The sequence below is a fragment of the Ovis canadensis genome, chromosome X (assembly GCF_042477335.2).
Source record: "Ovis canadensis isolate MfBH-ARS-UI-01 breed Bighorn chromosome X, ARS-UI_OviCan_v2, whole genome shotgun sequence".
Classification (NCBI taxonomy): Eukaryota; Metazoa; Chordata; class Mammalia; order Artiodactyla; family Bovidae; genus Ovis; species Ovis canadensis.
This window is the reverse complement of record NC_091727.1, coordinates 99,765,924-99,907,605: the sequence shown is the minus strand read 5'-3', so window position 1 is coordinate 99,907,605 and position 141,682 is coordinate 99,765,924. Positions and strand designations below refer to the sequence as shown.

Here is a 141,682-nt window from a genome sequence, read left to right as displayed (position 1 = left end):
GAGTTATCACACCATCGTGGTTATCTGGGTTATTAAGATCTTTTCTGTACAGTTCTGTGTATTCTTGCCACCTCTTCTTGATGTCTTCTGCTTCTGTTAGGTCCATACCATTTCTGTCCTTTATTTTGCCCATCTTTGCATGAAATGTTCTTGAATAGAGAGACTATAAAAATATAATAAATATTATATATATATGTTATATATATATATATATATAGTTGATTTTCAACAAAGGTGCAAAGGCAATTTATACAGGGAAAAGATAGTCTTTTCACAAATGGTACTGGGAACACCCATATATTCTTTTCATCTTTATTTTTATTTGCTTATTTGGCTTCACTGGGTCTTAGTTGCCGCACACAGGATCTTTAGTTGCAGCGTGTGGGATCTAGTTCATTGTGGTTATTCAGGTCGTTAAGATCTTTTTTGTATAGTTCTGTGTATTCTTGCCACCTCTTCTAAAGAAATAGAACAGAGTAAGCAGGGAAAGGGTGTCAGGAGTACAGGAATGAAAGGGTACAAAATTAAAAGGGTGGATCTGAGTTGGCTTCAACCAAGAATGTGCCATTGAAGTAAAGATAAAGGAGGGAATAAGCCATCTGGGGGAAGACTGTGCCAAAAAGACTGAAGCATACCTGCCTCCTTCTAAGAAGAGCAAAGGGACCAGTATGGATGAAACTGAGTGAACGAACACAAAAATAGCAGAGCACAAGCCGAAGGCCAGATCATGGAGGGTTTTGTAGGCCATTGGTAGAGAATTTGCCTTTGTTGGGGAGGAAAAATAATTTTCCCTCTACTCTTCAAGGTTCTTGGCTGAGATGTCCCCGCCTCCCACTGTAATAAAAAGACATTAATAGAAGAAAAAGAAACAGAAGTTTAATAACATGCATACCTCCCATATACATGGGTGATAACCAGGAAAGCTGAGTAATTCAGGAAATGACTCAAGCCATCATTTTATATCATTTTTTAATTGAGTATAGTTGATGTACAATATTATATGTTACAGATGTACAATATAGTGATTCACAAGTTTTAAAGGTTATACTCCATTTATAGTTATTATAAAATATTGGCTATATTTTTTTGTGTTGCACAGTATATTCTTGTAGTATTGTGGAATCTGGAGTCGCAAAACACACCTTGGAGGACACTCAAGACAGTGGAGTATAGTTTATTACGCCAGCTGGTCCAAGGGGAATCAGTTCCCAACAAGGACCCTGATGTTTCTGAGAGGCCCAGTTTTATAACCCCTGCCCCCACACCCCTCTATGTGACTGGTTACATGTTAGCAACTTCTTTGTTGTAAAACTCAATCATGTACAACAATGACTATACATTAAGAGGAGATGTCTCCATGGTTAATCTAACAGGGGCAGCATGACCTCAACTGCCATCTGTAGGGAGGGATGCCAGGAGACCTGGTTTTCATTAGCAATGGTTTCCTCACTCTTGGGCGGGTTCAGGCCCCGTTTACATCCTGTCTTTAAGATTGATGACAGGCTTCAAGATGGAGTCTCTCCTGCTTTCCTCACACTGGCCCCAACAGTAATTTGTATAGTTGCTTTACAATGTTGTGTGTAGCTTATTTTGTGCACAATATTGGGTTGGCCCAAATGTTCGTTGGAGTTTTTAAACTGAAAAATGGGTTTGTTTGGGTTTTTAAAGTAACTTTTTGGCTAACCCAATGGTTTGTCCCTTTTATCCTCTACCCCAATCTTGGCCCTCCCCCTTCCACTCAAGCCACCATTTTAAATACCTCATCAGCTAAAACAGATGTTGTAGGAACCAGTTACCTAAGACTATCAAGCCAAGTACAGTAAACAAGAATATGATTGTGATGCAAATCGCAAGTATTCCACTCCCCATTGATAAGAGTTTCTAAAGATAAGATTATCCTTCTGTTTCTTCTGTATAGGGAGAAAGACATTTACAAATGGAGATTTTCCTTGTAAATGTAAATGTCTCTTACAAAAGGGTAACTTCTCCATGATTTTCAAAACTTTTCCTGTGTCTGCTGTTTCTTCAAATTTATTTATTTTATTTTTGGCTATGCTGGGTCTTTGCTGCTTGGGCTTAGTCTTTAGTTGTGGGAGCAGGGGCTACTCTCTAGTTGCAGTGTGCAGACTTCTCACTGCTTCCCTCGTTGGGGAGCATAGGCTTTAAGGCTCTCAGGCTTCAGCAGTTGCGACACATGGGCTCAGTAGTTGCAGCTCCTGGGCTCTGGAACACAGTCTCAATAGTTGTGGCACAGGAGTTCAGCTGCTCCTAGGCAAGTAGGATCTTTCCAGCCTAGGGAGTGAACCCATGTCTCCTGCATTGGCAGGCGGATTCATTACCACTGAGCCACTTGGGAAGCCCCCTGCTGTTTCTTGGTAATCATCTCAAAATAATCCTCATGGCAAAGAGGCATATTTTGACTTGGATGTGCCCATTTCTGCTCCCCTTCACCTTTTTGTTTAGTCGCTCAGTCATGCCTGACTCTTGCGACCCCATGGACTGTAACCCGCCAAGCTCCTCTGTCCATGGGATTCTCCAGGCAAGAATACTGGAGTGGGTTGCCATTTTCTTCTCCAGGGATCTTCCTGAACCAGGGATTGAACCCAAGTCTCCTGCGTCTCCTGCATTAGCAGGCGAAAGTTTTATAACTGAGCCACCAGGGATTAAAATCAAAAGCCTCTGGAGGGCTTTGACCAGAGGAAGGACACATTTGTCTTACCCCAGAACAGGATTACATTGCTGCTGTATGCAGCAGACAGTGTAGGGAGTGTCAACTGAAAAAAATGAACAACCTAAAAGTTGAGAATTTTGTTTATTTGGTGGAATTTTTGAGGACTTAAGCCTCTCACATCGCTCTGAGGAATTGCTCCAAAGAGGTAAGGGAGGGGCCAGGATACATAGTAGTTTTTGCAACAAAAACCCAGGTAGTTGGAACATCACAAGATTTGTTGTTGTTGTTCAGTCCCTAAGTCATGTCCCTCCGACTTTGCAACCCCATGGACTGCAGCACACCAGGCTTCCCTGTCCTTCACTATCTCCTGGAACTTGCTCAAACTCATGCCCATTGAGTTGGTGATGCCATCCAACCATCCCATCTTCTGTCACCCCCTTCTCCTCTTGCCCTCAATCTTTCCCAGCCTCAGAGTCTTTTTTCCAATGAGTCGGCTCTTTGTATCAGGTGGCCCAAGTATTGGAGCTTCAGTTTCAGTAATCACAAGATTACTGTTAGTTAAAAGAAAACCAGACATCTCAAGTTAATGAATCTAGTGCTTTTTCTTTGTATGGGAAGATACAAGAGTCTGGACTCATTGAAATCCTTCTTTTACCATGCACCTTAACTATCCAGGGCTGGTACCCCATTCTTTCCCATCCTGAGTCCCCCAGGGTGCACATTTGGGGGCTCCCTCCAGTCTCACCCTTGCACGGTGGCAGTGGCTGACACCTTGATGATCACAGCATCTTTTGCTTGATAATAAGGCAGGCAATATTTTTCTTTCATGGGGGCAAGGCTGAGAGCAGGGAGACCTAGTGAAAGCTACTGTCATAAGGCGTTGGGTGCTGGGGACAGCTGCTGGTGGTAGTGGTGAGAAGTTGTCTGATTCTGGATATATTTTGAAGGTCGACCAAAAGGGTTTCCTGACATGAAACCCAGAGGTACAAACGAAAATACGGATTCACTTAACTATAAGAGCATTTGTCCATTCTCAAATTGCTTGGATGGTTCACTCATTCTTTTTTTTCAAACTGAAAACTAACTTTGTTCAACCATGGTTCTCAAAAGCCTTTGATATTTTCATAACTTTATTAAAATTTAAAAAGCTAAAGGGGCTTCCCTGGTGGTCCAGTGGTTAAGACTCTGGGCTCCCACTTTAGGGGGCATAAGTTAAATCCCTGGTCAGGAGAACTGAGATCTCACTAGCCAAGTGGTTTAAAAAAACAAAAACTAAATGTATACATGAAAAAATAACAGAGAATAAGGAACTCTATCAGCTTTATTAGCTGCAGTAAATCAATATTTGTAATTATATATTATAAATTAGAAATTGGGCATCCCTGGTGGCTCAGTAGTCAAGAATCCACGTGCCAATACAGGAGATGCAGGAGACACGGGTTCGATCCCTGGGTCAGGAAGATCCCCTGGAAGAGGGAATGGCAACCCACTCTAGTATTCTTGCCTAGGAAATGCCATGGACAGAGGAGCCTGGCAGCCTACAGTCCATGGGGTCTCAAAAAAGTCAGAAACAACTTAGCAACTAAGTAACAACAAATTAGAGATTACATGTAACATAAGGTTAAAGCGTCTGCCTTTAATATGGGAGACCTGGGTTCAATCCCTGGGTCGGGAAGATCCCCTGGAGAAGGAAATGGCAACCCACTCCAGTATTCTTGCCTGGAGAATCCCATGGACAGAGGAGCCTGGTGGGCTACAGTCCCTGGGGTCGCAAAGAGTCGGACACGACTGAGCGACTTAACTAACTAATTGTAACAAAAATTTTCATTTTGAAAAATATTTTCTTCCAGAATTTTCCAGTCCATCTTTAAATATTACAGTTTCTTCAGTCTCATTGATAGATGCTCTTGTTTTTTCATTCTCTCCTCACCCCTTAAGTAATCTCATCCATTCCCAGGAAGCCCACTACAGTACTATCTCTGTGGTCTCAAGGGTTTTTTGTTTGTTTGTTTGTTTGCTTTTTAGGGGGCACCAGGAGGCTTTCAGGGATCTTAGTTCCCTGATCAAGGATCCAACCTGAGTCCCTGGCAGTGGAGTGCAGAGTCACCAAGGAATTCTCTGCCTCAGCATTTATATTTCTGTGGCAAATCTCTGTTCGGCTCCTCAACCTGAATGTTCAGCTTCCTGAGTGACATTACTACTCAGATACCTCCAATTATTTAACTCATTCTCTTGCCAAATATTCATGGGGTACATACTCTCTGTTGATCACTATGGTAGGAAACTGGTACACAATGGTGACTAAAATGTGCTTGGTCCCCACCCTCATGAAGTTTACATTCTATTACATTCTAGTTGGGGAGGAGGTTGTGAGAAAAACAAGAAAACAAACAATAAGTAGTGAAAACCTCTGAGAATAAAGTAAGCTGCAGCAATAGAGATCTTTTTTTTTCCTTTTTTTAATGTGTGTGCCATGGGAGGAGACTTGCAATGGCCAGAGGGGATCTCTCTGGGGGTAGTGTCATGTAGGCTGTGAGTTTAAGGATGAGAAGCAACTATCCATGGGAAGAACATTCTAGATTGTTGTAGCAGGATGTGCAAAGGCCCTGCTGAGGAAAAGAATGAGATGTATATGAAGCACTTAAAAGAAGTCACTATGGTGATTTAGGACAAACAATGACAGTTAATCCAGTTGGAAGGTTAGGACAGCATCAGATCACCCAGGATCCTGTAAGTCATAGTGAGTATTTGTGGAGTGTATGCTAAGAATGATGGGAGCCACCGGAGAGTTTCAATCTGGGAGAAGCACTGGAGCTGATTGCTAGTTTGAAAGATAACTCTGGCAGCTCCATGGAGAATGAGCTTCAGTGGCAAGCATAGAAGCTGGAAAAGGAGTTTAAGGCTGCATGAGCTCTGATGTGGCATGGACTAAGGGGTTGTGGACAGGATGAAAAGTGGAGCGATCAGAAAGATAGTTGGAGCAATTTGCTGGTTGTCCAGTGCTTAGTGCTTCCCTGGTCAGAGAATTAAGATTCCCCCATGCCCTGTGATGTGGCCTATACATATATATATATACATGCTGCTGCTGCTGCTGTTGTTGCTAAGTCGCCTCAGTCGTGTCCGACTCTGCGCGACCCCATAGACGACAGCCCACCAGGCTCCGCCATCCCTGGGATTCTCCAGGCAAGAACACTGGAGTGGGTTGCCATTTCCTTCTCCAATGCATGAAAATGAAAAGTGAAAGTGAGGTCGCTCAGTCGTGTCCGACTCTTTGCGACCCCATGGACTGTAGCCTACCAGGCTTTTCCATCCATGGGATTTTCCAGGCAAGAGTACTGGAGTGGGATGCCATCGCCTTCTCTGATATATACATACATACATACATATATATGTATATGTATATGTATATATATGATAGTTGGGAAGTTGAAACAGTGCAGAATAGTCTACCTAAGAACTAACCCCTGGTGCTAGAATGCCTGGTTGGAAGCCTGGCTCTCCCACTTTTTAGTTGCATGCGTGCATGCTAAGTCATTTCAGTTATGTCAGACTCTTTGTAATCCTATGGACTTTGGCCCACCAGGCTTCTGTCCATGGAATTTTCCAGGCAAGAATACTGCAGTGGGTTGCCATTGCTTTCTCCAGAGGATCTTCCCAACCCAGGGATCGAACATGCAGGATGGATACAGGCAAATCCGTAATTTTTCTGCGCCTCACTCAGTGTGTGTGTCTACAAAATGATGATAATAATGGTACTTATAGGAAGTGTCAGGATGAAATGAGTTAATATACACAGCATGTTTACCACATTTTCTAGAGTACAGTAAGCACAATTGATATTGTGTGTTAACTATTAATTTTGATGACGCACTGTGACTGAGGGAGAAATCAATGGTGGTGTCAGGTTTCTAGCCTGAGCTACTGTTAGTCTCCTTGAGTCATTAGAGTGGCAAAACCTTGGTCTTGAGTAAAACTGATAATTTATGTTCTCCATGGCTACTGGAAAAAGTCACATAATTGGGCAAGTTGGGCCTATTGTAAAATTCATGATCACAGACCCCAAGTGAGACTTCAGTATTGCCTAGTAATTTTATTCCATATTTTTGATCAATCCACTCACCTGCCTTCTGCAACCATTTTTTACAACCCTCCCCACTCTTCTCTAACCTCCTACCCCAGCACCACCTCCTACTTGCCCTCATACATTCAATACTTGACCACAACTCTCATTTCACGGAGAAAATAGAAGCCATTAGATAGGAACTCCCTCATCTTCTGCTGACCAAATATACATATCTACCCATCTCCTCATCTACCCTGTCTTCCTTGCCTCCTGCTACATAGGATAGTGGTTCCCAAAGTGTAGTTAATCCCCCAGAACAGAGCAACAGAATCAACACTGCCTGGGGACTTGTTAGAAATGCAGATTTGCAGATCCCACCTCCAAACCTACAGAATCACAAACTCTGGTGGAGAAGAGGGCAGTGATCAGTTTTAAGAAGCTCTCCAGGGAATTCTGTTTTATTTATTTACCTTTGTTTTGTTTCTCTTTTGCTCTTGTTGTCGCCAGGGAATTCTGATGCACCATCCAGTTAGAGAACCAATGCAATAGAAGAATGATGCCTCTTCTTACGTAAGGCCATTCCTTCTATTTCTTCTTGGGATAATGTCCTCCTCTGCTCTCCTGGGAATTTTATGTCAATAATTGTCTCTTTTTCATCATGTATATGCAACCTCCCCTTCTCAACTGGAACTTTCTCATGCACATGAAAGCATGCTCTGGGACGTCCCTGGCAGTCCAGCGGTTAGGAATCAGTGGTTCCCCTGCAGGGGGCAGGGGTTTGATGCCTGGTTGGGGAATTAAGATCCCACATGCCTCACGGCAGGGCCCCACAAAATCCTCTAATACAACATTGTAAATCAATGATACTCCAATAAAAATGAATTTAAAACAAAACAAACAAAAAACCAAAAAACATACTCTTGCCTTTCTCATATACAAAACTCTCTCTATCAATCTTTCACCCCCTTCTAGCTACCAGGGGATAGTTTTCTCCTTCCCCAGCCAAATATCTTGAAAGAGTTGCTGCAGGTGTGGGATAAGGGGTAGTCAGTAGTCTTATGAGACTCCCACTGCTGATGGGAGGGAAAATCGGTGCAGTCATTTGGGAGGGCAATTTGGTATTGAAATTGTGTCTATTGAAATTTAAATGAGCATACTCTTCCTTTTGCCCTCTTTGACAAAGTCCATGTATATAAGGCCGTGTTTTGCAGAATTGTGATTGACTTGGGGGAAAAAATAAAAGCACTTAAAAGACTATCAGTAGAAGAATGTCAAATAAATTATAATATAGTATGTGATATCTGTGGTGCATTTATTTAAAAAATGAAGTAGTTCATTTCATATATCATATTATACTATATAATATATGTATTGATATAAATGGGCCTCCCAGGTGTCTCAGTGGTAAAGAATCCACTTGCCGATGCAGAAGATGCAAGTTCGATCCCTGGGTCAGGAAGATCCCCTTGAGGGGGAAATGGCAACCCCTTCCAGTATTCTTGCCTGGGACATCCCATGGACAGAGGAGCCTGGCAGGCTACAGTCCATAGGGTCACAAGGACTTAGACATGACTGAGCAATTGAACATTGATACATGTAAAACATATGCATATGTATATATACGTTATTATCATTATTATTATTTTGCCTTCTTATACAGTTCATAGGGTTCTCACAACAAGAATATTGGAGTGGTTTTCCATTCCCTCCTCCAGTGGGCTGTGTTTTGTCAGACCTCTTCACTATGACTAGTCCATCTTCAGTGGCTCATAGCTTCGCTGAATTACACAGACCCCTTCCCCACAACAAGGCAGTGATCCATGAAGGGGGATGCGAACAGTTGACTCATTGGAAAAGACCTGATGCTGGGAAAGATTGAAGGCAGAAGGAAAAGGGGCCGACAGAGAATGAGACGGTTGGATGGCATCACCAATTCAATAGACATGAACTTAGGCAAACTCTGAGAGATGGTGAGGGACAGGAGGCCTGGTGTGCTGCAGTCCATGGGGTCACAAAAAGTCAGACACAACTTGGCAACTGAGCAACAACTGTGTTAAATTATGCTGTTACCTATAACAGTAATATATTAATATATAGAAAAAAGCCAGGAAGACCACATTGAGCAAATAACTATGGTTACCTCTGAAAGATGGAGAAGAAAACCAGGATTGGTGGCAGTGATCAAAGAGGATTTTAGTCTTGTTTGTAATGTTTAATTTTTTTTAAGTAAAATATATTTATATATTATTTATTTAATTAAAAATCAAGTAAAAGAGTTGTCAAAAAAGAGTTATCTATACCAACTACTCCATTTTATCACCTCTCACTCGATTCTCAACCCACTACAATCTGACTTTTATCCAGATCATTTCCCTGAAATAGCTCTCTTTCATGTTGCCAATGACATCTGTGTCACCACATCAAAAAGATATAGATGTTTTCTGCTCTTTTACTTGGCCTTTTTTTTCTTCTTGGCCACTTTCTCCTTGAAGCACTCTCTTCCTTTGACTTCTAAGCTTTTTTATATTTAACGTTCTGGTTTTCTACCTACCTCTCTGCCTGCTCTTTTTCTAACAGCCCTGCACCTTATCCTTCTCTACTAGACCACAAATTTGTTGAATTATTTTAAAGCCTTGCCCTAGATCATCTTCTTTTCTCATTCAGTACTCTCCCAAATGTGTGTCTGTGCTCCACAACAAGAGAACCCAACACACTGAGAAGCCCATGCACCGTAGAGAGTAGCCCCCTCTTGCCACAACTGGAGAAAGCCCGCCTGCAGCAATGAAGACCCAGTGCAGTCAAAAATAAAGAAGTAAATAAACCACAAACAGATATCATCTCACACCGTTGCAATGGTTATTATCAAAAAGAACAGAAATAACAAATGTTAGCAAGGATGTAGAAAAAAGCATGCAGTGTTGGTGGGAATGTAAATTGGTACAAAGGAAAAGGAAACAAGTCACTCAGTCGTGTCTGACTCTTTGCAACCCCATGGACTGTAAACTACAGGCTCCTCCATCCATGGGATTTTCCAGGCAAGAGTACTGGAGTAGGTATCCTTTCCCATCTCCAGTGGATCTTCCCAACCTAGGGATCAAACCCAGGTCATCCACATTGATTGCGGATTCTTTACCAGCTGAGCCACCAGGGAAGCACAAGAATGCTGGAGTGGGTAGCCTATCCCTTCTCCAGCAGATATTCCTGACTCAGGAATTGAACCAGGGTCTCCTGCATTGCAAGTGGATGCTTTACCAACTCAGCTATCAGGGAAGGAAAGAAATTGGTACAGCCAGTATGGAAAACAGGCTTTGCAGGTGGCTCAGCAGTAAAGAATCCACTTGCAATGCAGGAGATGCAGGTTCGATCCTTGGGTCAGGAAGATCTCCTGGAGAAGGAAATGGCTACCCACTCCAGTATTCTTGCCTGGAGAATCCCCATGGACAGAGGAGCCTGGCAGGCTACAGTCCACAGGGCTGCAAACAGTCAGACATGACTGAACAACTAAAGAACAACAACAACAACAACTATGTAAAACAACATGGAGGGTCCTCAAAAAATTAAAAATAGAACTACCATATGATTCAGTCATTGTACTTCTAGGTATTTATCTAAAGAAAATGAAAACAGTAACTGGAAAAGATACATTGTCCCTTCCCCCACATCCTTTGCAACATTATTTACAATGGCCAAGATACAGGAAAGTAACTTAAATGTCCATCATGGATGGATGAATGGATAAAGAAAATGTGATAGACAGATAGATACACAGTCACGTATGCAACACACAAATGGAATATTATTCAGCCACAAAAAGAAGGAAATCTTGCCATTTGTGACAATATGGATAGACCTGAGGGCAATATCCTAAGTGAGGTGAGTCAGACAAAGAAACATAAATACCATATGCTGTCATCTATGTGTGGAATCTAAACAAAACAAAAGAACAAAAACTGAGCTCATGGGTATAGAGAAGAGATTGATGGATGCCAGAGGTGGAGGACTGGGGGTGGGTAAAATAGGTGAAGGGAGCAAAAAGGTACAAACTTCCAGCTAAATAAGTCCCATGGGGTGTAGTGTTTATAACACAGTGAGTATAGTTAATAACACTGTATTGCAAAATTGAAACTTGCTAAGAGAGTAAATCCTAAAAGTTTCATCACAAAGATGAATTATGTATAGTGATAGAAGCTAAATTAGACTTATTGTGCTGATCATTTCTCAATGATCCCCTTAATAAAGGGATATAGTGTACCCTTTGGATAATAAGTTAATATTGGTGCAGAAATATGACTCCCAGAAACTCAACAGTATCAAGGAAAAAAATGAAAACTCTCCATTCTCACCATATCATACAACATATAAACTATACGATTAATTACTTGAATGGAAAACTCAATCCTCAAAGTTTTAAACCTGTGAAATCAAGCTATTTTAATGTCTGCCTTGCTGTATGAAAGTTGTAGGTGTATCTAGAAGGAGAAGACCCAGAGTCAACAACTGACTAATGGGGGAGACAGAACTATAATACTGTGAAAGTGACAAATCACAAAAACGCATAGGGTGTAGTGGTAGCACATGCAAGGAGATCCAACCAGTCCATTCTGAAGGAGATCAGCCCTGGGTGTTCTTTGGAAGGAATGATGCTGAAGCTGAAACTCCAGTACTTTGGCCACCTCATGCGAAGAGCTGACTCATTGGAAAAGACTCTGAATCTGGGAGGGATTGGGGGCAGGAGGAGAAGGGGACGACAGAGGATGAGATGGCTGGATGGCATCACCGACTCGATGGACATGAGTTTGAGTGAACTCCGGGAGTTGGTGATGGACAAGGAGTCCTGGAGTGCTGCGATTCATGGGGTTGCAAAGAGTCGGACACGACTGAGCGACTGAACTGAATTGAACCGAATCCAACTCTGTGGTGAATCCGTGGGGAGGGAGTGGTATATATGTGGAGTAGGGGGGCGGGTTGTCAGGGAAGATTTGCTAGGAAAGGTAACTTTCCAAGAAACGTACAAGCAAGATTTCAGCCAAGCAAAAGGTGGAAGAGGGGGTGGCAGGATCAGCAGAGCCTACTAGATGAAGAAACAGCAAGGATCAATTTGTTCAGAGGCTAGAGAGAATGGCTTTTTCTTGTAACTGAAAGTAGTTTTTTGGAGCAGAATCAGAGAGTGGCCTGACTATGGGAGTGAAACTCTCATTCTTCCCCCCACCCCCCGCCCTCCGCCCTCTTTCCCTGCACTAAATTTTGATGCTAGAGCATGTACGCATGTTGGGGTGAAGGGTTAGGTCATGCAAGTCTTCCTGAGCAAAGGCAAAGAATTTGTACTTAATCCTTAGGGTAATGAAGAGCTAGGAGAAAATTTTTTTTTCCACTTTTTATTCTGAGGTAATTTTAGATTTACTAAAGTGTTGCAAAAATAGTACAAAAAGGTGTCATATACCTATTCACTGAGCTTCCTTTAACATGAACCTCTTACATAACCACGGTAGAATGATCAAACTAAGAAATCAAGATTGGTACAATACTATTAATATTAACTACACTACAGACTATTTGGATTTCACCAGTTTTCCCACTAATGTCCTTGTGTGTGTGTGTGTGTGTGTGTGTGTGTGAGTGTGTGTGTGTGCAGCAGGATCCAATCTGGGACCCCATATTGCATTGATTTGCTCAGTAAAGGATTCTAATTCTATTTATTTATTTTTTGACTCTGCTGGGTCTTTGCTGTGCTGGGTCTTTGTTGCTGTGCGGGCTTTTCTCTAGTTGCAGCGAGTGGGGGCTACTCTATAGCTGTGGTGTGCAGGCTTCTCATCGCGGTGGCTTCTCTAGTTCAGAGTACGGCCTCTAGGGCACACAGGCTTCAGTAGCTGTGGCACATAGGCTGAGTTGCTGTGGTTCCGTCTAGTGTACAGACTCCCCCATAGTTGTGGCGCATGGGCTTAGTTGCTCCGTGGTGTGTGGGATCTTCCCGGATCCAGGATTGAACCTGTGTCTCCTGCACTGGCGGGCAGTTTACCACTGAGCCACCAGGGAAGCCCCAGCAAATAAATGATTTTAAAGAGGAGTGTGACATGATCACATTGGCACTATCAGTTTTGAGAGAAACATATTTAGACCGTGGGCAATGGGGAAGGAAAAAGTGAGCCAAGGTGGGAAGCCCAAGGAATAAGCTAATCTGCCCCTATCTATGAAACATGTGATGTAGTTTCTGGAGCTGACCTACCATGGCAGGTTAGTTCTCTTTTTGTGTCCCAATATGCTGATTTAGAAACATGGCTTAAATAGAGTATGATTCTGCTGGATCCCAGTATTCCTTTGTTCTACTCAATTTTGGTATGGGCACGTTGAAGTGAACTGGAAAGAGGATGGAGATTGTAGCTTGGATACCTTTAACTCCACATGGTTAGAAACATGGGGAAAAATAACTATTAAAACCTAATAGTTGCATTGGTCTGTTTTATACATTTTCACTAATGCGTCCTGAAGCATCTGCTTTTGTGAAGTGCCATTCCTTGTGTTTCTCTCCCTTTACAATGTTGTCTGAGTGACACTGCATTTTACAAATCCCATGGTTAAATCTATGTGCCTTTGTCCAAGATAGCTCCTAACCTGATATTTATATGCTTTGCTTAATTCTTTACCTGCTTGTTTCCAGAACATTCTTAGTTAATGTAGCTGGAACTGTAACAGCTACATTATAAAATGAGTTTATTTCTTTTTTTATTACCAAACATTTTTCACTCCCTTTTAAAACATTTCTTTATTTTTGGCAATGCCACAAGGTTTGCAGGATGTTAGTTCTCCAACCAAGGATTGAACCTGGGGACCCTGCAGTGAAAGCATGGAGTTCCAATTACTGGACCATCAGAGAATTCTTTCACTTTCCTTTAATTCCATTAATTTAAGAACTATATTAGATATCAGGAGACCTATTTTCCAGCCTTGACTTGGTCATCGATTATCTGTGTGACCTTGGACAAGCAAATTAACTTCTCTTGATCTCAGTTACTTCAAATTAAATAAATACCCTGCCTACCTCTTAATCACTTGAAGTAATGGATGAGCACAAACTTTGCAAACTTTGCTGCTGCTGCTGCTGCTAAGTTGCTTCAGTCGTGTCCACTTCTGTGCGACACCATAGACGGCAGCCCACCAGGCTCCCTGTCCCTGGGATTCTCCAGGCAAGAACACTGGAGTGGGTTGCCATTTCCTTCTCCGATGCATAAAAATGAAAAGTGAAAGTGAAGTCGCTCAGTCGTGTCTGACTCTTTGAGACCCCATGGACCGCAGCCTACCAGGCTCCTCCGTCCATGGGATTTTCCAGGCAAGAGTACTGGAGTGGGGTGCCATTGCCTTCTCCGTTGCAAACTCTACTGCTACATAAATAAAGGGGGTATTATCCTTCTTATCTATACTTAGTCTTGTCTGTCCTTTGATTTCATCCTCTTTTGATTTCCAAATGAGGTAAAACACAAAATGTCTGTGACAGTGTAAGTGAGTTCATATATTAATTCATTTTTTCATTTATTCTGAATTACAAAGGGCCCAGATGTGCGCTGTGGATTTGAAGATAAGAAATGGATCCTGTGCTCAAGAAGCTTACTTTCAGTAGAAGGAGAGAGACAAGTAAGCACATACAATTAGTACAGTGCTCATGCTCTACTTTTCCACCAACATTCATCATGGCTCAGGAGAGAGAACCCATGTCTTCCTGGAGTTTCGGGCATAGTCTACATTAAGAAACTAATTTCTTTGAAATGGAAAGATACCCCATGCTCTTGGGTTAGAAGAATTAATATCCTTAAAATGGCCATACTATCAGAGAGATCTAGAGATTTAATGTAACCCCTATCAAATTATCCATGGCATTTTCCCACAGAACAAATAATCCTAAAAACGCTGTGGAATCATAAAAGACCCAGAACTGTCAAAGCAATACTGAGGAAAAAAAAAAAAACAAAGCAAGCGACATAACCCTTCCAGACTTCAGATAAATCTACAGTAATCAAAACAGTGTGGTGTTAGCATAAAAAACATACAGATAGATCAAAGGAACACAATAGAGAGCCCAGAAATGAACTCACACACCTATGGTCAATTAATCTTTGACAAAGGAAGCAAGAATATATAAAGGAGAAAAGACAGTCTCTCCAGTAAGTGGTGCGAAAACTGGATACAGGATGCTTGGGGCTGGTGCATGGGGATGATCCAGAGAGATGATATGGGGTGGGAGGGGGGAGGGGGGTTCAGGATTGGGAACTCATGTACACCCGTGGCGCATTCATGTCAATGTATGGCAAAACCAATACAGTATTGTAAAGTAAAATAAAGTAAAAATAAAAATTAAAAAAAAAAGAGAATAATTGTAGAACATTCTCTAACACCATATACAAAAATAAACTCAAAATGGATTAGAGACTTAAAATATAAGACATGATACCATAAAACACCTAGAAGAGAATACAAGCAAAATATTCTCTGGCATGAATTGTACCAACGTTTTCTTAGGTCAGTCTCCCAAGGCAATTGAGTGACGAGGCAGAATACAAATTCCTAGAGCCGCTATAGCACAGAGAATATGCTGTATCTCTGGGCCCAGCAGAAGGCTGGGGCTGGTGATGATCACACACTGATAACACCAGGAGGGCTATGTCTTGTTGCAGAGAATGGGGACATAGCTTTCTGTGATGCTTCACTTCTTGAGGTTAAGAGACACAGTGTGGCAGGGAGCTTTAATGGAAAACCTTGATGGCACTATTGGAGTTGTAGAGGGTGAGGATGGTAATCTGCTGACCGCTTCTCTTTCCTGCTTCTTAGAATCTCTCTGGAGAGTGGGCAGAGGGGCGGGGGCAGGCATCCTGTAGAGGACCTGGAGGGCACCCCTCCTCCAAGCAGTGCCCAGAACCCCACCCTCCTGGGTTAGCAGAATCCACAGGCACTTGGCAGGCTGCCCAGTCCTGCAGCAGTTCCAGCCTGCTGGGTTATCCTGGTTTCCAAATCTTTACAGGGGCTTCTCCAGTTTTCTTGGTCAAGTTTAATCCTTGTACTAACAACATGACTAATTCTGATCATTAGTACATTTTCTCCATTCATTTCCCCAACAACCTTTCCTACCTCTTGGGTCCAGGAGTTAACTTGCTAAAATTTCTACCAGCTTCTGCTATTGGCCAGTTAGCTGCCTTTGTTCCGGCTTGAATTACCCCTGTCAATCTGCAGAAGATACAGACCTCTTGGAGTGAGGGAACTTGCACAGAAATGCCCTTGGCCAGGCACACACATCTCAACATAAACAGACGACCTCTGTTCTCCAAAACTCTTGAGACACAAGGAGGAAAAATAATAAGCTCTTCTATTTTTGTCCTATGATGCCTACAATACTTCCCCTGGTGGCTCAGCAGTAGAGTCCACCTGCAATCCAGGAGACTTGCAGGAGACGCAGGTTCAATCCCTGGGTTGGGAAGATCCACTGGAATGGGAAATGGCAACCCACTCCAGTATTCTTGCCTGAAAAATCCCATGAACAGAGGAGCTTGGTGGGCTACAGTCTACGGAGTCACAAAGAATCAGACAAGATTGAGCATGCACCTACAATACTCTCTAGGTGCAAATGCAGACACTTTGCATTAAAAGACAGAACAAGGAGCAGAAGGTAAGGATTCTGACAGAGGCTGCAAAATAAGATCCCTGCCCTAAGAGAAAGAAAACTTTCTTTCAGAATCTAAGAGCACCCCCCATCCTTCTACTCGCTCTTTTTCAGTTTCCCTCCCTTTTTCCTCCTTCCCCAGACTTGTGCTGTCCAATAGCAATATAATTAGAGCCCCATATAAAATCTTAAATGTTCTAGTAGCCACACTTAAAAAAATGAAGAAATGGATAAATTCAGAATTTGAGACTAACAGATGCACATTATTATTATAAACACAAGGACATACTGTATAGCACAGGGAACTATATTCAATATCTTGTAATAACCTATAATGGAAACAACTCTGAAGGAGAATAGATATATACACATATATAACTGAATCCCTGTGTGGTACACTTGAAACTAATACAACATTGTAAATCAACTATAGTTCAATAAAAAATTAAGTCACAAAAAAGAAACGGAGTTAATTTTAATGTTTTATTTAATGCAATATTTCCCTGGTGGCTCAGACAGTAAAGAATCTGCCTGCAATGTGGGAGACCTGGGTTCGGTCCCTGAGTTGGGAAGACCCCCCTGGAGAAGAAAATGGCTACCCACTCCAGTATTCTGGCCTGGAGAATTCCATGGACAGAGGAGCCTGGTAGACTACAGTCCATGGGGTTGCAAAGAGTCGGACATGACTGAGCGACTTTCACTTTCACCCTAAATATTATCATTTCAACATGTAATCAATATGAAGTTGGGAAGGTTTTGCATTCTTTTTATCATGCAAAGTCTTTGAAGCCTGGTGTGCAATGTACCATTGCAAGGCAAACCATCCAGCATCACCATAATCCAACTCTATGCCCCAACCACTGATGCTAAAGAAGTTTAAGTTGAACAGTTCTGTGAAGACCTACCACATCTTCTAGAACCAGCACCAAAAAAGATGTCCTTTTCATCACAGGGGACTGGAATGCAAAACTAGGAGGTCAAGAGATACCCAGAATGATAGGCAAGTTTGGTCTTGGAGTATAAAATGAAACAGGGCAAAGGCTAACAGAGTTTTGTCAAGAGAACACACTGGTCATAGCAAACACCCTTTTCCAACAACCCAAGAGATCATTACACATGGACATCATCAGGTGGTCAGTAGTGAAATCAGATTATGTTCTTTGCAGCCAAGAAGAGCTGCTTCTTAAGGAGAAGCTCTATACAGTCAGCAAAAACAAGACCTGGGCTGACTGTGGCTCAGATCATCAGCTACTTATTGCAAAATTCAGGCTTAAATGGAAGAAAGTAGGGAAAACCACTAGGCCTTTCAGGTATGACCTAAATCAAATCCCGTATGATTATACTGTGGAGGTGATGAATAGATTCAAGGGATTAGATCTGGTAAATAGAGTGCCTGATGAACTACGGGTGGAGGTTTGTAACACTGTACAGGAAACAGTAACCAGAACTAACCCAAAGAAAGAGAAATGTAAGAAGGCAAACTGATTGTCTGAGGAGGCTTTGCAAATAGCTGAAGAAAGAAGAAAAGGGAAAGGCAAGGGAGAAAAGGAAAGATATACCCAACTGAATGCAGAGTTCCAGAGAATAGCAAGGAGAGATAAGAAGGCCTACTTCAATGAACAATGCAAAGTAGAGAAAAACAATAGAATAGGAAAGTCTAGAGATCTCTTCAAGAAAACTGGGGCTATCAAGAGAACATTCCATGCAAGGATGGGCATGATAAAGGACAGAAATGGTAAGGAAGCAGAAGAGATGACAGGAATACACAGAACTATACAGAAAAGGTCTTAATGACCTGAATAACAATGAAGGTGTGGTCACTGATCTAGAGCCAGACATACTGGAGTGTGAAGTCAAGCGGGCTTTAGGAAGCATTATTACAAACAAAGCTAGTGGAGGTGATGGAATTCCAGCTGAGCTATTTCAAATTCTAAAAGACGATGCTGTTAAGGTGCTGCATTCAATAAGTCAGCAAATTTGGAAAACTCGACAGTGACCACAGGACTGGAAAAGGTCAGTTTTCAAACCAATTTCAAAGAAGGGTGATGCTAAAAAATGTTCAAACTATTGTACAACTGTACTCATCTCACATATTAGCAAGGTTGTGCTCAAAATCCTTCATGTTAGGTTTCAGCAGTATGTGAACCAAGAACTTCCAGATGTACAAGCTAGGTTTAGAAAAGGCAGAGGAACTAGAGATCAAATTGCCTACATTTGTTGGATCATGGAGAAAGCAAGAGAATTCCAGAAAAAACACCTACTTCTGCTTCATTAACTATGATAAAGCTTTTGAATGTGTGTATCACAACAAATTGTGGAAAATTCTTAAAGAGATGGGAGGAGCAGACCGCCTTACCTGTCTCCTGAGACGCCTGTATGAGGGTCAAGAAGCAATAGTTAGAACCAGACATGGACCAATGGATTGGTTCAAAGTTGGGAAAGGAGTATCAAGGCTGTATATTATCACCCTGCTTATTTAACTTATATGCAGAGTACATCATGAGAAACGCTGGGCTGGAAGAAGCACAAGCTGGAATCAAGATTGCCTGGAGAAATATCAATAACCTCAGATATACAGATGATAACACTCTTGTGGCAGAAAATGAAGAGGAACTAAAGAACCTCTTGATGAGGGTGAAAGAGGAAAGGGAAAAAACTGGCTTGGAACTCAATATAAAACAAAACTAAGATCATGGCATCTGGTCCCATCACTTAATGGCATATAGAAGGGGTTAAAGTAGAAGCAGTGACAGATTTTTATTTTCCTGGACTCTCAAATTACTGCAGATGGTGACTGCAGCCATAAAATTAAAAGACACTTGCTCCTTGGAAGGAAAGCTATGACAAACCCAAACTGCATATTAAAAAGTAGAGACATCACTTTGCTGATAAAGGTCCCTATAGTCAAAGCTATGGTTTTTCCAGCAGTCATGTATGGGTGTGAGAGTTGGACTATAAAGAAAGCTGAGTGTGGAAGAATCGGTGCTTTTGAACTGTGCTGCTGGAGGACTCTTGTGAGCCCCTTGGCCAGCAAGGAGATCAAACCAATCAATCCTAAAGGAAATCAACCCTGACTATTCATTGGAAGGACTGATGCTGAAGCTGAAATTCCAATACTTTGGTCATTTGATGTGAAGAGATGACTCATTGGAAAAGACCCTGATGCTGGGAAAGATTGAGGGCAAGAGTAGAAGGGGACGACAGAGGATGAGATGGTTGGATGGGATCGCGGATTTAATGGACATGAACTAGAGCAAGCTCCGGGAGATAGGGGAGGCCAGAGGAGTCTGGTCTGCCGCAGTCCCTGGGCTTGCAGACTGGGACATGACTTAGCGAGTGAACAACAGTAACATGCAATGTACACTTACAGAACATCAGTTTTGGATTAGCTGCATTTCAAGCCCGTAGTAATAATTACAGTGGGCAACAAGGTCCAGGAATTTCCTGTCTTCTCCCTTCCACCCACCTGCAGCAAGACCTGAAGATGGCCGGGCGGCTTACCGCCCGGTAACCCTGTTACTCTGGTGCTGAGAGGCAAAGTCAAGAGGATGCCAGACTCTGGGATGTTGCAAAGTTGAAATCTTTCAGACTGCATCCCCACCTCACAACCATTCCCCCACCCTGCACCCTCCCTCCAGACTATGCGAGGAACCTCTTAAAGAGGCGCGCGAGAAGCCGCTCAAACCGCGGGAATGTGTTCCGCAGGGGATGCTGGGAGGAAGGGGAGGGGGGGCAGGGGGGAGGGGGGAAGGTGGGGGAAGACGCAGCAGGACCATCACGCATGCGTACGGCGCGCGCGAGCGCGCGCGCTCATAAAGGCAGCCAGGTCGCGTAGCAACCGAGTTACAAGCCAGTATCTGGCCTTAACAGTTGGCCTTCCCCAGAGTGCTAAGTCTTACTAGCCGGTCTGGGCTCTCCTCTGTCCTTTCACTGTTCTCCTTATCATTTCCGCTTCTTCTTTCCACTGGGTCCAGTCTCGCCCACGGTGTGTGTGTCCCCAAGCGCAGAACCGGCTACTAAAATGAGTATTCGTGGTTTCTGCCTGGGAACCAACTCCTGGAGCCTATGGCCCACCCTCCCCGGGCTCAGGGGGTTGCTGGTGCTGGGACTGACCCTGGGCCTTCAGACCGCCAGCTCCAACGCTTTCTATCTTCCCGGGTTGGCGCCAGTCAATTTCTGCGAAGTGAAAGGAGAGACCAATTACTGTCAGGTGAGGACTAGAGGGAGGAAGTGAGATGTGAGGGGAAGGCTTCGGGTTGGAGTATCAGTCACACCGGGGCCGACCAGTGCTGAGAGCTCTCTGACTCTAGCCGGAATGCCTAAGCCCCCTCTGTGGGTGTGTCTCAGGGTCTCGATCGCAGAGCCTCGCACTTGGCAGATCCGGATCTATCTTTTTCCCTTGATCCTCTTTCTCTCCCTCTAGGCTCAGCCACTCCCCTCCCGTCCCCTCCCTCTCAGCTCAGCCCCTCCCTTCCCCTCTTCTCCTAGATTCCACCCTCCCTTTTGCCCCCGCCCTCCCCTTGGCCCGGCCCCTTCCTTGGTCCCCCTAGTTCCCGCTCCTGCTTGGTCCTGCCTACTCCCTCACAGCCCCTCCCAAGTGGTTCCAACCTCCCCCCATAGTCCCTCCCCGTCATAGCCCCTCCCTGTCATAGCCCCTCCCCTCCATAGCTCCTCCTGTAATGGCCCCTCCCCCGTCATAGCTCCTCCCTGTCATAGCCCCTCCCCTCCATAGCTCTCCCTGTAATAGCCCCTCCCCCGTCATAGCCCCTCCCTGTCATAGCCCCTCCCTTCCATAGCTCCTCCCGTAATGGCCCCTCCTCCGTCATAGCCCCGCCCCTCCATAGCTCTCCCTGTAATAGCCCCTCCCCCATCATAGCCCCTCCTTCATCACAGCTCCTCCCCTCCATAGCTCTCCCTGTGATAGCCCCTCCCCCGTCATAGCTCCTCCTATCATAGCCCCTCCCATCATAGCCCCTCCCTCGTCATAGCCCCTCCCCGTCGTAGCCCCTCCCCTTCGTAGCTCCTCCCCTCCCCCTCCATCTCGGTGGTTCCTTCCTCTTCCGGTGGTTCCTTCCTCTTCCGGTGGTTCCTTCCTCTTCCGCTACGTATAGTCTTCTCCCCTACTTCCCCTTCCTGTTGTCCCCTTTATACAATCTGCCTTTCAAGACACACTTCTCACTTGATCTTACGTATAGTTACACCATGTGTGTCACTCCTAACTCCTGTGGTTTCAGATTTTTACCTGTTTAATTCTTGTTAATTCATGTTGGTTTCCCTTGAGCCTTCTCTGCAAACAGCAAGATAATATTTACCTCTCAGACTTGTGAGACTAAAATGAGACAAGGTATGAAAAGCACTGACAAAAACATCTGGCACGTGGTAAGCTTTCAATAAGTGGTGACCATTAACATTATGAGTTTTCTTTAGCCAGAGATTTCTTGCTCAGTTCCTCTTCCACACGTCCCGCTGATAAATTTTTGACTTCCTTCCTTGGCAGCCTTGTTTTTTTTTTAAACTAGAAACTCACTGTAAATTTTTTTTTGCAAGTAATCCATTGAAAAAGTATTAATGAATAGTAAGACTTATTTTCTGGTCTCAAGTTGCCTGTCAAGTGTGTGAGCAATGTTTTGGTAAAAGGAACCGCAGAGGCTTTAGAGCTAAGAACAGTGCTAGGTGTGGCTTGACTACAGACTTAACAAGTTGAAAGTTGGGGTTTTTAGAGACCAGGTCTAGGTGCAGCAAATTTGCACTTAAAACCTGGAGCTTGCCTTTTCCTTTGAGAAGTATTGATAGTAGTATTTTGAGCCACCATCTTGCCAAATACAGTAAGTAAGAAATGGCATTAAAAATTATTTTACACCTGCCTTTTCTCTGCCTGGTAATGTCTAGTGCTGGCTCGTTCTTCTTTATTTCAGCAGACTTCCTAGCAAAAATAATATAATCTTTAACCATATCAAATGTCTGGAATTTCTCTTTTGTAAGCTCTTCTTTTAGATTTACTTGCTTCCTTGAATGTGTTCTACTTTTGATTCTGAGATTGTACCTTCTTATGTTTAGCATGCCAAACTTCCTGAATTCAATAGCGTCCAGCCTCTTGGATTTCTGATTGGCTGAAATCAGATAGTGTCTGGCCTCTTGATTTCAGATAGGCAGAAATCGTGTAGTGAGATGAGATGATTGGATGGCATCACAGACTGAGAGAACAGGAATTTGATCAAACTCTGGGAGACAGTGAAGGACAGGGAAGCCTGGTGTGCGGCAGTCCATGGAGTCACAAAGAGTCGGACACAACTGAACGACTGAACAACTGCACATTTATACTTTCAGTAAACTTTATTTTTTTGAGCAGTTTTAGATTCGCAGCAGAATTGAGCAGAGAGCATATAGAGTTACCATATTCCTTGCCCCCCACATGCATAGCCTCTCCCATTATTAACATCCCCAACCAGAGGTACCTTTCTTACAGTTGGTGAACCTGCACTGAATAACATTATCACCTAAAGTCCATAGTTTACGTTACAGTTTAATCTTAGTGTTGTACATCCTATGAGTTTGAACAAATGTATAGTGATGTGTATCCATCATTATAATATCACACAGGGTAATTTCATTACCCTAAAAATCCTCTGTTTTCTCTGCTCACTCATCTTAATGTCCCTTTAATCCATGACAACCAGTGATGTATTTATTGTCTCTACACTTCTGCCTTTTCCAGAATGTCACATAGTTGAAATCATACAGTATGTAGCCTTTTCAGCTTGGCATCTTTCACACAGTAATATGATTAAAGTCTCTTTCATGTCTTTTCATAGTGGACTAGTTTGTTTTTTAGTGCTGAATAATATTCCATTGTCTAGATGTGCCACAGTACATTTATCTATTCATCTACTAAAGGACACCTTGGTTGCTTCCAAATTTTGACAATGATGAATAAAGCTGCCATAAACATTGTGTGTAAGTTTTTTGTGTGGACATGTTTTCAACTGTTTTGAGTAAATACCAAGGAGCAAAATTCCTGGATCATGCGGTAAGAGTATGTTTAGTTTTGTGAGAAACTGCTAAACTGTCTTCCAAAGTAGCCATACCATTTTACATTCCCAACCAGGAGTGAATGAGAGTTCACATGCATTTTTTTTTTACCAAAATAAAATCAGAGTATACATGTAATGACAGCAACAGCCATAAGGAAAGAGACATAAAATCTTTACATACAAGTTTATATTGTTTGGTATACTTGAGGGAGTGGGGGTAGTGAGGGTGTGAGTAGTCATCTCTTGCCATTCAGTTTTGTGGCAAATAACTCTTCTCATTTCAATTGATACTGAAGATGTCATAGAGCCAAAGCAAGTGCAATGGCTGATGCTCAAAATGACCGTGAGTCATCAAGGAAGGTTAAATTGTGATCATAATGTTTTGTTTAAGATGGGAAAGAGTGAAGTGTATTTTAGAATAATTATAAAAATAGTTAAAATAATGCAAAAAAAGCACTTATACAGGTAGCTTAATTATTTCAAGTTCTTGAGTTCCATGGACGCTAGGGTCCTTATGAAGCCTCTTAAAGCTGAATATGGAATTTGGTGAACATGTGTGCTTTTCTGGGGAGATGGAACATAGTTTTCATCATATTCTCCTAGTGTTACATGATTTTAAAAAGTTAAGAATGGCTGAGGTATCTGAAAAATTTATATGTTCAGAGACCCTGATAATGCCAGATAAATGAAATGTTATGAATTTATAGCTATACTGTTAAAATTTATAACTGTACTGTGTTATAAATGTACAACACTACACTAAGTTATAAATTTATAAATATACAGTTATAAATTGATGGGAGTGATAAACCCAGTTACCTTTCAGTTGCTTCATTATATATTTTGCAAGTGCTACCTTATTTTACTTTGTGTTATTAATGTTTTTTTTTCCTTCTTGCAGTCATCAATAGAACTGTATGTAAACAGATTGGACTCAGTAGAGTCTGTGCTGCCTTATGAATATAATACGTAAGTTATAAGTATTATAATTATATCTGATATAGTTCATATAATTGTGATTAATTTATATCACAATTATGATATAATACTGTTCAGATGTGCCTTCAGTTTTTAAAGTTAGTGAATGCAAGCCATGGGTATATTAAGAAATGTGGTAATATTATAATAAAGGTAATAGGAAAAAATGATTAGTTAGAATAGAGAACTTTCAATGTAAGACAAATGCTTAAAAGATTAGGAAGTTTCCACTCTTGATTTTTCTTTATAAGAAAAGCAAATTATAAATTTGCTACTCTTTGAACCTTGAAAAAATATCTTTGCAGTTGTACCTTATTTCTAAAACATCGGATAGGTAGGTTTCTACTAAGATTTTAATGGATGAAGGTGCTTAGTTTAGTAGTGAGTAGTTATTACATATTGAAGATTAAGTATGATCATTCACTTGACAGTAACAACAAATGATGCACTTCTTGGAAAAAAATGATCATAGTTTCCTTTGGTATTGCTTTACTGCCTCTAATTAAGCAGAAATAAAATCAAGTCTCATTTTCATTAAAATGCCAGGTGTAAATGTAGGGTGTTAGTATGAGTATTAAAAATATTACTCAGGCCTACTATTTATTTTATCTTCTATGTAAACCATTTTACATTCAAATTTACTTAAACGTAGTTGTGATTCTTTTCAGTTAGAAACCATTTGATTTGTGAATATGTGAGAATGTGTTTGGGGGCTTTTTTTTTAAAATTCCCCTTTGGTCAGAACTGATAATTACAGTTTCTAAATGTCTCAGGTTAGAATCAGTACAGACTTTAAGCCATGATTTCCTTATTTGTGCTTACATGTCATTTGAAGTTTAACCCTAAAAATAGTGTTGGTTTCCTTCTGATTGTGATTACCTACATTACAAAAGTCAAGAGCAGTACCATGAGCATTTTGAATCATGAATTCATAATTATCAGAGGTTAAACAATTTAAAGAGAAACACAGAATCTACCATGAAAGGTGGAGCAGCTAGATAAATGATCAGGACTGATTTCTTTGTTGAATTTTTTTAAACCTTACTTAAACTTTTCTTTTCTTAGATTTGATTTCTGTCATGACTTCAAAAAGCCAAGTCCTTCTGAAAATCTCGGACAAGTACTGTTTGGAGAAAGAATTACATCGTCTCCTTATGAGGTTATTCAGTTATCTTATTTTAAATTTTATTTTAAAGTGAATCTTCTCAGAACTGACTACATACAGAGTTGTCTGTCAGTATCCATGAGAAGTTGGTTCCAGGACCCACTGTGGATGCCAAAATCCACATATGCTCAAAGTCCCATAGTCAGCCCTCCATACAGGCAGGTTCTGCATCTGTAGATTGAACGAACCATGGTTCACATGTTAAGTTTGCCATCTACCATCCACAGTTGGTTGAATACGTGGATGTCAAACCTATAGATACAGAGGGTCTGCTGTATATTTATTGAAAAAAATCCACATATAAGAATAGACCTGGGCAGTTCAAACTTGTAGTTGTTCAAGGGTCAACAGTCATACCAAAGAGTCTTTGCTTTAAAAGGAAAAGAAAAAGGAAAGGAGGTAGAATCTGGTGTTGCCAGAAGAATGCATTAATATAGTCAGCCCTCCAAATCTGAGGATTCTGCATCTGAAGATTCAACCAACTGAGAATCAAAAATATTCAGGTAAAAAATTCCGGAGTCCCCAAAAGCAAAATTAGAATTTACATGGTATTTACATTATGCTTAAAACTAGTTACACAGCATTTACATTATATATTAAGTATTATAGGTAATCTAGAGATGATCTGAAGTACAGTTGACCCTTGAACAACACAAGTTTGAACAGTGTGGTCTACTTATACCCAGATTTTTTTTCCACTATATGATCTATGGTTGTCTGAATCTGTGGATGTGGAATCTCATTCGGAGGAACCGTCTATGTGGAAGGCCACCCTATAAGTTGTAGGTAGATTTTCAGCTTCAGGGAGGGTTGATCCCCTAACTGCATTGTCCAAGGGTTACCTATATAGGGGAGGATGTGTATAAGTTATATGCATATGCATGCATGCTAAGTCACCTCAGTTGTGTCAGACTCTTTGTGACCCTCTGGAGTGTAGCCCACCAGGCTTCTCTATCCATGGTATTCTTCAGGCAAGAATACTGAAGTGGGTTGGCATGCCATCCTCTAGGGGATCTTCCTGACCCAGGAATGGAACCAGTGTCTCTTCTGTCTCCTGCATTGGCAGGCAGGTTCTTTACCACTAGCGCCACCTGGGAAGCCCCATATGTGTATGCTGCTGCTGCTGCTAAGTCGCTTCATTCGTGTCTGGCTCTGTGCGACCCCATAGACAGCAGCCTACCAGGCTCCCCTATCCCTGGGATTCTCCAGGCAAGAACACTGGAGTGGGTTGCCATTTCCTTCTCTAATGCATGAAAGTGAAAAGTCAAAGTGAAGTCACTCGGTCGTGTCTGACTCTTCGCAACCCCATGGACTGCAGCCTACCAGGCTCCTCCGTTCATGGGATTTTCCAGGCAAGAGTACTGGAGTGGGCTGCCATTGCCTTCTCCAACATATGTGTATACTTCACCATTTTATATGAGGGACTTGGGCAATGGTGGATTTTGGTATCTATGGATCTTGATGTCTTCCAGTGATATACTTCACTGGGCTTCCCAGGTGGTACTAGTGGTAAAGAATCAGCATGACAATGCAGGAGAAACAAGAGACGCGATTTTGATTCCTGGATTGGGAAGATCCCCTAGGGGAGGAAATGGCAACCCACTCTAGTATTCTTGCCTGGAAAATTCCATGGACAGAGGAGCCTGGTGGGCTATAGTTCATGGGGTCATAGAGAGTCAGACGTGACTCAGAGACTGAGCACAATGACTGATACTGTGGGATGACTCTATGCTCTTTAAGCTTTCTGCAGTAGTTGGTGGTTCCACACGACGATTTTGCCTTTCACATTTTATTTTTGCTTCATAAAGAGAAAAAGTTTAATTTTTTGTTCTTATATATTTTGGGTAGGGTGATATAAGTAGATATAATTGGACTCTCAGTATCTATTGATATTGCCCTCAATATCTTAATAGATGTGAGGATAGAGTAAGGATGTTTTCATGAGCAGTTATGATTATGAAGGCACTAATTTTTTTCTTTTTTTCCCCCAACTTCATGGAAGTATAACTGAGGTACAATAAACTATATATATTAAAAGTGTATAATTTGATCCATATATGTGAAACCATCAGGCATTAGCCTGTTTTACAACTTTTTATTTTGAAGTAATTATAGATTCACAGGAAATGACAAAAGAATGAACAGAGAGGTCTCATGTACGCTTTGCCCAGGTTTGCCCAATGGTAACATCTTGCACGTTAAAAGAAGAGGGTGGCAGAGGATGAGATGGTTAGATAGCATCAATGACTCAATGGACATGAGTTTGAGTAAACTCTGGGAGATAGTGAAGTACACGGAAGACTGGAGTACTGCAGTCTGTGAGGTCACAAAGAGTTGGACGCGACTGAGTGACTGACAACAGCAACAACATCTTGTATAACTACAGTATGACAGCAAAACCGTTAGACAATGCACAGAGCTTATTCAGATTTCACTAGTTTTACATGCACTTATTTGTGTGTGTGTGATGCAGATTTGTGTACCTACTACCACAGTCAATACATAGCATAGTTCTATCAGCACAAGGCTCCCTAAAGTTCTTCATTTACTGTTCTTTTTCTGTTTAGTTTTCAGAATTCTTTATATATTCTAGTTATGATTCCTTTGTTGCAGCAGTCATTTGCAAAGTTTCTGCCTGTCTGTGACTTTTTTTTTTTTTGACTTCTTATTAGGGTCTTTCATGAAGCAAATACTTAAAATTTTCTGTGGTCCAGTAATCAAGTTTTCCTTTTATGAATCATGCTTCTGGTGTCTAGTCTAAGAAGACTTTGTATAGCCTTCGGGCCTAAAAACATTTTTCTGTGCTTCTTAAAGTTTTATAATTTAGCTTTATATCTTTAAGTCTGTGATCCATTTTGAATTATTTTTTGTATAAGCTGTGAGGTTTGGGTTGAAATTTTTTTTCTTTCTTTTTTGGCCTGTAGGTGTGCAATTACTTCAGTACCATTTGCTGAAAAGACCTTTTCAACAGTTTCAATTCTTTCTCCACTGACTTGCTTTTGCACCTTTGTAAAAAAAAAAGTCACTTGGGCCTAGTTGTGTAGGTGTAATTCCTAGGCTCTCTGTTGATCTGTTCCATTGGTCTGTGTGTCAGGCATTTGCTTTTTGATGATTAAAGTTGCACATACTCCCCCTATTGGACCATTGTACTAAAAGAAAAGTGCACCTTTTCAAGAAATGCTATGCTTTGCACTGAAGAAACATGACAGTTTCTTTTCACCCCAGTTTGGGGTTAATATTGTATGATTTCAGGATATCAGGTGTTGGATTTTCATTGTTTATTCTTGCTCATTGTTTTCTGATTAACAACACTAGCACTTCACCTTGGTCATCTCCAGTAGCCAGACTTTGTAAATAAGAGATTTCATATTAAAAGTTTCAAATATTTTCTTATTATTTTTTGGTAACACTTTTATTGAGGGATCATTTGCATGCCAAATAATTCACCCATTCATAAGTGTCCATTTCAGTGCTTTTTAGTGTATTCATAGAGTTCTATAACCATCGCTGGAGAAGGCAATGGCGCCCCACTCCAGTACTCTTGCCTGGAAAATCCCATGGACGGAGGAGCCTGTTAGGCTGCAATCCATGGGGTCGAGAAGAGTCGGACACGACTGAGTGACTTCACTTTCACTTTTCACTTTCATGCATTGGAGAAGGACATGGCAACCCACTCCAGCATTCTTGCCTGGAGAATCCCAGGGATGGCAGAGCCTGGTGGGCTGCCGCCTATGGGGTCGCACAGAGTCGGACACGACTGAAGCGACTTAGCAGCAGCAGCAGCAGCAGCATAACCATCACTACAGCCAATTTTATTATCAGTTTTAAGTGAAGTGTTCTAGATCAGGGTAATTTATAGGAAGCTGCAGTGGATTTTATACCCCACCTTATATAGTACTGAAGAAGGCAGGTTCTCTTGAAAGCAGTGTGTGTCTAGTTTAATTACTTCAGATGTGTACTGAAGTGTAGAGGAAATAGTGTTGAGAATCATGGCCTACTGAAATCTCTGAAGAAAAGTTTCATCTGTAAGATAAAGTGCTTACTTTGTGAATTTTGGTTTGTACAACTTAGTCCAAATCTCTTAATATTTTTAATTTTCTTTCTTAACAGTTTTCCTTTAACAAGTCAGAGACATGTGTGAAAGTTTGTATGAAATCTTATGATACAGCAAAGGAAGATCAAAAGAAAAAGCTGGATTTTTTGAAGAGAGGAATGCAACTGAATTATCAACATCACTGGTATGTTTGGCATCTGACATCGTATGACTTAAAATTTCAATTCCCTTCAGAAGCAGTTTTATGGGTTTTATTCCCCTTTGGAGAAATGTATGTTGTGATAGTATAAATTAGTAGTTTTACTGTAGAGTAATTAACCAGTTTGCATCCTTTGAAAATATGCTGGCATTTGGGGATGGATTGGGGGAAATCTTGATTGGAGATTTAAAAATCATCTTCAAGGAAAGAGAACAGAATGAAAAACAACGTTTGACAGTTGGTAAACTTGTGGGTGACTTCTTTATTTGCTAGATTTCATATAGCATCCTTTTTATTTCTTATCTGAAAACAAATGTATGTATTAGTGCCTGGCAGATGGCAGGTGTTCAGTAAATAGTTGTTGAATGGGTAATGAGTGGAAGAATTTTTATTTATTTATTTATTTTTTCATTTTTTTGGCCTTGCCACACAGCATGTGGGATCTTAGTTCCCTGACCAGGGATTGAACTCAGGCCCTTGGCAGTGAAAGAGTGGAGTACTAACCACTGGACCACCAGGGAATTCCTTAAGTTCAGATTCTTAGAAAGGGTTTTTAAGTATCGGAGTACAAATAAATTAATAAAAATAAATTGGAATGTAATTTCTTTACAATGTTGTGTTAGTTTCTGCTGTACAATAGCATCAATCTGCTCTATGTATACATATACCTCTTCCTTGTTAAGCCCTCCCTCCCACCTCCTCCCCATAAGTTAAGATTTTTAATCAAAGCCAATCCACAAAAAAATAGTATATAATTTCAGGTAGATTTTAAAACTGCTTCTGGAGAATTCCTTGGCAGTCCAGTGGTTAGGACTCAGCACTTTCACTGCCATGGGCCTGGGTTCAATCCTTTGTTGGGGAACTAAGATCTTGCAAGTCATGTGGTGTGGCCAAAACAAAATCAAACAAGACTATGAACTTAAATATGTGTAAGATGATGTTAGTTTTGCTTGATATAAATTGCTTATTAAATCTTTTCCTTAAAATATTTATATTTAGGATTATTGATAATATGCCAGTGGTATGGTGTCGTGATATAAATGGTGGAAATAAGTACTGTACAACAGGATTTCCAATAGGATGCTTTGTTACCCAAAGTGGCGTATCCAGTGATGCTTGCTTCATGCACGTAAGTATTGAGAACTTACTATAGAAATATAAGAATGTTGCTTCATTTACATTTTGCTTTCTAGTATAGTCACTTAAAGGCAATGGCACCCCACTCCAGTACTCTTGCCTGGAAAACCCCATGGGCGGAGGAGCCTGGTGGGCTGTAGTCCATGGGGTTGCTAAGAGTCGGACATGACTGAGCGACTTCACTTTGACTTTTCACTTTCATGCATTGGAGAAGGAAATGGCAACCCACTCCAGTGTTCTTGCCTGGAGAATCCCAGGGACAACGGAGCCTGGCGGGCTGCCGTCTATGGGGTCACACAGAGTCGGACACGACTGAAGCGACCTAGCAGCAGCAGCAGCATAGTCACTTAAACATGAATGGGACACCTACTATTGTCTCCGTTTTATGCTAGAGGTTGAGGATACAAAGACAAGTGGTCCCTTGCCCTCTAGAAGTTCATAGTCCTAAGTAGGAGATAGACTTGTGAGCAAACTGATGCAATAAAATGTTTTATGGTAGAAGACTAAGGAGTAAGGAGGATATAATGAAGGGAATTAAAAAGTATTCGTTAGATGAATGGGTGGGTGAGCATTTCTAGAAGGGAAATCAGTGTGAGACTGGTCAAGAGATTGGAAGTCTGAAATAGCATGCTGTGATTGAGGGACTGTGAGTAATTGGGTATATCTGCAGCATAAGGTTTGGGGTTTTGGGGATGCATGTAGAGATGAAGCTCAAAACGGGGGTAGGTAGAAGCCAGATCATGGCAGGAGGTCCTGTATACAGTGGTAAGGAAAGTCACATTAAATGCCTATTATGAGCCAGAAGCAATGTTATATCACCCTATACACAGTGATTAATTTAATCCTTGAAACAGTCCTGTTGCTAGAATCTACTACTGCTGTTTTACAGATGATAAAATTCAATCTCAGAGACGGTAAGGGACATGACTAGAGGCAGACAGCTAGTAAGTGGAAGACATAGGACTCCAACTCAGATCTTTTTAGCTTGGAAGTCCTAATCACATGGTTTGAAATTTATCTTGTGATTCTCAAACTGTTTTCTACTGGGTCCTAGGGTAACAGAAGTGTCTTGGGGCTGCCTTGGAGGCTGAATGGTCATGGAAGGGCAGCACTACTTAGAATCTTTCTTATATGGAGAGACTCAATGTGGATCAGCAATGGGCTGAAGGGGAAGGGAGAGAGAGGAGCAGAGGTTTTGGAGTCTAAATGGTGGTACCCTTCATTGTTTCTTTCCAGAGAAAAGGGCTGTGCTTCTTGCATTTTAGTCATTCAGGGACCACCTTGGTGGTTTGTGCCACAACTGAGGCACTTGTACTTATTTATCTGTAATTTTAAAAATTTCTTTAAAGTTTTATTGTTATGAATTTAGGAAGGAAAGTTATATTTGGTACTGCTAGGTATAATAGCTCTAACAAAAAGTATAGTGACAATGGTATATAAAGCAATAGATATTTAATCTTTAATAAATTTCAGAGGTATTTTTTAATATCAAAGGCTTGACATATCTAACAAGACTCATGGGGCCTGAGGTGTATGTAGTTTGTATACATGTCTCAGGGATTCCAGCATATCAGAGCAGGCCACTAAAAGTCCTAGTTACATGAAAACTCCATCTCTTCTCCCATCTCCAGTAAAGATATCCTGGGAAAAAGGGGGCTTTTTTTTAACACAAACATTTGTAACAATTTATGTTAGCCAACATCTGCAAACAATGTAAATGCCCCTCAACAGGTGAGTAAATGAAGAAGATATGGGGTATTCATTCCTTGTACAACAACTCAGCAATTAAAATGAGCAAACTGTTGACACATGCACAACATGGAGAGATCTCAAACTTGTACTAAGCGAAAGAAGCCAGAAATAAAATTTTACAGGTTGTATGATTTCATTTATGAGCTATTACTAGCAAAGGTAAAGATATAAAGACAAATGGCTTTAGATCTGACAAGCATAAGGATTTGGAGTGGAATACAGAGAAGACCAAGGCCTTCTTGGAGCACAGAGAAATCACTCTGAGGTAACAAAGTTGAGATAAATGGGATATAGAGTTTAGAAGCAGTAACAAAATAACTTTTATTTTTCAAAAGTTTTTCTTTCCTTTAAAAAAAAAACTGGAATATAATTGCTTTACAAAAGCTATTGTTTTATTAGGGACCTCAATAGTCATCTGGCTCAGTCTAGGAGACTTATTAATACAATGCTCTGCAAAAGAGATGGCAAATATGTATTTATCTCTAGTTTAACTTAAACTTATTTAAAAGGATATTATAGAAATTACAGGCTTAGTATTCTGTTCATCTATTTTCAAGTACATAGAAAAATAGAATACAGATTTTTTTCATCTACTACCTAAGATTATCTCATATATCCCCAGTGATATATATTCTTCACAATGGTAAACATTGCCACAGGGAATGTGGGAGGAAAAGCAGCAAATTACAGAAGAGAGAAGTTAATGAATAGGAGAAATTTGGATAAATAAAGTCTGTGTTTGATACTCGATGAAATTCTATATGGAGTGGTTCTTATTTTTGGCTGGGTCATGTAGTTTACAGGATCTTAGTTCCTTGACCAGAGATTGAACTATGGCCATGGCAGTGAAAGCGCCAAACCCTAACCGCTAGACCACCAGGGAACTCTCCAAAGGATATGGGCTTAATAAAAACCCTTTTTGTTAAAAAAAAAACAGATAACAGAAAACCACACAGAGCAGATATAAAGTTTAATGAACTGTTATAAGCGGAACACCTTTGTAAGCGTCAGCCAGATCAAGAAATTGAATTTGGCCAGCCTCCTCAGAAGGTATTCATGTATGCTACCCATTGAAACTGTGTTGCATCCCCTAAAATAACCACAGTCCTAACTTTCACCCTAATCACTTCCTTGAGTTTCTTTTACAGTTTTATTACCCAAGTCTACATCTCTCAACACTATAGTTTAGACTTGAGCATTTTATACAGCTTTTATCAATATTTTCTTGTGAAAGTGAAGGTGAAGTAGCTCAGTTGTGTCCTCTTTATGACCCCATGGACTGAGCATTCTCTTTTTTGTGGGAGCATTTTCAAACACACAGAAAAGTTGAATGAATTGTATAGTGGACACTCACATACCCAGCACCTAGATTCTATAATTAGCATCTTTGGATTTGATTTATCACAGATTTATACATTTATGTATTCCTGTATCATTCATCCAAACAAGGGTACATTTTCCTCTGTCCCTGATTTCTTAGAAGTTGATAGATGGATCTAGTGGATTGATTAGATTCAGGTTTGATCTCTTTGACAAGATAAGGTAGTGATGTGTTCTTTCATCAGGATGCACATAATATCTCTTTTTAAAGAATAGGTTTATTATTTAGAGCAGTTTTAGGTCAAAGAAAAATGAAATGGTAGGTACAGAGACTTCCCAGGTGCCTTCTGCCCTCACACATGCATAGCTTCCGTCATTATCAACATCACTCACCAGAATGTGGTACATTTGTTACAACCGATGAATCTTCATTGATACACAGTGAAGATACACATTGTTGCACTATGTGATACACATTAATTAATGTGATACACATTTCACCCAAAGCCCATAGTTTACATTAGGGTTCACTCTTGTGTGTATTTTATGGGTTTGGACAAATGTATAATGACATGTGTCCACTGTTATAATGTCATATAGAGTAGTTTCACTGCCCTAAAAGTCTGTGCTCTGCTTGTTCATCCCCCTCTACCTGGTGTCTTTTATTTCTTTCTTTTACTGTGATAACTGGATCCACTATTCCTTAGGGGATGCTGAGGCTTCAGAAAGTGTAGCTTCCATCAACCAGGAAACAAAAACCTTTTCTCTTGCAGCGTCTAGCCAGCGCCCTCTACTGACAAAGCTTCATTCAGTGCCAGCTTGCAAAGGAAACCTAGTTAAAATACTCAAAGGGCCCAGATAATTTTCACAGAGGTCAAAGAGCATGAATCTGGCAATGAGAGGCAATAAATCAATAACTGGCACACCTTACATGCATGCACTGATCAATACTCTGATGAAGGAGAGCCCTAGTTTATCTCCAGAAATCTCTGTGCAGCTCCCCTCTCTCTGGTATTCTTCCCCACAAAATCCAGCCCCCTTGGCCTCTCTGGACTTTGAACTTTGTCTTCCCAACTGGGGAGATTGCGGGGCTTCTTTGGGTACCCCTTCCCTGTACCACAGCCTGGAAATTCTCTCTGGGAAGGAAGCTTGAGGCTTCCCCTTCTCTAGGTGATCACTCTCTTAATGTTCTTTGTTGTCCAAGGTCTGAAAACCGTTTGCAAATATTTTAACCATTTGAAAAAATTGTTTAAGGTGAACGAGTAAATCTAGTCTCATATTCTTCCATCATGTCTGGAGGAGGAGATTCCACTCTCCTGTTTTCTTTTTGCATACATTTGCTTGGTGTGACTTTGCCTATCCTTTCAATTTAACTTTCCAGATCTCTTTTAGATATGTCTCTTTTATACAACAGGTTGGGTTTTGCTTCAGGGCATCTTCTGAAAAATCTTTTCCTCTTAATGGCTGAGTTAAGCCCATTTACATGTATTGCTATGACATTTACTCTCAGTTCTGTTATATTACATTTTGTTTACTATTTTGATATTCCACATTTTATTGATTCTAAGACTCATGCTTCCCCATATTTTATCATTTATGAAATCAAGATGTGTCTTCCAGTTGATGGCGTGTTAAAGTTTAATTGGCAGTGTATTTTTTTAGCAGCACATAAAATGATGTTTTGCAAGTGGTGGCATTTTCAATTCCATGAAATATAATATTTCTTTGAAAAGTCTTTATGTGGTCTACATTTTATTGTTGTAATTCTTCTAATATTTAAGGTTTGAATTTCTGTTTTGGTCTTTTCATTCCTACCTACTTCTTGGTTACTTTTTTTTTTTTTTGGCCACACCATATGGTTTTCAGGATCTCAATTTCCTGACCAGAGACTGAACCAGGGCTGAGGCAGTGAAAGCTTGGAATCTTAGCCACTAGGCTACCAGGGACATTCCAGTCACCTGTTTCTTAGAGGGTATGATATAGTTTCATGATTATGCGTCTGGGTATGGATTTTTGTTTTGCTGTGTTTTTAATCGTGTTGTTAATTCCTTGAGTTTCCTGGATTGGTGCCTTTTATCAGTTCTGTAATTCTCAGCCATAGTCAGATATTTTCTTCTTTCCTTTTTAGACTCCAATTAAAGCTATGTTAAGTGTTTTTTTCTTCTCCACATGTCTTAACTTTTTTTCTGTGTTTTCTATTTTTTTTTTCCTGTACTGTGTTCTTCTGGTGTATCTTCTAGTCTATAAATTATCTTTTCACATGTTCCTTCTCTTAAAATATCAGTAATAATCTTTCTCATTTCTACAAGTTTTGTTGTTTTTCAGATCTGCTAGGTCGTTATTTTATACTTATCTATTTTATGCACACTTGTGTTTGATGTCTTTGAAATATATTGTTTGGTTAATTTTAAATCTGCCTCTTACCATTCCTGGATCTGAAATCTTTACAAATTTGTTTCTGCTAGTTCCTGCTCATGATTCCTTTTTTCCTTGTGTGCTTCATTATTTTGACTTCATATTCATCGTTCTCAAGTAGTATTTGTGGAGTTTGAGTCCTAGGGTCAAAGTACTTTCCTTCAGAGAGGATTTTCATTTACTTCCACATGGTGTCTTTGGGAAATACCAGTCTGGGAACACCTTAAGGCAAATTCATAATTTAAACTTCCGGAAGCAACTTAGATGATGTGAATCCAGCCTGCAAATCTATGATTTTTGAGGACAGTTTTATTTCTCTCCCCCTACCCGCACCTGGTTCTGTTTATCTTTGAGGCCATCTTCCCAATAGTCCATTGGGACTATAGGAGTAGGCTCACTTCTTGCTCACCTTTATCCTGAGGATGTTGCTTTTGGAAGGGGTGGGTGGTCTCAGCTTAGTGTGCAGAGGGTTTCATATTAGCCTTCTCATCTGGGAGGGCCCTCCCTGAGTGCCCCCTTCCTCCTCCTCATGAAGCTACCCAAACTGAAGTTCAGGTTTGCCCAAATTAGCAGGTATCCTCAGGGCAAGAGCAGCATCAGTGCTTCCTTACCCAGCTGACCTCTCTGACTTACTGCTTCCCCTTAGAATTTGGCATTGGGACCTCCCTGGCAGTCCAGTGGTTAAGACTCTGGGCTTCCAATGCAGGGGGCATGGGTTTAATCCCTTTTTCAAGGAACTAAGATCCTATATGCCACATGGTATGGCCAAAAAATAAAAATAAATAAAAAACAATAAGAATAGTAAATAAAAAAAGAATTTGGCATTGGTAGTTCCTTACTTTCTTGTCACCTCATGTTGCTTTTTTAAATTTTAAAGCCTATTCTTCCAGAGCAGGTTTACGTTCATAGTAAAATTGAGAGGAAGGTACAGAGATTTCCCATACACCCTCTGTGCCATACAGACATAACCTCCTCCATTCTCAGCATCCTCCACCAGAGTGGGACATTCATTACAACTGATGAGCCTGCACTGATGCATCACATGATGACCACCTAAAGTCCATAGTTTACATTAGGGGTCACTCTTAGTGTGCTATATCCTATGCTCATGTTGCTTTTAAGGGGATATTTGTTATGTTTATCATTTGTGCTTTGCAGCAGGAGATTTGGCCCTAATAAGATGGGAATTGGAAATCTAGTTAAAGTTTTAAAGCATAATTTTATTTTATTTATTTATTTATTTATTTTAATTTTTGTTTTTTACTTTATTTTGCTTTACAATACTGTATTGGTTTTGCCATACATTGACGTGAATCAGCCACAGGTGTACATGAGTTCCCAATCCTGAACCCCCCTCCCACCTCCCACCCCATTAAAGCATAATTTTAATATCTAGTAGGAAGGAATCTAACATTTAATGATTTCCTTATTCTGTGCCAGGTACTAAACTAGCTCTTTCCATATGATTTCTCACTTATTCCTCTTAATAATTTTATGAATTAAGTGATGGTAGCCCCATTTTACAGACTTCCCTGGTGGTTCAGTAGTAAAGAATCTGCCTGCAATGCAGGAGACCTGGGTTCGATCCCTGGGTTGGACAGATTCCCTGGAGGAGGGCATGGAAACTCACTCTAGTACTTTTGCCTGGAGAATCCCCATGGACAGATGAGCTGGGTGAGCTACAGTCCATAGTGTAGAAAAGAGTTGGACATGACTGAGCAACTAAGCAGCAGCAGCCCCATTTTACAGCTAAGAAAACCAAGGCCCAGAAAAATTGGCATACAAAAGCTTGTATGTGGCAAAATATGAATTCCATCTCAATGTTGTGGTTGCTTTTTGACCACACCATGCAGCTTGCAGGATCTTAGTTCCCCAACCAGGGACTGAACGCAGGCTATGGCAGTGAAAGCACTGAGTTTTAACCACTCGACCACCAGGGAATTCCCTCATGCCAATGTTTTTTTTTTTTTTTTTAATACTGTCATTTTAAATCTTTAATCAGATTCCATTCATGATTATCAGTCATATTACATGCCATGATTAGCTTTCTATAAACAATTTTGCCTTCTGTGTACAAATTGGTATCAATGAAATAAAAAATAAAACCATATACTAGGCAAAGAATTTTATTTATCTTTGTCTCAAACTTTATTCTTAGGCTTCTTCAGCTTCATTAGCTGCAAAGAATGAATTGTATATAAGCAAAAACTGAAAAGAGCTGCAGTGTCCAGGGGCTTAGGCTTAAAAATATTAGAGATCTAGATTTTATCAGATCCATAAACAAAATTTTAAAAAGCAGTCATAATGTAAAATAGCAGCTCCCAGTAACTTCTTCAAGATTTATCTTCTTCGGAAGTTAACTCAATTCAGTTTGCTTCATTCTTGGAAGCCTCATCAAAATTCTCCACAAGATCTGGAACTTCATCATCCTCCTCCTCTCCAGTGGCAAGTGGTGCTTTTCCATCCACAGATTATTTGGGCAGAGCTTCAGCCAGTCTCCTTAAACTGGTGAGACTGTCGGCACCAAGCTGGTTTAAGATGCTGGGGAGCATTTCTGTCAGTTGCTTTGTCTCAGCGTGGCCCGTAATGGTGAAAGTGTTTGCTGCCAGAGATGCCTGAACTTTAGGGTTGTTAAAGTGGATCACTGTTCCTTGATTTGTGAACATATTCACCTCTTCAATACCAGAGATATTGTTTACCCCTAACTTCTTTAAAGAGAACTGAAGTTTTTTGTCATCTGCAGTGGCTGTTCTATGAACCACCTTCTTCTTTCTGTGAGCAGTTCCTTTCCCACCAATGCGCACTTGTGCCTGCAGTTTGGCGAGTTTCTCCTGGTTCATGATAGTTTCTTTCATCTTGTTGGAGCGGAAATGGGGCCGCGCAGGGGAATAGGGTTGGCACTCAGGTGGTCTCGGGCAGACCAGCTGAGGTTAGGCGCACACACGCGGGGACGCAAGATGGCAGCTAGAGCGCCAATGTTTTTTTGATCCAAATTCTGTTCTCTTTGCACCATCCCAAAGTGCCTCTTGTATTTTTTGAACATCTACAGTATATTAGCTCTGAAAACATGTTTGAGAAGTGCCTGGCACATAGTAGATGTTCAAAAATACTTGTTGAGTGAATGAATGAGCCAGACAAAATTTCTAGCCTTGTGATCAAATGGGGAACACAATTTACTAGGGGATGGAAACATGTAAATACACCAACTACAATCTGATATAAGTGACATAGATATGAGCCGAGTGCTGTGAGAGCACAGAATAAAGAATTGTTTGGTAGTAATATCAGATTTTAAGTAGAGGCTATGGCAGCAGATGAGTCTGGAGAGATAAGCAGGATTCAGATCCTGGAGGACCTTGTTACTATGTTATCTCTCAGATCCAGTACTTTATGCCTCATGGTAATTGAAATGCTTTTCATGTGTTGATTTAATGCTTACAGCACCCTGTAGTTCAGATGGTAAAGAATCTGCCTGCAATGCAGGAGACCCGGGTTCAATCCCCGGGTCAGGAAGATCCCCTGGAGAAGGGAATGACAACCCACTCCAGTATTCTTGTGTGGAGAATTCCATGGACAGACCATAGGGTCACAAAGTGTTGGACATGACTGAACAACTAACACACACCCTGTTATGATGTCTACAGTAAAGGTGTAGAAATCAAGACACTGATTGGTTAAGCAACTTGGCCAACATCACACAGGCTGGTACATGCCATACCTGAGCCTTCAACCTTGGCAATTTGACTGTGGAGTCTACTTCTTTAACCCCTATGCTGTGCTGCTTCTGGGGCTTCCCTGGTAGCTTAGCCGGTAAAGAATCTGCCTACAATGCAGGGGACCCCAGTTCAATTCCTGGGTTGGGAAGACCCCCTGGAGAAAGGGATAGGCTACCCACTCCAGAATTCTTGAGATTCCCTGGCAGCTCAGGTGGTGAAGAATCCACCTGCAATGTGAGAGACCTGAGTTCAATCCCTGGGTGGGGAAGATCTGCTGGAGGAGGGCACGGCAACCCACTCTAGTATTCTTGCCTGGAGAATCCCCATGGACAGAGGAGCCTGGAGGGCTAGAGTCCATGGGGTCACAAAGAGCTGGATGTGACTGAGTGACTAAGCGCAGTGTGCTGCTTCTATTAGCATATATCATGGCCACACCTCCATACCAGTACGTGCAGATCTGCTGTAGCTTCATTGTATTTCTTTGTATAGTTATAGTGTCTCTCATTTAACTGTACTGGGGGATAGTCCAACCCATCATAAGTCTTATACAGAAGCTTCTCCCACATCCTTATGGAAAAATAATCATTCACTCTCCCTTAACCACTTTTACCAGAAAAGAGCGGTCAGAAGTTTTCTTTCTTCTGAATTAGAGCAGTGGTTCTCAAAGTGTGTTCCAGGATCAGTAGCATCGGCGCCACCTGGGAGCTTGTTAGACATATAGAATCTCAAGTCTCACCCCAGGCCCAGTGAGTCAGAATCTGCATTTGGGTGATTTGTATAAACTTTCAAGTTTAAGAAGCATTGGCTGTTAGGGAATGAACTAATGAGTACTTGACTGATAGAGTTTAATTCACTTTTTGATGCCTCTGATTATAAATGTAAATATGCCCTCATTATACAAAATTTGATAAGTACAGAAAAATCTAAAGAAACAGTGGAAAAATGAATGCCTGTAGTCTCACTACCCAGAGACATCACAGTTTGCATTCTGCAACACGTCTTCTTTCTATTTTTTCTTGTTTCCTTACTTTAACCATAAATAAAGCCCAAACTCTTGATATGCTTAAACTTTAAGTACCTATAACATTTTATTAGTTTATTTGCATTACTTCATATTTTTGTGTGGTTAAAACCCAGCAATGTGTGCATTTGTGAATTTTACATTTTCAATGTTATTCCTTTGTAACAACTGTTTAAGACAATAGAATTAAGCAACATCTTAATTTTAGGCCAGATGTTCAGGGCTGCACTTTTAATCTTATAAAAACACATTTACACTTCAGTATGCTTAATTTATAGCTTGGTTTTTTAGAACTAATATATCTCATTTTCATTCCATGGTCACAATTTATATTTTTGAGTTTATAGGAAACATTCAAACTTCTTTCAAATTTCTTTATATTTTTGCAGCCTGAATTCAACAAAACTAATACTTACTACATCTTCAACCACGTTGATATTACCATTACATATCACAGTGAAAATGAAGTAGATTGGTATGTTTCAAAATTGGTTTCTGCTAGACTTGAACCCAAAAGGTAATTATAGAATATCTTTTAAATTAGTTCCATTAATTTAAAAATTAATTCAAAATGTAGAATATCTCACCAGAATTTTCATTTTTAGGATATATGTGTGATATAACCTTAGACATAAAGTTTAAAAAATCAAACAGACAATTTTATTCTCTTTTACTTATGGTAAGCATGCGAGTAACATGTAATGTGAGAAAGAACTGACAGATCTGGAAGAGAATAGCCTTATTGAGGGTGTCCTAACTCTTCCTTAGTTGCTGCCATATGACAGAGATTACGTTAAGGTTTCTGTTTGTTCAGAGGAGAATTCTAGTTCCAATGGAGTCTATTAGGCAGGTATCAGCTGGGTTTGAGAAAGAATCTGCTAGCAGTTAGAGCTCTCTAACAGTTGAATAAGCACTCTCAAGAAGTAGTGAGTAGTTAATCCCTAGATATTTGTAGGAAGAGCCTAGATGACCCAGCTCTTAGAGATTTAATAATTAAGCACCTAGCATAGTGTTTGATCCCTAGTAAGTGAATACTTAATGAATTTCAAGGGCAGTTCTGCATTGGGTAAGAGACTGGATAGGTGCAAATGATGTTCTAACTTCAAGATTCTTTGAAACTGTAGGATAAGATTGGTACTCTTCAATTAAAAGAGGGAGGGGGAATAAATCATACAGTATATCAAATCATGATCGATATGGGTAAAATATTATAAAATCTGATATATTAAGATGGAGGAAGTTATCCTTTGAGACTAAGGTGAAGTATATTAAAGGAGGTAAGTGTGGTATAGTTTTCTGAACACAGAACAAGGAATTTGGAAATTTGGATTTTAGTCTCATATCTGCTGGTTCCATTTTGGAAGTCAACCCTAAGTTCATCAAGATGGATCAGATTTCATTGTTTTTAAATCTACTAGCCTATTTTATTTTAGCCAAGGTTGTTCCGTCTGTCACAACTAATGACCAAAGGGAAAGAATAGTTAAAGAATGTACTGTACCAAGCTTTTGGCCCTGGGTACATTAACTTGATGTCTCACAGGCTCAATCTCCTCATTTACAAAAGGAGGGGACTGAATTAGGGGTTTTTAATATAGATTCTGATGCATCAAACCCAGTTTTTATTGATGTGTATTTTTCTGGGTAAAAGGGTCCATATATTTAATTAGATAAACAAGACCCCAAAAGATGAAGAACATTGGTACTTTCCAACTCTGATTTATCTTTGTAAAAAGATATTCTTTTGGAAATTAGTGGCTATGTTAAAATTTTTTGAAGATTTATTTCATAAGGTATTGCAGATAGAAAATAAAAGAAAGATTAAAAGGATCAGGGCGTGTTTATCATTAACAGGATAAACAGAGCTACCCAGAGAGGCCAGGGAATACTAACCATTGTCAAGGGCAATCACCCATGCTTCTTTGTGTATGTCACTTCTGATAAGTAGGAATAGGATTTTGGGTTCATGGACTGTGAGATCTGACTCAGAATGGCTGCTTCTGTTGAAAGTCATTTGGGTAGAAAGGTAGTTAACATACGAAGTATGATATAGGAAGCTATCTCATCAGCTATATGAAAATCAAATTTAGTGCTTACAGGCACATTTCATATTCTCAGACTTAGAGTAAAAAAAAGTCAAGAAAATCATTTTCTAGAGCTGTATTTATCTATCCTGCCCATAGTCATCACTTATATATGCATGCAATAAAACTTTTATCTAATCACAGGAAAGCTCATTTATTTGGTCCCCCTGAGAATAAGGACTGTGTTAAAATTCATCTTTTTCAGAACTGGGCATTCTGCTCAAGGTCATAGATGTGAATTAGGCCTAATGGTTTTCTAAGTCTAAAGTCTTGTGTTTTCTTTCAGGTACTGTACCCTGTTAATTTCCCTAATGGTTGCCATAGTTGATTATCTCTTTTTCCTTAAAAACACCTGCTGCATTGGCTTTTGGGTTACCACTTTCCTGGTTTTCTCTTGTCTCACTGGTTGCTCATCAGTCTTCCAAATTCTCCAACCTCTCTCTCTCTCTCTTTTTTTTTTGTTTTTTGTTTTTGTTTTTGGGTTTACCACATGGTTTGTGGGATTTTAGTCCTCCAACCAGGGGTTGAACCCGAGTCATAACCACTGGACTGCCAGGGAAGTCCCTCTTTCCTCCAACCTCTTAATATCAGAGGGCTCCAGAATTCAGTATTTGAGCTCTGCCTCTTTATTTATACTCACCTTGGTGATCTGACCCTGTCTCCTGGCATCAGATACCACAGTGACACTTAGGTCTCTGTGTGTGTGCTCAGTTGCTTCAGTCATGTCCAACTCTTTGCTACTCTATGGACCATAGCCCACCAGTCTTCTCTGTCCATGGGTTTCTTCAGGCACGAATACTGGAGAGGGTTGTCATGCCCTCCTCCAGGGGCTCTTCCTGACCTAGGATCAAACCCATGTCTACTGTGTCTCCTGCATTGGCAGGCAGATTCTTTACCACTAATGCCACCTGGGAAGCCCCTCTTAGGTCTCTAGACTTGTATATTTAGCTGACTATTTGCCACTTGGATGTCTAATAGTCATTTCCAACTTAACATGTCCCCAAATAATCTTCTAATCTTCCTTCCAAACCCACTTCTTTTGTTGTCTTCTCCATCTCAGTAGATGGCAACTATATCCTTCTAGTTGCCCAGATCCCCAAACCATGAAATCACTCTTGATTTCTCTTTATCATTCTTCCCTCATACCCTATATCTGGTCTAATCCTTTAGTATATCATGTGGCTCTGGCTTTTTTTTTTTTTTTTCTGGGCAGCACCATATGGCTTGTGGAATCTTAGTTACTAGACCAGGGATGGAACCCATGCTCCCTGTGATGGAAGCCCAGAGACCACCATGGAATTCCCCATGTGGCTCTATTTTAAAAACATATTTAGAATCCACCACTTCTCATCACCTCCAGCACTATCAGCTGGTCCAGAACATCGTCATACCTTACCTGGTTGTTGCAGAAACCTAGCTGGTTTCCTTGCTGCTACCCTTGTCTTCTCATAACCTTTTCTCAATACAGCATTCAGAGCATTCCTTTTTATTTATTTTTTTCATTTTAAACTTTTATTTTGTATTGGGGTATAGATGGTTAACAATGTTGTCATAGTTTCAGGTGAATAGTGAAGGGACTCAGCCATACATATACATGACCCTCTTAAAATTTCAGCTCGTGTCAATCCTCTACTTAGAATCTTCCAGTGACCTCCCATTTCAGAGTAAAAGTTGAAGTTGTGAAAGTGGCTTGGAAGGCCTTATACAATCCATATATAAGGCCAGTGGTTTAAAATAGGGCTTCTAACTTGATTAGAGACCTTTATAGAATTTTTACCACATAGTCTCTTATATGAAATGCAGATCTTCCCTGTACGGGGTTTAAGACCCATACTTCAGAGCATACTTGATATCCATTATCATGTAGTAATTTAATTTTTCCCTTCAGTGTGAAATGTTGACCTGTAACCTTAACAATTATGATTTCTCTAATTCATAGCTATTTTAAAATGTATTTTGGCTTTAAATAGAATATGTTTATCCTACACTTGTAAGGGCACATTATGGACCAGACAGTAAGTAGGGTTACAAGAATGAATACAAAAGATGTGCACACCAGTAACCTTTGCAGTTGTGAGTGAGTGGTTTGATTGTGCATGTATGTGTAAAGATAATAATCTCATCAGGATTGCATATTAATCTTTAGACAGAAACCACAGGGTAAACTGTATGTTGAGTTAACTAATTCAAAAATGAAGCAACATGGCTTCTCCTTTTGATTTTTCTCTCTCCCCTTTATTCTTTGATTTTTCAAGAAATGGAAGAGTCACTTTATTTCTGACCAGGCATTTGCTAGCTTCACCAGTTCTGTCTAGTTTCAAGCTTCTCTAGTTTTTGTTTTCCATCTTTGGATTTTAATAATCATTCTCTTTTTCAAACACAAAAGGTTCACATAGATATATCCTCAGGCCCTTTTATGGCTAAGCATGGCATTTTATACACAGTAGGCCCTCAGATCTCTGGGTGCTTATAAATATGATTTCTGTCTCATCTATTTGATTTTCTAACTATAGTTGAGGTTACAAGATAGGTTTTTTTTTTTAGTATATAGAAGAGAGGGATGGGATGAAAGATGAAAAATAAAGCCATTTACTAATAGAAGGATTTAAAAAAATCTATCCACAGGCAAAGAGGAAGTTCTTAAGTATTGTGTTTTGGGCAGTATATTGAGTCTATTTGAATGTTAGGGACATTTAGAAACAAGAATATTTTAAATTGTAAAGAGTTTTAAATGCAGAATATAATGAAAGGCCCATTTTTATCAGCCTGCTGTTATTACATGCCCAAAGAGCCATGAATCAGAAATTTACAATTTCAATTTGATATAAAAATTCCCTTCCCTTCCTTTTCTCCCTCTCTTTTACTAGCTATAAACATGTAGATGAAAACCATCTAACTTGCAATGGAACCCCTATGGAAATCCCTGGAGACTATACAGATAAGTTGAACATCACCTACACTTACTCTGTGAAATTTGAAGTAAGTATTCCATGCCATAATCTTACTTTTTTTTTTTTCTAAATCAAGTATATAACTATCATATGAAATGAAAATAAAGTCGCTCAGTCGTGTCCCACTCTTTGCGACCCGATGGACTGTAGCCTACCAGGCTCCGCTGTCCATGGGATTTTCCATGCAAGAGTACTGGAGTGGATTGCCATTTCCTTCTCCAGGGGATCTTCCCAACCCAGGGATCGAAGCCGGGTCTCCTGCACTGTAGGCAAACGCTTTACCGTCTGAGCCACCAGGGAAGTCTTAATATTAAAGCCTTAATTTCTATCAGTTGAAAGTTGCATAGTGCACCTTAGGAGTCCAAGAAAGAAGATAAGTTCTTTATGTTAAAACCATTCAAAGGACAATCATTACAGGAATTGCTGTATGTAATCTACTACATTTCAGGTACCTTGCCAGGTACTTTACTTAGTCTTCATATTGAGGTTTGAATGAGGTACATGGGAAACCACAGAGGTGTCACCTGGGGTTGGCAGACTGGCTGATTGCTCAAGTGAGACCTTAAAGGAAGAGTATCTTGTGGAAGAGACAAAGTCTAGTATAGTGAAAAGAGCAGACATATTGGACATTTGGACTGACCTGCAGTTCAAACTATGGCTTGGCCACTTACTAGCCACTTGTGCATAGGCAAGTCATGTGATCTCTGAGGCTCAATTTCTTCTCATGTCATTTCATCCTTATTTTCAGAATACATAAAGCCCTTAGCATGATATAGAATAGGTCCTCAACATATAACATTTATTATTATTTGTACACCTGGAATTATCCCTTTTGTGAATAGCTATTTTTATAAAGATGGTATGTATTTTTGGTAAATAAGTAGATAGACTAATAACATTCTGGTGAATAATCTATCAGCTCTTTGAAGCCCATGTTTCCCAAAGGGTTTTCTGGAAACAAGTTCCTTCATATTTTATTCATTTTAGCTTTTTTTAAATTTTAGCTTTTTATTTTAAAAGGTGTTACATGAAAAAAAAAGGATCTATGATGAGGTTACTTTGGATAATGCTAGGTTAAACAATGTTAAAACAGTGGCTTTAAGAGTATTCACTATGATAAACAGCATTGTAAATTTCCAAAAGATGATTATAACATGCAGCATTTCATATACCATGGCAGAGCTCATGGGGATATCATTTTCTGTAGGAAAATACCATGTGTGGTGCTAAAAAGTGCACAACTTAGTACAATGGGATATTATATATACCATTTTCACTTACTGTGTATGTCATGGACATTTTTCCAGGTCAATAAATACAGAGTCACCACCTTCTTTTTATTGATTGCATAGTATATTTAATGTATAGGCTGTAATTGACTTATTTAGTGCCCTATTGATAAAAATCCAAATGTCTAATTTTTAATGCTTATAAACAGTGCTTTAATTAGCATCCTTTTTTATTTGTCTGATTATCTCCTTGCATTAAATTCCTAGAAGTAGGAATTTAGGTAACAGGGTATAAACATTAAAAAGATATATTTATTTGTTTGCCTGCGCTGGGTTTTAGTTGCAGCACACAGGATCTTTGATCTTTGTTGTTGCATGCAAGATCTTTAGTTGCAGCATGTGGGATCTAGTTCCCTTATCAGAGATCAAACCCGGGACCCTGTATTGGGAGCACAGAGTCTTAGCCACTGGACCACCAGGGAAGTCCCAGGGTGTACCCATTTTGATAACACATTACCAAATTCTTCACAAAAAAGTTGCTAGGTTGTTCTCTAGCATGCTCAGCAATACTAGGTTTCTGTCAGTTTAAAAATCTTGCTTCAGAATTTTAATGCTGTGAGTATAACAAAGTGAAATAGATTCATACTAGGCAAACTCCTAAGGGTCCAATATATAAACCAGAACACCAATTTCATAATTTATTTGGAGAAATCTAAGTGCCTCATTGACCACATCATTCATGTTAGCTGGTTAGCACATCTGCCTATGATAAAGAGATATGAGAAAACAAATATAAATAGAGTAGAATAAGTAGAAAGTTTCTTGATGAACATAGGACCCCAGAGAAAAAGGAAATCAAGTATTAAAAGATGTTATTCATATGGCACATGGACCAGATGTTCATATTCATGGGTCAGATACTCTTAGCCTTAGTATTAGAGGTACTTCTCCAGAAAATGAACACTGGGGCTTTCCTTTCATAGGGAAAACTTTTTATCACTATGTAGGTATATGTATTTCTCTTTATGGTTTTTCTTAAAGACTATGTGACATATTTTTGATTCAGCTTTGATTATACTTGATTTTATACAAGGCTTATTTCTTATAGCTTTGGATGTGCTTTCCTGAGACAAAACCCTAATCACCTTATTTGGGATCAGGTCTCAAATCTCTTTGAACACTTACAAATTGTGCTTGGTTTGTGTCATTTCTATAGATGGCCTGACAGCCATTATAACACAATTCTTCCTAATCTCATTCTCAAAGCAATTCCAGTTTGGGGATGCCTTGCTTTTGTCCCTATGTATCACCTAGAGTGGTTATCTCCATTTTATAAATGAGGATCCTGAAGCCCAGCGAGCTGAAGTAATTTTCTCCAGATCATAGCTAGCAGGAGGTGGAAGTGATATTCAAACTCAGGTCTGTTTGGCCCCAAACTCATAGTTTTTCCACTATTCCATTCTCGCTTTCTATATTAAAGGTCTATTATATTTTCTGCCTACAGAGTTACTGTAAAGAAAATGAGAAGCGTTTATGTTAGAGAGGTATGTGTGTACTTTGAGTCATCCAGCTAGAGGTCAGGATTACTTGATCCTACATCCTGCAGTTTACCCAAAATACAATTGGTGAAAACAGGCAATTTACCAGTCCAATAAGTATAGTCCAGTCTTCTAATCTCTGGATGAAACACAGAAGTGTAATCTGGGAAAAGGAATGAAGTACACCCTGAAGAAATTAAAATAACCTTTTCCTAGTGATTGAAAATAGTATTCCAACTCCAAGCTATTATCAGAAGTAGATTGAAGAGTGGAAGCTCTTATACATTTTTATCACTTACCAATTGGCTATTAAAATTAAGTGTAGGATGGTAACAGGCTTATTTGTGGTGATCATTTTGAAATGTATAGAAATATTGAATCACTATGTTGTGTAACAAGAACTGACAGAGTTGTAGGTCAATTATACTTCAAAAACAAACTCAGAGAAAGAGATTAGATTTGTGGTTACTAGAAGCAGGGGATGAGGGGAGGGAGGAATTAAATAATGGTGGCCATAACTACAAACTTGGAGTTATAAGATAAATAAGTGCTAGGGATATAATGTACATCATGATAAATATAATTAATGCTGTATGTTATATATGAAAGTTGGGAGTAAATCCTAGGAGTTCTGATCATAAGGAAAACATATTTTTTAATTTCTTTAATTTTGTATCTATGTGAGGTGATGGATGCTCACTAAACCTATTCTGGTCATGATTTCATGACATATGTTAAGTCCCATCATTATGCTGTACACCTTAAATGTATACAGTGCTGTACATCAATTATACTCAGTAAAACTGGAAGAAAAAAATAATAAAATAAAAAAAAATTAAGTGTAAGAATGCTTATGTTTACAGGAAATGTCAAGAGAAAGCACATCTAAACTGAAGTTTAGACTCAAGCCAGAGGCCTATATGGTATGGTGTTAGTGGTCTGTCTGCCTGTTAGGAAGCAACTGCGGCAGTCAAAAGAGCTAAAGTGCAAGTTTAGATGCAGCTATAGCATATGGGGCTTTTGGGGGAATTGCCTTATTTGGGGTTAGGTCTCAACTTCTTGTTCTTTAACTTTCCTTAATCCTGGGAGCTATTTCAGAAGAGGAATTTTCCTTCCCATTGAAACTCATTTAAGGTGCTTAGAAGGCCTGTGGCTTCCAGATGTGGTACAATGGAAGGAACCAGACAAACCCAAGGTCTGAATCCTGGCTTTGACATTTCTTAGCTGTGTGAACTTGGGCAGGTTACACTGAGCCTATATTTCCTGATCTGTAAAGTGGGGATAAAATAGTCACCTCATGTGATTGCTAGCAGAGATAAGTGAACAAACATGAAATATTTAGCACAGCTCCTAGCCAGTAAGTAGACACACAGGGTTTCCTATCAGACACAGGACCGCTTGCTTTACAAATGTCTTATACAAAAGTAGCTCATAGGTGCAGAGTACACTTATACAGTGAGAATACACTAAGCCACAAGATTCTTTTTTTGCCTTTACTTAATTGCTTTTAACCACAATATTCTGTATCTGAACACCAGAAAGTTGCTGTTACAGTTGTGGGGAGGGTGCCAGGAAGAGTGGTTATGAATATCTCTGATGGTGCTGTTTCTTTATTTTCTGTCTTGGGTTGAAAATGTTTGTGTTTTTTAAAAATTTTTTTACCCAGTGATAATCGTACGTATCAACATGTCCCAAAGTGCATTCCCAAGAATGCTAGTCAAATAAGTTTGGAAAATGCTACTTTCTACTGTCTGCTTTTGTAGCTTCACAAAGCACATGAGTGTTTGATGTTTTTTAGTTGCTATGTTGGACTCTTTTCAACCTCATGGACTGTAGCCCACTGGGTTCCTCTGTCCATGGGATTTCCCAGGCAAGAATACTGGAGTGGGTTGCCATTTTCTTCTCTAGGAGACCTGCCCGACTCCAGGATCAAACTCACACTCCTGCTTGGTAGGCAGATTTTTTTTACCGCTGAATCACCTCTGAAGCCCACATGGGTGTTTTAAAGTCTCCTAATAGAGAAACCTCTGACGGAGTCTAACTCAACAGTTTAGAATCATCTTTGACTATGGAGTACTAGTCTGGAGTAACATTTATATCCCACTGCAGATTCTACTTTGTGTACACTAGGTGTATATGGTTGTTGTGTCTTATAGTAGCTTACAAGATTCTATTAAACCAGAAATTTTTACTTTTTAAATTAAAAAAAATTATTGAACTATAGTTGATATACAATATCACGTAAGTTTCAGGTGTACAGCACAGAGATTCAGTTACACACACACACACACATATATTCTTTTTTAGATTCTTTCCCCTTATAGGTTATTATATAATAGCGAGTATAATTTCCTGTGCTATTTAGTAGGTCCTTGTCAGTTGTTTTAAGTAAAAAAAAAAAAAAATTATAGTAGTAATTCATGTTCATTGTAAAAATATAGAAAGATCACAAAATGAAAATAAAAGTCATTTAGAATACCACTGTGTGCTGAAAACCACCATGAAAATTTTGGTGTATGGAATTAAGAGATAATTCTGAAATCAGACAGCTGGGTTTGAATTCCTGTTTTTTACCACTACTTACTACACTAGATCTTGCCTACCATTTACTTATCTCTTCAATCTTCAGTTTCTTCATTTGTAAAACGGGGTCGATAATAGTAATTATCTACATCACATGGATGAAATTTAAACAAGGAAATATAACTAAAGGCACGTGGTATAGTTTCTGACACAAAGAAGGAGCTCAAACAACGCTTGCTACTAGCAGTATCCTTAGGTTGTGAGAATCGGATGAGCTACATTGTTTCGTAACCTGCCCTTTTAACTTAACCATATAATGTAAACACTTGCCATATGATTAAATTTTCTTCTGCATTATTTAAATGTAAACTTGGTGAGATTATATTATTTTAAATTTAATATTATGAAAATTAAAGTTCAATTCTCTACAATAAATCATATTGAACCTATAACATAGCTTTCAGTGGAAAATGAGCAGCTGTGTACTTAATTATCATTTATCGAATTGCTTCAGTGGGAATGACAGAATTTGAAAATAAGTCTCTTTTTCTGGATTTCCCTGGTGGTTCAGTGGTTAGGACTTCTTGCTTCCAATGCAGGGGGCACAGGTTCAGTCCCTGTTCGGGGAATTAAGATCCCACATGCCAGACAGTGCAGTAAAGAGAGAAAAAAAAGAAAATAAGTTTCCTTTCATCCTCCAACTAAATAATTGATTCAGGTCAATAATTGATTAAAGGATATTAAAACTGTAGATGACTGAGTGCTGGAGAAACTGGGTTATTCTCACAGTGACAAAGTAGCACTCCACAGATTATTTTCTAATTGTAAATTGGAACATATAAAAATAAATGGATAAAATAAATGTGATAAATAGGAATTCATACTGATCTCTCTGACCTCAGTGGTCATGCTAGCCTTCTCCCCTTGCTGATCTGTAACTTCTTTCTCCGATATTGAGAAACCTGGCTCCCATTATCCACAAGTTCAGTTCAGTTGCTCAGTCGTGTCCTACTCTTTGCGACCCCATGAACCACAGCACACCAGGCCTCCCTGTCCATCACCAACTCCTGGAGTCCACCCAAACCCATGTCCATCGAGTTGGTGATGCCATCCAACCATTTCATCCTCTGTTGTCCCCTTCTCCTCCCACCCTCAATCTTTCCTAGCGTCAGGGTCTTTTCAAATGAGTCAGCTCTTCACATCAGGTGGCCAAAGTATTGGAGTTTCAGCTTCAACATCAGTCCTTCCAATGAACACCCAGGACTGATCTCCTTTAGGATGGACTGGTTGGATCTCCTTGCAGTCCAAGGGACTCTCAAGAGTCTTCTCCAACACCACAGTTCAAAAGCATCAATTCTTTTGCGCTCAGCTTTCTTTATAGTCCAACTCTCACATCCATACACTGGAAAAACCACAGCCTTGACTAGATGGACCTTTGTTGACAAAGTAATGTCTCTGCTTTTTAATATGCTGCCTAGGTTGGTCATAACTTTCTTCCTAAGGAGTAAGTGTCTTTTAATTTCATGGCTGCAATCACCATCTGCAGTGATTTTGGAGCCCAGAAAAATAAAGTCAGCCACTGTTTCTACTGTTTTCCCATCTATTTGCCATGAAGTGATGAGACTGGATGCCATGATCTTCATTTTTTGAATGTTGAGCTTTAAGCCAACTTTTTCATATGAGTTTATATAATGATTTTGTTCAGAAGTTACTGAAGGATGGGACCATAATGATTAATATTTGAATGAAGACCTTTTATTCATCTGTTTATATAACAAATATTTTTGAGGGTCTGTTATGTTCTTGGGCTTCTCTGGTGGCTTGGCAGTAATGCAATGCAGGAGACATAAGAATTACACTTAGAAGAAAGGGAAGATGTAAATCTAGTCCAGTATTATTGATGTCTCTAGTTGGTGACATGGTGCTTCCCTGGTGGCTCAGTGGTAAAGAGTCTGCCAGCCAATGTGGGAGATGCAGGTTCGATCCCTGGGTCAGGAATCCCTGGAGGAGGGCATGACAACCCACTCCAGTATTCTTGCCTGGGGCATCCCATGGACAGGAGCCTGGCGGGCTACAACTGTTTGACACAGAGTTGGACACAACTGAGCGACTTGGCATGCATGATTATGTGCCTAGCATGGGAATTTTTATAAAGTACCTAGTTTAACTTTATTTTTCATACTTAACTTTGAAGGCAGGTATTTTAAATCTCCATTTTTTTTCGCCTCTTGGCTTGCAGAATCTTAGTTCCCCGATCAGGGATTGAACCCAGGCCACAGAAGTGAAAGTGCTGAGTCCTAACCACTGGACCACCTTTAAATCTTCATTTTATAGACTATAAAACCGAGACTCATAAAGTCACTTGCCCAAGGTCACAAATGTAAAGGATTATAAATCTAGATTAAGTTGGCTATAGAATCCAGGCTCCTGAAACAGCCACTTTAATGGTGTGAGTTTATTTTTATTTTCTATCTCTTTATTTTTTGGCATGTGGAATCTTGCTTCCCTGACTGCCAGGGAAGTCCCCAAGGTATGAGTTTACAATGGGCAGGAACTATGCCTGGGAACAAAGGGTGGTGACGGGAGGGCTTTACAGACAGCCCCCAGGGGAGGGTGGGGCTCTGGTGGGAAGACAGTGTCTAGAGGCCAGCAGGCCCTGGGGCATCCAGAAGGCGAGGCCCTGGGGGGCTGGTGGAGGGGCTGGATTGGTTCCCAGAAGCCCCAGGGTTCTGGTGGGCAGGGGAGGCCAGATCCCACCATCCAGGCCCAGGCTGGGAAGAACTCCCAGGTGCTAGGAAGGCTTTTTAAGAGAGAGGCCTTGAGCTAGTCCTTGAAGGATGCTGAGGATGGTTTGGATAGCATGGGTAGAATGTGCAAGGCATTTTGGGAAAGGTCACAGACTGAGTTAAAAGACCTGGAATTTAGGAATTTGGAGGGGGGCTAGAGGAAGGGCTTTCCAGGTGAGAATGTAGTGTAAGTGGGGAACAGTGAATAGATTTGTCTGAAAGAAATTTTTTCATTTGTTTATTCACTCAGCAGTAGGTAATAAGTGCATCTTAGGTGCCAGATGTTAAGTCCTGGGTATATAAAGGCCAAAAAGATTCAGTATAACACCCGAGACTTTAATCGTTTATATGTAAACAGTATTTGTAGAAAGGTTAGAAAGATACATTTGAGAAACATTTTGAATGGCCTTGAATGCCGGGCTAAGGTATTTTTACTCATCATATTTTACTTTAGAAAACTTACTGTTTATAGTTCAGTTCAGTTACAGTTCAGTCGCTCAGTCGTGTCCGACTCTTTGCGACCCCATGAATCGCAGCACGCCAGGCCTCCCTGTCCATCACCAACTCCCGGAGTTCACTCAGACTCACGTCCATGGGAGTCAGTGATGCCATCCAGCCATCGCATCCTGGGTCATCCCCTTTTCCTCCTGCCCCCAATCCCTCCCAGCATCAGAGTCTTTTCCAATGAGTCAACTCTTCGCATGAGGTGGCCAACGTACTGGAGCTTCAGCTTTAGCATCATTCCTTCCAAAGTAATCCCAGGGTTGATCTCCTTCAGAATGGACTGGTTGGATCTCCTTGCAGTCCAAGGGACTCTCAAGAGTCTTCTCCAACACCACAGTTCAAAAGCATCAATTCTTCGGTGCTCAGCCTTCTTCACAGTCCAACTCTCACATCCATACATGACCACAGGAAAAACCATAGCCTTGACTAGACGGACCTTTGTTGGCAAAGTAATATCTCTGCTTTTGAATATGCTATCTAGGTTGGTCATAACTTTTCTTCCAAGGAGTAGCGTCTTTTAATTTCATGGCTGCAGTGATTTTGGAGCCCCCCCAAAAAAAGTCTGGCACTGTTTCCACTGTTTCCCCATCTATTTCCCATGAAGTGATGGGACCGGATGCCATGATCTTCATTTTCTGAATGTTGAGCTTTAAGCCAACTTTTTCACTCTCCTCTTTCACTTTCATCAAGAGGCTTTTTAGCTCCTCTTCACTTTCTGCCTTAAGGGTGGTGTCATCTGCGTATCTGAGGTTATTGATATTTCTCCCGGCAATCTTGATTCCAGCTTTTGTTTCTTCCAGTCCAGCGTTTCTCATGATGTACTCTGCATATAAGTTAAATAAGCAGGGTGACAATATACAGCCTTGACGTACTCCTTTTCCTATTTGGAACCAGTCTGTTGTTCCATGTCCAGTTCTAACTGTTGCTTCCTGACCTGCATACAGATTTCTCAAGAGGCAGGTTAGGTGGTCTGGTATTCCCATCTCTTTCAGAATTTTCCACAGTTTCTTGTGATCCACACAGTCAAAGGCTTTGGCATAGTCAATAAAGCAGAAATAGATGTTTTTCTGGAACTCTCTTGCTTTTTCCGTGATCCAGTGGTTGTTGGCAATTTGATCTCTGGTTCCTCTGCCTTTTCTAAAACCATCTTGAACATCAGGGAGTTCATGGTTTACGTATTGCTGAAGCCTGGCTTGGAGAATTTTGAGCATTACTTTACTAGCATGTGAGATGAGTGCAATTGTGCAGTAGTTTGAGCATTCTTTGGCATTGCCTTTCTTTGGAATTGGAATGAAAACTGACCTTTTCCAATCCTGTGGCCACTGCTGAGTTTTCCAAATTTGCTGGCATATTGAGTGCAGCACTTTCACAGCATCATCTTTCAGGATTTGAAATAGCTCAACTGGAATTCCATCACCTCCACTAGCTTTGTTTGTAGTGATGCTTTCTAAGGCCCACTTGACTTCACATTCCAAGATGTCTGGCTCTAGATTAGTGATCACATCATCACGATTATCTGGGCCGTGAAGATCTTTTTTGTACAGTTCTTCCATGTATTCTTGCCACCTCTTCTTAATATCTTCTGCTTCTGTTAGGTCCAGACCATTTCTGTCCTTTATCGAAGATTTTTTTGATTTTACTCTAATCACATTAATTTTAGCTATGTATCTGTGTATGTGAGTTATATAAGCTTTAGCTGTGGGCTGGCTTGAGACCCTAGCCACATATATAGATTTTTTTTTTTTTTGCAAGATGCATTCCTGATTTTCAGGCACCATGGACCAATAACTGAATTTGAGAATCAGAGAATTTTGGTACTGGTTTACTTCAAACTCATACTTGACTTTGAGCAAGTTCATTTTCTTTTCTGTACTTCACTTTCCCCATAGTAATGTGAGGGAATGGAGCTGAATCAGTAGTTCTCAACCCTATCAGATTAATATCTTCTTTTAATAACAAATATTTTATCCTTCTCCCTTTACTCTTGTAAAATAATTTTAATAGATACTAGATAATTAGACTTGTATTACACATCATTTCAAGAGACATCAGTATAACACTACAACTATAATATAAAGGAGAAATAAAAAATTACTTTTTAATAAGATATATTTCAGTCATTGTTAGATGCTTGCACCTATGTGTATTCATGCATGTGTGCATGCTCAGTCATGTCCCACTCTATGGGACCCTATGGACTACATACAGCCTACCAGGTTCTTTGGTCCATGGGATTTTCCTGGCAAGAATGCTGGAGTAGATTGCAATTTCCTCCTCCAGGGACCTATGTGTATAATCATTGTAAATATGATATATATGAATACAGATGAATATGAGACTATTGTATATTGGTGGCTCAAATATCACATCTTTCTAAAGGATGCCATGATTTTCTGAAATGTTGATCAATTTTAATAAAGTTTCAAGCCAAACAATACCGTTTTCCCTCAATTTACATGGTAGTTGCATTCCTGGGGGAAAAATAAATGTATATTAACTTGCCTGCTAATGCAGCAGATGCTGGAGACAAGAGTTCGATCCCTTGGTCAGGAAGAGCCCCTGGAGGAGCGTATGGGAACCAACTCCAGTATTCTTGCCTGGAGATTCACATGGACAGAGAAGCCTGGTGGGTCACGGTCCATAGGGTCACAAAGAGTTGGACACGACTGAAAAGATTTAGCACACAAAAATATTTTAATTGTAAACTGAAGTTAGAATCTAGCTGCAGATAATCATAAGCAGTTTTTCACTCACATAAATGGCGGATGGGGGCTTTTGGAAATTGTTCTCAATTCTTTGTGTGGGTCTTGGCATTCTACTATGCTTCTAATTCTAGTAGTATCCTCGCGTCATTTCATTATGTCCCCTAGAGGGTGCTGTTCTCCCTGTTGAAAACAACTAGACTAAAAGAAGCTCTAGTTGCCTGCCCCTTGATTCTTTGATTCCCTGCAGGTGTTTTTACTGAGTGAAACCCATCATATACTGGGTCCTGAATCAAGAACTCTCATCTATATTTCTGCCTTTGCTTCTTGTGATTTCATTAGAAAGAGCATTAAAGACCTGCCTACCTCATATGCTTTTATGTCTTATAAAATATTTTGAAACTCTGGGATGTAAAGATGCAGAATAATTAATTTTAAATGGATTTAAAAAATGGGTTCCACCATTTAGTTATCTTTTTACATTTGTCATTTTGTCTCAAATGTGCCTTAGGATTTTAAAATAATTTCTTATTGTCTTATGGAGGAGGAATATGTGTTGTGGACTGTTATTTCCAGCAGATGGCAATGTTTGGTGCAAAAACTACTTGATTTAACAACTGCAGATTTTCTAGGCTCTCTTTGTACTTAAAAGCCAAATTTCATCATGTATATTTCAAAGTATCTCTTTTCTTTACATTTTATTTTTTCTTCCAGTTTTATTGAGCTATAATTGATATACACCATGGTATGAGTTTAGGGGCTTCCCAGGTGGTGCAGTGGTAAAGAATTCTTCTGCCAATGCAGGAGATGCAAGAGATGTGATTCAATCCCTTTGTCAGGAAAATCCCCTGAAGGAGGGCATGCCAACCCACTCGAGTATTCTTGCCTGGGAAATGCCATGGACCGAGCAGTCTGGTGGGCTACGGTCCCATAGGGTCACAGAGTTGGACACAACTGAGCGACTGAGCACTGTATGAGTTTAAGGTGTACAGCATTATGGTTTGACTTATGTCATGAAATGATGATCACAATACATTTAGTGGACAATCATCATCTCATATAGATACAAAATTAAAGAAATAGCAAAGCAATATTTTTTCCTTGTGATGAGAACTCTTGGGATTTACTCTTAACAACTTTCATATGTAACATACAGCAGTGTTAATTATATTTAACATGTTGTACATTACATCCCTAGTACTTGTTTACCTCATAACTGGAAATTTGTCCCTTTGACCACCTTCATCTAATTCCCCTTCTCCCCATTTCCACCTCTGGTAACTACAAATATGATCCCTTTTTCTGTGGATTTATTTGTTTGTTGGTTTTGAAGTATAATTAACTTACAATACTATGTTAGTTCTTGTTTGTTATAAAACAGTGATCTGATATTCCTATCCATTTTAAAATGATCACCACGATAAGTCTAGTTACCATCTGTCACCATACAGAGGTATTACATAATCATTGACTAGATTCCTCACCCTGTACATTTCATACTTGTGACTCATTTATTTTGCAACTGGAAGTTTGGACCTTTTAATTTCCCTCACTTATTTCACTCCTTGTTAAAAGGCTTGATATGTGTTAACTTGCTTAAGGCAGTGGACAGTAGTCTGGTGAAGAAATGCATGCAATTCAAATTTTGACAAATTAAGTCATACTTTGGTATAATAACAATATTTTAATAATAAAATGGCTAAGACAAATCCTTTCATGCAATGAATATCTATCCCTGAATTTGTCAGTCTGTAAATTCAGATTTTCTAAAAATAATTTAGAAACAATTTCATACTACAGAAAAATTGCTAAAATAACACAAAGAACTCTTGTAGTCCCTTTAACTAGATACTCCAATGTTTAACATTTTACTTCATTTGCTCCATTGTTCGCTCTTCTCTCTGTGTCCATTATCATTAGTCTTTCTGTGAATCCTTTGAGAGCTAGATGTTGTCTCATCACCCCTAAATCTGCCAGAGTGTCTTTCCCTAAAACAAGTATTCAACTGTGCAAACCAGGAGTCAATATTGGCATTACAGCATTACATTACCATCTGATTCATATCTATCCATTCAGATTTCACCAGCTGGCCAACAATGTCACTTTCCCCCTTTCTAGTTTAGTATCGTTTCCAGGATTACATGTTATATTTAGTTTTTGATCTCCAATCAGGGCCAGTTCTTCAGTCTTTCATTATGTTTCATATTCTTGAAAATTTTGAAGAGTACAGACCTTACATTCTGTAGGATGACCATCAACCTGGGTCTGTCTGATGGTTCTTCATGACCAGGCTCAGGCCATGGATTCTCAACAGGAAGACTGCAAAATGATACCTCACATCAGTAGATACAAAATGTCAACCTGACCTTTCATAGATGATGTTCATCATGAACACTGAGTCATCAGGTGTTAGCTAAAGTCTACTGGTGAATTAAAAGTCATTTTAATTAAAATCCATCATTTCCATTTTTTTTAAAAGCAGAGTACATTGACTTTCTTTATACCTATCCCCCACACTTCACAAAAAAACATAGATACCTAATTTTATTATTTTTTTCTGGCCATTTAAAAGTTTTTTGAATTATAAAAGTATGATAATACATCTATAGGAGACTTGGAAAATACAGAACAAAGTTACTTATAGTTCCATTATATATTACAATTATTTTTAAGTAGATAAATTAAGATTGTTAGTTGGAGCTTCAATATCAAACTCTCAAACATTAATAGGATGAATAGATAGAAAAGTAGAAGGATATAGCAGACCTGAAAAATACTATGAACCAATTTAACATAATTAAGATTTATACAATTTTCACACAACAGCAGGATACAAATTCTATTCAAGTTCTCATAGACTATAAATCAGGAGACACTAGAACATATCCATGGACATAAAACAAGGTGCAAAATTTCATGGTCTAAAAGTATTGAAATCATACAGAGTCTGTTTTCTTATCACTGGAATTATTTTAGAAATCATTATCAAAAGATATTTAAAAATAAACTACATATTTTCAAGTGCAATGTGACATTTACCAGGAGAGATCTTTGACTTAGCCATTAAAAGCCTCAAAGAAGTTAAAAGACTGAAGAAACACGGTGGGTGATTGCAGAGAAGAAAGCATTTAAGTGAGAAATTAATATTAAAGATACTTTAAAAACCCTGTTTTTTTAAAATTAAATATCCAGTTTTTAAATGATGGGTGCAGATACCAAATTTTAAATAATAAGTCATTTCAAATATAATTTGGTCAATTTGTTACCTGTGTTTTCCTTTTGCTATGATCATGCCATTAATTTAAGGGGTAATAATACCACATTAATCGTTTAAATGTTTATCAGGGATTATCTTTTAAGATATTCATTTATTGGGGCTATTTTATAAGAAAGCTATTGAAAGGTTGAGTTTGATCATACATCAGCAGAAACAACTGGTAATTATATTTTCTTAGGTTTTAATAAGTATTGAGAACCACAATATTAAAAAACTTTTTATCAGTTTGTTGCTGAAACATTTCAAAATACTTAAAGTACAAAAGTAAAATATTAGAATATTCTGTAAGAAATAGTGACAGAAATTGAATACTGTTTTCTAAGTAAACAAAATACTGTAACAATAAACCTATTTGCAGTTGGTGGATTTGGTGTGTTGTGAAGCAAGTTGTCTTATAGTTCAAAATTTTAGTTCAATTTAAATAATAATATTGACAATACTTATATGTGGTGAAGGCTTCAAACCATATAGAAAATGTATAAGTAAAATTCTGCCTTCCTTTACTACCCTTCCCCTAATTTCTAGTCTCTTCCTCCAAAAGTATAACCATTGTTTTTTGTCCAGAAAAATGTTTGCATCTACAAAATATGTATATATTTTTGAAGGGGGAATAGAATCTTGCTGTACATACGTGTCTTACTATGTACTTTTCACCTTTATTTTTTCATTTAATGCTATTTCATAGACATGTCATCACCTAGAGATGCACATCATTCTTTTTAATGGTTACATAGTATTTCTTAGCATGGATTACCATAGTTTGTTTATTCCTATTCTGATGGGAATTTTTGGTTGTTTTTAGGTTTTTAAATTTAAAAACAAACCACAGTGACTCATATATGCCTATGAAGTTTCAATTAAGATGAAAATGTGGTCTGGACAAAAGGAAATGAAGTATGGGGTAGATTTAGGGTGACAGAAAAATAGCAAAAGGGTGCTATTATTTCTGATGAATAGTAAACTAAATTTTTTTTCCTAGTCCCTTTTTGAAATGAGATAGTGAAGTGAAATTGCTCAGTCTTGTCCGACTCTTTGTGACTCCATGGACTGTAGTCTACAAGGCTTCTCCATCCATGGGATTTTCCAGGCAAGAGTACTGGAGTAGGTTGCCATTTCCTTCTTTAGGGAATCTTCCCAACCCAGGGATCGAACCCGGGTCTCCCGCATTGCAGGCAGATGCTTTACCATTTGAGCCACCAGGGAAGCCTGAAATGATATAGGGTATCAGTAAATAAAAGTAAGATGAAAATGTCAGGCTAGATTGCATGATTCCATGAAGTTAGCAGTAAAGAAATGGAGAATGTACAGGCAGAATAACTCTCTGTTTTAGGATTATAACCTTTAATAAAAGGTCATTTAAAGTTTGATCATGTGATTTTTGTATTTTTGTTTTTAGGAAAACAAACAGATCAGGTGGGGTTCTAGGTGGGATTATATTTTGGTGTCCATGTCTCATACCAGAATTCAGTGGTTTAGGTAAGCACTTTATGAATTAAAGAGTAAGTAGCTTCATGGTGGGAAATGTATATACACACACACACATATATGCATATGTATGTTTTAAAAATTATTTTGTTACCAGAGATTATCTTTTGTTCCTTCCAGTTTTGTTGAAATATAATTGACATATAGTAGTATAAGTTTAAAGTGTGCAGCATAATGATCTGACTTGCATTGATGACCACACTAAGTTTAGTGAATATCAGTGATCTCCTATAGATACAAAATGAAAGAAATGTAGAAAATTTCCCCTCAGTGATGAAAACTCTTAGTATTTACAGTCTCAACTACTTTCAGTATAACGTACATTAGTGTTAATTATATTTATCACATTGTACATTATATCTCTAGTACTTATTTATTTTACAACTGCAAGTTTGTACCTTTTAATTACTTCACCCAATTCCCTTTCCCCCAACCCCCTATCAGAGATGATCTTGAGTGACAGTTTTTCTTCTCTCTGGCTAATTTCTCCTCTTCTCCTCCCCCACTTCTCTATATACACAAAGAGAAACAAAAAGGAAAATCTGTTGTAAATATACTAATGTTTATGCTCCAGGGAAAGAGAAGGCTGAGATGTCCAAGAGATAGCATGTCTGCATGTAAAGAGTTATACATGCTGGGAAGTAGGCAGGATAGGACTGTGATAGTGGACCCTGTGCAGAAGATGGAAGGAAAACAAGACAGATGCTTTCATTTGTGGGGTCAGAAAGTCTGAACAAAGTAGAGTGTAGGAAAAGCAGTAACCAGCTGGGGTGGAGGAAGGTAAAGATGTCATGGAACACTGGGAAGAGAGCAGAGAAAGATGAACAGATTACAGATGAGAAACCAAAGCACTGCAAGTGGTCACTTAAGCAAGGCAAGTCATTTAGATGAGACAACTGTGTGGAGGTAATGTCTGTGAGTGAAGGTCGATTCATTCTCCAGGTGTTTTTTTTCATCCCTATTAGGATGCCAAGTACTAGGGGAGGTGGTCAGACATGGCAGTGAATAAGGCACACAGGCTTCTGCTTGCAGGAAGCTTACATTCTAGTGGATTCACAGTGAAGGGACTTGATTCCTCAGGAATCTTCAACAGGATCAAACCACAGCGTTAGAAGTCCTTCATGACTGTAGAAGGAGTAGTTTCAACATGAAACTGAAGGATGGACCAACTGAGAATGTGATGATTGAGGCTTTCCTAAAGTGCTGACAGCGAGCATAGGATCTTCAGTTAGTAACTTAGGAGACTGATCAGAGAAGCTGATGAGAAATAGATGAAACTGTACTTTCCCCCCTTCATCTCTTATAATAAAGCAGTTTTGGATGGAAGAAGACTATAAAGGTAAAGATGAAAGTAAGGAAGGGTATAATTCTATGCGTATGGTCTTCTGAGGTGATGATTTTCCTTATACGGCCATTGCCTTTGTTTTAAAAAAAATATTTTATTTCGGGATGGAGGACACATGTACACCCATGGCTGATTCATTTCAACGTATGGCAGAAACCACCACAATATTGTAAAGTAATTAGCCTCCAAGTAAAATTAATTAATTAAAGAAATATTGTATTGGTGTATAGTTGCTTTACAATATTGAGGTAGTTTCTGCTGTACAGCAGAGTGAATCAGCTATGTGTTTACATACATCCCTTCTTTTTTGGATTTCCTTCCCGTTTAGGTCACCACAGAGCACTGAGTAGGGTTCCCTGAGCTAACAGTAGGTTCTCATTAGTTATCACATTTATTTTTTAAAATTTCATTTTATTGAAGTATGGTTGATTTACAATGCTATTGCCTTTAAAGTGAGAATAGCTCCCATTCTCCTCCTCCTATTTCTATCCTCACTCTTCCTTCTCCTCTACCTCCTTCTCCTCCTCATTATAATGATCATATCTTAACTCTTCTAGAAAATCTTTGTTGGGGCAATAGTCCATGTCCCATTTTGTTACACCCCCAAGGAGTCTCTTCAAATAAAATTTATTTAAATAGTTTCTTTAAAGGGGTCATGAAAGGAAAGGGCATCCAGATCAATGGTGGGGCTAATCTCTAGTATTAATATTTATGATATAACAATAAATGTACTTTAGTTTCTGTCTTGAGCTAATTTACTTATGACATTTAGCAGACATTTTAGACATCTTAGCGGCATTTTTCTATAACAGTGCTGGTCTTTTCAGAGATTCTGGTGAAACTTTTAAAAATATGTCCAGATTTGGCTGGGTGGTGGGATGGCTGAAGGTCTTGGTTTTCATTTGGACATAATTTTTAAGATTCAGTTTTGGAACCAGTAAGAGCTGGTCCATGGGATCTTTACCCTGAAACTTGATAAAGACTTGATAAAGTTAAAAGCCTTGATCCATCTAAGGATCCACCTAAAGACAGTCAGCCAGTCATCAATTTAACCTTGACTCCTGGTCTTCCATTCTCAGTTTCATGTTCTGGAACTAAGTTTACGTTCCTGATCTTTTTCATTTCCCCTTGTTTATTTTTGGGAATGTACTCTTAAAAAGTTGTAAAATAACCTTAAGAATAGTGTTGCTTCTATTGCTTAATTGGTAATGAACTTTTGTGGTAGAACTTTAAGTTCATTTAATATATTGAGGTATTATCCAAATGTATTAGCCCTTGATACAAGTTTAACTTTAGAAAACTGATTGACATGATAATTTGAATGTCTTTCTTTTACATGTGCACGGATTTTCGTTTTTACTGTTGAAATAAATCTGAGGCTTAACTTCTATTTTTCCTTCTTTCCATTTTCCAGTATCTTGAATTCATTTGTCGTTGTTCTCTTCTTAACTGGAATGGTGGCTATGATCATATTAAGAACTCTCCACAAAGATATTATCAGATATAATCAGGTTTGTTTTCCTGTAAATAAAAATGTACATATTTGATTCATGCTTTGCCCAGTTCTCAAGGTTATGTTTCTACTTAGAGTATAGTACCTTGAATACAGCACATTTTAATGCCTAGTAATTTTGCATATTGTGCTGAATCAAAGTATAGAGTATTGTGTAGATTCTTAAAAAGTATAGGTAAGTTTATTAGAGAGTTATTTGCTATCAACTCTTTGGTTATATACCTTTCCATGTTCTGATCTTTCAAAATATCATTATTTAAGATTTTCATTAATTTGGAACATGAGAATATGTACAAAACATTGCAAAATAATACAATTTAGGGCAAATTTAGTTTTATCTAATTTATACTCTTTAGACTCTTATAATCATTTATGTATTGATGAATTTTTAATTTCTATAGAATTAGTTGAATTCTTTTTTGTATGTTAAATCATGTTGCTTTCTCCATGAAAATCAAGCCAGTTGTGTGCTTTACATAATTAACACACTCCCTTCAGTGCAAAACTTAGAGAATGGCTCATTTGTATGGCAGGATCACATACCTGCCAGAGACTTACTTTATCCAAAATGAGCCATTAGTTTGTCTTTAGAGGAAAATTAGTTTTCCGCTAACGTTCAGAGCTCTTGTAACTTTCTGTCATAATAACTCCTGTGTTTATTAAAAACACTCCTGTGTTTATTATTTCTCTTATGCAGGAAGATATCCAGAAGGATTATGGTTGGAAGCTTGTTCATGGGGATGTATTCAGACCTCCAAGGCATGGAATGTTGCTATCAATTTTACTGGGTCAAGGAACACAAGTTTTGATTATGACATTTATTACTTTATGTGAGTAGACTCAGATCAATATGTGTCATCTTCAACATTCTGACATAGGTTAGACTTCGATTCATGTGTACAAAAGAACTTTGAAAATTCCACCCTAAAGTTTAAGGAAATGTGTAGTTTATAGTGTATTTTAATGAGTATTTATAGTATATTTAAAATAAAGTTTGTATTTTAAGGATATGAGTCTGCATATGTTCCTATATCAAGGACCTTTCATAGTTTCTTCAGTTCTGAATAACTTATTGTAATGTCCAATATACATGTTCCTTGCTTTGCATGTGGGTAGATCATATTTTAGGTGGGCTCAGGGAATTATAATTCAGAGATTAGGATTTTGAAATGCTAAGGCAAGCCCAAGTGCTGGTCTTGAAATGTGTAAATGAAGTGGCATCGTTAGTAGGCTTACAATGGCTGATGAACTCTCTCTGCCTTCACTATCAACCAAGAGTAGAGTTAGTCAGTTTTTGATAACCAGAGTGGGGATTTTCACAAACAAAGCTTCTGTAAACAAATGGCTTTTGGGGTGTTTCAGATGTCAGTGATAACCTCTAAATTTAGCTTTTAAAGTTATGTTTTCCTGAGACCAAGTCGCACTGTGATGTTTTTCCCCCCTTACCTTGAATAAAAGGAAACAGAAGGAAATTTTTGTGGGGAAAAATGATTTGCTCTTTAGGGAGTGGCTACTGGAGCAGGGAAAGGGAACATCTCTTTGATTTAAAATAATATAATTAATGATTTAAACAAGGAGGTTAAAGACTAAATTGAAAACACAGCTTGCCTTGTATGGGATCAGACTTTTCGTTAAGAACAGATTGTCAAAAAATTAGCTAAGTAAGTAACATCAGAGAAGTTCCCTGTATGCTGTTTCATAAAAATGTCTTAATAAGGTGTCTTTAATATATTATAAAGCCTTTTGTGTTTTGAGGCTATTATTGTCACTGGTTTGATATTCCTTCTTTGTGCTTTTAGTTCTTGCCTGCCTTGGTTTCCTTTCTCCTGCTAATCGTGGTGCTTTAATGACCTGTTCTGTTGTGTTATGGGTCCTTATGGGAGCATCTGCTGGATACGTGTCTGCTAAGGTGTACAAGTGTAAGCATTACTATTATTATTCCAAGTTGGTGTGTTAAATATAGAAATTAAAGAGCTTGAAAATTAAAAAAAATTGCATCAGGAATTTTAGCTGACCTAACGAAATATAATTGTGTCTTCATTCCTGTAAAATATTTGTAAAGAGGACTAAATCTAGTTGCCCTAGTAATTATTTTGTCCTTTACTTCCTCAGCATTTAGAGGTCTGAAGTGGAAGACAAATTTCTTGCTGACGGCACTGCTGTGTCCTGGGTTAGTATCTCATGTTCTCTTTTCTCTACACAATTATAATCTTTCTTATACTTACCTTGGAAAAATTATCGTACATAATAATGAAGAGTAGAATGGAGGTGAGTGACCACTGTTTTTTCTGTGGCTGCAGCATTCTTTTCTTGATATATTTGCATTCTTTTCATCTTTTTGTACATCTTAACCCTTAGTACAAAGAGATGGTGATGGTGCTGCAGTATTCAATTTTGATCTTTGTTTTTGAAGCAGGTTTTATAAATGCTCATCTCAGTTATGCATCTTGCCTTATATATCATGTTAGAGTGGCAGCTTATATACCACATTGTGTTATTCTTCTTGTCTCTGCCTTCTGTGATTATTTCTTCCTGTCTCACCTAGTTACTGCAGTGTCATTAGTGACTGCAGACCGCGGGCAGAGTCATGGTCAGGGAGAGAGTCAGGGTGGTGCTGCACAGTGGCTCTTAGGGAGCTCATCTGGTCCCCTAATTCTGAAGATGCAGAATCAACATGTTCAAGGTCATACGTGAAGTCAGTAATGGAACTCAGGCTATATATTGGCTTGGCCAAAAAGTTAATTTGGGTTTTTCCATCTTATGGAAAAGCCTGAGTGAACTTTTTGGCTAACCCAATATCCCTGACCAGTGCTCTTCCCATAATGCCTCACCAATAAGGTGCTGACTCATTTTGAGTTTTATCTTCAAATTTTTTAATATGTTTTATCTTAGTCAGCTCAGGCTACCATAACAGAATACCATAGACTGGGTGGCTTAAACAACAGCTATTTATTTTCTCACAGTTCTGGAAGCTGGGAAGCCCAAGATCAGGGCATCAACAGGAGATAGGGTCCTGGTGAGTGCTCTCTTCTTAATCGCTGATGGCTGCCATCTTGATGCATCCTTACATGGCAGAGGAAAAGAGAGACACTGAACTCTACAGCATCTCTTCTTGTAAGGGCACTAATGCCATCATGAAGGCTGCCCCCTCATGACCTCATCTAAACCTAATCCCTCTCCCAAGGCCCCATTTCCAAACACCATCACATTAGAGATTAGGGTTCTTAAAAAAAATTTATTTTGTTTTGGGGTATATGTGATTAACAATGTTGTGATAGTTTCAGGTGAACTGTGAAGGAACTCAACCATATATATATATATATATATGTATCCATTCTCCCTCAAACTCCCCTCCCATTCAGACTGCCACATGACATTGAGCAGAGTAGGGATTAGGATTTTAATATAAGAATTTTGGGGGAAACAATTCAATCCATAGCAGGTTTCATTAAAAAAAAAATTCCTTGATATGTTCTGGAGGACGGTTTTTTTTTTTTTTTTAGAAAATGTCATGGATTATATCTTAATTGTTACACAGAACTTTAAAAAAATTGTGGTTTTTGGCTGCAATGGGACTTCATTGCTGCATGGCTTTCTCTAATTGTGGTGCACAGACTTCTCACTGTGGTGTTTCTTCTGTTGTGGAGCACAGACTCTAGGCGTGTGGGCTCAAAAGTTGTGCCTCGTGGGGTTAGTTGCTCCATGGTATGTGAAATCTTCCCAGATTAGGGATCAAAGCCATGTCCCCTGCATTGGCAGGCAGATTCCCAATCACTGAACCACCAGGGAAGTCCTGTTTTGTGGTAATTTAATTTCCATTTATTGTAAAATTCCCATGTCCTTAGTGCTAGAAGTGTGTCACAATAACACATATATGTGTGCTCAGTCACTCAGTTGTGTCCGACTCTGTGACTCTATCGACTGTAGCCCACCAGACTTCACTGTCCATAGGATTTCCCAGGCAAGAATACTGGAGTGGGTAGCCATTTCCTCCTCCAGGGGATCTTCCCAACCCAGGGATCAAAACTGTGTCTCCTGCATCACCTGTGTGGGAGGCAGATTCTTTACCACTGAGCCACCTGGGAAGCCCCGTCACAATGGTGGAAATTCTATAATGGCAGTTATACATAATAAATTCAGTCGCATTGTATAGTAATTAGTGACAAAATGAGAGCAAATGCTCTGTGACTGAGTATAAAGCCATCATCAGTTCAATGCAGTGATAGATGATACATTCAGCAGACTCAATGTTTTATCTACATGTGGCTTTTCCCCTCAACTCCAGGGAAAGGCTTGAATATTCCAAGTTTGCACATCAAATACATGTACCACAGAGTTTTTGATTTATTTAAAATAAGGACAATGCACTCCTCTCCCCCTTGCCACCTTGAATAGAGCCATCTGCTTTTTTCTGTAACTCTTTTCAAGGGAACTAGAATGGGTGGTCTTTCCTGAGCTTTAACACCTTTATGTAAGAAAGCAATGTCCTTGACGATATTTCAAGTATTTGTTGCTTCAAGTTCAAGACTCACATGAATCTGTAATTGAGTAACTTTGGCACAAAAGTGCCATTGTGCAAAAGTCATTATACTGGATTGTAATACAAGGGATATTGCTAGCAAGAACTAGTCAATAAACCATCTACTATTCTCTTCATTATTTAGTTACTCATTCAACTTATTTATTGTATTTTTGAAAAATTTTTTTTACTATATTTAATGCATTATGCTAGGCACTGGAGAGGAAATAAATGTAAATCTCTCCTGAAACTGCCTTCATGGCTTCAGATGAATAATAATGGCTTATTTTTCATCAGACAGATGTTCCATCTCATTGTAAAAAGAAGTTACGTCATTAGAATAGAAAATTTAAAAGAATTAGAATATGCTGTGTCACTAAGCTTGATTAACTAAATTGAACAATTAATGTCTGGAAATGAATTAGCATTTTCAGTGCACTAGGAGCTGTTTTTATCTTGTTTTCTATGGGATCAATTTTGAAGAATGTTTTAGACAGAAAAATTTAAAAATTTGAGTGGAAGTCCGTAATAACATGGCTCAGGGTTACAGGGACTATGAAATGGTTCAGTATCAAACCACAGTTATATGAAAATATATATATTTTTAATTTGAAAAGCAGCTGTTAACAGTAGTTGTCCCCTAGGTGGGTTGCTGCATGGCTGGGGGAAGTGTGAAGGAGACTGTTTTATACTTATTTTCACTGTTTCTCTGTGTTTCTTTTTACTTTTCACATTGTATACCATATACATGTATTCAGTTCAGTTCAGTTCAGTCTCTCAGTCATGTCCGACTCTTTGTGACACCATGAATCACAGCACGCTAGGCATCCCTGTCCATCACCATCTCCCGGAGTTCACTCAGACTCATGTCCATCGAGTTGGTGATGCCATCCAGCCATCTCATCCTCTGTTGTCCCCTTCTCCTCCTGCCCCCAACCCCTCCCAGCATCAGAGTCTTTTCCAATGAGTCAACTCTTTGCATGAGGTGGCCAAAGTACTGGAGTTTCAGCTTTAGCATCATTCCTTCCAAAGAACACCCAGGGCTGATCTCCTTCAGAATGGACTGGTTGGATCTCCTTGCAGTCCAAGGGATTCTCAAGAGTCTTCTCCAACACCACAGTTCAAAAGCATCAATTCTTTGGCGCTCAGCTTTCTTCACAGTCCAACTCTCACATCCATACATGACCACTGGAAAAACCATAGCCTTGACTAGACAGACCTTTGTTGGCAAAGTAATGTCTCTGCTTTTGAATATGCTATCTAGTTTGGTCATAACTTTTCTTCCAAGGAGCAAGTGTCTTTTAATTTCATGGCTGCAGTCACCATCTGCAGTGATTTTGGAGCCCCCCAAAATAAAGTCTGACACTGTTTCCACTGTTTCCCCATCTACTTCCCATGAAGTGATGGGACCAGATGCCATGATCTTCTTTTTCTGGATGTTGAGCTTTAAGCCAACTTTTTCGCTCTCCTCTTTCACTTTCATCAAGAGGCTTTTTAGCTCCTCTTCACTTTCTGCCATAAGGGTGGTGTCATCTGCATATCTGAGGTTATTGATATTTCTCCTGGCAATCTTGATTCCAGCTTGTGCTTCTTCCAGCCCAGCATTTCTCATGATATACTCTGCGTATAAGTTAAATAAACAGGGTGACAATATACAGCCTTGACATACTCTTTTTCCTATTTGGAACCAGTCTGTTGTTCCATGTCCAGTTCTAACTGTTGCTTCCTGACCTGCATACAGGTTTCTCAAGAGGCACCTGTATGGTCTGGTATTCCCATCTCTTTCAGAATTTTCCACAGTTTATTGTGAGCCACACAGTCAAAGGCTTTGGCATAGTCAATAAAGCAGAAATAGATGTTTTTCTGGAACTCTCTTGCTTTTTCCATGATCCAGCGGATGTTGGCAATTTGATCTCTGGTTCCTCTGCCTTTTCTAAAACCAGCTTGAACATCTGGAAGTTCACAGTTCACGTATTGCTGAACCCTGGCTTGGAGAATTTTGAGCATTACTTTACTAGCGTGTGAGAGGAGTGCAATTGTGCGGTAGTTTGAGCATTCTTTGGCATTGCTTTTCTTTGGGATTGGAATGGAAACTGACCTTTTCCAGTCCTGTGGCCACTGCTGAGTTTTCCAAATTTGCTGGCATATTGAGTGCAGCACTTTCACAGCATCATCTTTCAGGATTTGAAATAGCTCAACTGGAATTCCATCCCCTCCACTAGCTTTGTTCATAGTGATGCTTTCTAAGGCCCATTTGACTTCACATTCCAGGATGTCTGGCTCTAGGTGAGTGATCATATCATTGTGATTATCAAGAGGTGTAGGGGCTTTCTTAGGTAGATGAGAGGGAGAATCTTAAGGTACTGGGATTCTTATTTGTTAAAATGTGGTAAGTTGAAAGAGAGTTTCAGTGCCTCATGGTATGGACATGGACAATGTAAAAATGGTTTTGAATTTAAATGGAGAAGCAGTTCAATTAATGAGCATACACTTCCTAAGAGAAATTTAAAAGAGTAAAATTATTAAACGATGTCATTTTGCTGCATGTAGCCCCAAAAGTGGTAGGTAAGAAAGGGAAGAGTCAGCAGAGGTTGATGGGCATGTACCCAAACTTTAAAATTAGAAGAAGGAAGGTTGAATTTAGTACTCAGTATTAGCTAAGTGACTTTGGGTAAGTCCTATAACCTTTCTGATTGTCCATTTCCTTATGTGTAATGCTTGTGTCACAGAGTCATTTAGAAAAGTAAATGAGCTAATGAGTTGTGAAATTGTTTTGTGAACTACAAAGCGTTTTTGGTCACTCTCTTCTTCTGTGTTCCTGCTGTTTTATATCTATTATCTGCTATAGTATTTCCTATGTTGTAATTTGTTTATCTCTGTCCCCCACTAGACTGAGCTTTTTCAGAGCAAGGATTTTTGTTTTATTTATCTTGGAACACCAGGGCCTAACTCTTAGGTACTCAATAACTGTTTGATGAATGTGTGAATAAATGTTTCAAGTAGGAGATGGACCCAGGTGACCTCTTAAGTTTCCTTCTAGTTTTGCTGTTTAGGATTCTATGAAAAGGTCTAGAAATAATTAGACATCAACAAAGGAAGAAATACTTAGAATATAAAAACATGAAATGGAAGGACAGTTACAGAATTGTTAAACACATATTAGCATTCTAGAGTGTACTTTCTAAAGGGAAATCGTTGAGACGGGTTAATTGAGTTTATATATAAGAAAGAAGGTTATGATTTGTCAACTGAGAAGTAATTTTTCTGGCTATGGAAAGATAACAGCTAAAATGAATCTTTCCAAAGCTAGAAAATGTGGCAGAGGAATATTGCGGCTAAACAAATTCATTACAGCAGAAAGGTATTAAAAAAACATTTGAGGAAGTATGGTTAAATCATGGGAAACTAAACTCCCTTATTGAGAAGCCAGAAACTGATGAGATGTAAGGTGGAGGTTTTATTGTTGTACATGCTGTTGTTTGAAAGGACTGGAAGCTATATCTCCAACAGGAGCAAAGTATGAGCCTTTAAAGAGCAGAATAGATATGCCTACTGAAAAAAGTGTTAATAGAAGAGTCTGTAAATGCGAGGAGGAAAGGTGAAGTAGAAATGGTAAAATGAAAGAATAAATGAATAAAAAAAGAATAAAAGAATAAAATGAAAGAAGGTTTAGAAAGGACAAAATCACTTATAATGAGGGATGGGGAAGGATCCAAAACAATGATCCTAAGTAAGAAATTGAAAATAGATGGAAAATATGAAAGAAGCCTTAAAATACTAGAACTGGAATGGGCCTTGAGAGAATTTACAACTGAAGACTGAAATCAGAGATTCTCTAAACAGTAGACCTCAAAGCCTAACCTGGTGCAGCATCAAGTGGCTGTCACCATATTCCCTGTCTCTGATCTTTGACAAAATGTTTTGGGGAGGAGAAGGTAGATGCGATTGGTCTGGTTGGTTCCTACTGTAGAGGCTTTGTTATAGCACAGTGGGATGGAGAAAGCTTGCTGTTAAAACACACACACACACACACACACACACACACACACACACATCTAAGTAAGAATTCCAGCTCTGCCTCTTTTCAGCTGTTTGATCATCAGCAAATTACTATCCCTAAAAGATATTCAGAAAGAACTCTATCCATGTAACTTCTGTTTTACATTTACCTGGGTTGATTGTTAATTTTCCTTTTTTTTTTTCTTGCCTTTTCTTCATTTCTTTCTCTTTTTAAACTGCTTTCTAAGACATTTCATCAGCTTTATCTTCCAATCCTTTTACTAAGGTTTAAATTCACCTTGTCATTTTTTTAAAAAATTGGAGTATAGTTGACTTATAGTGTGTTAGTTTCAGGTATACAAAATAGTGATTCAGTTATACATATATACGTTCTTTTTCAAAGTTATTTCCATATAGATTATTATAAAATATTGAGTATCATTTCCTGTGCTATACAGTAGGTCCTTGCTGATTATCTATTTTATATATAGTAGTGTGTATATATGGGCTTCCCAGGTGGCGTTAGTGGTAAAGAACGTGTCTACCAATGCAGGAGACACAGGAGACACGGGTTCAATCCCTGGGTTGGGAAGATCCCCAGGAGGAGGAAATGGCAACTCACTTCACCATTCTTGCCTGGAAAAATTCCATGGACAGAGAGACCTGGTGGGCTACATATGTTAATCCCTACCTCCTGATTTATTCCTCTCCTCGCCTTTCCTTCCCTGATAGCTGAGTTGGTAAGGCATCCACCTGCAATGCCAGAGACCCTGGTTCGATTGCTGGGTCAGGAAGACCCGTTGGAGAAGGGATCGGCTACCCACTCCAGTATTCTTGTGCTTCCCTAGTGGCTCAGCTGGTAAAGAATCTGCCTGCAATGTGGAGACCTGGGTTTGATCCCTGGGTTGGGAAGATCCCCTGGAGAAGGGAAAGGCTACCTACTCCAGTATTCTAGCCTAGATAATTCCATGGACTGTATAGTCCATGGGGTCTCAAAGAGTCGGACACCACTGAGCAACTTTCACTTCACTTTCCCCTTTGATAACCATACGTTTATTTTCTATGTCTGTCTCTTTCCATTTTGTAAATAAGTTTATTTATTTATTTATTTTTAGAGTTCACATACAAGTGCCTCTCGTCATACTTTTAATTCCTAAGACCTCTTCTAGGAAATTTCCTGGCAGTCCAGTGGTTAGGGTTCTGTACTTCTGTTGCACGGGGCTGGATCCCTGGTCAGGGAAGCTAAGATGCCGCAAGTCCTGTGGTACAGCTGACACAAAAACAAAAACACGACGAGAACAACAGTAAGAACTCTTCTATTTTCTCAAAAGTCTTTTAAAATTTCCTCTTCCTGTCTCATGGCTGCAATGTCTCCTTTAATTTCTTTGAGGATCTTAAATTGTCTTGGTAAAATTTTTCCCTGAGCTTCAGGAATCTTCTCTAAGCAACTAACTCTCCTGTCTTCTGCAGGGGTCGTAAAATGACGTTGTTTGGTTCTGCAGAGTTGGGGGGTGGGGGACAGAATCTGCAGGTATGTCAACATCTCAGGCTGACTTTGAACCAGTCCTTCCGGTTTTAGCCACTCCTTCATCCCTATCTGTAGAGGTACCTGGCACCACAAGTTCCCAAGCCTTTTTGGAGCTCTGTGCTATAAACTGAGTGCCTCTCAGCTTTTTAACTGATGACTTAGGATACAGGTTCGTACTCCAACTAACTCGGTTACTATTTGTCTGCTCTCTGGTTCCAAACTTTGCTGCTAATGTCTTCTCCCCTTTACAACATCCCTCCATCCTTATGCCTTTAAAAAATTCTTTTGCTATAATTGTATCAGGGTTTTGATGAGGGAGCAGAACTAAATATGCATTCAATGTGCCATCTTTAACCCAAAGTCTTTTAATTCTTCATGTCTTTTGTATCCATTCTTTACATTTTAACCATCATCACATTGTACAGATTCTTAACACTTTATATCTAGTCTCCTTGCCTCTAGTATCTCCTCCCTTAGATTTGTCCTTTGGGATGCTGTAGATTCACCTCTCCGGAAAATTGCATGGAGTACCTCACAGCTTTGAGTGTAAAAACCCTTCAGTTGCTTCCTAGCGTTGACAGGATAAAGTCTATATTCCTTAACTGGACATTCAAAGCCTTCCACAATCTAACTTCTGCCCATCTTTTCAACCTCATCATTTAGGCTTTCAGAAACACTCACAGGACTTCCCTGGTGGTCCAGTAGTTAAGATTCCATGCTCCCAATGCAGGGGGTCTATGTTCAATCTCTGATTAGGGAACTAGATCCCACATGCAGCAACTGAGACCCAGCGTAGCCAAATAAATAAATGTTAAGAAAGAGGAAGGGATGAATCCCTGTCAGAAACACTCACATCCGCACCACTGATACCCATATTTACCAGTAGCTGTGATTAAACTTGTCTGGAACATCTACAGGCATAGTAGCTGGGCTTGCCTGGTGATTTATCCATTAGACTTAGGGGTTGACTTGCTGATTTTGAATGGCTAATTTAAACACTTTGTTTTATTTTTGGGGAAAATTTAAATTATTTTATTGTAAAATTTATACAAAATAAACCATAAGCACACAGTTAAACTTTAAACAGAATTAAACCAGTCCATAAAACATTTCAAATAAAAAAGTAATAAAAACCTTATCAGCTCATTTGAAATTATTCATCTTTAGATACATGATGGTTTATTTCCTAGATTTAAGATAGTGATCTCCATTACACTTAGGCTGTAAAATATTAAATACTATTTTTAAATTATGGAAGTATAACACATTTGCAGGAGACTTGGAAAATACAAAACAAAGTTATATGTAGTTCCACTATATATTACAATTATTTTTTAAGTAGATAAATTAAGATTTTTAGGGGAAGTTTCAAAATCAAACTCTAAAACATTAATAGAATGAATAGACAGAAAAGTAGAAGGACATAGTGGACCTGAAAAGCGGTATGAACCAATTCAACGTAATTAAGATTTATACAGTTTTCACACAGCAGCAGGACACAAATTCTATTCAAGTTCCATAGACTATAAGCCAGGAGACACGGGAACATATCCAGGGACATAAAGTGCAAAAATTTCATGGTCTAAAGGTATTGAAATCATGCAGAGAAAAAACAGATTCTTATACTCAAGGATTAACAAATATTTGCAAATTGATCACCAAAATCTTTGTCAACAAAATTGTAAATCCAGAGTACAAAAATCTACTTGAAATAATCTAACCAAATACTAAATTACTTAAATGGGACTCAGTTTCTGAGGTGTGGTATCAAGAGGAAAAAAATCTTATTTGCATACAAGGTTGTATACACAAGTAGGTTTTTGTCAATATACATTAAAACATTTTTTTATTGAAATATAGTTGAATTACAGTGTTGTGTTAATTTCTGCTGTACAGCAAAGTAATTCAGTCACACACACACACAGGTTTGGCCGAAAAGTTTGTTCAGATTTTTCCATAACATCTTAAATTCTTTTCATATTCTTTTTCCATTATGGTTATCACAGGATATTGAATATAGTCCTCTGTGCTATACAGTAGGACCTTGTTGTTTATTCATTCTGTGTATACCAGTTTGCATCTGCTAATCCCCAAACTCCCACTCCTACCATCTCTCACCCCCACTTTGGCAAATATACTCTTTAAAAACAAATCAAACTGGCCACCATTCCCCAAAATGCTTCTTACACTATACTGGAATTTAAAAGGACTTTTAATAACTTTGAGCCCTATCTGCGCTACATGTGAAACAGCTTTTAAGATTTCTCTACCTCCTGTACTGAAGGGCCAAAAAAAGCTGAAAATGTCTGCATGATAGTAAACATTTCCCCCCACCACTTAGAGTTATTAATAGAAATTGTATGGCAGAATCTTTGTTAGGAAGGCACTGAAAAAAAAAAAAAGAGATGTGTAAGATAATTTTTAATGAACTTTCTTACAGGAAATCATAAAACTCTTGGTTTTAAATGAATACTTGTTTGACAAGCTTCATATAGCCCATTTCAGTCTAGTATTCTAAAATCTGTTTTTAATATATGTATTTTCTTAATTGTGTTTACTCTATTGCGTATTGGTTTTCAGTGTTATATTATTCCACACCCTATTTATTTTCTGCTAGGCTCTTGAGCTGCAAAGATGAGTGAGATGTAGAAATTATGTCCTGTAATAAACTGCTATCTTGTTATATATATGGTATTGAGTTTAAGCTCCAACTCAATAACTGGGTTTACACAGAATGATTTAATATTCTTCTAGGGTTTAATGTTCTAACATTCATATCAAGTATGTTTATAACATTTTCCTGAAATTGTAACATTTTCTGATGGTTTTTCTTCCCTAGTGTGGTCTTTGTTGACATCTTCATCATGAATTTAATTCTTTGGATTGAAGGGTCATCATCTGCTATCTCATTTGGTACCTTGATAGGAATCCTTGCATTGTGGTTTGGAATTTCAGTGCCATTAACATTTTTGGGTGCATACGTTGGAAGTTTCCAAAAGGTAAACTTTTAAAATACTGCTTTTGACCATTGAATGATGTCTGAAATAATACCTCAGTGTGAATAGACTATACAGGAAATGGAAGATGTACCATTGGATAAAATGACAAAGAATAATCATTTAGGGATAAAAGATTTTTACAAACTTTAAATGAAAGACAGTAACACTTTAAAAGACATTCTTTAACGTATTTCATATTTTATGGGTTGTTTATATTTTCCCTCTCTCTCTGATGGGCAAAATTTAAAAGATATATTATAGGGAGGCTGACTTTAAGAAAGTCAGAAAAATGATGAGATTATATAGTTGGGGGAAGAAAGCCAAGATACAATCCAAGAAATGGTTCTGTTGACGGATTTTTTTTTTCTTTTTTGTTATGGTTTAGCCCAGGATATTGAATATAGTTCCCTGTGTTATACAGTAGGACCTTGTTGTTTATCCATTCTCTGTGTAATAGTTTGTATCTTCTCACCCGGTTTACAGATTTAAAGATAGCCTATTCAACATATAGGGAAAAGGAACAGTATACCAAAAAGACTAAATTAGGCCACACTACAAAAGGGTTGTATTATGAGGACATAGCGTGAATTTGCCGGAGAAGGCAATGGCACCCCACTCCAGTACTCCTGCCTGGAAAATCCCATGGATGGAGGAGCCTGGAAGGCTGCAGTCCATGGGGTCACTGAGGGTTGGACACGACTGAGCGACTTCACTTTCACTTTTCACTTTCATGCATTGGAGAAGGAAATGGCAACCCACTCCAGTGTTCTTGCCTGGAGAATCCCAGGGATGGGGGAGCCTGGTGGACTGCTGTCTATGGGGTCACAGAGTCGGACACAACTGAAGTGACTTAGCAGCAGCAGCAGCGTGAATTTGCATGGGAGAAGTCAGACAAGACAAAACAGGAAGTGGAGTTCCACATAGAGCAGAAAAAGAAAAATTTCTGAAAACTATTGACAAATTTTCAGAGATAAATTATTAGACAAATTCTAAGACAGAATTTTTTGATGTCGTATATTATTTTACATTGAAACAGTCACTAGTAAATTTTGTCCAATATCTCCCTTGAAATGTGTAAGGAAAGATAAACATCCTTATTGTTTAGCTGTGTCCTATCTAATATGGTGGCCACTCAACAACTATGGTTTTTGAGTACTTGGAATGTGGCTAGTCTGAATTACGTGCTATAAGTGTAAAATACACACTGGTTTTCAACCACTTAGAAAAACAAGAAGAAGAATATAAAATATCTTGATTAATAATTTTATATCGGTCACAAATGTAAATGATACTATTTGGGCATGTTAGATCATTAGATCAAATAAACTATATCAATAAATTGATTCCACCTTTTTAAAATGCACCTACTAAGAAACTGGATACTTACTGCATTTGTGGCTTGCATCATAATATTTCTATTGCACAGCATTGGTCTAGCCTTTGCCCATATAACTGCTCTTGAAAATGTTCAGATTCAAGATTGTGTATTGTGATGCTGTCTGTATAAATTTACTTCAGGTTTATTTCATTCTGATTTTCACTTGATTTATTTTCGAGCAGTTTGACTATCCAGTTAGTACAAACCAGATTCCTCGTCATATTCCTCACCAGGATTTCATTAGAAGACCACTTTTTAGTATCATCATCGGTGGCGTTTTACCTTTTGGTTGTATTTTTATCCAACTATTTTTTATTCTAAATAGCATTTGGTGAGTATCATATCTTCTTTTTAGCTTATTTATGTTTTAATTGAAGGATAATTGCTTTACAGAATTTTGTTGTTTTCTGTCAAGCATCAACGTGAATCAGCCATAGGTATTCATATCTTCTTAATCTCCAAAATATTAATTTTTAATAAATTAATTTTCCTATATGTCGAGGTCGAATTCTGGTATAGTAAGACTTCATGTACTACCCTATTTTATCCAGGGAATAGCAATCTGACCCAAGGGAATTTCCTAGGAAACTAAGACTTAATTTACAACATTTTAAAGCCACTTTTGGATGGAAATGTCTATAAAGGTTTCCTTTTTGAAAATTAATAGCCTCTTTTTAATCCGTCCCAGGTGACTCAGAAAAGTTGGTCTCAAACCATACTTCTCTGAGACTTTGCAGGGGGTTGAGTGGAGGTGTCCCTTGGAGGGAGGTACCTAAAGATGGAAGAGAAAGCTCTGATTTGTATCTGTTTTCCATACTGGCCTCCCATGCAAGATTTCATTTATTTTCTCTGCTAAAAATAACATGAATAGCACTGATTTGGGGTCTTCATCTGTACTGAGCTATAAGTAATGGTTTTCTATCTTCCTTTCTGTCAACTGTTAGTTGTGCTGTCAAGATGCCTTTTCCTTATAGCCTTCCTCTTTTTATCTGCTACTTTTAATCTGTTGTAATTTAAGAATCCTAATAACCAATATGGAGCTTCCCAGGTAGCTCAGTTGTAAAGAATCCGCCTGCCAATACAGGAGGTGTTGGAACCTCAGGTTTGATTCCTGGATCAGGAAGATCCCCCTAGAGGAGGAAATGGCAACCCGCTCCAGTATTCTTGCCTGGAGAACCTCATGGGTAGAGGAGCCTGGTGGGCTACAGTCCATGGGGTTGCAAAGAGCTGGACACAACTGAGCACACACGCACCAATAACCAATATAGAAATGCATGTGAAGTAAGAACCAGTGCTCTCTGATTAAAGTGCTACAGTTTTAGTGCCCCTGCTTTGTGACAGCTATTTCAGTTGCTCCAAGTCCCTTTTTTTTCTTACTTCCTGATTTTTGACAGCATTTTGGTTTTGGAAGCTGCCAAGTGGGATTTACTCTGGAGGGATTTTTAGATTGTGCAAATGCACAATAAAATAAAATGCAGTCACCAATTGTGCATGTTTATAACACTTTGTCCCAAAAGAATCTTCTAGACAAAGCTTTGATGTCCTAGGAAATTAGGTTTAATCATAGACATTAGTTGCCCACCTTTTATAAACAGCACTGTGTCAAAGTTGTTTGAAAGATAAGCAGTAAAATCTGTTACCTTGTCAGCAACTAAATATTTAACATGCTGTAAAATAGATTATAGTAACCAAATTTTGCAGATGTTTTTGATGGGAAAGTATTTTTAAAGCAAAACTGAAAGATTATTTGAAGTGTTAGTTGCTCAGTCGTGTTCGACTCTCTTTGTGACCCCATGGGCTGTGGCCCACCAGGCTCCTCTGTCCATGGAATTCTCCAGGTAAGAATACTGGAGTGGGTTGCCATGCCCTTATTCAGGAGATCTTCCTGACCCAGGGATTGAACCTGGGTCTCTCATATTGCAGGCAGATTCTTTACTGTTTGAGCCAAGATTCTTTAGATGATTTAATTTTTGTTTCAATGAGAAACCAGGGTGCTTGTTGTGTACAACTTTGTATATATTTATGAACTCTAGAGATGATTCTTCCCAACCCCCATCCTTCATCCTCACCCCCAGGTGTATATTTTACATGAGGTTTTAAAATGGAATATTGATCAGTTCACTAGTTTCTTCTCTTCAGAAGGCTTTTTGAAATGTCTATTTCTTATCCCGATTTAGTCAGCTTGCTCTATAATAATGAAAGGAATTACTTCATTCCTTTGAAGTTTGGCCTAAATGTAATCTACACACTGATATTTTTAAAGATGCATGTTTCAAAGTAGATTTAATAGAATTATGTGTGTTGTGCTATAAAGACCAATTTGGAGAAGCTACCTGTTAATAGACCTCCAAAGACAAAATTTGATTCTGCGGTTTTCTGTTGTATAATATAGTCGCTGGTATTTATGCCATTTGCTGGTATTTATGCCATTTCCGTTTCTAAAGAGAAAACATGTTTTCAAATGTGTATAGAGAAAATTGATGGGTTTCAAGTGAAAACTAAATTATAGGAGCAGACAAATATTGGTGAGTAGCAATGCTGTTTCTGATGAGAAAATATGGCCAAATTCTGAAGCTGTGTAGGTGAGGGAATATACATATATATTTGATACTACATGGATACTACATGAATTTGATGATATTACATGAATAGATGAAGTCTGGAATGAAAATCTCAAGGTGAGAAAAGTGTGTGACAGTTTGCTGTTTAGAGTTGGATGAATCTTTCTGTGTGTATCCTTAAGTTAAAGCTTATTTTAAACTTGTCATTTTTCTTTTCAGGTCTCATCAGATGTACATCATGTTTGGCTTCCTTTTCTTAGTCTTTATAATTCTTCTGATTACTTGTTCTGAAGCTACCATTCTGCTGTGTTATTTTCACTTGTGTTCTGAGGTAAAGACATAAGAAACTAATACATCTGAAGCTTTCTAAACTGGCATTATTAGAATTAGAAGTCTGTTGAGAAAGGGATTAAACTAAGTGTTAACTACATGGTTTCTACAACTTGAGATCACTTTTATATTGTGTTTTCCTAATGACACATTTTGATTTTGATGCAGCTATCAAGTTAATGCTTTTTTTAAAAATTCATTTATTTTAGTTGGACGCTAATTACTTTACAGTATTGTAGTGGTTTTTGCCATACATTGATATGAATCAGCCATGGGTTTACATGTGTTCCCCATCCTGAACCCCCCTCCCACCTCCCTCCCCATCCCATCCCTCTGGATCATCCCAGTGCACCAGCCCTGAGCGCCCTGTCTCATGCATTGAACCTGGACTGGTGATCTGTTTCATATATGATAATATACATGTTTCAATGCTATTCTCTCAGATCTTCCCACCCTCGCCTTCTCCCTGCATCTCTTTTGCTGTCTCGCATATAGGGTTATATATGCTGTCTCGCATATACCATCTTTCTAAATTCCATATATATGTGTTAGTATACTGTATTGGTGTTTTTCTTTCTGACTTACTTCACTCTGTATAATAGGCTCCAGTTTCATCCACCTCATTAGAACTGATTCAAATGCATTCTTTTTAATGGCTGAGTAATATTCCTTTATGTATATGTACCACAGCTTTCTTATCCATTCATCTGCTGATGGATATCTAGGTTGCTTCCATGTCCTGGCTATTATAAACAGTGCTGCAGTGAACATTAGGGTACATGTGTCTCTTTCAATTCTGGTTTCCTTGGTGTGTGTGCCCAGCAGTGGGATTGCTGGATCATATGGCAGTTCTATTTCCAGTTTTTTAAGGAATCTCCACACTGTTCTCCATAGTGGCTGTACTAGTTTGCATTCCCACCAACAGCGTAAGAGGGTTCCCTTTCTCCACACCCTCTCCAGCATTTATTGTTTGTAGATTTTTGGATGGCAGCCATTGTGACTGGTGTGAGATGGTACCTCATTGTGGTTTTGATTTGCATTTCTCTGATAATGAGTGATGTTGAGCATCTTTTCATGTGTTTGTTAGCCATCTGTATGTCTTCTTTGGAGAAATGTCTGTTTAGTTCTGTGGCCCATTTTTTGATTGGGTCATTTATTTTTCTGGAATTGAGCTGTAGGAGTTGCTTGTATATTTTTGAGATTAATTGTCAGTTGCTTCATTTGCTATTATTTTCTCCCATTCTGAAGGCTGTCTTTTCACCTTGCTTATAGTTTCCTTTGTTGTGCAAAAGCTTTTAAGTTTAATTAGGTCCCATTTGTTTATTTTTGCTTTTATTTCCAAAACACTGGGAGGTGGGTCATAGAGGATCCTGCTTTGATTTATGTCGGAGGGTGTTTTTCCTGTGTTTTCCTCTAGGAGTTTTATAGTTTCTGGTCTTACATTTAGGTCTTTAATCCATTTCGAGTTTATTTTTGTGTATGGTGTTAGAAAGTGTTCTAGTTTCATTCTTTTACAAGTGGTTGACCAGTTTTCCCAGCACCACTTCTTAAAGAGATTATCTTTTCTCCATTGTATATTCTTGCCTCCTTTGTCAAAGATAAGGTGTCCATATGTGCGTGGATTTATCTCTGGGCTTCTATTTTGTTCCATTGATCTATATTTCTGTTTTTGTGCCAGTACCATACTATCTTGATGACTGTGGCTCTGTAGTAGAGCCTGAAGTCAGGCAGGTTGATTCTTCCAGTTCCATTCTTCTTTCTCAAGATTGCTTTGGCTATTCGAGGTTTTTTGTATTTCCATACAAGTTGTGAAATTATTTATTCTAGTTCTGTGAAAAATACTGTTGTAGCTTGATAGGGATTGCATTGAATCTATAGATTGCTTTGGGTAGTATACACATTGTCACTACATTGATTCTTCCAATCCATGAACTTGGTTTATTTCTCCATCTATATGTGTCCTCTTTGATTTGTTTCATCAGTAAGTTAACGCTACTTTGATAGAAAGTTTTCAAGAGAAAGCAGTTTCTCTCTGGCTAGTTACTATAATTTCTGTATAGTATTCAGTTAACATAGGAAAACACAGGGAACTGATTTGATAGTTCTGACATAAAAGATCTGATTTGATGATGTTTTCTTTTTAACAATTAACATTTTCTTGTAGCTTAGGCCAGGATTATATTTTATGGGCTTGAGGTTGCTGCTAAAGGCCCTTTCTCTTTCTTTTTGTTGCCTTTTGGTTACCATGGACATATATAATTCTTTTTACCCAATGCCACCCTCAGTTTTTCCTGATGTCATTTTGAATAACTGAGCTAGTGGTGAATATATTTTCTTAAACCCCCTAGATCCCTCTTATTTTGGTAATTTAATGTGACTTTCTAAAGGTGACAAGAGAGTTTAGGGAATGATTATTATATACATGATGTCTTAGAGCATTTTTTTTCTTGAGCTATAGGAACAAAAGTAAAAGATATATCATTATGTACATATTATACTTAGGTACTCATTCATTCTATGATACATTTGTCATAGGAATTCTGTAACAATCATTAATAAAACATTAATAGGCATAAGATCTATATATATATACACATACATATATTTCTTAGAAAGGTTTGAGTGCCCCCCAAATCACCCACATATTTCATGACTCACTAGAAGGACTCATGAGACTCAGTGTATAGACATCTTCTTGGCTAGGGTTTGTTACAGCAAAAGGATGCACAACAGGATCAGTAAGGGAAAAAGACACAGATGGAACCTGGAAAAAAAAAACCCACGTGCAGTCTTCCTGTGTTTTGTCTCCCTCATGAGGGGACACACCCAGCATGCTCCTTCTGCAGCAGTAAAAAAATGCAGTAGTATATGTGCAATGTGTCTGCCCAGGAAAGCCCACAAGAGACTCAATAGCCAAGGTTTTTATTGGGAGCTAGTCACACAGGCACACTCTGCCTAACAACTCCAAACTTTCCAGACACTCTAAAGGAAAGCATGTATTCTCCATGGATCACATAGTTTGTACAATCTAGGTATAGAAAACCAGTCTTATCAGTCAGGGAATGATTAAATGCTAAATTCCCAAGTATTAAGCCAAGAGTCAACCTTGTAAGCAGACCTTTCTAAAGATGGCAACCTCAGACCTGCTATGTTAACTCTTTTCTGCACAGTTTATCCCCTTGGCCCTTGACCATGGTGCTTTTATGGTACTTCTATTATCAGGAAGGACCCATGGGCAGGGTGAGACTAACCTGATTATTGACCTCTGTCATGCCTCCACGGGTCATGAATTTAGCCAGTTAAAATAATTCCCATTAACCATAAAGGTCTATCTTGAACAAACAAACTTATAAAAAAAGAGATCAGACTTGTGGTTACCAGAGGCAAGGGTTAGGGGGAGGGAGAATTAGATGGAGTTGGTTGAAAGGTACAAACTTGCAGTTATAGGATAAACAAGTGCTAGGGATGTAACGTACAGCATGATAAATATAATTGACACTGCTGTGTGCTCTTTATGACCATTGTTAAGATAGTAAATCCGAAGAGTTCTCATCACAAGGAAAAATATATTTTTCTCTATTTCTTTAATTTTGTATCTATATAAGATAATGGATGTTCAGTAAAATTACTGCGATAATCATTTCATGATATGTTAAGTCAAATCATTATATTATACACCTTAAAATTAGACAGTGCTGTATATCAATTATATCTCAATAAAACTGTAAGGGGGAAAAATATCTATCTTAAATTTCTCTACTAACCTTTTTTACCTGAACTGGGGCATCAATTTAGGCCCAGCACAACTCTGGCCAGTAAATTGAAGCTGACGTGAAAGCCTTCCAGGGCTGAAGCAGCGTCTAGAGAGAAAGGATGTGCATATTAGAAGTACAGTCCCTGAGGGCACACATGGTCCCCCTGGAAACCAAGAGTTTATCATTGTGAGGGTGCCCCAAGCAGGATGTACATTAGTCAGACAGTACATATGAAATTAAATTTCTTTTGAAACTTCCTCTTTTATTTCTTTTAATCCATAATCCTATAGAGCCTATTTTATGTTGCCTCTTATAATTACTAACCCATGTATAGTTAGAGTTTCATCTAAAAAGTTGTTTTTTCTACCTCTTCTCACAGGATTATCATTGGTGGTGGAGAGCCTTTCTTACCAGCAGTTTTACAGCTGTTTATTTTTTTGCTTATGCAGTTTACTATTTCTTCGCCAGACTTAAAATCACAGGCATTGCAAGCACCATTTTGTACTTTGGGTACACGATGATCATGGTCTTGATCTTTTTCCTGTTCACCGGTAAGCACAGAATTACATTTTGTATATTTTGGATTCTCCAAAGAGACTTGGAGATAGCCATAATATAATAAGCATCAATTAACAATTAATGGAAGGAAGAGGGAACAAAGTCATCATGTTCATTTCTATGCTGTGGGGATAAAAGATTGCAAGACCTGGGGAGCTGGAGGGACCTTATGTACTTAGCTGCAAGACCATCCCTTGTGAATATTTTTGAACAGTAGGGATGTGTTCCAAAGCACAGTAAGGGTTGTGTGTAATCACTTTTGAATTCCTTCCAGGCATAAAAAATTAACTGACTTGAATAACTTTTAAATTAGTAAAATTAGATTAAGTCAATATACTTAATTATAGGTGAGGAACAAGATGGATACTTCTCAGGATTACTCATTTGGAATTGTTATTTTGGTTCAGATGTGATGGAAATTCTTGTTTAGATGAACGCTTAAAGCAGGTGAAAAAATGGCATGGTTTCTAAAATGATCCCATTGGAGAAATAATGAATTTGGAGAGCGTTATGCCCTTGCCGGCCCAAGGGAAGCAGTGGTCCACCTCTACCTGCCTCACTTTTTAAGTTCTGGTTTTAGCTCAAGTCACATCATTTGTGTAGGTCAGTTTGGAACATTTCAAACATTTTCCTATGCTTTTAACCCTCCAGGTTCAACAAATGTGCAAAAATTAACAATGAAAATTTGTCAGAAATCAAAGCCTTAAGACACAGGCAAACATTTTCTGAGAAACTGGGCATCTTGGTGGTGACTTGTTTCTGTCCTTTTTGTGTACCTGCTGCTCTCAACTCTTCAGTAAAGAGAAGACTGTGCAGGCCTCCTCTCATCTCTCAGTTCTATTTAGGAAATTCCCTGGTGGTCCAGTGGTTGGGACTCCACGATTCCACTTCTACTACAGGGAGCCTGAGTTCCATTCCTGGTTGGGGAACTAAAAAAATGAGTTCAGTTTTAAGAAGGCCTGAGAGTGTCTCACTATTCTAGTCTAATGAGGCCCCTCATGTTTGCTTTTGAGGTTTTTAAACTTTTTACTGAAATATGCCTGCAGAAAAATGCACATGTCATAAGTGTACAGCATTGAACACACTCTGTAACTGACAGCCATGTTAATAAAAAGTACATGATCCACAGACCCAAAGCCTCTGTTGGGCGTCTTTCCACTCATCTTCCCCAAAGGCAACCACTATCCTGACTTTTAACAGCATCAGTTAACTTGTCCTGTTTTTGAATTGTAGGTTAATGGAATCATACAAGATATACTCTTCTATGTCTGGCTTCTTTGAGATCAGGTTTCTTTTCCTCCAGATTGTTTGTGAATTTCACCCATGTTGCTGTGTGTACATGCCATCTCTGCGCACAGTGTCTTGTTTTGGATTTCTCTCCTTGTATGTTACTGGCTTTTCTATTTGTGTAATGTGCAGTTGAATGGATTGAGTGCAGTGATTTCAGGCTAATGTTTTCTTCATTACCTAACACTTTGACTCAGGCTACTTTTTTCTGGGAGTCTTATATTACCAGCAGCTTCTTTCAAAATTGAAATGTCATCCCAAATGGTCCCATTGCTGACAAACATCTATGCCCATTGGTAGTCTCCACCACTTAAATTGCTTCTGTCACTAATATCTGACTCTGCAAGGTGCTCAGTGATCTCTTGCAAAAACCTAATGGCCGTTCCCTAGTCTCCATCCTCCTTGGCTTCTTCGTTAAATACTACCACACCCATTCTGTGAAATTCTTCCTAGCATGATTGGCATTCTTCTTTCTGTGCTGTATTGTGAATTCTTTTGTTTCCCTCCCTCTTCCTGTCACCTAACTCTAGGATTTATTGAGGGTTCCAGCTTCAGCATTTCAGTCCTTTCTTTCTGCACTCTCCCTTTTAGAGTTTATTTAGTCCCAGGGCTTCATTTATCTCCTTAGTGCTGACAGCTCCCAAATCTCTGTCTCTAGCCATAACCTCTCTTCATGTATATTCTGAACATTTGTATGTCATGTTGGTTCATGCTCCAGAAAGTGAATCTAGCACTTCCTCCCCCACCCACTGATTCATCTGAATTTCTCTCTCTCTTTGACCCTCATCTCTGATCTCTGATCTCCTTGGCTTATTTTGCATGAATTCTTAACATGGCCCTTCCATGCTTTATGGACTTCCTGCATGGCATCTGGTCCCATCACTTCATGGGAAACAGATGGGGAAACAGTAGAAACAGTGTCAGACTTTATTTTTTGGGGCTCCAAAGTCACTGCAGATGGTGAATGCAGCCATGAAGTTAAAAGACACTTACTCCTTGGAAGAAAAGTTATGACCAACCTAGATAATATATTCAAAAGCAGAGACATTACTTTGCCGACTAAGGTCCGTCTAGTTAAGGCTATGGTTTTTCCTGTGGTCATGTATGGATGTGAGAGTTGGACTGTGAAGAAAGCTGAGTGCCGAAGAATTGATGCGTTTGAACTGTGGTGTTGGAGAAGACTCTTGAGGATCCCTTGGACTACAAGGAGATCCAACCAGTCCATTCTGAAGGAGATCAACCCTGGGATTTCTTTGGAAGGAATGATGCTAAAGCTGACGCTCCAGTACTTTGGCCACCTCATGCAAAGAGTTGACTCATTGGAAAAGACTCTGATGCTGGGAGGGATTGGGGGCAGGAGGAGAAGGGGACGACCCAGGATGAAATGGCTGGATGGCATCACGGACTCAATAGACATGAGTTTGAGTGAACTCCGGGAGATGGTGATGGACAGGGAGGCCTGGCATGCTGTGATTCATGGGGTCGCAAAGAGTCGGACACGACTGAGCGACTGAACTGAACTGAACTGATACTGATAGCTCAGTTGGTAAAGAATCTGCCTGCAATGCAGGAGACCCCAGTTCGATTCCTGGGTCGGGAAGACCTGCTGGAGAACGGATAGGCTACCCACTCCAGTATTCTTGGGTTTCCCTGGTAATTCAGCTGGTAAAGAATCTGCCTGCAAATGAGGGAGACCTGGGTTCAATCCCTGGCTTGGGAAGATCCCCTGGAAAAGGGAAAGGCTACCCACTCCAGTATTCTGGCCTAGAGAATTCCATGGGGTGTATTAGTCCATGGGGTCACAAAGAGTCGGACATGACTGAGCGACTTTCACTTTCACTTTTCCATGCTTTATAGTTAATCCCAACCTCCCTATTTATTCTTCTTCAGAAGCTTTTTCTGTCTTACACAGCGCTAGACTCTGGGCTAGGTGCTGGGGACATAGTGGTGAACAAGACAGGTAAGGGCCCCTGCTTTTGTGGATGTTATATGTTAATAGATGGCAGACAAAGAAGGAATTACGGGTTTGATGAGCTTTGTGATAGAAATGATATGAAAGAAGAGGTGGATAATCAAGTGTTTCAAACAGAGGTGACAGCATGTTCAAAAATCCTGAAGTGGGAAGGAATTTGACATCTTCAGAGAGCACAGAGGAGTTCACGGTGGCAAGGGGTGGGGATTTCACTAGGTGGCAATAGTGATGTTAGAGATATAAGGAACTAGCAGATCTTACCATGGTCTCAAAAACTCTACTAAGGAATTTAGATTTTATTGTTGGAGTGATGGGGAGTTGAGGGGGTTTAAATCTGATAATTTCATTCATCTTATTAGAAAACTTTAATAGTGCCATACTTCCTTATCAAGATCTAAACTTACCTTGGTGTTTGGGCTCCTGTTCTGCCTGCTCTGTGTATTTTCTAAATCTCTTAAACTGAACCATTTACTGACTTCAGGCGTGTATCCTGATTTTTTTTTTTATTTTTAGCATGTCTCTCCACCTAACTTGGAATCTTCTTGAGAACAGGGACCACACATCTTACGTCTGTTTTCTATCCTTCATAGTGCTAAGCACATGGTTCTTCTTGAATTACATAGTGTATGAAAGAGAGTAGATACCCTTATGGAATAATGTTTCCATATCCATTTTACTTTAAAAAATGTTTTAGATTGAAGTGTAATTGATATACAACATTTTATTAGTTTCTGGTGTATAACATAATGACTCTATATTTGTGTATATTATCAAATGATTACCACAATAAGTCTAGTTAACATCTGTCATACACAGTTACAAAATATTTGCAATCAATGAGAACTTTAAAGGTTTATTCTCTTAGCAACTTTTAAATACTAATAAGTATAGTATTATTATTTATAATCATCATGCTGTGCATCATATCCCTATGACTTATTTATTTCATAACTGGAAATTTGTACCTTTTGACCACCTTCACCCATTTTGCCCACATTCTTATCTCTATCCCCCAGCCTCTGGAAACCACCAATCTATTCTCTATCTATGAGCTTGGTGTTTTTTTTTTTTAAGATTCCACATGTAAGTGAGAGCATGCAGTATTTGTCTTTCTTTGTCTAACTTATTTCACTTAGCATAATGCCCTCAAAGTCCATCCATGTTGTCACAAAAAGCAGGATTATGTTTTTAATGACTGAATAATATTCTATTGTATGCATATACCATATTTTCTTTATCCATTTATACATTAGCAGACACTTAGGTTGTTTTCATAACTTGGCTACTGTAAATGACACTGCAGTGAACATGGTATATGTGGTTTTTGTTTTTTTTTTTTTCAGTAAGTGTTTTCATTTTCTTTGGATAAATACCCAGCAGTCGAATTTCTGGATCATATGGTAATTCTGTTTTTAATTTTTTTAGGAACCTCCATACCATTTTCCATAGTGGCTATACCAATGTATATTCCTATCAACAGTGCACAGGGTCCCCTTTTCTCCACATCCTTGCTAAAACTTTTCATTTCTTGTGTTTTTGATAATTGTCATTCTATCAGATGTGAGATGGTATCTCATTGTGGTTTTGATTTGCATTTCTCTGATGATTAGTGCTACTGAGCATCTTTTCTTGTACTTTTTGGCCTTCTGTATGTCTTCTTTGGAAAAATGTCTATTCAGATCTTCTGCCCACTTTTTGGTAATAAATTTCATATATCTATAGTAACAGGGGGAGAAGGAAATGCCAACCCACTCCAGTATTCTTGCCGAGAAAATCCCATGGACATAGGATCCTGGTGGGCTGCTGTCCATAGGGTCACACAAAGTTGGACATGACTGAAGTGACTTAGCATGCATGCATGCATTGGAGAAGGAAATGGCAACCCACTCCAGTATTCTTGCCTGAAGAATCCCAGAGACAGAGAAGCCTGGTGGGCTGCCGTCTATGGGGTCACACAGAGTCGGACAGGACTGAAGTGACTTAGCAGCAGCAGCAGCATAGTAACAAGCCTAAAATCTTTCTGGAGGGTGTATGCATTTTTTCCTTTCCAGTTTTATTCAGATTTTTTATTGAGGTATAGCTGACATACAGCTCTATATAAGTTTCAGGTATACAGCATAATTATTGACTTTCATGCATCATGAAATGATGACCACAGTGGGTTCAATGAACATTTATCATCTCATATAGATACAAAATTAACAAAATAGAAAAAATTTTTTCTTCTGAGAACTTTTAGGATTTACTCTTAACAACTTTCATATATAATGTACAACAGTATTAATTACACTTACCACGTTGTACATTATATTCCTAGTACTTATTTATTTTATAACTGAAACTTTGTATCTTTTGACTGCCTTCAACCAATTCCTCTTCCCCTACCCATCACATCTAGTAACTACAAATCTGATCTCTTTTTCTATGAATTTGTTTGTTTCTTTGTTGAAATATAATTGACCTAAAACAGTGTTAGTTCTTGATATACAGTATAGTGATTTGATATTTCTGTCCATTTCAAAATGATCACCATGATAAGTCTACCTACCATCTGTCACCATACAAAGATATTGCATAATCATTGACTATATTCCCCATACTGTACAATTCATACCATGACTTATTTATTTTGTAGCTGGGATTTTGTATCTTTTAATTTCCCTCACCTGTTTCACTCCTGCCCCCTACTCCCTACCTCCAGAAACCACCTGTTTCTTCTCTAAATCCATGACTCTGTTTCTGTTTTGTTATGTCTGTTCAATTGTTCTGTGTTTTAGATTCCATGCACAAGTGAAATCATACAGTATTTGTTTTTCTCTGTCTGACTTCTTAGCATAATGCCCTGTGGGTCCATCTATGTTGTCCCAAATGGTCAGATGACAAGATTTCATTCTTTTTTAATGTCTGAGTTATATATATATAATATGTATATTATGTATATATATGTTATATATATTATGTAGATATATGTATCTACACACACATATACCACATCCTGTTTATGGATTCATCTATTGATAAACACTTAGGTTGCTTCCATATCTTGGCTGTTGTAAATGATGCTTCAGTGAGCATAGGGGTTCATATAGCTTAAATTAGTGTTTTTGTATTCTTCAGATAAATACTCAGGAGTGGAATTGCTGGATCTTGTGGTAAATCTATTTTCAATTTTTTAAGAATCTGCATAGTGTTTCCATAGTGGCTGCACCAGTTTACATTCCCACCAACAGTGTAGAAGGGTTCCTTTTTTTTGCACAACCTCTCCAGCATTTGTTATTTGTAGACTTTTTAATGATAGTCATTCTGACTGTTGTTAGGTTATACTTCACTGTAGTTTTGATTTTTTAACTTAATTTTTATTGGAGAATAGTTGATTTGCAATGTTGTATTAGTTTCAGGTGTACAGCAAAGTGAATCAGTTATACATATACATATATCCTCCCTTTTCTAGATTTTTTTCCCTATATAGGCTATTGCAGTATTGAGTAGAGTTCTCTGTGATATACAGTAGGTCCTTATTAGTTAACCTATTTTGTATATAATAGTGTGTATATGTCAATCCCAATCTTCCAGTTTATTCCCCTCCACCCCCTGGTAAGCATAAATTTATTTTCTACATCTGTGTCTCTTTCTGTTTTGTAGGTAAGTTTATTTCTACCCTTTTTTTAAGATTCTACATATAAGTGATATCATGTGATATTTGTTGTTCTCTGACTTCTTCACTCAGTATGACAATCTCTAGGTCCATCTATGTTGCTGCATGTGGCATTATTTTGTTCTTTCTTATAGTTGAATAACATTCCATTGTATATATAGTCCCACATCTTCTTTATCCATTCATCATTTATGGGTACTTGGGTTGTTTCTATGTCTCGGCTATTGCAAAATAGTGCTGCAATGAACATTGAGGTGCTTATATCTTTTCGAATTATGGTTTCTCCAGATATATGATATATGTCCAGGTGTGGGATTTCAGGATCATATGGTAGCTCTATTTTTAGTTTTTTAAGGAACCTCCATACTGTTCTCCATAGTGGCTGTACCAGTTTATATTCCCAGGAACAGTATAGGAGGGTCCCTTTACTCCATACCCTCTCTGAAGTCGCTCAGTCATGTCTGACTCTTTGTGATCCCATGGACTGTAGCCTACCAGGCTCCTCAGCCCATGGAATTTTCCAGACAAGAGTACTGGAGTGGGTTGCCATTTCCTTCTCCAGGGGATCTTCCCAACCCAGGGATCGAACCCAGGTCTCCTGCACTGCAGGCAGACGCTTTACCGTCTGAGCCACCAGGGAATTTATAGACTTTTTGATGATGGTCATTCTGACTGGTGTGAGGTATTCCTCTTTGTAGTTTTGATTTGCATTTCTCTAATCATTAGTGATGTTGAGAATCTTTTCATGGGCCTCTTGGCCATTTTTATGTCTTCTTTGGAGCAATGAGTATTTAGATCTTCTGCCCGTTGTTTCTGGATTGGGTGGTTTTTTGTTTTGTTTTGTTTTTTTTTTTTTTTTAATATTGAGCTGCATGAACTATTAGTATATTTTGGAGATGGCATATGAGCCCTTAAGAGCCAAACTTCAGTTTGTGTCAGCTGCTTGGGTCTCATGGGTGTGAGCCCCATGGTTTTTCAAAACCAGATGTCTGGAGAGTTTATTTCTCAGGTGCCAGTCTTAAAGGTTGGAGTGCCCGATGCAGGGCATGAACCCTTTGGTCCTCAGAAAGAAGCTCCAGGTTTTGGATTCCCTCCCAATTGTGTATCACCATGCTGGATTTGGAGTTTATGGTAAGATCATTGTCCCAGCCTTTCATACCCACTATGATGTAGTTTCCCCTCTCATTTGTCCCATGTGAAGATGTTGCTATGCCAGGTTTTTTTCAGAGGAATTTGTTCCATGTATTGCTGTAGGTTTGGTGTGTCTGTGGGAGAAGATGAGTTTAGGATCTTACTATGTCCTTGTCTTGAATCAGAACAAATTATTTTTCATGGCGGGGGTGGGGAGAGAACAAGAGATCTCCATATCTATTTTAAAATTAAATCATGAAAAATCTCCAAAGTAAATCCTGGTTATCGTTCATATCAGGAAAAAAATTTTAAATAGTGAAGTGTGCTTTTGACATCCATTTTCTACAACTGTTCTTTAAGAAGCCCTTTCTGCCTAAGACTCTTGAATGGCATCTCTGTATTCCATTTCACCATTATATTTTGAGGTTCACAGCAGGAAGCAAGGCTTATTGCCTCTGCTCATGGTGTTTCACTTTTGAGGAAGACATTCTTAATGAAATAATTAGTCTTGAGAATGTAGATGTACACAAAGTACAGTTCTTAATTGCTGATTACTCTTTCTTGCTACAGGCAGATATTTCTGAGAGTGAATTTTTTAAATGAGAACTTTAAAATTAGCAATATCTACTTGTGTGTAAAAAATACTGAAGAGTTTTACACTAACTTAGAATAATTATGCATTCATCTGAAGTTCTTCCTTGTGGTCACCACATTCCTCTTTAGTACTTGAATTCATCCATGGCATCATAATGGACCTCATAACAGGACCTCATAGCTATCACTTTTCAATATTGAGTATGTTCCTATATATCCTTTATATTTGCCACTTTTATGGCTGTTTAATCTGTTGAGAAAATTACTTAACTGTTTCTTCACTGTTGAACCCCCCACCCCCCAACTGCCTCCCCACCCCACCGACTTTGAATCATTTCCTTAGGATAGTCTGTGAAATGGGATGACAGGGTCAAAAAGCATAAATATTTTTATGGCTCTTTATGCTTTTCTGGCATCAGCAGAGTTGTATCATTTTCCCTACAGCCTTGGCTGGCATTGAGTATTATTTTAACAGAAACACTAACCAACTCCCCCCGAAATGGTTTTCTTTTTTGTTAGCTCAGTATGTCTAAAATGGCACCCCATTGTTTTCTTCCTCTCAGTTTTTGAGGCAAAGGAAATGATGTGCATTGTGGCTGGTGTTCCTCTACTCAATTTTCAGTACATAGCACACTAACAGATGTGTAAATAACATTTTGAAATAGAATTCAAAGAACAGGCAGAAGGATAAGCCACACTATACCAATAATGTCACCAAAGGGTACCAGGAGGGAAATGTTACATTGTAGAGACAAAGATAAACTTCAGTTCAAGTTGGGTGACTTGTCCCAAATCCTAACTAGTTTCAGTATAACTAGTTTAACCAGTTGTTAAGAAACCAGCTATTAAAGAAACGAAGTCTATGTGTGACCAAGTAGGCTGTGATATCTTCTAATTTGATTGCTTTACTCAGATCTCTAATGGAGGTTGATGGTTGGCACACACACTTGATCTTGATTGGAGGATAGTGAATTTTTAAAATTTGCATCAAGTTCTCTTTCTGATATCAACAAATGAATTAAAGTCTTAAAATTAATTGAAATAATGTGTCTCTAGTTTGATATAATAGACATAAGATCAGAATAACCAATTCAGATCTAACACTTAAGATTCATTCTCCTAAAGTTTAAATGCTATGTTCTATTGTGATAATAGGGTTTATGGTTTAATATAAATTCCTGGTTGGCATTACCATTGGGTAGTAAATTAAATATTTTATATAAATGTTTGCATTTAGCCACAGTCTATTTTTCCTGAGAAGTGGTTCTCAACCAGGTACAAATCTATCCCCTTATAGGACATTTAGCAATATCTGGAGACAGTTTTGATTGTGACGACTGGGATGGGAGGATGCTAATGACATCTAGTGGGTAGAGGCCAAGGATAGTGCTAAACATCCTATGATGTATAACAAAGAATTATCTGGCCCCAAATGTTAGTAGTACTGTAAGAAATACTATTTTTGAACCTCACTTTTACTTGGGAGTTAATGCTATTTTCCAAATATAGTTTTGTTCATCTCAAGAGAACATGTTTAGAATCAGAGACTCTGAATCAGCAATCACTGTGCAGTGATTGAAGCCAGTGTGATGCAAAGAGTTTCTAAGACCCAGAAGTATCAGCCAAGTTCAGAGTGCTTTCTGTTGGCTTTCTCACTAAGTGTCTATGCTTTAAATATGTTTTTTATTAATTAAAAGAAGCAAATAAAGATCAGTATATTTTGAGAGTGTCTACTGTATAATATTTTTGTCACTAAATTGAAGTGAAAAATGTTCTCACACAGTGCATGATGAAATAAACTATACTGAAGGAAAAGTCCAATTATCTTAATATACAAATATTAGCTATAGTGGTCCTTTTGTGCTTTATTATACCAAACTGTCTCTGTCTTATTAAAAATTTTAATTCTAAAGGACAAAAGATCAGAAAGGAATAAAGATGTATTAATGCTAATTGTTAAGCGGCCAACAAATATTTATTAAACTTTTTATGGGCTTGGCAAGGTGCTTACAGCGAATATGAAAACATAAGATATAATACTATTTATTTCTTATTGAGTCAATTATGTGTCAACTATTAACATACATTTATCTCAATTTTCACCTAATTGTCTAACTGTTATGAGGTGTAAGTCATATTACTCCTATTGCATGGATGAGGAACTGAGGTCCAGAGAGATTAAGTGACTTGTTCAAGGTCACTTAGCTAGCTTAGTCTGGGAGCTATGATTCATTCAAATCCTGGTTGGTCTGACTCCACTGTTTATTCTCTTAAACAGAACTCTATACATCCTTCTTAAGAAAGAGGTACTTTCTTTAAGCTAGGGCCAAACCAACCACCAAATGATGCCTGTGAAATCTCCTCTGTGGCCTTCTGTTAGATCTGTGGACTTCCTGTAATTGGGAGAATGAAGACAGGTGCATGTACCTAAAGCCATAAAACATCACCCTCAGGGCAGATGATGATAACAGCCCATTCCAAGTCTTTTCCATGCTCTTTCAACCCTACCAGCCCTTCTTAAAAAAAATAAAGGCACACCCTTCCAATTTTTCCACATTATTCTAGAATACAGGGAGTCAAGGCCAGTATAATCTTTGGGATAATTCTATTACCTCTTCAATCCCAGCTCATTTTTAATTTCAGATTATATTTATGGACCAAAATGCCAGGTGCTATTGGAATGAACAGGACATAGTGTTCTCTATTTTCAAGAATATTGAAAACCTCAAGGTCTTAACATTTTTTCCCAGTACAGGTAGTTACAGACCTATTCTAACTCTGGGGCCTGTGTTAGCTAGTATTCTAGTTTCAAGCATCATACTAAAAATTTCAAAGGAAGGGAAGTGTTCCTTTTCCCTGTTCTCAGTTGCTAAGTCGTGTCTGACTCTTTGAGGCCCCATGGACTGTAGCCGGCCAGGCTCCTCTGTCTGTGGAATTCTCCAGGCAAGAATACTGGAGTGTGTAGCCATTCAGTTCTCCAGGAGATCTTCCTGACCCATGGATCAAACCCTCGTCTCCTGCACTACAGGCATTCTTTACCACTGAGCCACCAGGGAAACCCAAGCGTTTAATAAATAACAGCTATTGTCATTATTATAATCATCATCGTCATTGTCTTGGTCATGAAGGTATTTGTTCATATCTCTGGCTAAACTAAACCAACTAAAACCAATAAATCTGATGCCCAGGGCCTATCCCAAAGACTCTGAATCAGAATCCTTGCTTATCTGTATTTTTAATTGCTTAACAAGTTTGTGATACTCTCCAGGGATTAAGTACCTTTGCTATGGGAAGCTATTTAAAGTTTGTAAGTAGGGGCTGGGCAATCAAATTTGTGTTTTGGAAATATCACAATCATTCTGACAGAGTGGAGAATTGATTTGAGAGGGAGACTGGCCATAAAGACAAGCCAAGAGATAGTTTTGTGGATGAGAGATTTAGTGAGTATGACTTTAGTGAGTATGACTTAAAACTCAATGGCTATGGAGATGGACAGGTGGATGGAGGGGATGGATTCAGAAGATTCCCATAAAAAAGCAACACCAATCATGTTCTAGAAGTGATAATAAAGTTTTTAGAGAAAAGATCATAGAAAGCATTATTTTATTATTGCTAGAGCATTGAGCTTGGAAAGTAAGCATAAATTAATGAAGGAATCAGTGAAAACTACATTTACCATCTCTGATTTTTATAAGTTATACAGTTATGCAAATGTGAGTATAAAATATGTTTATAAATTATATTAGATTATCTCTATTAAGAGTTTATGCAGTAAATACAGAAACAAAAATTGTCACAGGTTACCAATTGAGAGGGGAAAAGTGGTTGTATTCTATATCACGGTAAGTATTCAGTTGAGGAAAAGAAGTATTTATGAGAGTGATCCACTGCCCACTGTGCCATGAAGGCAGTTGAAAATAAGTATTTAAGAATGTAAAATAAAATATTTGCACTTCAAAAAAATTCCAAGTTGGAATTAGAAGGTCTTGGTGGCTGATAAAATATGAAAGTGAGAAAGACTGGAGTTAAGGATCCTTTCCAAGTCTCTGACTGTGACCTCTATATAAGCAGCAATATGTTGATTAGCCACTGACATTGTTCCCCACCAGAGATCCCCCCGCTGTTTTTTTACATTTTGACCACACCTCACAGCATGCAGGATCTGAGTTCCCCCTCTTGGGATCAAACCTGCACCCCCTGCAGTGGAAGTGAGACGTCTTAACCACTGGACTGCCAGGGAAGTCCCTGAGCCACTTTTTCTATCCTTTACATTACCTAGCAAGTGCCAGGCCCAGAGTAAGTGTTTACTGAATACTGAATCAAATATGGCTGAAGAGAGTCAAGGTCCCTAAGACCTTTGCTCCTAACAAGCTTTCTCTTTATTCTTCTGTGCAATGGCTCTAATTCCAATGTTAGGAAAATCTTTTCAGCATGTCTTAGTCACAGGTGCCAATTCTCAAATTAATATATATTGGAATTTAGTCTCCACAGTAGCTGTGGAAAGCCTCTTTAAAGGTTTGTTTATATTGAATAGAATGTGATAGACTTTCAAAATGTTTTATTCAGCTAGTTTCTTCTTTTTCAAGTGTACATGAAGACTTTGGGAAGGCCTTGGAGGAAATGTGTATTGGATGCCAGTCCTAGATCAGGCTGTGAATTTTGTTTTTCTCATTGTAGAATTGCATTTAGGGAAAGGATGGGGGGAAATGGGCTTCTCTGCTTGTCTTGGACTGCCTCACTCAAGATCCTGTAGTTGGTTTGTCTTTTTGTAATGTGTCTCCAGACCTAATGAAAAAAGATTATGAAGTTTAGAAAGAAACTAGGACATTTCTTAGTACTTTGTCCTGGGGCAAATGTAGGCAAAGACATCAAAGGTATAATACTTCTCCCTTTTTGTCCCATCTCCCTTTTTCTATCCTTAATTGTAGTACCAGCAATTGAGTTGTAGAAAATTTTTTAAAATTTCTCCAGATCCTTTGTTGTTGTTATTGAGTCACTCAGATGTATTTGACTCTTTGCAGTTCCATGGACTGCAGCCTGCCAGGGTCCTCTGTCCATAGGATTCTCCAGGCAAGAATACTGGAGTGGGTTGTCATTTCCTCCTCCAGGGGATCTTCCTGACCCAGGGATTGAATCCGTGTCTCTTGCATCTCCTGTATTGGCAGACAGATTCTTTACCACTGAGCCACCTGGGAAGCCTGCTCCTTTACATTGCTTTTAACTTGTGTGGTTCAATGGCCCTTAGAAATTTCCACACCCTTCTTAATATTTAATGTTTGTTTACAAAGAAGGAAGGAAGAAAAAGAAAGAAAGGAAGGAAGGAAACATTGAAGGAAGGAAGACAGATAGGCTAGCCCAGAGGTTCTGAACCCTGGCTTTATAGTAGCAGGACTTGGGGAGATTTAAAATATCTTGACATTCAGGCTGCACCTCAATCAGTTAAGTAGCATAGCTGAGGGTATGACCCAGACAATAGTATTTGTTAAATCTTCCCAGGTGATTCCAGGTGATGTTGAGGAGTTTAGTCAAATAAATCCCAAGTGAACATACTTTTCAACCCCAGATCAGAACATCAGTGATTGATCAGAACATCATTTCTTGAGTGCCTATTTTGACAGACAATCTTAATATATTTTGTCCTTTTTTCCTCAGGTCAAGCCTGTTGGGTGGGTGGGAGTATGATTCCTTTTCAGTTATGAGGAACAGAGGAGAAAGGTAGCTTGTTCTGCATCACCCAGCTAAATGTCTGCATGACTCTGAAGTCCATATTCTTTAGCTCAGTCAGCTCTCAACAGTGTGAGGGCTGATGAATTTTTGTGTTTTGGGTAGGACACATTTTGGTATTTTAAGTAGAGCATCAAAAGGTTCAGAATTCATAGACATTTTCATAATTTATGGGACTAATATGCAGCAAATGGAAATCAGGAGTGTTTTAGATTCAGAGACATATGTTATCTCATGAACCTTTGAAGTTGTTGGATTCAGAAAAGGTAGACAAAAGTAGGAATAGGTATTATCATCCCCATTTTTCAGCTTAGAAAACTGAGTATTGGCAAGACTCTCACTTGCCTAAGATCAACAAATAACCAACAGAGGACATTTGTGTCCCTCTAGAGCCCATAATCTTATCACTATACCATGTGTGTGTTTAGTTGCTAAGTCATGTCCAACTCTTTGCAACCCCATGGACTGCAGCACACCAGGCTTCCCTGTCCTTCACTATCTCCTGGAGTTTGCTCAGATTCATGTCCATTGAGTTGGTGATGCCATCCAACCATCTCATCCTCTGTTGCGCCCTCTCCTTCTGCCTTCAATCTTTCCCAGCATCAGGTCTTTTCCAATGAGTCGACTCTTCTCATCAGGTGGCCAGAGTGTTGGAGCTTCAGCTTCAGCATCAATCCTTCCAATGAATATTCAGGGTTGATTTCTTTTAGGATTGACTGGTTTGATACCATATTAACTGACAAGGAGCTGTAAAGAGTGGGAGGGAAGTGGCATGATGGTATATAGGATGGAAAGTTATTCTAAATTTAGAAATTGGCATAGAAAAATGTAACATCCTGCCTAAAGCTTTCTGTGATCTTGCTATTAAGATATTTTCCAGATGACTGACTTGTCTTATGGTGCCCCATTTAGCCTATGGGGTTTGATCTTATTAGATCAAAATCTTATTAGAATTTTCTTCAATTAAGTCATTGAACATTAAGGTCATTTGAAAATTTATTTTTATAGTGTGAACATCAATGGAATTCTATATTAAAGAAAAATTTGTCCATAATCATGTCACCCTAAAATAGGAAAGTATCTTCTTTTGTTTATGCTGTGCTCTAGTCTATGGGTTTAAAGCTTATGTAATGTTCTCATAGGTGTGATAACCTGGAAGTTGTTTAAGACCTGGCTTTTTTCACCTAATACCATATTATAAAGATTGCCCTAAGACTTCCCTGGTGGCACAGTGGATAAGAATCCACCTTCCAGTGCAGGGGACACGAATTTGATCCCTGATCGGGGAAGATTCCACAGGCCCCTGATGAACTAAGCCCCTGTGCCGCAACTCCTGAGCCAGTGCTCTAAAGCCTGTGAGCCACAACTACTGAAGCCCACGAGCCCTAGAGCCTGTGCTCCACAGTAAGAGAAGCCACTGCAATGAGAAACCCACACATTGCAATGAAGATTAGTGAAAGCCTAAGCAAAGCAAAGAAGACCTAATGTAGCCAAAAGTAAAATAAATAAATAAGTTATTAAAAAAGATTGGCCCATGCTGCTTTATATCTTTATATGTCATTTTTAAATTAAAAAAATTAAACTAATCAATTAATTTGGCTGCGCTGGTCTTAGTTGTGGCGCATGGAATCTTTTTTTGTTGTTGTTGTTGTTGTTGCTGGATGCGAACTCTTAGTTGCAGCACGTGGGATCTGGTTCCCTGACCAGGGATCAAACCATGGCCCCCTGCATGGGGCGCTCAGAGTCCCAGCCACTGGACCACCAGGGAAGTCTCTATATTTGACATTTCTGCTGCCTCTCTTATTTCATCTTAGTCTATCATTTGGGGGCATTTGGTTTGTTTGTAGTTTTGCAATATTATAAATCAGCATTATGAATATTTTTTGCATGACATTTTTTTCTCTATAGGATTATTTCTTTAGGATAAATCCCCAGAGATGGGATGTTTCTCAAGCTTAATAATATAAAACTTTCATTTAGAAAACTAATATATGCTCTGATTATATAAGTAAATAGATTACTCCTGCTTTAAAAAAATTATTTATTTGGCTGTGCCAGGTCTTGGTTGTGGTACACAGGATCTTTAGTTGCCACACGTGAACTCTTGCGGCATGTGGAATCTAGTTCCGTGACTAGAGATCGAACCGGGGCCCCCTGCAGTGGGAAGCGGAGTCTTAGCCACTGGACCACGAAGGAAGTCCCAAGATTATTCCTGATTTTGCTATGTATAATGATAATGGTTATTTACATTTTCCAAATTGAAGCAAGTTATACAAAGTTTATTGTGTTAGAAAAGTAGCCTTGGACCTTTTTGTATCTGTTTTGAAATAGAGAACTTAAGCTACTTGTTTTTTGCTTTGGTTAGAGACCTGCAGTGTTCAATCAAATGGATTCTCACACCCCTTTGCAGGTGACTGCCTCTAGCCCTGCTGCTCATCCTCTTTGCTCAGCAAGAGAGTCTGGTGATTTTTATTGGATAAAGTACAAGTCTTGAGATGCAGAGAAGCAGTACTCCATCTCCAAACTGACATGCTTTGCATTTTTGAGAAAGCTATTTTGATTTTCTATAATGTCAGGTTAACAAAGATCTTTCTCATTTTGTTTCAGGAACCATTGGATTTTTTTCCTGTTTTATTTTTATTTCTAAAATCTACAGCGTGGTGAAAGTGGATTAAAGAATCCCCCCAAAGGCTTCAAGGCATGTCACCCTTGCCTTTGAATATGTATCTGTATCTTATATGAACATCTACAGAGATACATATGCTTCCAATTGCATGCTTTTAAATATATATCAATTAAAAAATCTCACTGTCTGGCCTCAGTTTGTGTAACACAAAATGCGATTGTATGGGAGAAAAATCGAGGTGGCAAGTAGGTTTATTCTAAGTACTATTTTCCTGAAATGATACCATAAAAGGGTATTTAATTTAAAACAATCAGAGCAAAGGAGGTACTTTTTCTTAATTTAAGTACACTGGTTTTTCAGTTAAGAAGGTTTTTTCCCCTTCTTTTTCTTCCTTGTCTGATCAGAACATCAGAACTATTGTCAAATAAATGTTAGGTAAAATGTGACATTTTCCAACTTAAGTTGATTGTACAAACAATATTACACCTTTGTATCTGGGTGATCACTTAAAAATATCCATTGGTTTAGCACACAGAGTTTATGAAATACCAGATACAGTTGTCATATTACTCAATTAAATCTGTACATTCGTGGTTGTTTAGTTGTCTGTTGTTTTTGCTTGCTGCCCTTGGAGAACGTGCTGAGAGTGTGCAAGCTTGACTTAGTTGTGTGTAGATAACAAATCTTTGAAGTCAATTCTCTTGTATTTATTTGCTCCTACTAGACAATAGTCAGGTGTCACAACTCCCTAAATATTGGGAATTTGTATTGCAAATATTCTTTGAGCTTGCAGTTTCAGGGGAGATGGCATGAAATTCATACATTGTTTTGTGATAAATATTATTGATAAATATTTGTCTTATTGAGGTAAACATTTAAAAACCATCTATACATACCCTTTAATTCATGAATGTTCTCAAAGTTGCCCTTAAGCTGAGGAATACATGTTGGTGTGTGCAGGGATCAAAGAGGTGGTGTGGCTCTTAAAGGGGAGTCTGGAATGAAGAGAGACAAGGTCAGAGAATTGCATTCTGAAAGAGTAGGAGAGGGAGGAAGAGTTGACGAGTTGCATTGGGGAAGAAGAAACTCATTTGTTCGCCTGTAGTAGGCCTTCTATATTGGAAGGAGCAGAGTTGTGACTGAGGGGAGGAGTGGCTACAGACGGTCAAAGTTGTCTCTTGACAGTGGGATTTTCAGATCCTCTTAGCCCTCTCGCATTCAGTTTCATAATCGAAAGCTGACCCCTAAACCCTGCTTGAGAGGAAGAGCTGTTATGAGGAGATGCCTTGGAACCAGGTCCCTTCTCTAAATACTCTGCACTAAGCACTGTTCCAGCTTCAGGGGACTCAGCTCCTACCAGGTTTGCTGCCTGATAGTTTTATCTGAGCTCACTTGCTTCCACTGGTAGCTTGTTAAAAGGTATTAATAAAAGTATTTCTGTAGCAGGAGAAGGTCACTGCCTGGTGGGCATTCACAGACCAAGGTCAAAGGTGACTGTGTGAATAAGGCAGCCATCTTTTAACATCTTGAAATACAGCGTGTAGGTCAGTATTCAATTTAATTTTGGAGTGAAAATGGAGAAGGGAGGGCACTTTCTTTTGATTGAAATGGGCATGGATAGCTCCCTGAACCTCTGTAGGGCTGCTTCAGAGATACAAGGAGCAGCTCCCTATACCACCACTGATAAGATTTGGAGAAGAAGGGCTACCAGTAGGTCAAGCACCTGGACTTGAGAGGAACTAGTAGACTTTAAGTTTTGGACATATTTGTTTGTCTCATCTGTGCTCTGTGTTTTCTTTCATGTCATGGTTGTTGTTAGAGGCAGACCCATTTTCTTGGACTGGGGCTTGAGGGAACACGCTCCTGCCTCTTGTTACATAAATCCTGGTGAGTTGGAGCTGCATTGTGTGTGTGTGTGTTTTGGGGGGCGGTGGTGGTGGTGAGAATGGTCTGTGTGTGGCTTAATTGTGCCAAGGGAGGTGTCCTGGTCATGAGTAGCAGGACAGCAGGGCCAGGAGCCCAGTGGGGGTGATCCAGGTGCTGGGCAGTACTGTTTCTTTAAGCCTATTCACCCCCACCCCACAACCCCATGGCCTTGGGAATAAGGCTGGCATTTGGGAGCCCCACAAGCCATCTGGCCCCATTTTTCCACTCTGATCACCCACCCTCAGTTTGCTGTTTTTAAAAAATTTTATTTCTTATTATAGTTTTTAAAAAATATTTATTTTATTCGGCTGAACTGGGTCTTGGGGCTTCCCAGGTGGCTCAGTGGTAAAGAGTCAGCCTGCCAGAGCAGGAGGAGTGGGTTCAATTCCTGGGTCGGGAAGATCCCCTGTTGGAGGAAATAGCAACTCCAGTATTCTTGGCTTGGAAATTCCATGAACAGAGGAGCCTGGTGGGCTACAGTCCATGGGGTCACAAAAGAGTTGGACATGACTGAGCGACTAAACAACAAACAGCCAGGTCTTAGTTGCAGCATATGAAATCTAGTTCCCTGACGAGAGATTGAACTCTGGCCCACTGCATTTGGGAGGGTAGAGTCTTAACCACTGGACCACCAAGGAAGTCTCTATATGAGAGAATAATTGATTTATAATGTGTTAGTTTCAGGTGTACCAGAAAGTGAATCAGTTATGCATGTACATATATCCACTCTTTTTTAGATTCTTTTCCCATATATGTTAGAACAGAGCATTGAGTAGAGTTTTCTGTGCTATACAGCAGGTCCTTGTTGGTTATGTATTTTATATATAGTAGTGTGTATTTGTTAATCGCAAACTCCTAATTAATCCTTCCTCCCACCTTTCCCGTTTGGTGACCATAAGTTTATTTTTGAAATCTGATCACTCTCACTTTGGGAGGGCTAAGCAGATTCCCCTCTTCCAGCAAGCCCCTGAAGACCACTCTCCCTCCCACTGCATATCCCTTATATTGGAAAAACAATGCAAAAATACTGGAGCCCATGTATTTCATTCTACCATGTACTCTGATTAGTTTCTCCCGTCTCCTCTGTTCGACCAAAAGAGAAGGGATGGAGAACTAGTTACGTGTCTCCCTCCCTTATGTTTTTCCCATGGAGCTCAGAATAATAACCAGATATGCATTAAAATTAGACTTTATTTAGCATATTTAAGAAGAATATACCAAGGACAGATTAACAGCACCTATTTAAGAAACACAAACATTATTTAATAATATTTAGTTAAACCACAAACATCAATCTCTCTGCATTCCCCAAGCAGGAGTCCATTATTCCTGTCCAGCAAGAACATGTGCTGTAACCATTTTTAGAAAGGATCCAACTGAAGTCAACCAATATATGAAACCTTGTCCTTGGGCAGAGTCTCTGAGACTCCTGATCTGTGTAACAGTATTGATGTATGAATTTGATTGGGGTGTGAAGGGGTTTCTCTTCTTGCTGGGGGGAGGAGGATTAAGTCCACCCCTTTTGTGCACCTGAAGGTAAGTTGTGCCAGTGGGAACTTGGCCCCAGGATTGTAGTTTGGCAATCCTTTGAAAAGGCACTTTTAAATTGCAAATACTTTTTGAAAAGGAAAAGGAAAAATTCAAATTCAAAATACTAACGAAAACTGTTTATTGACTGAATGCATTTTCCTCCTGCTTTCAGTCTCAAAAACAGCACATAAAATTTGGTATTAAAAGGCAGTTTTAGAAATTATTCAATATATATATATATAGCTTTTAGCTTTACTATTTTTATTCTTAAAATATAATGAACTCATCTCATAGTTCTCTTTTCTTGTCTGATGCAAATGCTGTTGCTATATGATTGTAATTCTCAAACATCTTAGCTGTGACTCCCGGAGGTGTCCCACTACTTCTTTATCTATTTACTCATCTAAGCTCTTCTCAGGCAATCAATCAAAGAAAATAAAACAGAGCAGCCTTTTTCTGGTTTGTGGTACTGCTTTGGGAGGGGAGAGGTGGTCACAATATAGATCTGCTCAATGCAAACTGTCAGTTCACAGTCAGATACTGGTTGGATTTTGAGAGTACATCATTCTTTCCATCCTGCTAATAGGATTCCAATAGCCTGTCCTGGGGTCTTTGCTTTATAAGGATGAAAGGATTGTCTTTTTCATTTTGCATTCTATACAATGAATGGAAAACAGGCGTGCCAGTGCCAAGCGTGTCATCGAACTGCCAGCGAGAACTTCACCCAAGACGATTAAGTTGCCGTAATTACCAATTGTACCAGAATCAGTTCTCACCTGTCGTATACTGTACCAGGGATTTAAGAAATGAAAGGCACCACTTCCTGCCACCCCACCTTGAAGCCTCTTCTACATCCTGTAGTATACACTTTAAAAAGAAAACTTTAAACACAAATATACTATGTTCTACTTCAGAAACTGACCAAGGTGTGGGTCACAAATAGAATCGTGCATGCATTTGATTCACTAACTTTACATGGACACACTACCCATTTTTGATGGTGACACAATCTATAGACACATACAGTCTAATATCTAGCACCTTATCTCCAAGAACACATATTTTGTATACAGTAATAGCTTACATTTAGAAGAATTACTACAGAATGGAATACACCACTAAAACGGACAAAAATACCAAAAGTTTTAACATCAAAGTTGTAGCACAGATGAAGGGGTGGGGAATCCACTCAACTTTGAAGCACCAAACTGAAACCAATCTTGTTTTTGCGTGTATTTTAGAACAAGAGAGATCCAGGAAGGAATTCTCGGCCATAGCAAACCTCTTGTGAGTGTACAAGTTACTGTGTTTTCCCCTTGGTGTGTAGACACTGAGATAGGTGAGCTTTGAGAGGCAGTGATGAGAATACTTGACAACTATTGGCAACCTTCACTGACCTTGAGGATTCTTACTCTACTTTTTAACAAAGAGCTATGAACTTTAGTTGTGAACTTTAGCTTTCCTAGTTCTTCCTTCAGTCAGCAGTGCTGCTTTTAGCAGAAGACTGCTGTAAGCAAGCTGGGCCTTTGCCGTAGAGGAAGAGATTGTAAGTAACTGGAAAGAATTTATGACAAGGGTCTCTCTCCTTTTTGACTTCTAAGCTATGATCTGTTGTTTGTGGCGCTGCTTCTGTCTCCTCATGCCTTAACTTGGAAGGGCTTTGAGAGGGGCCAGGAGCACCTGTCTGGCCCATAGAAAAGGAGAGACAGAGATAAAGACCAAGAAGGTCAAAAGCCATGACTGACCAGATTTTCTCTCCTTATCTTGGTGACTGGCTCACAGCCACCTGTTCCTTTAATCGTTTGTCTGCTCTAGAGGGAAAAGACATTTTGCTTAGAGAAGCCTCTCCTGACAGCACAAGGGTGTGTCTTAAAGAAGAATACAATAAGAAAGATATTATGAGGGGAAAACACTTCTTTTGATTTTTTTTTTCTCAAAATCTGGGAGAGGGCAGTTATGAGAAAGAAAATACAGTCCACAAGTTGACACTGGTACTCTCTTTGTTTGATCTTAACGACCTCTGAGGGTTTTATTTTGAAGCATTCAAATGACCAGATGATGCATAATTTTTCTCTTCCAAATGGTATATTTCAGATAGTTTTAAGAGCATTTTGGCAAAGTCTAAAAAGAAAGTGTAGTTTAATCTTACATGTTACTCTCTAGGTAGTATGAAAAAATCTTTTGAAGTAACTTTACCTAGTTTAATTGGCTAATTATGTAGAAAATAAGGCAGTATCAGGCACCTTACAATTTTATAGGTAATTTTTAGTGGGTTTTTTTTTTTGCTGAAATAATTGGACAGTATCTACAGAATTGAATGTGCTCCCAAAGATGTGTTGTAGTGGGTGTTTCTTGATAAGAAATGAGGTGCCTACCCCCTCCTATGATAAAATGGCAGTTTTCCTTACCTGCTGAATTTGAAGTAGATATCCCCTCATCTTAAAATTGGACTGGAGTTGGGGGAGGAGACAGAAAAATACCTTTAATTGCTGGTCCCTCTGTTTACTTCTGTTCTTCCCTGCTTCATGGGCCCCGGGGTCCCTGTCAGCTCTGGGTGGGAAGGGGATGAATGGGGGTGAGTGAGCACACAGAGCTTCAAGAAGGGCCAGCACAGCAGGGGGAGGGCGTGAAGGCAGTGGGCATAATGGCAGGAGGTAGGCAGGGGGCCGGAAGTACACAGGACTTCCAAGCAGCTGGTATTTGTGGTGCCATAGAGAAGATGGACCCTTGCAATCATAAAAGTCACAGAAGCCTGGGGCTTGCTCCTTATTACTGCCTTCCCAAGCTTGTTGAAATTGGTGTGTTAGTCAAAGCACCTGCGACTCCTTGGCAAACTGGATGCTCTATTATTTTTAAATAAGGAAATCATTAAATTGGAAACCACATCATTTCAAAGTCTGGTTTGTCTGGCCCCTGGACTTTAATGGGATTTTTACTGCATGTATGAAGTGGCCTTGGCAGAAGAACACCTCCTTTAAAAACATTCAGGGAAAGCTATTGCACACGAGGATCTGTGAGGCTAATGATGACTTCTGTGTGTGCTTTCAGATTTTCAAATGACAAAACAGTATGTGCAGTAAAACCTCATTAAGTTGATAGTGTTTTATTCAAAATAGCCTACAATTTGAAGCAGTTGCTATCTCCAAGCTCACTAGAGGCCCTATTGTTCATTAAGAAAATGTCAGCAAAGCAGAATGCTCTTAATTCAAAGGTTCTCTTTACCCAGTCCCCTGTTTTCAAAAGGTTTTCGACTTTGAAAAATCCAATTTGCTATGAGAATGGACAATGACTAAATTAGGGAAAAGAGGAACTTGAAAAAGGAAATTGGTGAGTGTTGGTGCCCTGGAGGATGTTGTGTGTATTAAGTGAACTTACCACACTTGGACAGGTTCTGCTTCCATTTGGATTTGGGATTTTGGCAAACAATTTTCTCTGATACACTTTGAAGGGGTTGCGCTTTAAAAATAAAACAAGAAGTTCAGTTTCAACAAAATATTTGGAGACACTTATGTTTGAAAACCTGTTTCCTACCCAGGTAAGCATTTCTACTTAAAGGACAGGCTACCAGTAAGTCAAACTCCTTTGACCATGACTGATCTTCAAGGCAAAACCCCTACCCCCATACAAGGACTGGTCACATGGGCCATTTCTTCACCCAGAAATCCTTTGAGGACAGACTGTTACAAGAGCTTGGCATTAAATTGGTATCATAAATTTATGACTGTTAATTCACATTTTGGTAGAAAAATAAATGATTTACAAAGGTAAACTTTAGCCCCCATGTCTTGTCTGAATTACCACAAGTTCCAAATTACTGGGGTTTAAATCAATATGATTTCCATGGATATATCAAATTCATGGGTCAGCTCAATACTATTTGGGTCTATCCCCAAATTTATTTCCTAAATTCTGAACATGGCAATGCCAAATTCCATGCAGACTTATTCATAGCCCAAATACACTGACTGCTGTTTACCTCTTCCCCCTTGAGATGCTCATGCTGGAATCTGTCAGGAGGAAGAGATAAAATATAAGTGAGCTTGGCTTTTAAATGAAAGAAATTTCAGTTCTAATACAGACATGGTCATCACACAAGAATGAGACTAAACCCTGAATATGGCCATCTTTATATACACTACCTGATCAACCATTTTTTCCATGAAATACTCTTTCCTCTCCCTCCACCCATATTAACATTGGATTTCTGCCTGAACACTTGATCACAGAGTTGCTTTAATGTGATCTTCAGGAGGATCAAAACACTGTCTTGACCATTTTTTGGTTCTATGTTATTTGGTCATGTCAATATGGTCTGTGCCTTCAGAAATACACAAGTATATACCCACTCAAAGTGATTTCAGGGTTTGGGATTTGAAATTTCTTCCTCTGTATTGACCCTAAGGATGATTTAGATCTTGTAAAGGTTTTCCCAAAGTGATATACTTCGACAGAAATAATGAGGATAAGTCTGACCTGAATGTTTCGATTTAGCATTGTCTGGAACAGGTCAAGTAATAGGCCAGGTATTGAAAAAGCATCCTCTCTGTTATTTCCAACTCTTATTTTTCTCTGCCACATCTGTGGAGAGCTTACGGGTTTCAGAGATGGTCACAGGTAGAAAAGACTCCTGGGTGTGCCTGGACGAAGGAAAACATTTATCTTGCCTTACTTTTGCCCCATGTGGAGATCATATGTCTTGTTTATGATCTCAGGGGCACAAAAGACATTTCTAGTGGGCATATCTCTCTTGATTGGCAGTGTGAGTTTTGTAGGACAAGTGACTGGCAGAGGTGATTTGGAGGATTCTCATGAGCATCTCAATTCAATCACAAAGGGAAAATTGTAAAACAGTGGTGATTTCTGTCCCACTATTATTCAAATAGGAGACAGAAAATAGTTCAGTGTTAACAGACAATTTTCCATTTGCATAAAACAATTGTGGCCTCCGCCCATGCCCAAACCCAGGATTGTATAGAAAAAAGTCAACTGTTTAGACCCACAGATGTGTGATTTTCCTATCTTCTCCCTTGGATTAGCTCCCCATTTCATGCTCTATTATCTTCTTTGACTTTTCTGGATCCCTTTGGAGGATATAGAAACCTTCTTGGTCTTTTAACTACACAATGCCCTTAGTTTCTGTAATAGTCTTTGCACCAGATTGTGGGGGCTCTTCAGTCTAGAATTTGGCTAAAACGTTGATCAGTCGGTCAGGTTCTGCTTCCTGGGCTCCATGAATGACTTGGTCCATTGCTTTTCTTTCTGTTGAACATACGCTGGAGCCCTTCCCATGAGCTCACAAGTCCTTAAGTTCACCAGCATCATCTTCCTTTTCCCTCAGAGCAAAAACTGATACATGGTAGCTCTGGGGAGACAGACATAATACCAAGCATGTGCCCAAATTGGATAGCCCTTGTTGCTTTAAGAAATTTAGAGCCTAATAACTTTTTTTTGGGGGGGGGAGAGAAATTTCAGTCAGAATCCTCAAGTTTATTCTTTGAGGGGCACACTTTTTAGGGAAGACCCCAGTTCCTACCTCTTCCATATATGTATCTACCTTGTGGTGAGAGGAGCATGTGCAGAACCTTTGCCTGGAATGGTATGGGTTGGCATTAACACGATTGTGGATGGTCCATTTAAGAGAAAGCTGCTCCTGTATTCTGTGAACAGTTCAAGGTTTACCTTAGAACCAACTTCAAGGCGAAGTGGCAGAATCATGAGAAGGGACGATCTTGCCTTCAGTTCCACCCTCGGTGCCGGCTTCGGTTCCGGGCAGGTCTGGGTGGCTGTTTTCTTTGGGGGGCTTCTCCTTGCAGAAAAACTTCTTCAGCATGTCCTGGATCTCCTTCTTGATGGTCTTGTGCATGTAGCCATAGACGTAGGGGTGGATGCAGCACTGCAGGAAGAAAAGCCAGATAATTATGGTGATCACCCACTGGGGTACCTTGGTTTGGACATCCACCCACACGGCCAGGACTGCTAGAAAGCAGTAGGGCCCCAGAGACAGCACGTAGGAGAAGATGATGAGGAAGATCACTTTAGCAGCTTTGCACTGGTAGCACCTGGGCAGAGGGGGGTCACCGTTGCTGTTTCGACGACTGACTGGGAGACTCTCTGGAATGTTCACTGCCTCGATGTCATCCTCACTGAAATGGAGGTCATCCTCACCAAACTCTAGGTCGTCTTCACCCAGGTCAATGTTGCACTGGGTGACCTCTAGGCGGCCCTTGTCTGCCTTCCTGCTGCTCTGAATTTTGGTGCTGCCTTTGGCCACCGTAGAGTTGCTTTCTCTGACCTCTTCACTGCCAGTGGCCTCCATGCTCCCCTCACCAGTCTCCACGCTCCCTTTTTTGGCCTTCTTGCTGCCCTCCATGGCTTCCACGCTGTCCTCCTTGGCCTTGACCTCACCTTCATCCTGGCCATGGAACTCACTCTCGCTCTGGAACTCATCCTTCTTGCTGCCCTCTTCATTCTCATTCTCCACCCGGTCCTTGGCTCGCACTTCCAAGCTGTGGCTCTTGACGTTGTAGAGCAGTGCGTGCTGCCGGCGGGCAGCCCCGAACACCACAGAGTAGCAGGCAATCATGACAATCAGCGGGATGACGATGAAGGACACGACACTGACAATTGTGTAGCTGGGGCTGGCCCCCCAGATCATGGAGCAAAGGGCATTGCGCTCATCGAAGGCAGCCTGGCCCCAGCCATAGAGTGGGGGCGTGCTCTGCAGGATGGCCACGATCCAGGTGCCATAGAGGAGCAGGTAGCCCCGGCGTGGGGTCATCTTTGCCGGGTAGGAGAGAGGGTGGATGATGGACAGGTAGCGATCCACGGACACCACCACGATGGTGTTGACGCTGGCGAAGGCGAACAGGTGAGTGAGGCTAACCAGGGCAGTGCAGAAATGGCTGTTGAGGGGCCAGAAGATGGGTACGGAGGTGGCCACCACCCAGGGGGCCACGAGCGAGATCTGCAGCAGGTCAGTGACGAGGAGGTTAAAGATGAAGCGGTTGGTCACCTGCAGCAGCTGAGGCTTGCGCTGCAGCACGAACGCCAGCACTATGTTGCCCACGAAGGAGGCGGTGAGGAAGATGAGCAGAACACTCGAGCGAATGATGCCATGCGCCAGGCTGATGGGCATTTTGGAGAGGGGCATGCACGCGTGGCTGCTGTTGTTTTCGCGCGTGCTGTTGGTGCAGGTGGACGCCATGGCGGCAGGGGCAGGAGGGCGACAGGTGCGGGCGCCGGGCCGGCCCCGGCGGGCGGCGAAGGGGTGCACGGAACACACTCAGCGCCTAGGCTGGGGACGAAAGAAACACGCGGGCTGGGTTAGTCCCCCCCTGCTCGGGGCGCGAGGGTGGGGTGGGCGCTCCCACGCTGGGCAGCAGCGCTGCAGGACCCCAGCCCCGGGGACCCCGTGCGCGTGCCCCGGTCTCTCCCCCGCGTCCGGGCAGTTTCTCTAAATCCTTTTCTTATTCTCTGGGTCTCTCTGCCTCTCCCTCTTTTGGGGGGTTTCCGAGACACCCCTCCCACAGCTGTCTCCAGCTGGAGCGTGCGCCTCCCACACTCTCTGGGGGTCTCGGAGTTTGGGTTTCTCCAGAGATCTCTCCCGGGCTCTCCCGCTAGTGCATGCGCGCGCGCGCGCTCCATCCCTGCCTGTTTACGTGTGTACGCTTCTCTTTTTCTCCCCAGAGTCTCTAATTAGCGCACTTTCCCTGTATCTCGTGTGTGTGTGCGCGTGTGCGTGCGTGCGTTACCGGTTTTCTCTGGCTGTCTCACCCTTGTCCCTCACTCTGGGGTCTGTCCCTATTTCTCAGACCCTTGCCAGCACGTGCACGCTGTCTCTCCTCTGCCAGTCTGTTCTCCTCTCACCTCCGTTTCTGTTACTCCCCTCTCGCCCTCCCACTCGCGGTCAGCTTCTCCGCCTCAGTTTCCCTCTGAGTCTGCTTTCGCCAGCGCACTTTCTCCGTGGCTGTGTGCACGCGCGTCTCTGCGTCTCGCCGTCTTTCTCTGGGTCTCGTCCCTGTCTCCTTCCGTCTCTTTCTGATGTCCTCTCGTTTCTGTGTCTCTGCCAGTCACTGTCTCTGTCGCTCGCCAGTGCGTGCGCTTCTGCGTCTTCCCCGGATGCTGTCTTGTCTCCCCACTTCTCTCCCACAGTCTATTTCTTTGGATGTTGTCTTGTCTCCCCACTTCTCTCCCACAGTCTATTTCCCTGACAATCTCCGTGGCTCCCCGGTGCACCTGTTCAGTATCACTCGCTGACTGTGTGTCTCTGACCGTCTCCGCATCTCTCCAGCTCTCCTGTCACCATGTCTCTCTCGGGTTCTGTCTCTCAGCGTCTCCCATCTCTCGCTGCTCTTGTTCTGAATTTCTCGCATCCTCTTCCCTCGGTGTCTCTCCCTGTTTACCCGCTGCAGCTTCTGTCTTCCCCGCGCCTTAAGTTCTCTCCTTATCATTATCTGCTCGTGTCCCTCAGGATCTACTGCGTGTCTCCTGATTGTCTCTGCCTCTGCGTTACTCAGACTCTTTACAGCGCGTGCACTTAAAGGAAGTCAGCTTCTCTGTCTCTCACTCTCTTCTCCGGGACTTTCGCGAAACACTTTTTTTTTTTTTTTTTTGGTATGTTTGAGTGTGTGTGCAGTCTCTCTCTTACTATCCTTCTCCGATGATCTCTCACCTCGGTTTATCTCTGGCTGGATCTCTATCTCTGATCTCTATCTCTCTGTCGACTTTATTTTACCATGGAAACCAGCTGCCGCCTTGGCCGCCGCGGGCTCTGGTGGTTAAACCTCCCAGTTTCTCAAAGCACAGAAGCGGCTGGATGCAGGGGGGATGCCTACTGCGGACGCCCCCCGCCCCCTAATTCGGCATCCTGTCTCCATTCTCCAGCCCACCCGGCCTCAGCGGTGGCGGGTGGAGGGATGGGTGAGCTGGGGAGAGCCAGGGAAGAGGCGGAGGTGGTGGAGGAGAAGTCTGAGAGAGAGAGAGCGCCAAGAGATTGAGAGGCAGACAGAGAAAGAGAATAAGAAAACATCAGGAGACAGAGACAGAAAAAGATGAGACAGAATGAGAGCCACCCAGAGACAGAGAGAATGATAGAGAAAAGAGACCTAGAGTCAATGAATGAGCCAATGAGAGAGACAGAAGGAGAGACGGGGAAACAGAGACAGAAAAATTTTAAAAAGAGAGGATGGGAAGCAGAGAATATGAGAAAGAATGGGAAGACATCGAGAAGATAGGGGCGGGGGACGAGGGAAAGTGCGAGTGAAAAAGCGAGGGCGAGGGACTGGCCGAGAAGGGGCCGCGCCAGGGGTTGGGGCGGGGGGGGGGGGACTCCACGCGGGGCAGCGCAGTCGCCGACCGGCCGCGGCGGACGGGGCGTCCGGGGCGCCAGAGCGCGGGGGTCCGGCTGGGCGCGGGGAGCAGGGCTGGGGCCGCTTACCTGTTGCTGCCGGAGGCGTCGCGCCGCGGGAGCTGCGTGCCGGTCCCTCGGGACGCGGAGCGCTGGACCAGGCGGCCTTCCGAGGCGCCGGTGGCGGCTGGCTGGAACCCGGCGGCGCGAGCCGCAAGAGCCGAGGCGCCCGAGCCCGCACGTCCGGCCGGCGCGGCGCGCTGCGAGCTCTGAGCGGCGGCGGGGGCGCGCGGCTTCTTAAGGCGGCGCGGGGCCCTCACCTTGCGGAGCCCCCCTCCCACCCGCGCCCGCCCGCGCCGCTGACGCACGAGGCCGCGGGCGTCCGGAGGAGCGGGCGGGCGGCGGGCACTGCGTCGGGCCCGCTTAGCGCCGCTCACCCCGCATCAGCGCCCCGGGCGGTCCGAGCTCACTGGAGACTCAGACTGGGGAGCGTCACCGGGGCTGGTTTCCCTGCCGACTAGGCCCCCAGATTTCGGTCCAGGGACAGGCCCCAGATTGGCGTGCGTCTTCCGAAGAGAAGCAGAAAGCTGGCCAGGGCCTGGGGCCTCGACCTTGGAAGACCCTCCCCCCGCCTCATTCCCACCCTCCCTCAAGTATGAACCTCCCCGGGACTCAGAGGAAGTGACTCTGATATCACCGATTTGCCACAATTTGCTCTAGCTCCCAGTAAGAGCTAAAGAGCAGTTCCTTTCCTGTAGGCCTTGGGAGCATTTCCTCTAAGACGAGCTGCTCAGTTATCCACTCTAGTATTTGATTGAAGTCTGTCTATAAGTCAGTCTCTTGGTCCACCCACCCCCAGGTACTGTGGGAAAACTGTTTACATAGAGAATACCGCTGAATCCTTACCCCAGCCCTGTGAGATAAGTGCTGCTATTATCTTCATTTTTATAGAGACAGAAGCAGAAGCCGAGAGAAATTACCCGACTTGCCAGAAGTTCAAGTAAATGTACCTGCTCTGTTAACTAGGGGCTTCCCTAGTAGCTCAGTTGGTAAAGAACCTGCCTGCAATGTGGGAGACCTGGGTTCGATCCCTGGGTTGGGAAGATCCCCTGGAGAAGGGAAAGGCTACCCACTCCAGTATTCTGGCCTGGAGAATTTCATGGACTGTATAGTCCATGGAGTCCCAAAGAGTGGGATATGACTGAACGACTTTCACTTCACTATTAACTAAGACTTTCTGGGCCTCTCTGAAACACATGCACATCGTTGTTTGCTCTTTACCAGGCGGGCAAATACCAGACTCCCTCTGCCTCCTAGAAGAGAGTCATGTCCAGGAAGGTGGCCCAGGAATGTGGTCCAGATGAGGGGTTGTTTTCATCTGGTTTCCAAGGGATGATGAGACGCCTTCTGAGCATGAAAAAACGGGGAGAATGTGATCTTCTAGAAGGAGATGCATGGGCAAAGAGGGCTGCAGCAGAGAGCTGGGTGCCAAGAGAGGCTGCAGCACACTGAGTGCCAGCAGGTGAGCCGGAAAAATGGAGTGGAGGCAAATCCTGATGGGCCCTGAATGCCGGTTTGGACTTGATCCCGAGATCTGTGGAGGGCCGTTGAGGATATGTTTTATTATGCACAGTTTCAAACATGCACAAATATGATGAGAATCATCATATAACTCCCTGTTGTTCTCACCATGCAATCCTAACAAGTATTTTGCCATTATTGTTCATTGATTTTTTTGAAGGTTTAATGAGTGAGAAAAATCAGAGTATAAAATTAGATACTATTTTTTGTTTTGGTTGTGCCACAGCTGCTTGCGGGATCTTAGTTCCCTGACCAGGGATCAAACCTGTTCCCCCTGCAGTGGAAGTTCGGTGTCTTAAACACTGGACCGCCAGAGAAGTCCGCTAGATACTTTTGTTTAAAATGGCCTATACGTTTTTTATACATGAATTCAGAATATGAAGGTGGATGTGTTATAAGTTATCATCTAGTGTATGATAAGATTATATATTATTTAAAAATGATTTTCAGTTTTCACTGATGGTTTCTGTGTAGGGCCATATGGAAAGAGTTCTGTTTTTCTAGGGTCTCCTCGGAGAAGGCAGTGGCACCCCACTCCAGTACTCTTGCCTGGAAAATCCCATGGATGGAGGAGCCTGGTAGGCTGCAGTCCATGGGGTCGCGAAGTCGGGCACCACCGAGCGACTTCACTTTCACTTTTCACTTTCATGCATTGGAGAAGGAAATGGCAACCCACTCCAGTGTTCTTGCCTGGAGAATCCCAGGGATGGGGGAGCCTTGTGGGCTGCCGTCTATGGGGTCGCACAGAGTCGGACACAACTGAAGCGACTTAGCAGCAGCAGTGTCTCCTAGAAGCAGAGGTGGGGTTGGGAGTGGAGGGGGCAAGACTTTGAATGGGGAAAGAGCACAAAGAAGGCTGTGGCAGGAAACAAGACAGTCTCAACAGGTCACAATGAGGGGGCTGAGCATAGACCCCTAGACAGGCAAAATTGACAGTGGAGAGGGATAAGGACAGGGAGGTGCTGGGGAGGGTCTAAGATGATACAAGATTCTGAGTTGATTGATGGGATGGATGGAGATCCACCCCTCCCCCCACTGCACCCCATGCCTTTGGGCAGGAATACAAGGCAAGTGTAGAATCAGGCCCCAAGATGTTCTTTGGACTTCAAGTCCTATCATTTGCTGTAGATTTCTTGTCTTTTTTTTTGGGCGGGGGGCGGGGGGGGGGTAGGCCTGTTTTTATCTTCTGAAGTTTGAATAGTATAACTGTGGATGTTTTTCTTTGGAGACAGTTTCCATGATAGTCACTCACAATTATTAATTCCCAGTCTCACACTGGCCATGGTTCAGAATCCTGGGTGGCATGAACTGTCATGTGGCAGTTCACTCAGACTCCATATTTTAGAATCATTTGGGAGACTGTCAAGCTGGGAGAAATGACCAAAGACAAAGGCTAGTCTAGTCTGTCCTCCTCTTTCTTCTTTTTTACTGTAGTCCTGAGAATTTCCTGGACTGCTGGGATCCAGCAGGGAACAGGGAGAAAACCTCTTGGTACATGTCAGAAGTAAGTGCCTCAGAGAGGTGGGCTCATGGAATCAGCAGCTACACCCCTTAGTGCCAAGGGACATGATGGAAGAGCTTGAGTGTGATGAGGCCTCTGCACCCAAAGTCAGTCTGCCTGCAGGAGACAGTACAGAAGGTGGGGAAGCCCTGAGGAAGAAACGTAAGCCACTTTTCTGTACAGGGAGTTGTTTGAGGGTTGTTAATCCTCAGGTGTCTATTTCTTCTTTTTTTCCCTCCAGGCGGGAGCAGAGTTGGTGTCCTTGAATTTCAAAAGCATGCAAGTATCTGCATCCCAACTCGAGGTATGTGGGGGGCCTTGGGGAATGTGGATCTGGCTTCAGGCCCTGCAGGGTCTGATTCCAATGGCCTTGGGAGAGCCCTTCGACTGACAAGCTTTGTTAGATTCTGTGGAGGTTCTTTGGGATGAGGCAGGGAGAGTCTGGGATGATGGCACCAGAAGTCACCTTAGCAGCAGAGGTAAGATCGGGCTAGTGGTGTTAATGAAGCAGAACTGGAGGGCGGGAAGCTACTAGAAAGCCTCTGGGGCCTGATGACAACCACAAGTTGCAATACCAGCCAGCAGTGTGCCAGCCCAGTCTTCCCAGACTTGTTCACCTCATCAGACTGCCCCAATGCATGTACCAACTGCCAGGTGAGGGAAGTCAGAGGCTCAGGACCCAGTCAAGTATTGGTTCCAGTAACAGTGGGAGTGCAGGAGTCCTTCAGCACCTACCACATGCCAAACTGTATGTATGCTTGCTTTATCCTATTTAATCCTTGAGGAGACTCTGCACGTTAGAGATTAATACGGTATTTTTAGAATCCAAGACATCATATACTATCAAGAATAAAAAACTGCAAATTAACCTTCATACCACTGCTGGCAATATGCATCTTGATTTCAAAGATGCTAAACTGCAAAAAGAATGAGCATTAAAATCAATATATGCCAGTACCCTCCCAGTCCTTACAGAGAGGTTAAGTAACTTTACCCAAGGTCACACAGCAAGTAAGTATTGGAGCTGAGATGTAAAACCTGTTCTGACTCCAAAGCAGGAGCATATCCTAGGCTGCTTCTTGGAAGAATCAAGAGGCAGGACAGAAAGAAAAGCTCCCAGAGACCAAGCCCAGAAAGAGTTTTTGAATCCAGATGAATAGCTAAAATTGTGGGAAGACAAATGCAGTTGCGGTGATAATGGCTTCTTTGTGTAGGATACATGGTTCCCATAGGTGGTGAAATGACTAAATTAGCCAATCTAGATTCTAAGTCACACTCTTTCCTGCATAGTGAGTTCATAATAAGTCAATTGGGAAAAATATATGGTTTTGTTCTGGAGTGCCTACCCGTGGGGGTATTTTAAGTTTTTCAGTGTTATGAGCTGCTCTAGTATTCACTTTAGGCCAACCCTAGGGATTGTGATTGCAAAAATCACATGAAATTAAATACCCTCTGGGTGTGAGCTAATTTTTCCCACTCAATGGGCTTGGGCAAGACAGAAGGTCTAGATTTCTAAGCTGTATCTATCCAAATAAAATGGTTTGGAAGAAAAAATCAGCAGAAAATAACCAGATGGAATACAAATAAAGAGCAGGAGACCTGATTTTTAGTCCTAATTCTGTGGCTAGAATTAGGTGTGTGACTTTGGGAAGATACCTTCCCCTCTCTGATCTCAGTTCTGTTAATCCACCAAATGAAGTGGGGGTAGTGTTAGGTAATCTCCAAGGGTCCTATCAGGCTTTGACTGATTCCATCTATTTTATATCTTGATGTTACTAAAAATCTCCAAACTAATCTACCTCAACTATTTAAAAACTGAAAACTGGACTTATGCCTCTGGCCATGGACGAGTAACAGGAGCTGGATTTATCCTTCCTTCTTAACTAACTAAGAAAGTGGGCAAAATATATGAAATAATGGTTGTCCCACATTGGAAAATAGGATGTGCAGGACAGTGATTGTCAAGGAAGGGAAACAAATGAGGTGAGCCCTACAATTGCCCCAGTTGACTACCTAGAGAAAGTTTACCAGCTTGGAACCCAAGGTGAGCCTAGAAGTCTGCCTAAGCTGAGAAGACAGAGGTCAGAATTCAGGGAGGTAGGTAAGGGTGGCTAGAATTTGCAAGGGATGTTTCATAGAGGAGCTTCCCAGAGAGAGAGCTCTGAAGACCTGACTCAAAAGGGTAGGTGGAGTGATTTCTAGAACTCACACAGGACTTGGAATAGCTCAGTTTCCCAACAGCCAGAGAGAAGAAACTCGTAATATTCAGGGCATTAGACTGAGTACTCAAAGAGGATTACCTCAGCAGTGGAGCCAAGTTAACCTTGGTGTAAAGTTTGTTCGGTTCCACGTAGCAAAGCTTAAAAGCAAGCTTTAAAAGAGTTGAACTGTTTTCAAGTATCTTTACTGCAATTTAAAGCAAGGCTCAGAAATATTTAAAGGAGTACAAAATTCTCTAGCACACCAGAAGGTAAAATTTGCAAAGTCTGAAATCTAATAAAACATTATAAGGCATGCAAAACAGGAAAATACAACCCATAAGAAGAAGAAAAATCCTTAAACAGAAATAGACATGAATTATGAAATTGGGCAAAAAAAGTAAAGTGAATTGAAACATGTATTTTGTATGTTTATGAAGGTAGAGGAAAGTGTAGGCATGTCAAGGAGAGACAGAAAAGATAGAAAATAGATGTAAATCTTACTTCTGGTGATGAAGAATATAATGTCTGAAATAAAAATACAATAGATGACATTATTAGCACATTAGATACTGCAGCAGAAAAGTTTAGTGAACTTGAAGACATAGAAATAGAAACTGTCCAAAATGAGAAAAAAAAAGAAAAAATATAAGTAGAGAAACAGTGAGCTGTGGGACAATTTCAAGTAGCCTAATATAAGTGGAGCCCCAGAAGAAGTTAGGAAGACAGAAGTGTTATTTGAAGAGATAGTCACTGAAACTTTCCCAAAGGTAATAAAAACTAAACCAACAGATCTAAGAACCTCAACAAAATTCAAGCACAGGAAACATGAAAACCATACCAAGGCACATCACAGTAGTTCCTGTTTCTCCATAAATCCTTGCCATATAATTGGCGAGGATACTTGGAGAAACTATAACTTTGATACACTGCTTTTGGAATGTAAAATAAAACAGCCACATTGATAAAGAGTTTGGCTGGCTTAAAATAATTTAATATACACTGAACATATGACTTAGCTTTTCCATTCCTAAAAGAAACGAAAGCATTTGTCCATGTAAAGATGTACATGAATGTTTATAGAACCTTTATTTGTAAGATACAAACTGGAAATAGCTTCAGTGTCTATCAACAGGTGAATGGTATATTCACACGTTGAGGTTAAGAAAATATTCTAAAATTGAGTGTGGTGATGGCTACTTACCCGAAAAGAGAACAAAGTGTTGCTATATACAACAGCGTGGCTGAATCTCACAATAATTATGCTGAGTGAAAGAAACCACTCAAAGAGAATACATACTATATGGATTCCTTACTATGTAAAATTCCAGAAATTCAAACTAAGTGACGTAAAGCAGATCAGTGGTTGTGTTGAGATGGGGGAAGAGAGAGGGAATATGTTCTCTATCTTGATGGTGGTGTTGATGGTTTGTGGTGTATTCCTATCTCAAAACTCATCAAATTGTACTGTTTAGATTTTGCAGTTGAATCTACATGTATTATACCTAAATAAAACTGTATGTAAAAATAAGTCCCCAGGGGAAAAAGACCCAAAGCGAATGGTTTGGGTGTCCAGGATCCCACCTCCAACACTAGAATACTCACCTTTCTTTGAGGGAATCATCAGGCCTCCCAGCACCCCGTCCTGGTTCTCATCAGCATACCCTTGTGTTTGAGTAATCAGTGTTCTTGCCCCTCTGACCCTCTGTGATGGGAACATGATGTGAGCTCTTTCCAAATGCTTACAGAATTGTGTACATCCCCTCATGGCAGTTTAGCAGCTCTCATTTACTGAGGATTTAACAGTGTACCTAGCACTTGACTTCTCCCAGCTCATTTAATGAACACTGTGCTATCATTTACCTCATTTTATATGTGGGGAACCAAAGGCTTAGACAGAAGCTGTGGCTTACTCAGAGTCACTTGGAAACAGGCAGGGCTCGAATTTGAATTTAGGACTGACTATGAATTTATAGCCCAGATGCTTAGCAGAGACACGATTTTGCTTCCTTTTCCTAAGCAATTTTTAAAAATGTATTATCACTCATAAGTGAGGAACTTTATACACCTTATCTCATGTAATTCTCCAACAATCTTGTGAGGTGGGTATTGTTAATATTCCTTATTTTATAGATGAGAAAACTGAAGCTCAGAGAATCTAAATAATTTGCTCTAAGCCACCCCAATAGCATATGGATAACTACAGTGCCCACTCTCCATAGCTGTTTTGCTTACTGTCATCCTCAGGGTCAGAAAGATTTAAATCCTCTCATCTTTGGAACCACACTTAACTCTTCTTGAATCAAGTTGTTCAAAGGCTGTAGAGTTTCACAGCCTAACTTTGGTGCCGCGTCAGGTGCCAGGAACACTGAAATGGCCTGCTCTGTTTTATGACACATGAGTGGAGGACTTGGGTGGTTAAAACTGATGTATGGTTGGTGAGTACTGGATATTCAAAGTACCAAACACTTCAAACCTCCCATGTCTCTGCATGAAATGTTAGGGTCTGTGGAATTTTCAAATGCAAATTTATATTTTGCTTTTCATTGAATTAAGACTTGGAAATTTGATTAAAAAAAAGAGTTTGATGGTGGTTAAGAATCAGAAGGGAGCCGCAGAACCTGTGGGTCAGCTAGAGAGAGAGGTGGTTCCTCAAATATGTTCTGGTGCATTCCTTGAACTGTTAGTATTGCTTGTTGGCTGTAGAGATGTGGCCAAAGTGCCTCAAAATGGAGTTGACAGAAAGTAGGATTATGTTTCCACATTTAGGAAAATATTTCTGCCATGCTCAGATATCAGCATTAGAGGGGGAGAAAGCAACCTCTTCAAGTTAAACTGTAATGACCATATAATTTTTAGAGCTTTTGCCCAGAGGAATGCAAAAGGTGGCAGTTTTCTGGAAGCTGCTCATGTGAAATTCTTCAAAAAGAGTGTTCTGTGGTACAGTGTGGTAGAGACAGTCTAGAGACAATCTGTACTGGTTCGTGAGAGCTGGTGTACTGGTTTGTTGTGTTATCAGGAATTTTGCAAGTGATGGTTAAAAATTAAATTGCATAAGTGTACAGTTAAATGAATTACATTAAAAAAGGTAATAAATACTCAAAACACATCACTTCCTAATTATTTCATCACCTTTTACTATTATCCATGATTATCTATGCCCATTGTATATGTGTAGTGCAAATACTTTATAATGGTGTGCTGCCACACAACTCCTTACAACTCCATGTTGACTGACATCACATTGATCACTTGAAATTGGCCAAGGGAGTATTTTTACCATGGAAATCATCAAACACTACAATCAGGACTTTATTTCTCTGAAAGCCAGATGTTAAACCTTTACTGACACATCACTGTCTGTAGAACATACTGTTTTTATTTATGTAGCTTTATTGAGATATATTCTACATGTAGCTCAGTCAGTAAAGAATCTGCCTGCAGTGCAGGAGACCTGGGTTCAACCCTTGGGTTGGGAAGATCCCCTGGAGAAGGAAATGGCAACTCACTCTGGTATCCTTGCCTAGAAAATCTCATGATGAGAGGAGCCTGGTGGGCTGCAGTCCATGGGGTTGCAAAGAATCGGGCACGACTGAGTGACTAACACTTACTTACTACATGCCATACACCCATTTAGTGTACAATTCAACTGATTTGAGTATATTAACAGGTATGTGTGACCATCACCATGCTCAATTTTAGAATATTTTCATGACCTCAAAAAGAAACCGTTTAGCTAACAGCTCATTATCCCACATCCCATGTCCCCACTCCTTAGCCTTAAGTAATCATTAATCTATTTTTTGTCTCAAATCTATTAAATTGACCTATTCTGGACATTTTGTATAAATGGAATCATATACTATGTCATCTTTTGTGACTGGCTTCTTTCACTTAGCATTGTGTTTTCAAGGTTTATCCATGTTGTAATATGTGTCAGTACTTCATCCCTTTTCATGATTGAATAGTATTTCATTGTATGGATATACCACCTTTTGCTTATCTGTGTATCAGTTGATGGACATTTGAGCTGTTTCTACCTTTTGGCTATTGTGAATAGTGCTGCAATGAACATTCATGTCCAAGTTTCTGTTTGAACATCTGTTTACAATTCTTTTGGGCGTATGCCTAGGAGTGTAATTTCTAGGTCATGTGGTGATTCTGTTTAACTTATTGAAGATCTGCCAAATTGTTTTCCACAACAGCTGTACCATTTTACATGTGCACCTGTAGTGTATTGGGATTTCAATTTCTGCACATCCTCGCCAGTGCTTATTTTCCTTTTTTGATTATCGCTATCCTAGTGGATGTGAAGTAGAATCTTATTGTAGTTTTGATTTGCATTCCCGTAATGACTAGTGATGTCAAGCATCTTTTCAGATCCCTTTGTAGAGCACTTTTAAAATACTTCTACTGATAACAACCTTGGAAAGTATGTGTCATGATTCCCATCTTACAGTTAAGGTAACCGAGACTCAAAAAGATTAAGCAACTTGCTGAATTTGTACACAGCTAGAATGTATCTGAAAACCTGTGCTCCCTCCATTATACCATACTGTTTCCAAGACTCCTTCATCTGTCCACTCATGCTGCTGCTGCTGCTAAGTCACTTCAGTTGTGTCCAACTCTGTGCAACCCCATAGATGGCAGCCCACCAGGCTCCCCCATCCCTGGGATTCTCCAGGCAAGAATACTGGAGTGGGTTGCCATTTCCTTCTCCAATGAATGAAAGTGAAAAGTGAAAGTGAAATCGCTCAGTCGTATCTAACTCCTAGTGACCCCATGGACTGCAGCCTACCAGGCTCCTCTGTCCATGGGATTTTCCAGGCAAGAGTACTGGAGTGGGTTGTCATTGCCTTCTTCACTGTCCACTCATACTTTAAGGCTAATACTCTTTGCTGGGGCTTCCCAGGTGGGGCTAGTGGTAAAGAAGCCGCCTGCCAATGCAGGAGACAGAAGAGACACTGGCTCAATCCCTGGATAAGGAAGATCCCCTGGAGGAGGGCACAGCAACCCACTCCATTATTCTTGCCTGGAGAGTCCCATGGACAGGAGCCTGGCAGGCTACAGTCCATAGGGTCGCACAGAGTCGGACACGACTGAAGTGACTGAGCGCACATGCATGCACTCTTCTGTGATTGCTGTGCTCCCAGTGAAGTCCTTTGGCCTGTGTTCTAGTCCTGGCTCTGTCCCTCAGCCTCCATATCCTCATCTCTAGCTGGATGACCTCTGTGTCACTCCATTTATATAATAGAAGAATTAGCCCTTTCATTTTGGATGCAGATGTCCTGAGGATTGTACAAAGAAGGCTTGATTGCTTCATGTGTTATTTTGAGTGGTTAATGGGATTCTTTTCCATGGTGCATTATGTTGTGCTTGCCTACACCGACGCTCACCTGCTACTTTTCAGCCCACTCGTTCAGCCTCTCAGCATCTTCTGCAGTTTAATCTAAAGAGCTTAACATGTTACTACTCAAAAGGGTTGAGTGTTGCCTGGAAACCTGAAGTTTTTACTAGGCTGATTTTCTTCCACATAATTTTTGAGTACGTCAGATGAACTAGATCTCTCCATCAGTTTTTTTGGGGGAGGCCATAATGTCTAGAAGGTGTCCCAGGTGGCTCAGTGATAAAGAAATTTGCTTGCCAATGCAGGAGATGTGGGTTTGATCCCTGGGTCAGGCAGATCCCCTGGAGTAGGAAATGGCAACCCACTCCAGTATTCTTGCCTGGGAAATCCCACGGTTGGAGGAGCCTGGTGGGCTGCAGTCCATGGGGTCACACAGAGTTGGACATGACCGAGCATGCACACACACACACATGGGGTCTAGACTTCTCTCCTCAGAGAAAATCAGGTTTTTCCGTGTTTCCTGTCCCTGTGCCCATGATTTATCCTGATACAACCGTACTTGCACTCCAATGGTGGTTTGGAACTGTGTCAAAATCTTTTGTTTTCACGTTCCCTTTTTAATCCATATGTATTTTTACTGCTTAAATATTTCTGATAGATTGGTTTGGCATGACTTCATCTTGTGTAAACTGTTGTCCAAATGGTCATTGAACTCATCCTTTGACTTAAAACTTATGTGTTGCCCAGCCTGTGCCCTAGGATCTCTTTAGGACCCTACTTTATGAATGGAGCTCTTATTGGCAATGTGGCAATCTTGTCATGGGACTCTTGATGAAGATAGGCTGCATCTTTGGACCTACTTTCACGTAGATACTTTGCCCCTGAGTCCGAGTAACGGGTGCATAGTTAAGCTATTCTGTAGGCCTTGGACATCCACAGCATTTGCCACTATCTAGTCTCATGACTTGGACACTTCTAGTGGGGGCAGGGAAGCAGACATCCCACTGATATTCTGCTTGGTATTTGTTCACTTTTTGGTCTCCCAAGCATGGCTGCTATCTGAACTGTCAGTTGTCCCCATTGATTGTCTTGCTGGCATTCTCCTTAGACTAGATCTCAAATTTGGCTTTTAGGTAACTTGTCTGGTTCCTTTTCAGTTCCCTTGGTCCCCCTGAATTTTAGTGCCTTTTTTCTGACACTTTTCAAGAGCATCTTTGTTCCCTTTGCTTGAGCCACCTTTCCATTTGGAGAAGGAGCGTTTGTCTTACAGCTCCTCTCTCTCTCACTTGGCTACTTTGTTGCTCAAAGGTAATTCTTTCAAAGTTTCTGATATTTTGCATTCTTGGTACACATTGTCTTGGGTTTTTGATAAGGTACTTTCTAATCTACGGCCCTCTTGTGGTTATTGCCATCAGTTCGGTTCAGTTCAGTCACTCAGTTGTGTCTGACTCTTTGCGACCCCATGAATCGCAGCACGCCAGGCCTCTGTCCATCACCAACTCCTGGAGTTCACTCAGATTCACGTCCATCGAGTCAGTGATGCCATCCAGCCATATCATCCTCTGTCTTCCCCTTCTCCTCCTGCCCCCAACCCCTCCCAGCATCAAAGTCTTTTCCAATGAGTCAGCTCTTTGCATGAGGTGGCCAAAGTACTGGAGTTTCAGCTTTAGCATCATTCCTTCCAGAGAAATCCCAGGGTTGATCTCCTTCAGAATGGACTGGTTGGATCTCCTTGCAGTCCAAGGGACTCTTAAGTCTTCTCCAACACCACACTTCAAAAGCATCAATTCTTCGGCGCTCAGCCTTCTTCACAGTCCAACTCTCACATCCATACATGACCACAGGAAAAACCATAGCCTTGACTAGACGGACCTTAGTCGGCAAAGTCATGTCTCTGCTTTTGAATATACTATCTAGGTTGGTCATAACTTTTCTTCCAAGGAGTAAGCGTCTTTTAATTTCATGGCTGCAGTCACCATCTGCAGTGATTTTGGAGCCCCCCAAAATAAAGTCTGACCCTGTCTCCAGTGTTTCCCCATCTATTTCCCATGAAGTGATGGGACCGGATACCATGATCTTCGTTTTCTGAATGTTGAGCTTTAAGCCAACTATTTCACTCTCCTCTTTCACTTTCATCAACAGGCTTTTTAGTTCCTCTTCACCTTCTACCATAAGGGTGGTATCATCTGCATATCTGAGGTTATTGATATTTCTTCCAGCAATCTTGATTCCAGCTTCTGTTTCTTCCAGTCCAGTTCTTTCCTAAGGAATGCTCATGTTTGGTCAGGGTTCTGTTTGCTGGAATGAAGTAAGTCAGTCTGTGGTGGATTTCTTTTGGTTTTCCCTCTCCCACTGGGATGCTGACTCTGGTTATTCCAGGATCAGCATTTTATAAGCCTTATTCAAAATGACCAGATCAGTATCTATTACTAACTATAGGCCTCTGTCTTCCATAGGGGCCCCGGGTGCAGGGAGATGACAGGTGAAACCAATAGGTGCTATGTGGTAATATGGGAGTGTCTGAGAAATCCAGCTTGTAGCCAGTCTCAGTCACAGTTTTCCTGAATGATAGTAGGTAGGCCATTTCCCTGCCCTGGGCTCAGTTTCATCCTTTTAATGAGAGGACTGGCCCATAGGAAGGACAGGGATGTGTAAATGTTATCCCAGTAATTCAGTTTGCATTACTACATTTTCAATGCACACTCTTGTCCATGGATCAATCAGGCAACATTTTTGCGATACCTGAACCCTGGAGCCAGGATTTCCATCTGGATTGGTGGCTGGGACTGGGCTGTGCGGCTCTGAAGAAAATGGCCGTGAACTTTCATCCTCAATTTCATCATGCCCGGCCCTGTATTCTGGCTCTTTGTTCTTCTTCGCAATGCCATGGGGAGAACTGCTGACCAAGCTTAGTGTTTCTTTGAGTACAGTGATGCTAAACTGTTTGGTTTTTAGATCAGGGACCCCTTTGAGAAACTAATGAAAGCTGGGGACCCTGTCCACCAAATATGTGTGTATGTGTACACACACATACACACATACAGACACACCAATCTGAATATAGTTGTAGGGGGTTCATGACCTGTGAAGGCAAGTCCATGTAATGTGGAGTCTAAGGATCCTGGGTTCATTGCTGCAGCCCTAGAAGGTGGCTCCTGGCCTGTGCTGAGCTCAGCATCCCCTACTGCAGCTTGGTTATGCTCTGACTTCATGGTCTAGGACTAGTGTTGGTGATCAGCAAACCACCAGAATTGATCAGAGCCTTGACTGTATCTGGAAGGAGTCATTTGCCCTTGGACAATAATTCTGTGCTGAGCCCCACCAACAATACAAAGGAGAGGGAATGAGGGTCAAGTGGCAGATTCTCATGGCGTCTCAGGTCAGGGTGCTTTCTGTGATGGGAGGCTTGCTGGTGGATATAGAATCACTGGGACGTACTTCTGTGGCTGGCAAATGGGGAAGAGACTCCATTGCTTTCTATTATAGCAGCCAAAATCTATGAAGAAAACAGGCAAGAGTAAGGTAAAAGCTCAATTAATAGTGAAGTTATGTTTGAATGCAAAGCTGTGGCTTGATTGAAGGTGAAGGACTAGTGGATGAAATGAATAGACTTAGAAAGCCAGTGACACAGAAAAGAAGTGAGCCTAATGAAAAGTAAATGGTAGAGGAGGGTGAATGTTATTAGTTAAAACCTTTCTCATCCTGATATTTTATTTCTTGATGGAGACATTATGATTTCCTTCAGGAGAGCTTGCTCATGTGTGCCACGGAGCTTTGGGGACATGTGAGCGGAGAAGGCAATGGCACCCCACTCCAGTACTCTTGCCTGGAAAATCCCATGGACAGAGGAGCCTGGTAGGCTGCAGTTCATGAGGTCGCTAAGAGTTGTATACAACTGAGCAACTTCACTTTCAGTTTTCACTTTCATGCATTGGAGAAGGAAATGGCAACCCACTCCGGTGTTCTTGCCAGGAGAATCCCAGGGACAGAGGAGCCTGGTAGGAGGCCGTCTATGGGGTCGCACAGAGTCAGACATGACTGAAGCAACTTAGCAGCAGCAGCAGAGGGGGGAAGCTGGGATCCAGAAAGTAGAGATTAAGAGTTGGGCAAAGAGCACTTCAGGGCATGCACACTTGTCCTTAATGTACCCGAGTCTGGTCCATTTTGAAGCAGAATGTCCTTTGTGAAGGCTGAGCTGTGTTGAACTCCTCACATTCGCCATGGTGAGCAATTAGGGAGAGTGACTAAGATACAGAGCTTGGGCAGCAGCTTTGGCTAGACTGGTCCCATCAGAGACATGCTCCTTTGGTGCTTACAGGCAGAGGGAAAAGGGGTCAGTTAGTTGGAATTCACTGTGGCAGTCTTGAGTATCTCTTTGGCATCATGAATTTACCCCAGCATTTGGCTGGCATTGACCCAGCCAAAGAGCTGGAGTGGCAGCTGAAGTGTAATGCAGCAGGCAGAGAGTCCTACTTTTCCTGTGGTGTATTCAAGCGGGACAAGCCAGTGGGGCTTGGAGGCTGAATAGCTTTCTTTGCTCAAATGTAGCACTTTCCCTGCCTAAGGCAACACGCCACTTGTGTGGGAGGTGGTAGGTGCGCTCATGGGGTAATAACCGAGGAAATGTTTGTAATCAGCCTCTTCAGAGGTGGCAGGGGTGACCTGCTGCTAACAGACCACTCACTGTCACTTACTTGCCCCACCACAAGAAGGCAGACACAGGTCTGGCCACCCAGAAGTCTTGTCTTTTTCTTCTTAAATCTCTCTTATCATCTTTATGGTCAATTAATTTTGGGAGAAAACTCTTGAGAGTAGGTTACCAGAGAAAAGGCGTTGAGGAGAGGTGCTGGGCCTGCTGAATCACTGACCTCTATAGGTTGCTGGGGACTTCCTGAGTTTCTTTAGGTCCACACTTAATGTCTGTGGGCCCTTAAGAGGAGTTTGACTTGTTCTTTAACCTTTGCCTTCCAATGCTAGACTAGGGTACATCCCATCACTTTTTGTTCATTCTTGCTTGTTGAGTTTCAGACTCAACTGCTAGAGCCGCACGCAGGAAAGGCAGTTCCCAAAAGGTAGCACCTTCTGTTATGTTCTATGGGCAACAGGAATGGGGTCTATATGGGACATGCTAGTGTCTCACTCAACTTTCACTTCTAGAGCAAATAGCCTATTCCACAGCCCCCTCCCCAGGGAACTCAGTACATATCATTTTGCATGTCTTTCTTTCTTCCCCTTTCCTGCCTTCCTTCCTCCTTCCTTCCTTTCTCTCTTGCTTTCCTTCCTTCTTTCTTTTAAAAAATTATTTATTTATTAGGTCTTAGTTGTGGCATGCATGATCTTTGGTTGAGGCATGTGGGATCTAGTTCCCTGCCCAGGGATGCAACCCAGGCCCTCTGCATTGGGAGCATGGAGTCTTGGCCACTGAACCACCAGGGAAGTCCCGTCCTTCTTTCTTTCTTTCTTTTTTCCTCCCTTCCTTTCTTTCCTTCTTTCTTCACTGTTTGGACCAGAAATGGGCACCTGACCCAAGAGTGATCTTACCGAGACTGGCACCAAGGGCTTGGCCTAAGGGTGGCCTTGGCAATCAGCCAGACCATGCAGACAGTGCCATCTGGAATTTGGACTAGAGAGTGTTGAGTGGCTTTGTCAATTGGTCATTCGAGTGTCACAGGACACCGTGAGAGGTAATGTGACACGTGAGAAACAGAAATGGAGAGAGTAGCAGGTCTCCAGAGAAACCTCACTTCTGGATGACTTTTAACTTCCACTTCCTCCAACTTCTTCCTCTCACTTTTTAATTATTTTTTATTGTGGAAGTTCTCAAACATATGCAAAATTAAAGACAATAGCTTAATAAACCCCATGTACCCATCACCCAGCTTAAGCAATTATGGCTGATCTTGTCTCATTTAATTCCCACCCACTTCTTCCTCCCATCTCCTGGAGCACTAAAAGCAAAATAGGTTTATTGAGTTATAATTTACAAACTATAGAATTTACTCATTTTAAAAAATTTACCCATTTGAAGTGTAAAACTGAATGGCTTCTAGTCAATATACAGAGTTGTAGAACTATCAATAACCACATCCAGTTTTAGAACATTTTTTATCACCCCCAAAGAGATTCCTTGGGCTCATTTTCCTGAGCACACTGAGCACTCTGCAACTACCAGTTTGCTTTCTGTCTCTATAGATTTGTGTTTTTAGGGCATTTTATATAAATGGAATCATACAGTATGCAGCTTTTGCTTCTAGCTTTCTACATGTGGCATAATGTTTTTGAAGCTGTGGTGTGTATCAGCTGTTCATACATTTTTAATTGCTGAATAGTATTCCATTGTAGGGATTGGGGGCAGGAGGAGAAGGGGACGACAGAGGATGAGTTGGCTGGATGGCATCACCAACTCGATGGACATGAGTTTGGGTAAACTCTGGGAGTTGGTGATGGACAGGGAGGCCTGGCATGCTGTGATTCATGGGGTTGCAAAGAGTCGGACATGACTGAGCGACTGAACTGAATTGATTCCATTGTATGGACATATCACATTTTGCTTATCCATTTACCACCTGATGGGCATTTGAGTTGTTTCTACTTTTTGTCTGTTATGAATAATAATGTTATAAATATTCACCCCTAGAACATTTTGAAGCCAATCTCAGATATTATCATTTCATCTGTAAATACTTGGATATGTATCTCTAGATCAAGCATGGGAGTCTTAAAAACAATCACAGACATACCACCATTACCACATGTAAACTAATTAATAATAATTCTTTAATACCATAGCTCTCCAATGAGATTAAAATTTCCAATCATCTCTCAGATGCTATGGGACTTTGGTAGTTATATATTTTGTTAGAATCAGGTTCTAATTATTATCTATACACTGCAATTGCTTGATATGTATTTAAGATTTTTTTAATGACTTTTTTGGGCCATGCTGTACAGCATATGAGAATCTTAGTTCCTTGACCAGGGATCGAACTCATGCCTGCTGCTTTGGAGTCTTAACCATTGGACTGCTAGGGAATCCCCTATTTAAGCTGTTTAATCTACAGGTTTCCCCCTATCTTCTCTCCTTCTTACTCTCTAATTTATTTGTTGAAGAAATGAGATCATTTGTTATGTAGAGTTTCCAGGAGTCTGGATATTGCTGATTACATCCCCATGATGTCTTTTAACATGTTCCTCTGTCCTCTGTTTTTCCTGTAAATGGGCAGTTGGATTGATGTTTGATCAGACTCACATTTGCTTTTCAGCAAGACTTCCACAGAGATGGTGTCATGTGCCTCTGTTAGGATATGCGTGTTGTGTGGTCATCTCACTCTTTGTGATGTTAGCAGCCACTGGGGATTATTAACTAGAATGAATCCTGAATGAAATTCTCCTGTCCTTTTCACTTCAAAGTACCTAGCTAGCCTGAGGAACTCATTTTCAAGCTGAAGCAGCATGGCAGGGTGGATCTGGAAACTCTGAAGCTTCTGCAAATGTGTGCATTTTGAAAAGAGCTGCTTGGGTGGCATACCTGGTCTAGCAAGAAGTGCCAACTATTTGGGCCTTCCTCTGTGTCTTATTTTGAGCTGCCATAATGAAAAAAATTAAACAGCAGAAATTAATTTCTCATGGCTCTGGAGGCTGGGAAGTCCAAGATCAAGGTAGGAATAGATTCAGTGTCTGGTGTGGAGATTGCTCTCTTTTCACTGTGTCCTCACGTGGTAGAAGGAATGCAACTGCTCTCTGGGGTCTTTTATCAGGGCACTAACCTCATTCATGAGGCCTCCACCTCTGTGACCTGAGCGTCTCCCCAAGTCCCTACCTCCCAACACCATCACATTGGGGGTTAGGATTCTGACATATGAATCTGGGGGGAGGGACACAAATATTCAGTGTGTAGCACTTCATCTCTCAAGTTATGGGGTTCTGTATATGCATACTGGGACTTCCCTGGTGGCTCAGTAAAGAATCTGCCTGCAATGCGGGAGATGCGGGTTCCATCCCTGGGTTGGGACTATCCCCTGGAGAAGGAAAATGGCAACCCACTCCAGTATTCTTGCCGGGGAAATCCTATGGACAGAGAAGATTGGTGGGTTACAGTCCCTGGGATCACAGAGAATTGGACACGACTGAGTGACTGATTACACACAACGTACATACTGCCTTGCTGCTTTCCCAGGTTCCAGCATCCCACCATTCCACCTTTTTCATCACGTTTCCTTATCAATTCTTGCTTCCTCCTCCTCACTGCCCATCTTTCCATTTCTTATCAGTAACAGCCTGTTTGGCTACTGCATTATGAGAGAGAAGGAGAGATATCCAGCCCAACACATCTGATTGCTACACAGCACTCTAAGTGCATTACTAGCAAATGGTGGAGAAGATGGGAATTGGCCAGACAGTGGTGTCTCCTATTAATATTCATTTGTATTTTGGTTTTCTATAGCATAGATGAGTACCTGTTATCAAAATACAGCTGTGAAAGAAAGATGAAATAGGGATCCAAACAAGAAGAGAGGACACAGTGAACATTACATCACGCCAAGGAAATAATTCACCTTTTCTCCATTACTGTTGTCTTTTTATAAACTCTACCTGTCAGCAGGCATCAGTGTTTCAAATAAACAAACCCCCGAACTAGATGAAAAACAGACAGGGCCACCTTGTTTAATTGGTGGAAAGTGATAGATGCTATGAGCAGAGATGCAGCCCTAATTCAATTTCACAAGTCCCCAAGAGCTACTGCTTGTCCAGTGCTGACATGGCCTTTGCTCCCGTGGTTCTTGCCAGCTCTCTGTGGAGAAGGACACACACAAGAGAATCAGAGAACAGGAGATGGAAACAAGCAAGTCGCTACAGGGTGGCTCCTACATTAAGTACTAGGAGGAGATCAGAGACAGGAATTAATGTGGGCTGAAAAAGCTTCTGGAAGGAGGTAAGATCCTGGCATCAGTTAGTTTATGCCAATGTGTTTAGTGATACCTCTGGACCACTTATTGGATGCTTTTCCATTCTGTGTCCAGAAAGTAGATCTTGCAAATGTTGGCAAGAAGCCAGGCCTGAGAGTCTAAAGGACTCTGGGTGTCTGGGGCCACTATGGCTCCTGGTGTGGGCGATCATTTCCTGACTCAAGTGGGGAAGGCTTACTTCAGCCAGTCTGAGATACCGCATTCAAAGGACACCAGAGGAAGGTTTGGGGGTTATTTCCAAGTGAAAAGGAATTAAGAGTCTGGGTTATTTTTATAAACTCATATGCATACTTTTTAGCTCCAGTATTTCTTGCTGGATTGAAGAATTGTGTAAGCAGTCATTTGGCCAGCTGTGTTCCCCATCAGGGAGGTGGTGTGGACGGTGAAAAGAACACGGTTTTTGTGTGAACTTCAACAGATCCTATACCCCTTCTGAGCTGCAGTTTCTGCCTCTGTAAAGTGAGGCTGAGAATGCCTCCTGGGATAGTTTTGAGGATTAAACAGAATGATTGATGTGCAAGTGCTCAGAGCGACAGTGGCAAGTACAATAGTAGGTGCTTTTTGGATGACTGTGATGCAGTCCTTAGCGGACGCCCCCTTGGTGGGTGGCACCTGGCATCTCTGAGGTGGGGTACATTCCTCAGGACAGAGCCAGCGCTAAGGGATTTGTGAGGTGCGGCAGGATGGGGTCTGATGGCAATTGCTCATTCTCAGCCGTTTAAAAATGACATTTGCTTGAGCTCCCGTGGGTGTTATGGATGCTTCCCCCTCCTTCATTTGCGTTTTGCCAGCTTGTTAGCAGAGGTTACCTGATCCGATGTTTCCGAGAAGCGCAGGCCTCTCCCTGTGGGCTGCAGAGGGAGGCCCGGGGCCGCGCGCTACCGGGGGCGTGGGTGGAGAGGGCGGTGGTTCAGGCGGACGGGCGGGCAGGTGAAGCCTCGCTTCCGTCCCTCGCCTCCCGGAGGCCCCTAAGTCCCCGCCGGTCCCCGGCTCGCGGCGAAAGCGAGCTGTGCGCGCGGCGCCCTCTCGTGCCGCGGAGCTGTCACTGCGGGAGTGCCCGAGCCCCTAGCCCGCTCGGATCACCGAGAGTGATTGCGAAGACCCCTGGCACCGCCGCGCGCCTCCACCTCCAGTCCCCGGGGTCCTGGGTTCCCCTGGACCCCAGGACGCAGACCTAGGGGGTGGCGCTCCGGGTCTTTTATTTCTTTAGCCAAACTGTGCCTAAAACGGGGCGCTCGGCCTTGGCCCCGAGGGCGCGCTGCGCCTGCAGTAGCGTGCAGCCCGGGTCCCTGCCGCGCTCTCTCGGGACCGCGGTGCCCGCCAGGCTCAGACACTGCCACTTCCAGCCCCCATCCCGCAGCGCCCTGGAGGCTGCCATCTGCTGCCCTCGCCACCATTTACGTTTGGGGAAGCACTCTGAGGAGAAAGGGGGGCTTCTCTCTCTCTGGTACCCTGTTGGGAACCACACGTAATGTGCAGCCCCAGGAAGATGCTCGCGGGTCCGTGGAGCGCAGGCGCTGCGGGTTAGAAAACCCTGAATTTGATCAGACGTAGAAATGGATTTTCACCCCTGCGCAGCTTCAGTCTATGTTTTGACAAACTATTAAAGAAAACTGGGTTTCACAAAGGGAAATAAATTTGCGAGGGCCTGCTGTGCCGAAATGTGGGTTGCTATCAGCACCCGGCGTTTAATGAGGACTGAATTATCATTAATACGTGGACGAAATTTATAGTGCATCATTAATACTTTTGAAAGACAACATTTCAGGCGTCGTCTCCCTCTTCCTTCTGAAAAATATGGATGGGCTTCAAAGTGTGTGTCTGGATCGCCTGAGCGTTTCAAACTGCAATCTAATTGTCATTCATTTCTGGGTTTGGCCATAGGGCTTGTAACACCGGCCTTCATTTCCCCCTTGCTTGGTGTTCTTAATGCTACCGAGATTCCTCTCTGCTCCCTTGTAATGAATTGTATTATTGAATAGCAGAGCCTGAGAGGCTATGTATTCATCCCTTCAAATGTTAAAATGTTTTTAACGGTAAAAGTAAGAAGAAGAATTACTATTGTCTCAATTATGGCATTATCTTCTCTTACTTGAGTTCCCCCTCCTTGTACCTCCCCTCTCCTTTTATATAAACTTGGCAGGACAGGTTTATCACAAGTAGAGTGTTCCAATTCAGTACCCATCACCAAATGTGTTTCTGTGAAAGGCAGATCTGTAAGAGGTTGGAGAGAGAAAATGATAAGAGAAATACAATTGCAAGAAACAATTGCATGTCACTTTTAAGAAAACCCAAGGCTTGCAGAAGCACTGCCATTGTGTGGGCCTTCTTAAATGTACGTTTTTCTTCTTTTTTCCCCCTTACCTATCCTCTCTATTTTTAATTTTATTGTTGCACATATGCAAAGTTCAAAGTTCAAACTTGATTTCTTCTGACAGTGTTCAACTGCTTGCTTTTCTCTGTAACTGTGCAACCTCCCTGCAAGGGGAAAATCAGGGAAGGCATAGCAGGAAAAATACTGAAGGCCACTTCTACTGCTCAGGACTTAGTATAGGTCTGTACACCTTGGGTTAGAGGGAGGTGTGCTGGACCGCCAAGAGAAGGTGGCAGAGAGCCCCAGGGGCCTTGGTTTTTTTTGTTTTGTGTACTTGGTCTTCTTGGGAGATGGGGCTGGTTGGTGGACCTAAGGCTGGACTCCCAGCAAGGACCACTGAATATTTTCATGGTGTTCTTAGCACTTTTCAAGGAGGGAGGGTGGAGGGAGTGGCCTGCCCCACCCCTACAGTCTGAGACTCTGCCCTTGATCTCCAGGCCTGATGGTGGGGAGCTGTGGCAGCCCCAGGGGTTAAATTGGGAATTTCAGTTGTGCAGAGCGCTAGTGCTGCAAGGCTTCTGCTTTGATTCTCAGCCTCAGTTTCCTCATATGGAGAAGGAGGATGACAACCTGTAAGGCTGAGTGAGGATCAGAGGGGTTCATCAAGTGGATAGCTCATAGGACGCATTCAAGTTATAGTAGTGCTTTCCACTTTGTTGAGAATGTGGACCATGTGAAGTGTGTATATGTAAGGGGAGAAGACAGAGGAGAAAGAAGATTTCCATTAGACTTCCTTTGAAATGGGAATAGCAAAGTGTAGTGACTCCTAGGAGAGAGAGAGAGAGAGGAGCACTCATGTTCAAGTGGGACTAATGTCAGGGTGAGCATAGTGATGGAATAGAAATATTTCTGAGTTTATAAACCAGTGGACAAGACTGGATTCAAGAGCTGAGGACTTATCTCAAAGTGGCAGGATGCTGAACCTACCAATAAGGTTCAAATCTACTTAGGAAATCTACCAATAAGGTAAAAGGAAAATCATCTCCAGAAAAATGAGAAGCACTAAAACCAGGGCAAGAAGAATGGAAGTCAGACCCAGAAAGAACTCTGTGAGTGAGGGCTGTGAGCAGTGTTTAGCAAAAGGAGGAAATGAAATCTCATTCTGTGGAAATACAGTATTTCTGAAGAGCCCTGCCTGAGAGCAAAACCTGGCTGTGCAGGCAGGTGGTGCAGTGGCTGCTTCACATGCTCACATAAATACAGATTTCTCCTTTCTGTTTTCATCAGAAACTGAAATTGATATCTTCTGTGTAGGATTAGACTGAAAAAAAAAAAAAGTTCCACGATCAAAGTTACCACTTTCCCTGAACAGTCTTAGCAGCCCTGGAATGGATTTTATTTTGAGGGAACCTTTTTATTCATACACTTATCTACAGACACACACCAAATGCCTGACCATCAGGAAGATTTTTATTTTCACAAGACAACAAGCAGTTTTGGTTGCTATGGCATTTGTCAGTATCGTTTTCACTATATAACCTCTTACAGACCCTTCATTTCTATAAAACCTACTCAAGATTCAATCCTACTATTGCTACTTTTTTTTTTTTTTTGCTGGCTAAGTGTGTGATGGTTATAGTATTAACAAAGCTTTCTTGGGCAATGCTGACTCTCCTTTTCATGGATTAACAATACCAGGCGAGCTGTGACATTGCAGTTCTTTAAAACTCTTTACCAGGATTTCTGTACAGACGATGGCTTTGAATGTTGCATTCTTTTCTGCCTGGCTAGAAAAGTAAGCTTTTGCAAATATATTTAAGGGGAAATTAATCTGTAGCTAAGTGGGAGTGGGGGAGGTATGTGACATGTTATATAAGCTTCTCAAACATCTTCTTCTTTCATGGATACAATTGCAAAAATCTCCCTTTGTGACTAGAAGTCAGTTACTTCTGGAGGTGGAGTCAGCTTTCATCAGAAATGGGATGTACATTTTCTATTATTTATTAATGGGTAGAGTCTTGGTTTTATGGTTGCCCTGATGAGGAAAGAATCATCTCAGCCTCAGATTGGTTTTGAAATCAAGGCTGAGATGTCATAATGCACCAAGATGGTATGAAAAAGCTATTCCATCATAAGGCGAGCATGGCAAGCTCCCAAGCAGGTCCATTTAACTTGAATGAAGGAAGAGACTAGTGCTTGTTTTGGTTTTATTGTGATTTCGGCATGGGGTAAGGGTGAGGGTTCCTTTGAAATTTTGATGGTTTGAACCTCCCTGCTGGCATGAAGGGAGGGATCACTTGGACTTTATTTCAGAGTTGTGCAAACTTGGGACAAATGAGAAAGAGGGAGTGGGCTGGAAAGCCATCAGCAAGCATAAAACATGGATTCAGACTCTTTATTTTTGATGCAATTAATCTCTGATGTTTCACTGATGACTGAATTATGCTGTGTTTCATTTAATTGAATTTGAACTTGTTTAAGTAAGCCATTATGATGCTCTATGAGGTCTGCAGCCTGAGACCAGTGAGGGTCTTGAATGTTCCTTTGAATACCTGCTTCAAGAGCCTAGCATTGTGTATTCTGAAAAGTGAAATGAATGCCTCATTCACTATCAATGATGTCTGGAACTCTGAAGAGGATAAGAAGTGTCTTGCTGGGACCTTGCAGAGACATGTGTGACCTTGATTTATATTTTGGGTAACTGTGAAGCCATAAATTCCCAGAATTCTTTACCCCAAAGGAGCAACCTTGGATAAGGAATTGTTGTTGCTGTTGGTCAGACTAGGTGACCACACCATTGGCAGTGGCCCAAGAGTCTATAGAAAAAAAAGAAACAACCAAGCAAATGCTTATGGGATTGATTGTCCAGGGTATCCTCTAGTGCTAAGATGATGGCCTGTAGTTGACTCAGTTTTGATGACTCTTGAGTCCTGTCTATGATTAGGGATGTCCAGGTTAGATGACGAACAGCAGCAGCTCTCCAGCAGCGCTGCTGTCTGTAAAGTGGTCCAGTTCCCTTTGCGGATCTGAAGTTGATCCCAAGGGGCTCTTCAGGTGATCATTGAATCTGGAAGAAGGTAATCTCCTTCAGCATCATTGGATCTGTCAAGGGCCTGGGGACAGAGGAGGCCACCCATTCCTGTAGGTGAGCTATGCTAGAAGGCCCAGGTTTGGCCCTATTATGGAAATATTATTTTCATTTCAATAAGGAGGGGTGCTGCCACCATGATCAAAAGCATCCTGGGCAGCTGGTGTGGA

General features: G+C 40.5%; 2 protein-coding genes and 1 pseudogene across 8 annotated transcripts; 1 reads left to right on the top strand and 2 right to left on the bottom strand.

Moving 5' to 3' along the window:
* Positions 1–20,217: 20,217 nt before the first annotated feature.
* Positions 20,218–103,894, top strand: LOC138930436 (transmembrane 9 superfamily member 2-like). Of its 7 annotated transcripts, none has more exons than XM_070290661.1 (17): positions 20,218–20,587; positions 24,310–24,377; positions 25,452–25,545; positions 29,662–29,789; positions 30,804–30,933; positions 41,555–41,682; positions 46,114–46,225; positions 62,153–62,232; positions 65,001–65,097; positions 65,797–65,929; positions 66,899–67,018; positions 67,212–67,269; positions 77,985–78,144; positions 79,705–79,853; positions 82,303–82,414; positions 86,548–86,719; positions 103,697–103,894. In XM_070290661.1, exons 1-17 carry the CDS (start codon positions 20,399–20,401, stop codon positions 103,762–103,764), a joined length of 1,998 nt encoding a protein of 665 aa, XP_070146762.1. In that variant the 5' UTR covers positions 20,218–20,398; the 3' UTR covers positions 103,765–103,894. The 7 variants fall into 7 exon arrangements, with proteins under 7 accessions (XP_070146762.1, XP_070146763.1, XP_070146765.1 ...); XM_070290663.1 differs by lacking the exon at positions 20,218–20,587 and adding an exon at positions 21,659–21,756; XM_070290662.1 differs by lacking the exon at positions 66,899–67,018.
* Positions 38,723–39,331, bottom strand: LOC138930435 (transcription factor BTF3 pseudogene; annotated as a pseudogene).
* An 8,969-nt stretch (positions 103,895–112,863) lies between the features above and the next one.
* On the bottom strand, positions 112,864–114,375 carry GPR101 (G protein-coupled receptor 101). The gene has a single exon (XM_070289648.1). It carries the CDS (start codon positions 114,373–114,375, stop codon positions 112,864–112,866), a length of 1,512 nt encoding a protein of 503 aa, XP_070145749.1.
* Positions 114,376–141,682: the final 27,307 nt, after the last annotated feature.

Bases quoted from the DNA above. Each gene is read 5' to 3' on its own strand.
- GPR101 (XM_070289648.1), bottom strand. From the start codon at position 114,375: ATGGCGTCCACCTGCACCAACAGCACGCGCGAAAACAACAGCAGCCAC.
- LOC138930436 (XM_070290661.1), top strand. From the start codon at position 20,399: ATGAGTATTCGTGGTTTCTGCCTGGGAACCAACTCCTGGAGCCTATGG. The intron at 30,934-41,554 runs GTAAGTATTGAG...ATATTTTTGCAG, and splicing joins GTGATGCTTGCTTCATGCAC to CCTGAATTCAACAAAACTAA. The intron at 65,098-65,796 runs GTTTGTTTTCCT...TCTCTTATGCAG, and splicing joins ATATTATCAGATATAATCAG to GAAGATATCCAGAAGGATTA.